Source organism: Squalius cephalus (assembly GCF_949319135.1).
Source record: "Squalius cephalus genome assembly, chromosome: 9".
Taxonomy (NCBI): Eukaryota; Metazoa; Chordata; class Actinopteri; order Cypriniformes; family Leuciscidae; genus Squalius; species Squalius cephalus.
Window position 1 is genome coordinate 15,313,624 of NC_137130.1, and position 142,109 is coordinate 15,455,732.

Consider the following 142,109-nt stretch of genomic DNA (forward strand, 5'->3'; position numbering starts at 1 on the left):
AGTAAAAAGAATATCTAAAGAGGACCATTGAAATGAAGTGGTACCATAGTTGCTTTTCAAAGTAATTTTCCCCCCATCTTCTACTGTTCTTGCTTTTTGCCCCAAATCATTGTCTGCTTCATCACAAACTATGCAATAAGATTCACCTTATATGGCTAGAGGACACTGACTCCCTGTATTAAGTCTAACCTCCAAACTCTGCTTGACAACTCCAGCCTATCTCTGGCCAAGAATTAAACTGCAGAAACAGGCTTCTTTTAAGGTTGAGGGGAGACACTAAGGAGTTTGCTATATTTTATTCATTTGTCTTAAAAAGTGTAAAGCATTTTGGTTTTTCGGTATTGTTATGCTTATGGAGAGGTTGACAGTTTGGACCCACTTGGTCAAGGTTTAGCTGGTTAGCAATTGCAGTTAGATGTTGGTTGTTGTTGTAACTGCAAAAAGCATCCTTCTCAGCTAACACCATTCAAAATTAGCAGTGTTTTCTGACAAAATGTATAGCCTAATTAAATATTTGTTTAAATATTTAGATATAAATATTTTAAATATTCTATACTGTGGCAGGTGAGAGCCATGGGAATGGAGCGAGGCCGGTGGTGCGAGTGTTAATGGCCGTCAACTGCGCCGCACACCACACCGGTCTCAAGTCACACGGAGGAGGTCCGGAAGGATAAAAGGAGTGATGACAGAGAAGGATGAGAGAGGACCAGGCCTGGGACATTTATGTTAGTGTGTTTGTTTTTGTTTTTTTGGCAGTCATCCGTGAGGGGCTGCTGCATTACTTTCATTTTGTTGTTTATGTTTATTTGGTAACACTTTAGTTGAGGGTCCAATTCTCAATATTAACTAGTTGCTTATTAGCATACATGTTACTAGGATATTGGCATTTACTCACTCCCATTCATTCCAGGCCTATATGACTGACTTTTCTTCTGTGGAACACAAAAGAAGATATTTTGAAAATTGTCTCTCAGGTATCTTTTGTTCAATCTGGAAATCTGTTTTCACACAAGGAGGGAAAACATGCCCCAAACAAAGCGGTTTGATGGCTATTTTGCAGCACTCCGTCACCCTTTGACATAAACCCGTTTATTGTTCATCTCTATGAGTGGGAGGATGGACATGGTATTAAACAAAAAACACTGATAAGGTTGTGCAGAGGAAGCGTTCTGTGCACCAATCCCCAACTGACTTCCATGATCCATCCAGGCATTTCCCCTCCACAGGAAACACCCTCACCAGGGAACATGTACGGAATGCTGCCTTTTGTTCAGAGCGAGAGATAAGCGGCGTGACAACGCTCCAAGTGTGGTATTTTTGCATCCTCTCGCCATCAAAAGGAGGTTTATCGAAACGAAGGGTGGGTAATGCGCTGTCTCCATCTCTCAGCTGGTCCTACATCTGGTCCAATGACTCATTGTCTACTCCCTGCAGGAAAATTGGGCTTAACTTCCCATCTATCTTGTAAGACTACATATCACCACTTTCTGTGCCAAAAATTGTGATTCTTCTGAGTAATATGGTTGGGAAAGAACTGACGCTCTTTTGCATAAGCACAGACATTTATCAGGCCGAACACAATCAGCCCAGACTTTCATTAAACAGAGGAACTTTCACTGGTCAGTCTAACACTCTTTGTTTTTTCCTGCATCTTTGACGTATTAAAAGGTTTAGAAATTAATGGCCCAGTTTCACAGACAGGGCTTAGATTAAGCCAGGATTAGGCCTTAGTTCAATTAGGACATTTAAGTAGCTTTTTTAAATGTGCCTTAGAAAAAAACTGATGTGCATCTTGAGACAAAACAATAGCACTGACATATTTTAAGATATGTCAGTGCAAGTTGATTTCAGTTAAAACAACTCAAACATGCATTTTAGTCTGGGACTAGTCTTAAGCCTTAGGGAGTATGTCTAATAAATTAACTGTGTGCATGTCTAAAATAATAGTCAGTATGTGTAGCTTTTTACATTCATGTTTCTTTTTGATTATAGGGACTCGCGATTCAGTTCAGCTAAGATTGTTTTTGCACTCTAAACTCATAATAATAAATTAAATACCCCGGTCATGGTGGCGTTAAACTAGAAATGCACAAAGGCAGATTTTATATTCATAACAGCCATGCTGTATATTAGTAAAAGTGACATGTGATAAATGTAACTGTAAATAAAAAAGCTCTATAATATAAATTATTACATTTGATGTGTGCATACAAAATATGTAATCAATGAGGAACAACCTCAAATACTAAATGTATCTTCTGATTATGAATTTCCTTGCAGGAGGAAATTGAGGGCTGCATTGTCATGCAGCATCTGAAACAGCTACTGAAAGTATTTTTTACCAATGTTGCATCATTGTCAGTAAACAGGCAGAACTTCCTTATTCTTCCTCCGAATATGTATTAATAAGAACAGGGCACAGAACGACAACCTTTTAATTCAGAGAGCAATCAATGAAATGCGCTGAAACCATAAACATCTTCAGGCTGTCTTCTTGTATTACATGTTGGCAATGGCAACATTATAAAAGCGTGAAATTTACATCACAAAATATTGGTGGTATTACAATTTCAAACCAGCACTGGCCTTGAGATAAAGGATAAGCCATGAGCTCTCCATGACTGGAGTCTCAGACCTGCTGTTTAACAGCCTCAGGTAAAGAGAAGGGCTCAATTTCATATTCAAGCACTGTTTGTAGGAGGCTCTGTTTACCGGACGGTGAAGAAAATCATGCAAACTGGCTCAAGTATGTCATCAGTTTTAGGTCTTAAAGGGATTCTAGCACTTTTGCCATTGTAGACATAACCTGTCTCAAACAATAATGGAAGATGCGCTGGTATATAGAACTTCATATTCATAATGTTCAACACACACAGTGGGGTCCAAAACTCTGGGATTCAAAATCTAATTTAAATCTGGACATAAACAGTTTTAAGAGTTTGAAAAATGTGAACAAAACAGATTCCATTGTATTAATATTAAAATGTCACTTTACCTTAGTTTTTCTTAGTTTTTAGATGATGTAAACTTACACAGGTTGATCATAATATCCAGCCCTGAATATTTTTATATTTGACTGGTACCAACATTTTAAGATGTTTTTGGATCCCCATGATATTGCTGATAAACCTTTATGTAGTGAAACACAAAAAAATTACTTTCCCAGTATTTGATCTTCATGCATCATTCTTCAAATTCTGAAAATGTGTTTATATTGAGCTTAGATGCATATATAAAATTAAAAAAAATTACAAACAAAAAATGTGAATTGTGCTTACTGGCCCAAGTCAAGACTCTCCTTCAAGGATTTTGTCCTTCCTTCAATGTATGTGTATACAATTCTTAATGTTTATTATCCACTAGATAATCATTCACCAAGTTCAAACAATAATAATAATGCTTTCCTTGACAAGCAACAATAAAAAATGGAAACTGAGGTATAAAAAGTTGATTTTAATGGAGTATGGAGGACTGACAACTCAGCCAAAATCAAAAGGAACAATCACGAGATACTGTCAGTACACACACTATCAATGATGAACAAAGATTCATTACAAACAAAAGTGAATCAGATATTAATGTAGTCCAAGAAAACTCAGCATCTTTGTGTTGAAGGTGTTGAGAAGTAACAGCGGCATGTGATAATGGAAAAGTGATGGTAATGATGAACATGTTTTGGCACACTGAATATAAAGTATGAAAAAGTATGACTATGATGTATCAAACGCACCACCAGACCATGTGCTTTCTGTATGAAGACATGATATCATGATAGCACTGAGAAATATTGAAACGTTGGACATGGCTCTTTCTCCCCCGTCCTTCACATTGTTAAACTTTGGTGCAGAAGTATTGCTAGTATGTACCTTCTCTGAACAGGTGATGTATTTGCAGCCCTTGGTTAAACATGCGCATGTTTCCACTCTCTCTAAAGATATGCAAGTCTTTTCAACTCGCAATGTCACAGAAATGTATTTCTTAAAAGAGATCAAGAAAACGATCTAAAAACAATCAAAAACCACTATCTAGAATAAAAATTAGACATCTTTTACACGCCACTGGCGTACTTTTAACCACCACCAGCCAAGCAGTAACTCTTTTATATGCCACTTTTGACATATATTCACACAAGCACAAAATAGCAGAAAGCAGCTCTTGATAAAGTTTGCGAACACTGCCCTAAGAGTTTTACCATCTTACTACAATTGTGATTCATTCATTGAACTATCAAAACAAGGTCAATTGTGAGACAATTTGAAGACAGACAACAAGAATGAGTGTTCAAGTAGATAATCCTATATAAGTATTCTGCACATTCTTCTTACTGTATATACATATACAGTCTTATTTAGCCACCAACAGGCAGTTTAACCCAATGCATCATCTATCATTTTTGTTGTATTAGGCCCAGATGAACTAACATCAAGTAAAACCTGTAATATAAAAAAATTTGAACCAAAAAATAAATGAAATCAATGCTTTAGCTCTTTTCCAACACTACAAAAATATTTGCGCAGATGTCAAGTACATTGCGACACAAAATTCTAAGTGATCAATTGAAAAGAAACCCAAGCTATGGTAAAATCCACACAGGATTTTTGGATTTATTATCCACAGTGTTTGAATGATTACATGCACACATCTTTATGGCATAGTATCCAGCACAATGTTTTTCAGGCATACTTCCTCACTGCACACACAGTATACTGTGCAATAACAAAGATGAGGGTTTAAAGACAAGAAACTCTTCATGTCTTCAGACAGTGATTCGATTGAAGCCCATGAGCTCAAACTAGGAAGTCTGGACAGCAGGACTGTTTGTAAGTTGTAAGCAGAAGGTTTCACTTCCTGCCTGCACTTTAGGTGAAGCACTTTAAGCAAAAGGTCGACCCGGTAAATATTTGGCTTCCTCCAAACTCCAGGTTTGGAGTGCCAGGTCAAAAAAATCTTCACAGTGAGCACAAAGTCACGTGTGGACATTAATGCAACACGCCACATACGCGGACTAGTCATGCTGCTCTTTGGAAAGGAAACACTTCCGTATTGTTTTCAAGTTTAAGTGCAGCCGCAAGGTGTCAAACGTTCCCATTTCTCAAGCGTAAAAATTGAATTAGGCCATCAAAGGTGAAGCATGATGGGAACATAGAGGAAGAAGCAGACTAACACTACTGATGTACCGATATGATGCATCAGTCAGTAGGACGGCCATTCAAGGCTTTTTACAGGCAGCTTTGGCTTTCCCATTATTGCTGGACTTGAGTTGTGTCATCTCCACCTCAGCCATGGCTTCTGATGGCAAACTGCTACGCATGCGCTCAATGGTCTTCTGGTAGGAAGCTTTCTCCTGTTCCAGAGAACGGATCAGGTGCTTCATCTTGCTCTCTCGTGACAGGAAACTCTCCACGCTGCTCTCCAATGTCTGAATCTTCAAACGAGCCGCCTGTTAATAAGAAAACCAAACATGAGCACTGAGTGATGAATGAATCTTGTGAAGAAACAATGCACAATTTTTGTCATGTGACCATATACACTATTGTTCAAAAGTCTTTGAATGTTTTTGAAAGAAGCCTCTTATGCTCACAAAGGCTGCATTTATTTGAAGAAAAATACAGTAAAACAGTAATATTTGGAAATATTATTACAATTTAAAATAATTGTTTTCTATTTTAATATATTTTTTATACTGAATTTTCAGCAGCCATTCCTCCAGTCTTTGGAGTCACATGATCCTTAATATGCGGATTTAGTGCTTAAGAAATATTTCTTGGAATCAAAGAAAGTTAAAAAAAAAACAGCGTTTATTTAAAATCAGATTTTTGTGGAACAAAAGCCACATTTCCTAGCCTGACTACGTCAGACTTCGTACTTCCGCTCAATTTCATTTCGCTTCTGTACTCATGCTCCGTTCCAGGCAGGTTTTTGAGCACGTAAATCATGACTTCAAACCACGACTCACGACTTTGTAGCGTTCCAGGCAACCTGTAACCCGTGTTTTTCCAACCTTATACCCGTGAAAGTGCACTGGAACGGCAGTCAAACCCGTGACTTCTCACCCGTGAACTCGTACTAGATCGATGTAATCCCAATTACGAGTTGGAAAAACACGGGTTACAGGTTGCCTGGAACGTGGCATTAGTCTGAGATAGTGACCGTTTCCCCCGTTTTCCTCCGGCCTCAAAACAGCCGGCCAATCAACGAACAGAGGGCGGGCTGAGAGCCGTGACGTAGACGCTGATTGTAGCGTAGATTTACTTCACATAATCTGCAAAAAACGTTCACAGCCATGTTCACTCCGGTATTTCGCTCGATGGTTTTGTTTTCGCATCATACATGTGTTTACAGTGGAAGTTAGATGCGGCTGAGCCTGCGCATAACACACGCCATAACCAAACGTTATGTGATTGGCTTACGGGTAACCAATGATTTTAAACTTCGAACCAAGCTCAGTGGAAATATAACTGGTACCGTTGCTTACCGTTCTGCCTGACAGTGGAAAAGCGGCTAAAGTAAAAGTCTTTACTGTCACTTTTGATGAATTTAATGCATCCTTGCTGAATAAAAGTACAGAAATCCAACTTTTTAACGGTAGTGTATTTAGAAAGGGTCTTTTTAATACATTTAACATGTCAAAGTAGATTTTCTATATGGAAAGTAAAATGACATTTATCCACATCTAAAATACTAATATATATATTAGATAGATATAGATATAGATAGTACTGTGCAAAAGTCTTAGGCATGTTAATATTTCCCCCCCCCCAAACAGAAAAAAGAAAAATGAAGAAGCAGAAAAAACTGAGACAGACTAAATCCAGAAGAACTGTGGGAACGTCTCCAAGATGCTTGAAGAAACCTTCCTGCAAAGCTACAGCACTGTGAAAAGTACTGGCACTTGTGTTAAAATGCTGTAAAGCGAGAATGCTTTCAATAATAAAATCACAAATTTAATTTATTTATGATTTAACTTCTATTAACTAATTCAAATCAATATATGGTGTAACGATCCTTTGCGTTTAAAACGTCTTTTGTCCTCGGTACACTTGCGCAGAGTTTTTCAGGTAGCTTTGCAGGAAGGTTTCTTCAAGCATCTTGGAGACGTTCCCGCAGTTCTTCTGGATTTAGTCTGTCTCAGTTTTTTCTGTTTCTTCATGTAATCACAGACGGACTCGATGAAGGTGAGATCAGATCATCCTGGCTGTTGTCAGATTCCTTGTGCATACAGAAATCTCACTGGATTATTACAATTAATGGCAAAAAGAATGTTTGGAAATGTAAACTGATATTTCCTACTGACACACTACAGCAAAATATATAAATAACTGACTTAAAACCATTTTAAGCATTACCATTACGTTAGTTTGGAAAATTTGGAAAGCGAGCCGAATATATTTTCACTTTCCCCTATATCATGTTTCTAGGAACAGCTTGGTTTTAGCAACAGGTTGTTTTTAAGAACAAATTGGAGATGAGCATGTTGTGACATTACATGTTAGACTAATGGAGTTTCAAGGATAATTCACTCTCCCACATTCATAAACACTAGTGGATGACCGATCAACAAGCTATTATCAGTTGAATTCCTATTACTTTTAATTTAAATGTGAAATTCAAAATACCATTTTAATATTCTTTGATAGTAAACGAAGAGGCGTTTCTGTAAAGATATCCAGTTTCAGGCTGTTTGTCTTTTGTACTGTGCTGCCACACACTGGCAATAAAGGCACAAAACACTTCTCTACTTCTGCTATATTGTGATATAACATCTACATACCTGCAGTTTCTCTAGCAAGTCCATGTTCTGTTTCTTGAGCTGGGCATTGGATTTCTCCAGTTTATCCAGCCTATCAGATTCCTCTGATGGCGGAGGTGCGTCTGACAGCTCATCCTGCAGGACGTGGTACTCCACTTCATACGCGTGCAGCTGCTTGGAGATGTCCATCTCAGTCGCCTGCAAACCACATTTCATACTGACAGTTATTGTCAGAGAATATGCCATATACTGTAACATATATATATATATATATATATACACACACACACACACACAATTATAAAGATTTTTTTGTTATCAATTTCATTAATAAGGGCTTTTGATTTTTGAAAAGCAAGTTACACCACCTAGTGGTTAAATAATGTGCATTCTACTCTAAATAGGCTGTTTGGCCAGTGTGTGGAGAGAGACACCAGTGTACTGCATACTGCAAACACTGTGCTGTCTGCTATTAAAAATAGTATATGAAACAGTATTTAGTATGCAACAAAAACGGTTTTCAAACAGTATGCTACACCGTTGTCACATGATCATTTTGATCATGCCATATGGTCACTTTATGGTATAGTATCCAGTTGCAGTTTTAAAAAAAAGGATATTTTGAGTTTGATCAAATAAGTCAAGGAAAACACGTCAAAATTATGGGTGATCAGAGTTGTTATTGGTAACTAAAACTAGCTTTTTGAAAATCATTTTAGTAATTGATATAAAGACGGGGGAAAAAAGCAGCTGAAACTTAAATTTTTTTAAAAAAAATTGCCTTAATATCAATATCAAAATAAATGATATGATATGAAATGATATGAAGTTGAAGTACTTAAAATAAAATTTAAATATTTTTTAAAAATGACAAAAGCACATTCAGTATGAAACAAAATTAATAAAAAAAAATGAAAATTTTCAAATAAAGTCTAACTCAACCCAAACCCATTCATAAATACTAAAATACTATATAAATAATACTAAAATAGCACTGATATTACTTACATACTCATTTGGAGATTGTATGGAATATTTGAATAAAAAAAATCTAAATCATATTGTGGGCGGTTTAAAACAATTGAAGGCAAAAAAAAAAGAGATTAAAATGGTGAAACACTTAAAATAATTGCTGACAGGATCCAAACCATACACTTCATAATTATTATAATATAATATAATATAAATCATAATTATTTTATATAAAAATCTTGATATAAAAAAAAACAGAAAAGAAAAAATAAATACCATGAACACATGTACCAACATGACCATGTGCCAACTCCCTGAGAAACAAAGTGTAACATAAGTGTAAAATAAAAAAAAGTGTCATGTTTGTTGATGAAATTAAGTCCCCATATATGCAGGAATAAAGTTTATTCCATTTTAAATGTACCTTGGTGATTGTCTCTTCCATTTGGCTGTGAGTGAGGGTGGGGATGGTGGATTTAAGGTAGTCCACGATACTTTCAAAGCTGTCACACTCCAGTATCTCCCCTTCGTGGTTGCTCAGCAAACACAGGGCCACCTTAAAGATCACTTCTGTGCCTTGGACAAACAGGAGGTCTGCCACAGAACACACATACATGTACAAGAGTCAAAGGCTAAGCACTGGCTACAATACTTGATTTATGTGTGAAATGCATGAATTTGAACAAACAAGATTATTTCATGTTCCCCCTAACCCCATCACCCCATCACATACCCTACATTCGTTCAGGTCTGAATAAGGTAGTTAAGTAGGAAGTGAAATATACCAAATATACGGGCAACAAAGCCGAGCGGGAACTGAGAGGCGAAGAGAGTGAGGAACCACGGTGCGGCGTACAGGCTGGGGCAGATCTCGTGCTCCTCCAGGTGAGTGTACAGGTTACGGTGATAGTCATGCAGCAGACGGGACAGCTGGTACATCTGGATCTACAGAGAGAGAAAGAAGAAAAAGTCCTCACACTTACAGGTGTGACCTTTCAACAGGCTCAAACGCAACTAGCTGAGACAGCACTCTCACGGGATTAAACATTGGCACGTCTGATGATGAATAATCACTAACAGCTGAGGAGGAAAAAGTGTGCAAGAGGTGGAGACGGCTGTTTGCATACCACTTGAGCAAATGTGCATTAAGTCATGTGTATTAAAAATACTCTCTGTTTGGATCGTTGTGACAATATTAGGATTTGGAATTTATAATCACTAAAAGAAAAGCGCTAGTTTTTCTTAAATGTAAGGTGTGCTAGGTCACTTTCAATTTATGTTTCACTGGTCAATACATCAATGGCTTTGAATGTTATACTGACACCTGGTGGTGTGGAGGTAGCATTGTGCAAACATGTTTCAAGGCTGATGACACTTCAAACATGTTTGTTTTTTTATTTATTTTTTAAATGAAAGTGTCCAATAAAAATCTAGTTTTTGATGCAATAGGAATTTTTTTTTATAACATTCAGATCCTGAAATTAGGACACAATGTTCTATACTCATTCCATTATCTAACACAAAAACCAGTTCTGCTACATTTAACAATAGGCATAATCAGAAAAGTGAACATGCCAGTTCTGAAAGAAAAACACAAACTAGTGAAATATGACACTCTCTCACACACGGCGCACCTGCAGGGAGATCATGTCGGGACGGTACTGCCGGCGAATGCCCAGATCGTACATGAGGAACTTGAGGGTGTCGAAAGCCTGTTCCTCGCTCATATGCAACAGTAGCAAACCGGCCACAAAACTGATGCCCTGGCAGTAGCCCACCTCCGTGTCCAGCAGGGAGTAGGCCTTCAGGAGATTGTACAGAGACAGCTGTCCAGCTCCCAGCTGAGCACTGAAATACTGGTGCGTTGGGAATGTCCGGCCTGGAAAGGGGAACATCACTTCAGTAATGTGCTGGGTCAAAAATATAACACTATTCTGATGTCCATGTGAATTTGCTGCAACAATATGAAAATATACAGTTGTATAGTCTGATTTGAGATTTTATCATTTCTGATAATATTTTATGATATTTTCTGTCACATTTTATATGTGATTTGACAATTAATTAACAAATAATATACAACTTTGAAATGCATTCCATGTATGTAGCTTATCAGTATGCGTATTGCCCTATAAACAAACTCTACGTGCTTGGTTGGATACAGACCGAGGTCGACCAGGATGGAGTGTTGCTGTGCTGTGAGCTGCTTGAGGAGATCTTGATAAGGCGTTTCAGGAGACTGCTGCCGCTGCGGCAGACGGTGACGCAGACGATACTGCTGGAAGAGGAGGAGCCACACCTCACCTCGCCGACTTTTGGGGACACCTACAGAACACACACATACAAACTAACTGAGGGAAATCTGAGCGTTATTTAGAAGAGCAAAACAATTTCATGTTTATTTTAATCTACACAGTACAATTTATATATATATATATATATATATATATATATATATATATATATTACACACACACACACATACTGTGTGGGAGAACGGCCCTTGGCCTCATCCTGCTCGCCACAATATTATATATATATATATATATATATATATATATATATATATATATATATATATAATTTTCATTTTTATATATATTAAAATATATATATATTTGAAAGAAGTCTCTTGTGCTCACCCAGGCTGCATTTATTTGATCAAAAATACAGTAAAAACATAAATACTAATATTAATTGAAATATTAATATTAATGTAATTTCAAATAACCTTTTTTATTTTAAATCCATTTTAATCCATTTTAGAATTTAATTTATTCCTGTGATGGTGAAGCTGAATTTTCAGTGTCAGTGACACGTTCGTCTTCACTGTCACATGGTCCTTCAGAAATAATTCTAATATGCTGATTTGGTGCTCATTAAACATTTCTTATTATTTATGTTGAAACCAGTTGATAGAAAGTTCAAAAGAACAACATTTAAAATATTTTGTACAATGTAAACATTTTTACTGTCCGTTTTCATCAAATTAATGTGGCCTTGCTGAATAAAAGTTCATCAAAAAAATGTTTTACTGACCCCCAAACTTTTGAACGCTAGTTTAAGTATTTCTGGAACAAGTGTAACAACAAAAGATGATAAAGAGTAGCACGCCAGAGACCAGAATCTCTGAAGTAAACAGTTTTTACCCTGGCAGACGGCACTGTTGATCTCTTCTTTGTCCCATTGTACTTTAGTGCGGCAGGGGCTGCTCAACTTCCTGTCCCACAGGGCTTGCAAATCTTTGGAGCACTGACACACTTCCTGGTAGTCCAGCTTCATTTTACGAATGTGCAATTCATCACGGCTGGCTGCAGGGTGAGAAAACTGTTTAGCATTTATTTATTCAGACCAACATCAGAACAACTAGTAATTAATATATTGCTTTTATATTCTATGTAACTGGTTCTCAATTTGTGTTTTTTTTTTATTATTAAAATCAATTCATATTTTTTAAATAATATTGTATCAGTATATGATTTATAAAATGCCATTCATCATATTTTAAGAGCATTTAAATAACATTTATTAGCAATTTGCGCTGGTTTGCCACTTGATATTCAATGTAAAATATGGGTCCACAAGCAAAACCAGTTGAGAGCCATTCAGCCATGCATACAATAATTTTCAGTTTCAGTTTGTAAAAATAAAAGTGCCTTTACAGCAGTGCATGTACAATGCAAGCCTCACAGGCAAGTGCACATCACTGTCAATAAAATGTAGCATGCTGCTGATAGATCGTGGAATATTAAGCAACTCCCCATTTCCACAGCAACTTTAGACAAGGTTTAAAGTATACCAAGTCATGGCATGGCCTTTTACAGTAACCTTAAAGCATCACAACACATTTGTACTATCCAATATAAAAGCATATATGAACAGATGAATAAGAGAACGATGCTCTGTTAGACTCCAGATTAATGCAACTCTGCAACTATTGCACTTGACAGGAGAAAATGATATCCTAAAAAACACTTGTTATTGTTTATGGGCACTGGTGAACATGTAGCTATCTGCCTCATGCTGGTTTGTATACTACAATGCAGCCAAACAATGATATCATGCCAACAACTGCCTGAAGTTCAGCCTGTTCAGGCAAGATGTCAATGCCATGGCTGTATTTTCTTACCTTCTACAATGACACGTTCATTCAGTTCGGCCCATCCAAGAGCACACAAAAACAGACAGAAAACATCAAAAGTAAAAGGGTAGAGGAAGCGACTTGAGTCTCATGCGTGATGCAGTTTGGCCAACAGAGGGCAATGTTTCACATACTTTTTGCTTTGCTCTTCCAAAGCAAAGTTGAAAATACACAATATTAACCTTTCATAATGTGTTAAAGAGATTGAAATACTGACATTATTAAACTATTTCTGAAAGACTAGAGCTATTATGTAGCCCAGAGGTCACAGGACTGAAAGTGCACTCTTAAAGAACGTGAACGTCATCCAGACATTCCCATCTATAATTAACTTTGCTCCAGAATGTAAAATAGAGGCAGTGACACTTGCCCCTCTTAAAATAAGGCCATGGCAAAAACAACAGTCTAATCAGAGTGGCCGGAGGAAACACTCCTTCTCCTGTGACTCCACAATGTACCATAAACACTGGACTACTCCTGAAGGTTTACATTTTTGTGCATTTGGCAGACATTTTCATTCATTGTGACTTGTACACACATTAGGTTTATTTTATCAGTGCATGCATTCCCTGGGAATCAAACCCATGACTTTAACCTTGTCAGTGCAATGCTCTACTGTTTGAGCTGCTGGAAATATTTTAGTTAACCTAAAAATGAAATTTCGGCCATTATTTACCCACCCTTATGTTGTTCCAAACCTGTATGACTGACTTTCTGTTGAGCAACACAAAAGGAGATGTGTTAAGGTCTCTAAGCCTGTCAATCTTATGATCTCTTTAATATATCTAAGCCAGTGATGTTTTAGTATTATTTATATACTATTATAACATTTAGATTTAGATAGATACATCAGATATTAAGTTATGCAAAGCAGGCCTAAAATCAGACTTGCTGGAGTGGTTTTATAAAAGTTTAAAAAGGCACTACAAAAATGTCATACAATAGCTTTTTCACGCATGCACATTTTCAAACTCAAGCATTTTTTTTTTGGAAGCCCCTGGTGACTTTTACCCTGGTAAAAATCTGGACAAACAATATTTCTCCTTTTGTGTTAAATGAAAGGAAAGCTCAAATGGCTTTAGAATGAGAAAACTATGACACGATTGTCTTTTTTGGGTGAATGAACGGGCACCCAGTGAAGTGGATCTGCACGTTATGAGCAAATCCAAATGAGAGAAAAGTTCAATTATGAGAGAGAGAGAGAGAGAGAGAGAGAGAGAGAGAGAGAGAGAGAGAGAGAGAGAGAGAGAGAGAGAGAGAGAAAGAAAGAGAGAGAGAGAGAGAAAGAAAGAGAGAGAGAGAGAGAGATTTTACAATTTTTCTACAATTTTCTGATAACACCAATAATGCTTTACGGAAGCGAAGTTTGGGGCCCGATTTCGAATCCAGAATTTAAAAACTGGGATAAAACTCCCACTGAAAAACTGCAACTGGAATTCTGTAAAATTATTCTAAAAGTTCGCCCAAACACCCCAAACAATGCATGCAGAGCAGAACTCGGTATATTCCCTCTGAAAATTAAAATCCAAAAAAGGTCAATTAAATTTTGGCAGCATTTAAATCAAGCTGATAAAAATTCCATTGCATACAAAGCTCTCCTGAGCAACCAGCGGGGTTCAGACGTCCACCCCCTGGACCAGCTGGCTCAGAGGTACATGGAGATAAACACAGTCAGTAGTGGACAGACAGGCAGAGAGAGAGACAGGTACACTGAGCATCAGAGTCGCCACAGACACAATCCTCAGTCTTCAATCAAAAGATTTGAAACTAAATTAAAAGACGAGTATACAGAACAATGGCAAAATGAAAATAAAATACATCACAAACTCCTCTGTTATCAGTCCCTGAACAGAGATATCCAATTGGCCGAATATCTCAAAACAAAAAATCCAAAAGAAATACGAATTTTAACAAAATACAGAGTCAGTGACCACGAGCTGGAAATTGAAAGAGGTAGACATTTAAAAGTGTGGAGACCAAGAGAGGAACGTGTCTGTTCACACTGCCACCAGGATATCGAAACAGAATTACATTTCCTATGTACATGTCCCAAATATGAAGACTTAAGAACCAAATATTTCCAAAAATTTGAAAAACATATACCAGGCTTCACTACCTACACTGAGGACAAAAAGCTTCCTTTTTTATTAGGGGAAGATAAAAGCACAGCATGGCTAGCAGCTAAATATGTCTTCTCCTGCCACAATACAAGGCTAAATTAATAGAAAATTGTTTAAGAGGTATTTATACAAGTTATGTATTATATATATGTATATTTATATATATTTTTTTTTTGTTATTATCTTGTTTGTCTGTATTCTCTTCTTTTTTTTATGTACATATATATATGTGTATATGTATGTATGTATGTTTGTGTATATATATATATATATATGTATGTGTATGTGTATGTGTATATATATATATAGAGAGAGAGAGAGAGAGAGAGAGAGAGAGAGAGAGAGAGAGAGAGAGAGAGAGAGAGAGAGAGAGAGAGAGAGAGAGAGAGAGAGAGAGAGAGAGAGAGAGAGAGAGAGAGATACAAGTAGAAACACTAACCCTCCAGGCGCTGGTTCTCTTTCTCCATGCGGATGAGCAAAATCTGTTGGTGGATGGCTTTCTTCCACAGGGCCCTGTAGTCAGCTGGGCAGCGCCGGCCCTTCTCTCCACCAAAGCCCTGCTCTGGGGACAGAGGGCTGGCCTGAGGGTCTTGATCCAGGTTCAAAGCCCGAGGAGAAAGTGGCAGCAGCTCCCGGCCATCCATGTGGTCTGGAAAACAGCAGATGCTGACCAAAATGTCTAAGATCCATGCTCAAATGGCATGGAAAGACAATAAAGTGATTTAAAGAATGGAGTACTGTGCATTTCCCTGACAAAAAAAAGTAAATTTTAGGGTGTTTCTTTTTCTTGAACCTCAGCAAAAGGGAGAATTATCTTAAAGTTCAAAAGCATGCAGAACAATGATTTATAATGCAGTGTTGACTATAAATAGACTGCTGGGAGAACAGGGTGTAATGTTGCACCTGTCTGCTTGTCTGTGTACGCTCAAGCATGTGTACCTACCCACGTTTTGCATAGAAGCGGAGGGTTTGTTCATGGGTGACGCCACCCTCAGGAAAATCTTCTGGCGCCAAGAAACTCTGCGTGGAGGCAGCAAGGTCAAAGAATCGGTGCTACAGCCTGACAGAGACCTCTTCCTGCCCTCCCCATTACCACTGCAGGCAAACAAAACAATACAATACAATACACACTTATTCAAATAAGACAGGCCGACATTTTTTTTTTTACCATGTGCTCTCAAAACAGTTGATCAAACCAGTTATAAGCTAAAAACAACATACATTTATGCAAAAGCAAAAGCTCATAAGCAATAACAAGCAGAGCGTTTAGAGGTTCATAATAGATGTTAATTGGTTTCATGCAGAAGCTACATAAAACACAGATTACCTGTTTTGAGGAATGAGAAGAACTATTAGGAAGTGAACAGAATGAAGAATAACTGAATAATGCATTGCACAGAAAAAACTTTGTGCAACACATGACTCAACTTATGTACAAAAACAAAGAAAACAATCTTACAATATTACCGTTTTTACTGTAATCAAATAATTGCAGATTTGGTGAGCATAAAAGACTTGATGCTCTTTATTATTATTAATGTTGGAAAATGGTTGCGCTACTTAATTTTTCAGGATTATATGATGAATAGAAAGTATTAAACTGTATTATATATATATATATATATATATATATATATATATACTGAAGTTTAATACTTAGAATTAGGGTTTATAATAACTTTTAAAGCTGAAAAAGCCTAATGCTTATTTTGTCTATTATTCCATTAGATAAGACATCTTTCAAGCCATTCCAAATCTAAGAAGCTTTATAGATTAATATCAGAGGCAGGAACAAGACGTGCTTAAAGTCTAATCAAATCTGTTTTATCCCCCAGGTCTCTGTCTATTTTCCCTGTACCTGTCTCTTTGCTTGGTTACCACAACAATACACAAGCAACAGCAAGGACAATTCAGACGGAGTTAATGAAAGCGTGAAACAGGGTTGAATGTTATGCATTAACCCTGGACCAACCCTGACCGCCGCTCAACAGACAGGTGTGCTGCACATCCAATTACAAAAGACAGCTGGTGACAATCAACATACAAAGAGGAGGACCCTCTCTACAATTTGTAGAAAACAGAGCAGGGCCAAGGAAGTGACATTTTAAATATCTCCTCCTTTCAGAGCACTCAAAGCATTGGATCATAAGAGCCCGCTATTTCCAAAAAAATGAATGGCGAATACACATCAAGGAACATCATTTATCAGTGATCCCAAGTTAGCTTTTGTTCAGATGAAGGAGAGCTCATAGTTCAAATATTACTGTCTTGCAAAGAAACCCTTGGGAGAGGGTCTATATTCCACACAAGTACTATTCTAATACACTCGCCCTTGACAACCGCTGCTTTATATTCTACATAATAGCGTGGATGACAGGGGCTTTGTTAAAGGGATAGTTCTCTAGAATCCTTAACTAACCCTCGTTCCAAACCTATGACTTTCTTTCTTCTGTGGAATATAAAAGAAGATATTTTGAGAAATGTATCAATGTTTTTTTGGGGGGGGGTTTGTCCGTACAATGGAAGTCAATGGTAATTAACACTGTTTGGTTACCAACATTCTTTAAAATATCTTCTTTTGTATTCAGCAGAAGTCAGTCATGCAGGTTTGGAAATACATGAAAACAAATAAAGGCTTTCGCACTGGGTAGTTTATAGGAACTCAGTTATAGGAACTAGCCGAGAACTACATTTTCAAAGAGGGCCATTTTACTGACACAGACAGTCACTTACATCTTGTCACTCTGGCTGTTGTGTGGGACGCCATCATAAAACTGGTTTAAGATGGTCTCCCAGCCTGGATAAGCTGGTCTAGCTGGTTGACAAGCTGATCTTTAATCCCAAAACCACTCTAAAATCAGCCTGACTAGCAAGCCTATGATTTTAAGCCTGCTTTAACTGAATATCTGATATATCTATTCTGAACTATTTCTAAAATATTTACTAAAAAGAATCAGGTCAGGTACAAAAATCAGTCGGGTAAAGAGAGAAATCAAATCACCACAGATGAACTAAAGATCATCGCAATTGTTCAAACCAACCTGGCAATGCTTTTTCTCTTATAAAGAATTATGAATTATTATCCAACATAAAATATCATAAATTCTCAATATTTAAGCACAATATATTCTAAATATTTAAGCACTGTAGAGTATAGATGAGAAGAAAGTTCTGTGACAGTTGACGGATGCAATATAGATGATAAACGCTTTTGTTTACCATTAGTTAGTAAAGACGCCAACATGCAATTGAGGTTTAGCATCCCTCTTGTCCAGTGGACAATGACAAAGTCCAACAATGTTGACAGAAAGATAGAGTAAGTTACAGAAGTGGTTCTTCTTAACTGACGACACAGTGACTGAAGCCTTTGGGTTAAGAAACAGACAGGTGCAGAGAAGGCCGCTATCAGCTCGAACCTCAGGCACCCCCGGGGGGAAACGCGATCGACGCCCCCTCTCACCTCTTAAGACTCCCGTTGTCCGACAGGGAGGCCAGTGAGCCAAGGGAGCCCTGGTAAAAGCTTTTCAGGAAAGTGGGGGTGTGGAAGGAGGATGAGAGACTGAAGTGGGAGTCACTCTCAGAGACACTGCGCACTCTTGAGATACCAATACTGCTGAGGGAGCCGAAACATAAAAGGCCCACGACAAATACACATTTCATTACAGAGGTCTAAACACGGCCGTGGAACTACAGTCTAGAACACATGAGCGCTTCTGAGCAGATGAAAGATCATAATTTTAGGTTTTGCCTGATTTTTTACTGTTACTTTTTTAAATGCTTAAAAAGTAAGCTCTGACAAAAGTACATAAGCTCTCAGAAGCATATTATCATTTTACCTATATTAAATCGATTACAGCCGATAATGTATAGGTACATTGGTTATATTTAAATATATATATATATATATATATATATATATATATATATATATATATATATATATATATATATGTATTTAAAGTGATTAAAAAATCTAAATTCCTTACACTGTAAAACTAGAGCCATCAATTGAATGTCTTGATATCGCACAATTCATAATTTTTTTTAAAAACTGAATTGAAGCCCCCCTGACCTATATATTAAATTCCTAAATAATATTAAGACTCAATTATATAATGTCCTCAATTGGGGGAAATTCTCAGTAAAGGCTGATACTGGTTAAATTTACTGGCATATAATATAATTAATTAAATTAATTTTCAAATCCCATCAATAAAAAGTTGATTCATTAAAATAACCAATATACTGTAGTTCACAAAATTCAACAATAAAAATCATAGACATCACATTCTCTAGATTTAGTCATTTTCTAAATGATTTGAATTAGTGCTAAATCCAACAATACACAGACATGCCACATGCACTCTTGACCATGTAAGCATTCATGCTAAAATTTGAGTTTATATGCATTGAAGAATATTTATGATTGTAAATAAACAAGTGGTTCTCAGCACATCAGCACATTGCTGTGACTGTCTATACATCATATGACTGTTGAATAACAGAAGTAAAGATAAATGGCTTTATCACATGAGAGCAAACAGGAAGTAATGCATTACCTGCTCTGCAGCAGCTCTGGGGCCAAAGACTGCTGCCGGCGCAGTGGAGCCTTACAGGCCTGGGAGGAACCCTCAGTGAAGGAGATCTTCTTCTTGATGGGCGTGTGGCTGAAGGTGTGTGCCCGGCGACGGAATTGCGGGGCATCTGGGTCGTCCTCAAGGTAACTGGGTGGAGTCCCAGGTGGGGAGTCACCAGGAGAGTCGCCCTGCAGGGTGAGCAGATAATGAACCGGGTCAGCGATGAGTTGGACCCAACAACCTCAGATGATGAGATTATATTTAATGTCAGACAACTCATCTTATCAACGAGTCAAACCTCAAATTCAGCAAGGATCCATCCCAGACAGAAACAAGCAATTTACTGAGATATGAATGTACAACCTTCAAATTTCAGACAAAGCAAAGCAAAACAACTGACTTGACACCAGCTACACCAAACTATTGATTCTGAACTCACCCAGCATTTTCCCTCTCCCCGTCCTGTCTCGGTCACTTCCCCAGTCAGAAGTGGCTGGGTTGGCGGTAGAGTGACTGCACACTTTGTGATCTGTTGTATGTTAATAGTCTGTGTCACAGAGCCACATCACACACACATGAGCCGTTGGAGGTGGAACGCAGCACAATGGAGGTTTTTGGCTGCTGTTTACTGTGATGGCTATAGGAAGGGTCTCTCTCTGGCTCTCTTCCTCACTCTGTTTCCTGTCCTTGTGCTATGGCAGTTCCTGAACCCATGCTCTCCTGTGAGTCAGTACACAGCAGGGCCAGGAAACCAGTAACGGCTGCACAACGCTCTCTCTCCTTTCACTCGCACAAATCACAAACCCTGTCCACTTCCTTCAGCTGCCTACAGCTAAATTTGGGAAAAACAAATGATCCAAACAATACAATAGCTCTCTTGGCATGGCTATACAAAGCGAATAGGAGCCTTCACACAGCGCAAGATTTGATCGATTTTGGACCAGTGATTATTCAAATGGCTTAGAAAAATAGTTTTAGCATAATTTGTGTACAGATGCCACTTATTTTTGTATACAAAATGATTTTGTATATTTTGTAGCATTTTTGGTTTGCACACATTTTGACCAATGAATCTCCATGATTTTGTTTGAGATTTCTGAATAAGGATTGTAAAAAACAAAAAAAATCAAGAGGAAAATTCACTCACATTCACATTGCTATGGCTTGTGACTGCAAGAGACCTATTATGCAAAATTCACTTTTAAATGGTGCTTGAACGTAAAACCAGTGTGTGTATACGATATTCATATTAACAGCATATATAGCAGTAGGTTAGGTATATTACGCTGCTTTAACTTTAATACACAGATCTAATATACACATGCTCAGAAAAAACGTTTATCAGAAGTTTAGACTGATATGGCTTTAAACCGCATGCAGATAATAAACTTTCATGATGATGAAGAACTGAAATGCCACGTGACCGTGATAGAGATAATCAAAACAAAACAGATGTTTTAGTTTTTGACAGACTATCAGAGGCACAAGCTGTAAAGACTCTGCCCTCTTCTGGAAAGTGGGGGTGGGGAGCAGCAGCTCATTTGCATTTAAAGATACATGCATGAAAACAGTATATTTTTCCTTCCACTCAAAAATGGCCATTTACAACAAGCTATAATAAATGATCTGTTGGGTATTTTGAGCTGAAACTTCAGACACATTCTGGGGACACTTATATTACATCTTGTAAAAAGGGGCATAATAGGTCCCCTTTAAGCAATATTTAATCACATAAATATTTTAGAGCAGAGCATAACTAGACAAATGGATATTCACTACATAAACTTCATAGTTTAAACTTTAAACAAGTTCATAAACTTTCCTGATATTTCCTGGTTTTCCATGACCTTGAGAACCCTGTATTCATTTTATTTTTGGTTGATAATTATTTTATTTCATTCAATTAATTTTGCAACCACTTCTTTTAGCATTTGTACTGATATTTTTCGTTAAAAATGTAATTTAATTTTACAAAGATGGTTTAAAAAAAATTCTCTTTTGTTCCACAGAAGAAAAAAGTAATTTTGAACAACATGAGTGTGGGTAAAGGATAACAGATTTTTAATTTTTGGGAGAACTATGCATTTAAATCAATCATTCTCATTGTTTTAGAGTAGACTCACTATATGATGATAACTCTATTGGAGTTACTGTATTTCAGAACTGATTCACAGTACATACAGAACATGGAAGAGAGCCATGAGTAAGAGACTGTTAGATTGTAACATGTTATTGAGAGTTGAAGTTTAAGCATGAGAGAAGGCTGCTCACATTGACAGTGCCTCTGAGGCCATGTGAGGACCCTGTGGGAGGGTAGAGCTGACTGATTTGTTTTCCATGGAGTTCAGAGACCCGATCTTACCATCACACACACCTCACATTTCACACCCCACCGAGACAGAGAGGTGGACAGGGTCAAAACAAGCCAACCCCAACAAGTGAGACCCCCTGATGAGACTGACAGGCCAGCTTTAATCATATTACTCATGCTGATGCTTAAGAACATGTAGTGTATTATAACACAGCATTGGTTTTATGTGGTGAATGCATGTGGTGGTAACTGACACCACAGAGGCATGCTTGCTGGCAGGGGCAGAACAGAGATGTGATTCTTGGCAGGGAGAGAACAAGAGCTGGGGTTAAAATGACAGTATTCACGTGTTGTGTGATACTCACGCGGTCAAAGCTTCCCATGCTGCCCAGGCGCATTCGCATCCGGTTGGCTCCCTAGGGAAGAAATTAAGCAACTTGAATGTCAGAATTTACATCTACACAGACTTTTTGAATAATGAATAAAATGAATAAAATAAAAATTCTGTTATCCTTTAATCAACATGTCATTCATCATTCACAAACCTGTATGATTTCAGTCTTTCATGGAACACAAAAGAAGATATGTGTAGTTTGAAGTATTTTAATGTTGCTCTTTTCCATGTAACAAAAGCAGATAGTGACCATCCAAAAAGGATCTTAATTTGAGCTTCACGAGAGAAAGAAATTCATACAGATGAATTTAGTGAACTGTCCCTTTAACTGAACACAGACATCTAATGGAGAACTCAGGCTTAGCTGGTCTTTATCCTTATGCAATGATATTGCTTTGTGAGTAAATACAGCAGATGGTTGAGTTATTATAGTACTGTACACAAACAAAGGTATTATTCATAGTGCAAGGGTGGGTAAATGGGTCAATCCCCATTCATAAACCATTAAGACACAAACGGACAACACACACACACACACACACACACATACCCGTGAGATGATGTTCTCCAGGGAGCTCGTCAAAGAACTCCGGGCTTTGTTCTTCAACAAGTCCAGTTTATTGCGGCCCGCACTGGAGTTATCAGAGGTCAGAGTGCTGCCAGAGGCATTCTGCTGTGACACAAAGGAATAAAAAGGAGCGAATAAGTGAGAATGAATGCCCTGTACGATTAGACAGTTTTCTGAGGAATGCATGTTCTGCACTTAGTGACATTTCCCTTAATAGATTTTAAAATGATGGAAGCAAGACCACAAGGTATCAGGGATAAATCGGCACTTGTCTAAACCAACACTCTGCCACAGTATCCAAAAGAGCTTAAAAGCACAGACTGAGCACATTGGAAGCCTTGCCAACTATGACTTTCTCAGCAAACCATTGTTTTCACTGCAAAGTTCAAAGGGTAGGCAGATAGGATTGTTGTTTCCATGGTGCCTTATAAAAAATGTCTGCATGTCTGTACATATACATTTTATATATATAAAAGTAAATGGGGATCTATTTGATTTCATTTCAACTTTAAAAGCTTGATGAGAAAAATGTTATCAGAGGTGAAATACTCTGAAAACATACAGTCTTTCACATGTTTAGAAAGGCACCTGCATTCATTCAGGGGCTCTGTTCTAATCTCTAGCTTTATTCTGATGACTCTTACAACCTGTCTTATCCTATTAGAGGGAGGTCACAGTTTCATGACTGCAAGGTGGCGTGGGTGGGCGAAGTAAGTGGTGCATTTTTGTTGTTTGTGTATTTTTGCTACCTGTGAGACCTCTCCAATATGAACATGAGATTTCTGCTTGGTCTCACACAACTGTCGGAGGTGAAGAATCACAAGCTCGTTTTCTTCGTGATCAGATGCTGGCTTCATTTTCTAATGCATGAGAAAACATAAACTAAATATACAATAGAGAATTGGAATGAAATGATATTTAGTTACTTTGTTTGCAAAACTTTTCCTGGTTTGCATACCTGCACCCGTTCGAATATGTTGACCTGCTCGTTGTCGCTCAGTTGGGACAGGTACTTCTGAATGGCTAGTTTCGCCCTGGGAGGATACAAGCCTGGGACATTGAGAGAGACACACACTGGAATATTGTGCTAAAACTGGGGCGAGTACATTGAGCGAGTCGATGGAAGCTGGTGGCTTTACCTTCTATTCTCTCACAGAGCTTGTGCAAGTCGTGCATTGGACAAGCCTCGCACAGTTTGATTTGGTTCTTGGAGCTCTGCATAGCTGCTGCTGTGGTAAAGGCTTGTTTTAGGGTGAGCATTACTTCATCCACCTAAGAAAAGCATTTGTAGACATAAAATTAAAGTAAAAAAAACCCTCACCTTTAAAAGAATATTCTTGGTCAAACTTAAGCTCTACTCATGGCATCAATGTTGTCAAATACTTTGAAAGAAAAATAATTATACAGTAATAGACTTACAATGAAGGTCTTTAGGCCAGTCATACTGGAGGATTTTAAACCAGAAATATGAAGCCTGTCCATATCATGTGCTTGTTATGGCCATGAAATGGCTCAGATAAAATTTGTAAGCAGTAGCATATTCTGCTTGAGAATTATGTTTACACTTTTGGCAAAATAGTTTCATATTTTAAACCTTTACTTATGGTGCAGTGCATTCAGTCAAAACATTTCATTTGTTTTGTTTTTTTAGAAATCAAGGAAGCAGTCCAAAGCAAAGCATCCATATAGACCAAAACCAAGGAAAAACCTTCATGTTTGCATATCAGTTGTACAATGAGACCTTATCTGTACATCGTGTGCAAAAACACAGGTCTAATCCTATTCATCCTCTGGGTGGCATTCAGTTGGCAGAGAAATCAGCGTACTAAAGGTAATGTCCACAAGATAGGCAAGGGAGAGTCATTGTTTCCATTGTACCTTAGGATGAATAATTAAACAGTGCGGTGACAACAGGTTCTGCAAGCAGGTCAGGACTCACCAGGGACTCACTAGCGCACTGGAACACGTAACACACATACTGGGCTGGGCCAGACTCCTCCACATCCCGACAAATAAAGCCAAAGTGATCTGTCTGTTTAACACCCTGCAGGCACAAGAAATTACATCCATAAAAGACTAACAGACATACAGGGCTGCAAGTCACATTGACACACAACATGTAAAAATTCACTTCATAAAACAAATTATTCTACCTCTGAATTCTAAGTGGAAGAAAGTGTGATTACAAATCAACTGAATTTTATATTAATGCACCACCTTGTAGGTATTATTATTGGTAAATACATAGACTTTTTTTTAATGAACATGATAGTATCCTTTATAGTTAAAGTTTTTTGGCTTTTAGTATGAATATGTTAGCCTCACTGTTATCTATAAGCTAGTGTTCTCCAAAACAATGACAAAATTTGCATTTAGAAGATAAGCCTTTAAAACTTACAGTCTCTCACTTTCGCCAATATGGTTCAATGATTTTGATGATATCATGCTGCACTTGCAGCTTCTCATCAGATTTTCTGTCCAATCGAATGCTTATAAATGCTCATTTAGATTCTCTAGAATCTAAAGCGTCCTCCCCCCTACATTATAAATAGACGCTGAAGCTGGGCTTAAATCAATCACTTGTTCACACATTTAATATTTTCTACATGATTAACGGATTTACTGAGCTGTCATAAACAAAATGCTATTGTCTATTTTTAAAAAGGGGAGGAGCTGCTCAATATGTCCCGCCCTGTCTTAATGTTTCAGTGGAAATTACGTCAACACATTTAATAATGCTGTGCCCTTTAAGGATGAGCATTACAAAAATAAAAATCAGTGACACCTAGTGTTGTGCCTAAAACACCCCTTAACTACGGTTAAATCACTCAACTCATGATGACCTTGTCCTTGAGTGACTTATTGCCTTAATATTCAGATCACTGTCGTTATACACATGCAAAACATGCACTTTTATCATAAGACATAGACAACAGTAAGAAATATGGCAGTTTGAAAGGTCTTTTTATGAGAACATCAATTTATGACAAAGAAAAATATAAATATTCTAAATTAGTACAAAACCTCATGTCAGTTGCTTGGTACTTGTTTTGAATAGCACTGTGTGACAACATATGGTGACATTAAATATGAGACGTACAAACAGCTTATCTCTAAAACCAAACAAACCTAATCCTTTCACACACAGACCTGTGAACATGACGAGATTTCCTTAAAATTCTTCTCCAGAACCACAGTTTTGGTTTCAGGGCTGATGAGATTCACTTCAAACCGTCCAACCTGCACACAAAAAAGCCGTTTGATAGCATATTTTTTTTATTGAGAAGCAGTAGGAATGAAAACACAAATATCAAGTTAAACGTCTGATAACTGATAACTCGGCTCGCAGTGTTTTCTGAGAGCTGTATTTGCATTTAAATACTTAACAACCAAGGTCATAGTGATTTCTTAACCAAATGACCATAGAGACACCTCCCCCTAAAAACTGTTTAAAGGGAAACGTGTGACTGCATGACCATCATGCATGCTAATTAGCAAGAATTTGCCTTTTACATGCGTAGGCCTGGGATAGTTAAAGGGATAGTTCACCCAAAAAATTTAGCTCAGAACAAAATATTTTAGTGTTTTTTGTTCATAAAATGAAAGTCAGTGGGGTCAAAAGTTGTTTAGAACTCCATCAACCCTCTATTCACACAATGGAAATAGAATCACCATAGTTGTGGTGTGGACTTCCCACTTCTCATTGAATCAGAACAATTATTAAAACATAGTTATCATCCTTTGTGTTAACGGGTCTTTGGCCTCTAACTCAATCACTGGTGAGTGAAATCTAACAATATATTAGCCAATGGCTAATGACAGACATTATTTATTCACCTAGCATAAAATTTAGTTGCATATGTGAGTGATTTACTCGCAATGTAGAGGGTTGGTCCATTAACTTTCATTGTATGGACAAACACAGTTGAAAGACTCATTAATAACATTTTTGTTTCAACATGAGGGTGAGTAAATGATGAAAGAATTTCCATTTTTGAAATCATCTGTAAAGGCTCATGAAATCACAGACTAAAAGTCTGTGTGTAATACCTGGAACAGCATTGTGCGATTCTTGTCAGCATCAGTCGGCTGCACATTATTGGGCGCGCTAGCATGTCTCCTACGCGTTGACCCCTTGCCAGTCTCTCTGGGCTTTTTCTGCAGGCCGCCCGCGAGGCTATTACACCGCGTACGAATCTCCTGCTGCTCCCCAAATCCAGAGTCCTCCAAAATGCACTCAGGAAGAGCCCCTCGCAAGCTGCCTGTACTGGAGGAGCTGGTCAAGGCCAGTTTCCCATTGGCCAACTCAGACAGGTCTTCCTCAATCGAGCCGGGTTCTGCCTCGGGTTCGTCAACTTCGCAGAGCGAGGAGCTTAGAGGGTCGTCACCCATGATGAACTCTACGGGGGCTTCGGTGGAGCTACGCTGTCCGCTGAGGAGCCGCAGACGCTTGCGTTCAATCTCGTGTTGGCGGAATTTATCAATGCAGTCGTCAATTAGAGTTGAAGGGGCTTTCTTGTGGTTGACAGTCACTTTTCCACAGTAAAGTACTTCAAACTTCTGGGAGTTGTAGAAAGACTCGTCACTATCTTGCTTGGGCTTGCTTTCCTCCTTAAGTGCAGCCTTGGACACCTGTCTAATGCTGCTAATAACCTCAGGCACCTGGGGAACAGGGTAAGACATTATTAGATCAACCATACAAATAATAAATCAACACACTGAAAGGCAAACAAGGACAAAACTTCAATAAAAAGGCTCAGTGGTTACATTAAACTTTTGCAGTGAGACATGCAGGTATCATAACTAACTAGGTTCAGCCCCTGAGGAGCAATTTAGGAGTCAGTAATACAAAAGCCAAGGCAGACTGACGATATCAGAAAAAGAAACGTCTGAGGAACCTGAGTGTACATTAAAGAAGCCAAATGGATATAAATCTACCAGAGAGGCCTTTTCTCTGGTCTCTTCTACTACTATCGATCATTTAGAATGAAACCTGGAGCTAAGACAACAGATCTCTGTTTTTATATGCCTGAACATCAGAAGGAATCCTTTGAAACTAGGTGCAAAAGCATACGTTTAATTATAACATGGGTTGAGACATTTTTAAATCAGCAACACTATACATGTCCACACAAAATACTTTATCTTTACTTTATCTTTATGTATTAAAGATTTTCTTTTCCAGGATCTAACAGTCATGTTTCAAACAACTGAGAAACTATAAAGCATATATATATATATATATATATATATATATATATATATATATATATATATATATAAATGACTGGTTTTACAAAATTTCTCAAAATTAAAACATTTTACAGATAAATTACAAGAAGTTTGTTAGAAAGTTCAGTAAGTGCAGTTCTTGAAAAATATAAATTCTCAGATATTTGACATTTTACATAAGTACATCTTAAGAAAATTAAGATTTAAGAGATGCTGGAGGATATTCAAAACTTTCAGATGTATTTATGAGGAAAAAGAAAGAAAATTATTTTCAGGAATTCAAATTCTTATGTTTTGTCCAGAACAATCCTGAGTAAAAAAAAAAAAAAAAGGTTTAGAACATTCTTAAGAATATTTTGTACACACACACAAAAAAACCATTACTCATAAAGTTGAAACCTTGAGATTTTAATTGGCTGTTTGATTAGGCTCCTCACAGAAAAGCACGGGACAATAAAGAAACTGTGATTTATAGCAGCTTGGGTTTTGAACACAAGCAGCATTTGCATAATTCCCTCATGCACAGTAACAAGCCATGAAAAAGCGTTACCCTTGTAACGCTTAATTTCACTTATTACGGGAATTTAATTTACAAATGAAAATATGACATTAATTATATTCTGTAGCTTTATTAAATTTAGTCACAGCTGCGATCGAAAGAAACTTGGTATAGGGTCATGACTCAAGTCCCTACCATCCACACTCAAGTGTATAAGGTTATGGCAACTTTAAATAAAACTGATTTACATCAGCAAGACACATCTTGTTTGGGAGAATACAAATGAGTCTGGGTGACAGAATTGGGCCTGACGCCAGCAAGACTCAGAGGTGAAACGAAATGAAGCTCCACAGACTTTAAACACACACTAGGCCAGATCAGACCAGGCTTCGCTGGCCTGGTCTAGATGACTACCATAAGCCTGGTAATGGTATAAGATTCAATTCTGAGCTGGCTCAACATAAACAATAAATCCCTGAAGTTACGTTCAGGGAAAACAAACAGAAGTAGAGAAAATGATGTTCTAACAAGAATCTGAAACGGTTTCAGGCATGGTATAAACAAAGGTTGGAGTTTCCTTAGACACAGCAAGCTCTGAGACACATTAGCATGTTGCACAGTCAGTGCACATAGAGTGTAACGCACTAATGTGAACAAGAATCCTGTCGATATAAACAAATCTTCCAGGAACTAAAGCCCTGTAATGGATACAGAGTGCTTGCTGCATAAAAATACAGTCACATGGATTACTTGTTCAAGGCAGTAATGGAGAGCAAGTCAAACATAACTGCAGGCTATGCACACTGTTCTATCTCTTGTAGAGCTAACCCATGAAAACGTTCACATTTGAAGCTTGACTTATTGCTTTACCATGTCACTGGCATAACTACACCCCTAATATAAATCATCTTTTTATGGGCTATCAGGTACAACAAACACCTAACCTGCCATATTAGATTTCAGCGCATAACTCAATATAATATGGCTTTTTGAGAATTGGTGTGCTATTACTTGAAGCAATCAGCCTTATAATTTTTCCCTGGTGTGCAAAAACCACTGAAGGAGGGACCTGAGTTATATATAGAACCAGAATATCACAGAGACTTGAGGCTGGGGATGTATCTATCCAGAAATCCTTATAAACCACATTAAAGTCCACTCAGAATGCTTTGGCAACCGCATAGCAACGCCCTGGCAACCACCCAGAATAATTTAGCAGCAAGTTCTACATGGGTACATTTTCTTTACTTTGCAATTTGTTTTATGCAATTATTGCAGGCACTTCACGAGTGAGTCAGGAGTAAAAAATAAAGACAATAAGACCTCTGTGGTCCACTACATGTCTGTCAGTAAATATAGCTCGGTTTAATGCAAACATTTCATTGAAACCCTAAGGCTAACTGGTGGAAAATCACAGTGCAGCTGAGAGAAAAGGTTCCTTGAGATCAGGGGGAAAAGCAAACAATCCTTCAAGCAATCGTCTGCTGCAACGGGCTGCCTGTGTAAGCAGCACAAAGGGTGTGGCTGCTTGTTTTTAACTGACAATTGGCTTATTTCCTAGGAACACTCACAGATTTCCAAAAATAATCCTATAGTAACTACCTAGTTTAAGCAGCCTGAATAATCTGCAAAAAGCAGATTTTTACATCTGATAGTGAAAAGGCAATGCACAGTAATGCTGTTTTGAGGTCACATGCCCAGCATACAAGAAAAAGCGCAACAAAAACATTCACCTACAGTAAACTTCTATGACCTCACCAGGCATCAGTGACAGTGTTTAAAACCCTTAAATGGTCTCAAATATTCAGTTGCAAGATGATGCTAGACCCTCTTTAGTTTAATAAATGATTTGCACTGAAACAAACATGTAAGGATGAAAGTAGGAGGGTATGAATTACAAAAGCTGTAAAATAAAAAAATAAAAAATAAAACAGTTTATTATACTTTACACTTAGTGTTCAAATAGAATGTGATTCAAATTCTTGCCATTGCATTAGATGACTCACACTTTTTTGACATTTTTATCACAACTAAGTTCACTTTCGCTTGCTGTAACCAAATGCAATGACATGCATACATTTTTAGGTGCTTTACATACATGCATGACACAGAGGCTTGATACCAGATGAGGAATATAAACCTCTTTGATTTATGCATCAAAGCTTTGGGATGAAAAATAGTTTAAACACAAAGAAACTGTGATGAGAAATTCCTGCTTTTCATTAAAATTGACAAAATAGAAAGACTGATTAGTGCACATGACCTCCTAAATCTCTCAAGATTTAAAGAATGTGCAAAATTTCATCAATGTGCTGCCATGACCTCATGTTTAAAAATGCTTTAGAATGCTGTTTAAACACTAAGATATAAAATGCAAACAGCACTGGAGACTTCACAGAAAATTAACTCACATAAAACTAACAGTGAAAACAGAAAAGAGAACTGAAAGATGATGAAAAAAACTGTTTACACTCTCAGAAAAAAAAAGGTACAAAAGCTGTCGCTGGGACAGTACCCTTCAAAAGGGTACTAATATGTACCATTTAGGTACTAATATGTACCTTTTGGTACCAAGTATGTACCTTTGAGGGACTAATATGCACTCTTTAAGTGTACCTTTTGAAAAGGTACTGCCACAGTGACAGCTTTTGTACCTTTTTTTCTGAGAGTGTATTTTTAATATTTCATTAAAATCTGAAGTACACAAATGAATCTTGACAGCCCTAAAAATATACTGCACAAAATCCTTTTATTTCTTTAAAAAAAATTTGCGAACCCCCAGCACCCCCAAGTCTGAAAATTCCTTACTTAAAATCCACATTAAAATATTGATTATTCATAGGTATAACTTTGCTTTCTCTACAGTACCAAAACACAATGCACTAGAACAGGACACCCATGTCACTGGTCACTTCTTGTACAGGACGCAGATTGGCATGACATGAGTCATGGGTACCAGGAAGACCGACCAACTACAAGGTATTCAGAGCAGCTGGGTAAAACAGGACACTTTCCCATATTCCAAAAACTCTAACTTGGAGGTCTAAGTGGGTTATTATATCCTGTGCAACATTGCTTTTGCTTCATACTTTGATAACCGCTCCAAACCTCAAAACAAATAGCCTAGTCTTAAACTGCATAAACAATTAAAAAAATGCATCAGAAGGACCCCAGGCATTTTTTCTTGCCCACAGCATAAACACACTGCAGCTTAATCACAGATAAAGCTTTCCTTTCATTTCTAGCAGTATAATGAGGCCAGGCATCTGAGAGCACATAGTATATCATTATGAAAAGAAGCATAACCTTACTTTGTTGCCCTTACACTGGGTGGGCTATTCTATGCTGAAGGTGGAGTTATAAATAAGGGACCAGTGGGTTCCCCCACAGCCTTAAAAGTTGAACTATGTCACTCCACAGGCAACTGGAAAGGATTGATCGGGCTGCATTCAGACTAGGTGATATTTATATGCCGAAATGCCAGCTAAGTCAGTCTATAGTGAACGGTAGCACTTCGAAATGAGCCAGCAGCCATCTTAAGATGTGAGCAAAGACACATTCCTCATGGACTATCTAGCACATGTTGATATCCAGCTACGTGTTGCTATTTTATTGCATAACACATGACGGTGATGTATGTATGTTCCCTCTGGAGCTCAACATGCACACACAAGAGGACCGACACCAGGAAGAGAAACTTTCCCTTCCTCACATTCACTTCTGAGTACTTTTACCTTTGAGAATATATACAACAATAGTATAAATAGCATACATAATGTGGCACGTGCAAAGAAAAATATTTTATTTTCAAATGAAATCCACAGAGAAACAAAGAGATATACTATAGCAAATCACTGAATATACACACATATGTGCAAATTCATGTTTCATCAAAAACAACAAAGCTCATTGAACAGGCTTCTCAAATATAGCTCAGCAGCAGAATAACATTAGGGTTACATTACAACTAATTCCAAATCAATACAATGGAACAGAGCACTCAGATGTAACTGCAGTGCATCATGGTTATTATTGTTGTTTCAAGGCATCATGACAGAGAGCAGAGGAACTGGTGGGTGTATTTCAATATTCTAAGTGTGTATTGTCTAGCTGATCTGATTAATCCTTCCTCCTCGTGTGCCAGGAGAGATCTGACCCGCCTTTACATGATGCTCTGTATATCTAATTCCTCTGGTGCAACGGTGCCCTACATACTGGCATTTATCCAACTGACAAAGACCTGTCAATCATATACAGGAGACTAAATGTCAGGGTGCATTGTCCCTGGCATTGTAAAAGTTTAGCATGACTCATTATTTCTGTTGAAAAGGTAAGGGGGACAAAGGAAGGAAGGTTGTTTTATATATATATATATATATATATATATATATATATATATATATACACACACACACACACACAGTGCTGGTCAGAATTATGTGCACCCTTGGTAAATATGATCAAAGATGGCTGTAAAACAATACATCTGCATTATTTATCCTTTTGATATTTTATTTTATTTTAAATGCAAAAATCTAACCTTTTATTGAATTAAAAGAATTGAAAGTGGGGAGAACATTTGCTCTATGGTCAGATGAAACAAAAACAAATGGCTTTTTTGGCAGCAAACACTTAATATGGGTTTGGTGCAAACAGGGATAAAAAAAAAGTACCCCATGTGTAAAATGAAATACTCTGCTGGATCTTTAATGCTGTGGGCCTAATTTTCTGCCAGAGGTCCTGGACATCTTGTTCAGATACATGGCATCATGGATTTGATCAAATACCAACAGATAAAAAAATCTAAACCTGACAACCTCTGCTAAAAATCTGATAATGGGCCATGTTTGGATCTTCCATCAGGACAGTGATCCAAAAACAAACATCAAAATCAAAACAAAAATGTGTCACTGAGCACAAAAGGAAGCCTCAGCTATGACCATCCCAGTCCCTGACCTGAACCCTGAGTGGGCTGAACTGAAGAGAAGAAGCGCCAACATGGATCTGGGAATCTGGAGAGATTCTGTATGGAGGAATGGTCTCTGATCTCTTGTCAGGTGTTCTCTAAACTCATCAGGCATTATAGGAGAAGACACAGAGCTGTTATCTTGGAAAAAGGAGGTTGCAAAAAATATTCAATAAAAGGGGGCAAATAATTGTTCCCAAAGTGTTTTGGAGAAAAGCTTTTATTTCATAATGTGATTTCCCCCTCCACTTTCAATTCTTTTACTTCAATGAAAGGTTCGATTTTTGCAATTTTTAAAAATAAAATATCAAAAGGATTAACAATGCAGATTTATTTTTTACAGCCATCTTTGATCATACTTACCAAGGGGGCAAATCATTCTGACCAGCACTGTATATACACACAAACTACAATACATTTGGTAAAGAGGCAGTCCCAACCAACAGCGGAAAAACTTCTCACATAAATTCAAGTGATTACAAGATTTTTCTGCACTGTGATTGGCTGGATTAGTTCCATCTTGTTGTTGCATTGCACACACTACAAGATCACGTAGCGATAATATCAAGCCGTTTTGAAAAGATAGCATCGTCCATGACTGCTCGAGACAGATTCAGATCATGTCGCTGACCTGGTCATAGTTAACGAGTGGAAATCTGTCTGCGACAGGTTAGAGATAGATAGATAGATAGATAGATAGATAGATAGATAGATAGATAGATAGATAGATAGATAGATAGATAGATAGATAGATAGATTTTCTTTTTGCATTTAAATAAAAAAGTGTTAATAATGGTCAGATGATGACATTTATTCATAGACCAGAAAGAACCGATAACCAGTCTATCTCTAATTCAATCCCCAAAAAGGTTTGGTTGAATATTTGTAAAAAAAATTATTAACAAAATGAGGTCATTTAACAATAGACTCGATATTTAAGAAAATATAACCATTTAAATAAAAAAGCTGTTAGGCTCATAGCGGTAAAATAAATAAATAAAGTAAAAAATTATGGTGAAATCATGCTATTTATTCATATACCAAAAAGAACTGATAACCAGTCTACCTCTAATCCAGTCCCCTGAAAGGGTTAATTGAATATCTGTAAAAGATAATTAACAAAATTAGGTAATTTAACAATAGACCAGATATTTAAGAATATATAACAATTTAAGTTGAAAAGGTGTTAATATTTGTCAAATAAATAAATAAAAATGGTCAATTGATGCCATTTATTCATATTCCAAAAAGAACCGATAACCAGTCTAACCTCTAATCCAATCCCCTGACAGTAAAAAAAAAAAAAGTAACAAAATTTGGTAATTTAACAAAAGACCTGATATAAAAAATATATAACCATTTAAGTTGAAAATGTGTTAATATCTGTCAAATTAATTAATAAAAATTATGATCAAATGATGCCATTTATTCATAGCCTAACAAAACGAACAGATAACCATTCTACCTCTAATCCAATCCCCTGAAAGAGTTAACTGAATATCTGTAGCCTATAAAAAAAATAAAAATAACAATAGACCCGATATTTAAGAATATATAACCATTTCAGTTAATATTGGAATAAATAAATAAATAAAATAATGGTCAAGTTATGCCTTTTATTCCTATAGCCTACATATAAAGAACCGATAACCAGCCTACCTCTAATCCGAACCCCAGAAAGTGTTGATTCATAAGCACTGTGCCCTTGAGCGACACTTTGAACAAACAAAACAATTAACAACTAAATCGGTGGCCAAACATACCTGATTTGGATCGCATGCTTTGAACACATGGCATGCCATCTCAGACTCTGGGTTCTCTGGTTGACTTCGGATAAGGTAGGCAAAATAAGACAGGTCATGACTATTGTGGATAAACCTGGATATAAACTGTGCTTTGTGTTCGAATATGAACACGGACGGGTTGCTGCTGTTTGCGGGCACGCAGCGGATCAGAGAGGGCGAGAGATTCAGCTGAACTTCCCTGGCCTGTGCGGGACCGGACTCGTTCTTCTCACTTTTCCTCCGGATCTCCGCCACCAGCCACGGGAGCATGGGCAGCGTGGTTCGCCTGTCCAGAGACGACCAGCCCATGTAACACAGCGCAAACCTCTTGTCTGCCTTTTGATTACTGTCATTATTATTATTCCCTTTGCCATCCTGTCCCTCCATCTCTCCAAGGGCTCCGGGACAAAGACTTTAGTTGCTTCGTGCAACAACTCTATGCCTTTATACCACTAAATGCCTAAATAAATACATGCACCGGTCAGTAGGCTATTATGTGAAAGCAGCTGGAAACATCTCCTGGCGCGTTAATGGTATCACTCACGCTTTAGGCAAAAGTGCGTGAGGATCGTGTGTCCTGAAGAGCTTAAGCTACAATAATACTGGCTTTTGAGATGCACCGATGCTTTTATTCCAAGGTCATATCACTGTTTAAAAATAAAAACCTCCACTCGAAGCGAAAACAATCCATATATAAAGTTAAACGATCTGCCTCAGTGTATCAATACACAACTGCTAGAAGGACTGCGCGTCTTATTCCTGCAGATTTCTCGAGTCCCGACGACTCAGGTTGTGGACGTCGCCGCGGCCAAACGCCGCATGTGTGAAGTTGCAGATCAGCGGGAGTCCTTTAAAGTCGCTGCACATCACTTTTTAGTCGTTATTGTGTCATTTAACGGCGCTGGAGAACAGAGAGTGCTGTTGTTCCAGGAGGAGTGGCCGCAGCAGCCATATGAGAGGCGTTCACTTGAGCGCGCGCGCGTGTCTGTGTTTGTGGATCTCTGGCTCCCCTGCGTCTTCAGGAAACACACGGCACTGGCCTGACTGAGGAAAGCAAGTGAACTTTATTAATGCTTAGGGAGTTGGGATATCTAAATAGTTTAACGCTTTAGAGATAGTTGTCAAACGTATTTGCCTACTCCATCTTAATATTTTATATTTTTGAATGTCAACTTCTTTATAGGCTACAAATAATTAGCCTATATGGGCTGACATTTTGTGACAACGTGCCCCAATTGTGAATGTTGATATACAACTATTTGTCCTAATGACACAGTTCAACATTTTGTTTATAATGCCAGTGTGGTTATTGTGTGCACTTGTTTATCAAACACTAAACACAGTTCACAAAAACTACTTTTTCTACTTTTCAAATTGTATTTCATAAACCAACATCTCAGGAAAACGTTATGAGGTATCAAAACAAAATATGCCTTTCTGTTACAGAACATGGCATTGATTTCATACATGTCCACTGTAGTGGACATCAGGACTTAAATCATGTTTATCAGGCTTAAGTGTGAGAATAGGGAAAGGAATTATACATCAATATTCCTATGAAATATTAAATATTACCAATTATTACTCCCATTCTTACACTTCTTTTTTCATTACATGTGTCCCCAAAAACAAAATCATATGCAAATTAGATACAGTGTGATACATTGTATTGAATGGGACTACACATGTATGGTCATTTTACCCACATATTGCATAAAGTAAAATGGTGTATCAATTAATTACATTATATTTCATAACATAGTTGAGAATCATCTTTATACAAATTTTGGTTAAAAAAATTCCTGAAACCCAAAAATTTAATGAAAAAGAAATCCCATTGTTTTTGCCTATACGTGTAATTTCATGTAATTTTATTTTTGTCATTTTTATTTTTATTTTTGAGTTCTGGTGTCCACTAAAGAGGACATAGCATAACCTATGAACAAAATATCAATTTAAAAAAAAAAAAAATAATAATAATAATGTGATGACATAAAAAAAAATCTGGGCCAATGAACAGTAAAAGTTGAGTCAAGAGATTTTACTGTGGATAAAGCATTCTTCACATTTCTAGTAAATACAGGGTGAGGCTCAGGGTGTGTTTAAGGTGAGCATACTTGTAAAATTCAATGTGAATCAATGGTATCCTATGCAAGGGAAGTTTCATTCGACCAATATTTGTTAATAGTATTAAATAATGATTTTATACAGTGAATTGGATACACATTACATAGTAGGCTACTGACAGTTTGAAACATGAAACTGTACTTTTGCACAAAAATGATTCAATATACTCAAGAGCGCCCTCTGCTGTCTCTAGAAGCTATCATGTAATTTTTTTATGATATTGGTTACTGTGGTCATATTTCGGAATCAAATATTAACATACATACTTGCATACTATGTAGTATACAGAGTAAACCGTCTACCCTTCATTTCAAACAGCGGCTGAATTCGAAATAGTAATGTTTCCAAAATGTTCTTACTATTTCTGCCATTTCTTTAATAGTATACAATAATAGTAGAATACTGTAGAAATCATAAAAGTAGTATACTAATATGCTATTCAGAAGTATACAATCTGGATTCTGCCATCATCCGCTCTTAGTAAAAAAAAAAAAGAAAAGAAAAATAAGGGCATTAAACAGAAGTCGTGAAAGTATTTTCTTCCCTATTGTGACTTATTTCCTAGTGAAAAAGCTTCTCGAACAAGAACAAACGTAGGACAGGACTTGATTTTGTCCATCGGGAATTGATTGGATCATTGTGGTTTGCTATTGCTGGAATCTCATGTGAGTGACAGGTAGGTTGTCTCTCCTCTGCGTCATTTCTTGTCTAACACAGCGACAGATGATGAAATATTGAATTAAGTTCAAGGCCAACTGAGGACCTGCATAATCATTTTCATAATTTTTATTTATGTTTCATAAAAGTATTAGCTGGTGAATAAAATACATTGAAAACACATTTTTAAAAAGTTCTCTCATGTTACTATTGCTGCCATCGAGAGCTGACCAAGTGCCCAGCATAAAGGCTTCCAGATGAATATGAGAGACCATCAGAGACCAACTGTATCAGTTTTTAAATCTCTTCTGAAAACCAAGGACTTTGTTTTTAAATCTGTACATATAGTTTATAAGTTGTTCTCTCTTCGATCCTTTGTGCTTGTACAGCACTTTGGTCAGTCTTGTGACTGTTTTAAATGTGCTTTATAAATAAAAGAACTGAACTGAACTGTAGCCCATCATCACATATAGCCTCTAGGCACAGGTTTCAGGCCTTCAGAAAGTATTTACGCCCCTTCAATTATTTCTCTCTCTGCTGTGTTGCAAGGTCACATTCAAACATATTTAATCTGGAATCTTTCAGCAAAGACAAAACAGCAGATCAGTTCCACTGTCAAGAAGACAATGAAGCTGCCAAAATTAGATTTTTGGAAAAATTTATAAATAAGTCCATTCAAATTAACAGGTTATCCAAACGATTTTTTGCCTAAACCGAATTCAACACCATCCTTACTGTTAAGCATTGTACAGGATTGTGATTGTGATGGTAAAAAGGTGCAATACATAAAAAAAACTATAAACAAAACACAAAATAGTGGTTTAAGTGAATCATTTTATTGAAAAATATTAGGAGAAATTCATGTTCTCGAACATCAACTCACAAGCGTTATTTGTTATTTGAAAGGGGAAAAACACGTAATTAATGTTCCTAAAGACACTTTAGACAATTATGAAGATCAATATTAATGACAAATGGAAATTTATGTTGATCCATGGGGGATCTATGTGTTTGGATGTCTTTATTCAGTGCTGACAGTATAAAAAAAAAACAGTGCAAAATTATAAACTGTTAAATACTTAAATGTAAATATTTAGTCAAAGACAGAATGGTTCAGAATCACTGCTGCAAAAATCACATGCAGAAAAATATTAAACAGTCTCTAAAACGGAGGCCATTTCCTTGAACTGCCTGTGGAAGTTCTGAGAGACAAAAAAAAAAAAGATAATTATGAATTGCAGAAGTTTAGACACTTCAGATGGTTTAAAATGAAATTAGGAAAATGCATAATTCCATACCTGGAACTGCTGTACTGTCATCTCAAAGGATTTATATGATACCTCCCCTGACGTGTCCGCAATTTTCATTAGAACCGAGATGAACGAAGAGTTGAGGGATCGGCAGGTATCCGAGCTCACTGCCATTCCAAGCTTCCACTGGATATCTACAAGCTAAGAGTGAAGAAGCTTTGATATCAACAACCTGAGAGAGAATAGCGGCTGACCAATAGCGACACTGAAAACAAGAATCATGTGACACACCTGTCCAATACTAGCCATTGTCAGGACCTCCTGCTGTGCATGTAGAAGAGCACCATGCTCAGTCCAAAGCTGGTGCACCAACTGTAGCTTTGCTTTGGACCATTTACTGCTGCATTCAGTCAATTTACTGACCAAGGCATCTGCACTGAGATTGCTCTTTGCAGCTAACCTGTTTTAATAAATATTTATCATAAATTTAAATCGCAGCCGACACCAATAAAACAGGTAAAATCAACATGCTCCAGAAATGTGCATACACACAGGGTTTAAAATAAGCCCATTTTACTTCCATTGCCATTTTGTCCTTTGAAAGATAATACTGTACCTAAAATAGTGTGACATCAGTCTTATAATATCTTGAACAGCTTTCTGATCCAGGTTTATCCCGGCTCTTTGAAATTTCTGAGTTAGGGAAATAAAAGCATTTCAAAGAAATAAAAAAGCAAGTACATGCATGCTCAGTTTACAAAATAATTACATCCCTGTCAATTGTGTGAGCTTACCTCACAGTTTTCAATCAAATCTACTGCTCTGCTCTGATCCTGAAGATGAACAAGGATCACCTGGAGCTGGAAAATTAAAAGACTTGTGTCAGATCAGCAGTCTGAATTAACATGCAATACCACATCCAGTAAATAACTTGATGATAATATGTAAATATGAACTGTGAAGTGTAGCACAATTTTTTTCTTCCCATTGTACATGACCACACAACGTAACAAACATTACCGTTTCTGCAAACAAGTCTGTGGGGAGCTTTTCAATTTTTTTGACCACATCATCCACACCTGCAATAGAACATGCAAAATGTCACGGATAATCAGAATCAAATCATTTATTAATCCTAGGTTATATCAATTAATGGCTGTGTGTGTGTTTATACTTCTGTTCAGTGTAAAGAAAAAACGGCACCCAATGAAATGGCAGACAGTATGAGTTATATCAAAATATATATTGATTCCAATTATTATTTACATTTACATTTATTCATTTAGCAGACGCTTTTATCCAAAGCGACTTACAGTAGGACAACACTATGCAAGTGCTATGACCCTTCTCAGTTTAATCTAACGCAGTACATGTATATATATATTTTAATAAATAGAATAGAAGAGAAAGTGTTAGTATTATATTATATTCATATATAAGGTTAATTTTGTCATGTTTAGTTTTATTAGAGCACAGAACGTGAACGAACACAAATGGCTGCTCTTTAAATTTGCAAAAAAAATAGTAATACATTAACTTACTCACCAGTTGACAGCTCCAGTCCAAACATCTTTGCCAACTATCGGACTATTTATCATAAGACAACTGCATTCAACAATATGTTAAACAGCCGAGTTTCGTGGTATTGTGTCAAAGCATAGATCAATTATTTAGGACCAGTACTGTTGACTTCTGTAAAAAGGAGAGTTCCAGTCCGGAAGTGATGGATTCCATTGAAAATTTATTTCAAAATAACAGTACGACTGTTGGATATTAGACTACTTATCAATGGAAAGAATATACAAATGATATATTTTTTTATTATTTATAACTATAATATTCTAATTTTAATTTTAAATTATTTTATTTTACTGACCTTAGCTTTTGGAGTCTAAAAGGGTATTATCTTTGCGGTCTTGTCATATGACAACAAAACTGGTCTAATGACTTATTTATATTAATACTTAATACTATTAATAACTTAAAAATATTAACGTCAAATAAATAATACATAAAATAAATACAAATATAATTAAAAAGTCAAATAATTAAAACTAATTAAATTTACGTACCCTTGTTTGGGCTTTTATTTTGAAAATCCTTCGGTCAGTACTCACGGACGTCTGGGTCACACCTTTCTGGAAGTTTTGTATCGACGCGGGTTTGTACATATCAATGATGGCGGTGCAAACGGAGAGAGGGATCCCGCTCAGTGCGGTATGAATGTTTAATACATTTATTATTACAGCCTGACGTGTGTAATTAACGCATGGTAATAGACACCATGTTAATAGACCTGTTGGAAAGTGTATACCTAATAACGTAATTTCTCGCGCTGTTAGCATTGCCATTGGCAGGTTGACGGTTAATGTAATCTTAAATTATCTAACGTTAGGCCTATATGTTTGCTCTTAACAGTGAACAACAAATATTTCACAGTGTGTGGATCGTTTAATGTTATGTTCATGCATTTGTTTTGCTGTGACGTATGTGTTCGTCGTCCTATCAGAAAGGCTCAAATTCGAATTGTAGTTTCAGTTTCGTTTCTCTGTCAACGGGATGTGCATAATTGAGGTTGAATCTACCTGTTTATTCGTTCCACCTTAAAAAACGCGACGCTTGTGCTTGTTTTTAAACTTTTTACCCTGGTAGTCCATCACACTGTGCATCAGTTCCCTCAGTGTGGTCAGTAGGCTACTGACAGTAGATCACCCTTAAAAATGACTGCGAAACAGTGGCTCCAATTGGACAAAATTTAATGATACACTAAAACTTTTTCTTTTGATAATCTGGTACATTATCCTCAGACCAACAGTTATTTCTAGCCCTTAAGTTCAAAAGTTATTATCATTGACATTAGTGAAGCTTTTGAGCTGTTGGTGGCGCTACAGGGTTTCAAAATTCGCTGGGGTTAATGTTGAGACTGCCCTCTACATGTGTGCCAAATTTTATAACTTTAAGTTTCCCTCAAGCACAATAAACACAGGAGCAGTGTAGGAGTAATCCTTGTGGTCGCAGCTGCTTCAGGCGACCCGAGTTTGGGTCTTTCGCCTGTCCTGTTTCCCTCTCCCTCCTCACTGTTGCTTCCTGTCTCATCTAATAAAGGGATGAAACATAACTTTAAAAAAAGACACAAGAGTGGAAGAAGATTAAGAAGAATGGATACAAATAATAGGTGCACACACCTTCAGTGCTTGTTGGCCCCTGATAATAAGTAGAAAAACAGATTTATTTCGAACTTCGAACAAGGCTCATCCAGATGATATATGAATTATAAAAGGATTCAGAAAAGAAGTTATTGATTAAATAAATACATTGCTAAAATGTATAATAACTAAGGGTCTTTTGAAAATCCAGATTTAAGAATTTTAAATCGAGCCAAAATGTCTGTTACCTTCAAACCTGCAAACAGATAACATGGAGAAAAATCTATTTGCAAGTCTTATATATTACAGAAACATCCTAACAGAGAACCCTATCCTGTCTGTTCAGTAACGGTAGAACTTTTTCAAATCTTAAGTATTAAGATAAGAAGTTTCTCTAATACAGCTCCTGTGACCAGAGATCCACAATCCTAGAATACAGCTTTATTAAGTAATCCATACATTCATAAATTGTGTTTTAGGGTGTTAGGCTTCTTATAAAGTTTCCTGTGTCTTTGACCCTTTTATAGCTTAATCCAAAGTTCCTTCACACCAACTCCACCAGCCACACCTGGCCCTTCAGTGCCATTGCAGAGCTGATAGGTGAGCGGACACTTCTGATATCGCTCATTGTGAGAATATGTATTAGCAGTTGAAACAATGGGTGTGTTCCCTTAAGTCTTAGATTACTATGGATTTGTAACCTAGTTTCATATCTTAGAGACATTCCTGGCTATATTACCAGTGCATGCTACTATTTATTACTATTACCAGTGCATGCTACTATTTATTACTGTACATAATAAATTAAGTAGGCCTAAATAGTTTTATTGCATCCCATGTATTGCTCATTAACAGCTAGCCATGAAGTCCTTTACTGTGTTTAACTCCCGCCAAGTAAGGAATTAAAAGACTTTGTAAGAATAGTTTTCAGGGCTACCTCAGTAGAGAGCTACTCAGACACTAGGATAAATATGTGTAATAATTTGATCATATTTTACATTTATGTTTTCTACTTTAGACAATGCTTACGACCCAGATGTGAGTGCCAAACAGTTTTGGATTGATAAGACAGCAATCAGAGGTCAGGACTGTCTAATTTTCATGGATAATGGAGCAGGAATGGATTACGATAAGATGCACAAAATGCTCAGGTGGGTGAGAACACAAACCAGTATGTTGACTGGCACACATTTGGGTTTCATGATCCAAACAGTGATCCCAACTTTTCGGTTACCCTTTATTTTTTGAGGTGGCATTGTTACATTGTAATTATATATTTAAGTACTGAGTAATATTAATTAACAACATATACTTGCTCTAGGGTTAGGGTAGGATTAGGATTTGGCTGAGGTTTAGTTGCATGTAATTATGCATAATTTACTGTTATTACTATGGTAAGTACATGTAACATATGTAACAAGGATACTGTAAGTCAGTGGTTCTCAACTCCAGTCCTCGGGACCCACTGCTCTGCACATTTTGTATGTCTCCCTTATTTAACACACCTGAACCAGATCATCAGCTCGTTAGGAGAGACTCCATGAACTGATTTGAGTGTGTCAGATAAGAGAGACATACAGAATGTGCAGAGCAACGGGTCCCGAGGACTGGAGTTGAGAACCACTGCTGTAAGTAAAATAAAGTGTTTCCAACTTTTCTTAATATCATAGTTAAAAAACAAAGAACTCCCGCACACTATCCGTACTTGCAAAAAAGTATCAAAAATTCTTTATTGGCAACGTTTCGGTCTCATGACCTTCATCAGGCACATATGTCAGGTACATAATGGTATGTGCCTGATGAAGGTCATGAGACCGAAACATTGCCAATAAAGAATTTTTGATACTTTTTTGCAAGTACGGATAGTGTGCGGGAGTTCTTTGTTTTTTATTTTACTTTTATAAATGGTTGTTCATGAAGCGTGGAAACAGAAACTGCGAAACTGTCTTTTATCAGGATTCTTTGATGAACAGAAAGTTTGAAGAACAGCATAACTTTTTTTTAAACTTTATAAATGTCTTTGACTCTTTTGTAAATGTATTTACACTACTGTAATTTTTTATGTTTTTGAAAGGGATGTCTAATGTTCAAAATAAATACTGTAAAACATTATTAATAATATTGTAAAAATTAACTTTTTTCTATTTTAATATATTTTAAAATTAATTGATTCCTGTGATGGCAAAGCTGAAATGTCATCAGTAGTCTGCAGTGTTGCATGATCCTTCAGAAATCATTCTAATATGCTGATTTGGTGCATTTTGTAAAACATTTTTGTGGAAACTGATAAATTTTTCATGATTCTTTGATGAATAGAAAGTTCAAAGGAACATAATTTATTTCAATTAGACTTTTTTGTTAATTATAAGTATCTTTACTGTCACGTTTGGTGAATTTAAAGCAGCGTTGCTGAATAAAAGTATTAATTTCATAACAAAAATCTTACTGACCCCATGGTTAAACAGTAATGTAAATACAAATTTTAATATATAGCCTAATGTATTGTGTTCCTCTCCCTCTCAGTTTTGGCTTCAGTGACAAGGAGACTATAAATGGCCATGTCCCTGTGGGCCTCTACGGCAACGGTTTTAAGTCTGGTTCCATGCGCTTGGGAAAGGACGCCATTGTGTTTTCCAAGAAGGCAGAGTCCATGTGTGTGGGCCTGCTGTCCCAGACATACCTTCAGGAGATGCAAGCAGAGAATGTCATTGTACCCATTGTCTCCTTCAAACGCATTGGACAGTCATATATCCTTACCTTCCAAATAAAGACAAAAGGAAGCTTAAATGGATGGGCTACAAAGGATATAATATAATATTTAGCATGATATAAAAAGAAGAAATTAGAGAGATGATATTAGACATAGTAGGAATCCAGTGCCTAATGTTCTTTTGCATTTGATCAGTTTCACCATTTGTTGTAAAAGTTGTTTAAGTAAGAGTTTAAGCATATATTATCTATTTGACATCTTTATCCTTGACCTTTCCTCTCACTCCGACCTGAGTCACAACACACAGCAAGTCTCCAAGATATCCTGCGCTTCTCTCTGTTCCAGACAGAGGAAGAACTGCTCTGTGAACTCAACGCCATCAGTGCAAACTTTACCACCGACTCCACAGGAACACGAATCATCATCTGGAATCTCCGCAAGTGAGCATGCTGGTAGAAAGCGAGGCAGAGAATAAGAGATCTGCTAATAATGTAGTTTAGAGCAGTGTTTCTCAACATCTGATTCAGCTTGGTGTTGCTAGCACCATACACTTGAAGCACAGGAATGCATAGTTGAAATTGTTCAGAGAATGTTTTTTTTTTCTGCGACAGAACATCCACAGACAAATCTGAGTTTGACTTTGAAACAGACCGCTATAACATCCTGATTCCATCTGAAGTATATGAGAGTGAAAAGGAGAAATACAAGCAATCCTGCCGCGTATTACATTCAAGCCCAGAGAGCGACTTCTCCCTGCGGGTGAGTACTTCACCCTCCTACTGTATGTTGAGTAGGTCTAACAGATTACAGTCTACATGCTGTTTTATCAGTGTGTCTGTGATGAGAGACATCACTTCATTATGCATTACAGTTTGAACCAGCTGCGGCTTGTCTGTATGGTAGAGCAGTGCACCACCAAAATATTCCTGCAAAACATAGACCTCTGCATAAATGGAATCAATAATGAATTGTAATAGTGAAAAGATATCCGTATTAACAAAAAGCCATCTTTGCACTGCAGTAGCACAAGCTGCATCTAGATGTATGGCAAATATAATGTCATGAGATAATGTTTAAAAAAAAATGTTCAATAGAGAAATATGAAATGATGGTAAAAATAGTGATACTTTTTAAATATTAAAGGAATAGTTCACCTGAAAATGAAACTTATCCCATGATTTACTCACGCTCAGTCCATCCTAGGTGTATATTGATGTACTCATAACAAAAGTCCTCCCATGTCTTACAAATACAACAGCTCCATCCTGACCAATAACTACCCCTGGTCCCTTCCACTCAGGACAGACTGCTCTTTTGTAATATACCTTGTCTCCTGTCACATACATGTCATCCGTGGGCCTGAGCTGCTTACTGTACGTAGTGCCCTTCTTATCCGCTTAGAAGACTCTGCTTCTGTGAATGCTTTCCTAAAAGCATGTACTGTAAAGCAGAAATGTGTTCTCCTACTCTAGCACTCACAGTGGTACCTTCTAGAGCAGGTCGTTTATCAACTAATACAGAAGGAAGGTTAGGATTCTGTCCAAACACTAATTGATATTGACTGTGGCCATGAACATTCAACATACTGTTCTTAGCCATGGGGGCCCAGTCAAGGGGAGTGTGCCAGTCACATCCATTTTCTCATTTGACCTTGTGGATTATCTCAGTGAGCATTTGATTATGTCTCTCAAGTAGTCTGTTGCTCCAGGGACTGTATCCTGCTGTTGTTTTTGTTTTAGCTATGTCTCTGATCTCTTATAGTTGTTGAATTCTCCCCCATTGTCACTGTACAGCCTCTGGGGGACGCCAAGGACACTTAGCAAAGTGTGAAAGAAGGAGTTAACAATTTCAGATGACTTCTTTGTTTTCACAATGTTTTAGGACTTCATCTTCATCTTGACTTTTTTAGTGTCTTTGTCTCTGATATCGATACAGTGATGTCCAGAACTAGTAAATTCAAGAGGAATGGATTGTTTAAACATCACTGCACTGTCCTTTTCCATGTCCAAAATAGTTCCTGCCGCCTTCAGGGATTTTTTACTTGGCAGGAGTGGAATGTCAACCTTGACAACTTCAGTTTCAATTTGGCATTTTGTCAGTCCTATTTTAGCCGGTAGTTTCACATTTCTTGTGGAATATACCAAATTCTCAACTTCGAACCGAAATGGTCTGCAACTGGGAGTTTCTGTTTGCATCAACTGGTTTAATTGATCGTGGGTGAGGCCATCAATGTAGCTTTCCAGCCATTTTTCCCCACACACAGTACGGGTACAGGCAGTGTCAATAACTGCTGATCCCAATGATTCAGTCATAAATATCTCTGCATCTGACATGGCGACCTTTGTAAACAATGTGAAGTGCGTAGTGTAGAGGGGGAATAACATGTTAACATATATGACTTTCTTCTTTCAGCCGAACACAACCCGAGTTTTATTAAATAATATCCTGACTCTTCCCAGCTTTGTAATGGCATTGAATGGTGCCCAAGTTTTTGACGCTACAAAAAAGCGCATCCATCCATCCCAACAAGTAATCCATACGACTCCAGAGGGTTAATAAATGCCTTCTGAATCGGAGCAGTAGGGTTTTGCAAGAAAAATTTCCATATTTAAAACTTTAATCACTGGCTTCCGGCAGCAGCCGTACATGCATTCTTGAGAGTCAAGTTCCAGCGGAAAGGTGACCTCTGACCCAAAGAATGATGTAGGATGTGTGACGTAGGTGTAGCGTAAGCTTACGTGAGAATAGATGCCTCTTGCAAAAACCATTTGATTCTCGTGAACGTGCGTACGGCCGTTGCCGGAAGCCAGTGATTATAGTTTATAAAGTTTTAAATACTCTGCATGCAACCTATCATATGTGTAGCCTACTGTGTGGATGCAGTCAGATTTGACCACAAAAGATGAGGTGCACTACCATTTTCCTGTTTTTACACTAGAAGCGGCATTTTGCCTGTTAGAAATAGATGCTTGATTTTAATGTTATTGGTGGGTTAAAATTAAATGAACGGCAAAATCATCATTTTGTCCCCCCTCTCTCAAACCTCAGGGACCCCTAGGGGTACGCATATACCAGTTTGGGAACAATTGTTCTAAAACAACTTTCGGAGGAGATAAATACTACATTAAGGCAATTCCAAGATAGCATTCTATGCGTGTGTCGTGTGTACTTAAAGCCTGTCAATCAACATTAGAGCTCTCCGCTCAGACTGAAGAAGGCAAAGACATTAGACCTCTTACAAAATGTTTATCATAAACTAGTGCGAAGACCCAGAATCTGCCCTACCTAAATTTACAGTCAGGAGCCACCACTGGCTTCAACACAACAGTAATTTGTGTCTGTATGTCTCTTTTCTTTTTCTAGGCGTACTGTAGCATCCTGTACCTGAAGCCCAAAATGCAGATTATCATTCGTGGACAGAAAGTGAAAACCCAGCTGATCTCTAAAAGCCTGGCGCACATTGTCAAGGATAAATACAAACCCACCTTTCTAAATGTATCCATACAATCAAAAGGAGCAAGCTGTGATTCCCTTTTTCCCAAATAAATCCTGATAACTATTGGGAAATTAGTCCCAAGATGCTACCTTTTTAATGAGACAGAAAATTTTGTTTTTTTAAACATAAAAGCAACTTGACATAAACCTTTTAATGAATTTATGGTACAAAATATATTTAAAAAAAAAAACTTGTTACACAATCAGATCATTATAGTAATTTCTGATCAGAATACAGTACTAAATTGGCTATGAATACACACATACGGACCTTTCCTTAAGTATTTTCTTCTCAGAAAGAAAGCATCCCCATCATATTTGGATACAACACCAAGAGCAAAGAACATTATGGAGTCATGATGTACCATAAAAACCGGCTCATCAAATCCTATGAACGTGTTGTATGCCAAAACAGGGTAAATATTTAAATATTAATTATATACATTTTAATGCATTTGTGTTTTTTTCTCTCCTAAACACCACCTTTTTTAGGGTGACAAAATATTTTTTTGTAGTTTATTACTACTTTGAGTATCCAAATGCATTTTCAATCTTGAATTTGCAATAGGCAAATGAAAAAGGAGTGGGAGTCATTGCAGTGATTGAGTGCAACTTCCTCAAGCCAACACACAACAAGCAGGACTTTGACTACACAGAAGAGTACAGGCGAGTGTGATACGTGACTAGAAATATTGTTTTCTGTTCAATATAGATACCATCTCTCCTTTTTACTACATTCTGTATATGGTCAAATACATTAAATATATGCCAATGTTCACTGCACAAGTATTTGCATTTAAAATGTTTTGACTAATTATGAATATCTTATTTTGTGAGCTCATTTGCTATTCAGTGTTTGATTTTTGATGAGGCAGGCAGGGTTACAAACAATTCAGGTAATTGCAAGAATTGTTCGAAACCTTGTTAAGATTTGTTCTAGTATTGGACTGTTTTAAGTTAATTTTAGTTAATAACTCATTTTACAAGTTTTTGCGAGCAAATTTTGTTTTCTACAACAGGAAATCAATAATATAGCAGTCTAAGCTATTTATTGATTGTCCATGCAGGAAAACAATGCACATTTTGGGTGTGAAACTGGAAGATTACTGGAAAGCAATCCGCTATAAGAGGGGATTAAACAGCAGAGTCCTTATGGAGGATATCCCGTTAGTATACACTGACACACACTACAAAACATTTTGTTTATTTTGGCCACTTTATTCATAAAGTTTTTTCCTTGTTTAACGTAAAGGAAACGTCCTGATCAGAACTGGGTTCAGTGCGATGATTGCCTGAAGTGGAGGAAACTTCCCGATGGCATCGACATGAATAAGCTGCCTGAAAAATGGTTCTGTCGATTGAATCCAGACCCCCAGTTCAGGTTTGTTCAGGGTTGCTGCACATCTTTAAAGTCAAATTTAAGTCTTTTTAAGGCCCTTTTTTTAGACCTGAAAAAATACTGTACATTAGGGGTGTGCAATATTGACAAAAAATATATATTTCGATATTTTCAAAGTTTTGTTGATAAAAAACTTAGATGTATGCATCACCTTTTATGTCAAATTCTAACTTTAAAATTAAATTAATTTAGAATGATAACACAGTCTAGGCTGTTAACAATCAAAATAAATCATTATATAGGCTGTTACCAATCAAAATAAAATCCATCTATGCACTGCAGAGGTGACACAGAAGTGGCATTAATATATTTACACTGCATTTACAATTGCATAAATGCTATGAGACTGTTTTTTAATTTAATATTTAAAGGTACTTTAAAAATGAAACTAAAAGCGCCAGTAGGTGGTGGCAAGTCGCTGTCTAAATGAGTGAGTCATTCATTCAACCGATGTGTTCAAACCGCTGATTCATGAAAGGGTCATTCAATATTTAATTAAACTGATTCATTCAAAATGCGGAATAAAGGGAAAAACAAACAATATTGACAACAGTGTATCTAAAGTTATTGTTCATTTAACTTTTGTATAAAATAAATATCTCATTTGCAATCATGCATATATTTGGGGAAAACAGCACTCTTTCTCATGCGATATTGTGATACAACTACATCATATGATATAAATATGACAAAAAGTCATCGGGGCAAAAAGTATCTTGAATTTTTGGGGCATGTAACTGCATACATCATGTAGTAAAAGCGTGAGTGACAAACTTGATGTCAGCTCGCACATTGTTAAAACAATAATAACGATATCATCATAGGCGATGCATATCGCACACCCCTACGCACAAAGAATGCACTTACAATTGAACTGACATTTACCCATCTTCTCCTCTCTTCCTTTCTCGTGCAGGAGACTGTACGTAATAATGTTATCGTAAATCCCGTGAATTGTCACGTAAACAAGCAAATTCACAAAGAAAGAAAAAGATAAAATAATGTGTACTCTAATTAGATATTTAAATCCTTTACCAAATTAAAACTGTCTAAGTCAAAGTGTCATATAAAATGTAAGACCTCTCATAAGTAAAAAATAAGACTTTTTAAGACATTGAATTTTACTTTTTAAACTTTATAAGGATCACCCTGTTTGTTTAATCTGACTTTTTATTATTTAGCTTTTAATGTTTAATAAAACCTCCAGCAGTACTCAAACAAAAAGTTCCTTGAAGAGTCATATTACAATTTATTATATTTTTTGTGCCTTTCCATTTGCATTATCCATTATTATTATAAAGGGGTACCCTGTTAAAACTACCCTGTTAGTCCAAAAACAGCTTTTATTGAAACCAGTTTCCAAAACGACTCGATTCAGATTTTGTCACATTATTACATCAAAAATACCACCTCTTCAGAAGAAGATCAGCACCTGCATCTACATCATTGCCTTTTTAGCCCTGCCCACCAAATCACGCATGTCATGTAGTAGTAAATGCGAGACAGACGCAACAAAACGATAGAGATGCCTCTGAGGATTACATGACGTTTTGCAGTGTCAAGTTGTGGAAAAACACAGTCTTTGCATTGCCTTCCTTGTGATCTTAACATTAAGAAAGCATGGATGAAGTACCAGATTGCGTCAGTAAGACACTGTTCGTTTGTTTGCTTCATTTTCCTGCGGATTCATTTTTAAACAAGACACAGTTTGACGCAGGCTTTTCAGAGAGACTAAAATTAAAAGATGATGCAGTTCCAACTACTTTGGATCCGAAAGTAATGTCACAACACACAATTGTGAGTAAACTGTTTTTACCATGTGTCACTATTGCTTTGTCTGTTACAGATCGTTTGATATGTACTCACTTTACTTTGTACTTTACTGAAAATGATGAACGATGAATAAACTAGTCTAACTAATAAAAAAATTATAGTCATTCTACACATTTGAATGATACTAGTGACTTTAACCTACAGCAATTATAAGCACTCTTGGTAGAGATATCATTGAAATGGGAGATCACTTATCGCTGTGACATCCCAAGGCTCTGTAAAAGAAAAACAACAATCTGACAGCAGCCTGCGTGTGTTAGCCAATCAGAAATGTCGTTTAGGTAGTAATGATCATAATACAATTATCAAGGTTGTATATTAAATTCAGAAATGTTAGGGTTTCGTTATGGCACCTACACACTTGAGAGCTTTGATGGGGCGTTTGAAGGATAGGAATGCGTACGTTTTCAGGTCGTTTTGCGTGTACCTTGGAGAGAAGGAGCGGGTGAAATCGAACTGATTTTCGCATGAAATGACTTTTGGGAATTGCTATTTTGCATCACCGGAGAACAAAGCAAGAAGGAGCCTGGTGACTGGGAAATTAATAAAATGCGTTCAACAACCTAAGTTTCATATCTAATATATTATGTTTAATTTGATTTTTTATTACTAGAATTATCCTTTTCCAACAAAACAACCTGTTGTTGTTTTTTTTACCCCTGTTGGGTTTGCATCCCTGAACAGATATAATGTGCGAAAACACACAAAAAAAGAATTCCAGTGCATTATAGCAATGTATAATTTGTAGAAACTTAGAGAGTAGAGTAGATTAGTAATATTTATCAACAAATGTGATCGCTTCTGAGTTTGTGTGCAAATCTCTAAACGTGTCTTAGCTCAAATAGTTGTTCTTTCTATATTCAGGCGATGTGAAGAACCAGAAGAAGCTGAAGATTCTGAAGATGAAAGTTCAGCCTGCCTGAAAATATACAAACAGTAGTGAGTGAATTATTTGTTACATTTCTTACTACTATTCATTTATTTTGTTATCTAAATATGAATAAATAGACCCATTGATTTATGTAAGATACAATTAAGCCAGTGATTTCTTTTTAAAATAAATGGATCTGAAATAGCATAATCTGATACTAATTTTCTGTTATGTTAACACAGTGAGAAAAACCTCAAAGAACAGAAAAAAATTCAGGTAATGTTAAAAATGGCTGGTGAGTTTGTGTTTTGTACTCAGATTTCTTTCCACTTTTTTGTCATTTAATTGGCAATTTCTTTGGATTAGGAGGAAGAAGCCAGGAGGATTCAACAGAATAAGGATCTGAAAAGGAAACATGATGACTTTGTGCGCCAACTCCGGCAAAATGTATTTTTTTTTACCCAAGCTTAGTTGAGCAATTATCAATTTAAGAACATATTTAAGTCTCACGCTCTCTTTTTGTTTCCATAGGCCCCTTCCTCACCCAGATCACCTACGGTGTCTTTGACAGCACAGAGCCCTTTAAATTCAACACCCCTCTCACAATCTGGTGAGGCCAAGTTTTGTGCACATTTGTTTTTGCTACAAAATTTTTTATATTAATTATTTAATTATTTATATTAATAATATTATTTATATAGCCCCAAACAACATGCCAGTGATTTCAAATGTCATTTCCCTCTCCACTCCTAAAAGGTACATCATTCTCTTTCTTCCTTTCTTTTTTTTAATTGTTGTATTTGTGATAATCTTCTCTTAATTCTTTTTATTGTATTTGTGATAATCTTCTCTTAATTCTTTTTTTCCACACAACATGATTTCAAACCTGTCTTCTAAAGGATGAAAAGAAGTATAGGACTGACACAGAGCCAAGCAGCAAAAAGAGCAAGAACATTGCAGGATTTTTGTAGCAACACACCAGATAGTCCATCAACGTCCGCAGCTACATCTGATTTCATATCCTCACCTTTGGGGATCACAGACAATAACGACAAAAAAGTTGATGAAAACGATGATGACGAAACAAGCAGTGGGGGTGATGATGACATTGCTATTGATGAGACCAAAAGCACACCAAGACCAAAACCTTTGACCTTTGACCTCTCTAAGGTAAAGACAGAAGAAAGTACCAGCGAGGATACAGGAGGATTATATATGGAGTGCAGTGATCAGGCAACAATGAAGACATCAACTTCAAATGACCAAACCAGCATAACAACCCAAACCGAACGTTTCATTGTAAAGGCGGAGGAAGACCAGCAGATCAAGAGGGAGGAGATTGAGAATGATGCTAAAGGAGGGGAACGGAGCGCTACTGATGTGGAATGCAAGATGAGTAACACTGCAGAAATAATCCAAGACCCCATGGAGGTTGAGAGTTGTAGTAGTGCAAAAGGTTCCAGTTTTAAACAACATCCCAAGTCAGATGTAGAAAACCATGAAGGTACGACATCAACAACTTCTAAAACCTCACTTTTCTCTAACATAGAAATAGACCTTATGCCAACCCATGAGGCACAGAAGCAACAGGATAACCTGCTAAATCTCCTGGAGGCCACAGCTCAGGAAAGAGATGAATTAAGAGAGCAGGTTCGGGAGAAAGATATCGAACTCCTGAAACTCTCTGTGAACAAGAACTACAGACATCAGAGCATCCAGACAGATCCATCAGAGGAACAACACTACAAGACTCTCTACTTACAGGCCACCCAGCGCATCAAAGAGCTTACAGAAGAGAGGGATGAGATAAAAAAGAAAGAGGAGGTGGTGTTGCAAATCAAAGCTGAGAAAGAGGCACAGGATGAGGTGCGTCGTGGCCAGTTGAAAGCTGAGGGGGAGGGACACTCATCAACAACAATTGATTTTGAAAATGTAGATGATGAAATGGCTCTTCAAGTAGACTCTCTTTTAAGGGAGATGGACAAGCGCAACACAGAATGCAGTGAACTGAGAAGTAAGGTGAGCATCTGATATTTTTGACTCTCAAAAGTGCTCGTAAGTAATAAGGAATTAGTCCCTGCTGAAAAGACCAGCATAAATTTCCAGACTGCTTAGTAATGCTTTAATGTTGTTAAAGGGTTAGTTCACCCAGAAATGAAAACTCTTGTCATATTTACTCACCCTCATGTTGTCCCAAACCTGTATGACTTTCGTTCATCTTGAAACCTGAAAGATTTCTGTTTCTCCACTGAAAGTAAATTCCACCAAAACTTTCAACACTAGTTAATCAAATATGGTCAATGGAAGCTCAACCATTCTTGCGTAACACGCAAAAACAAACCTTATTGGTTCTCACACATTAAGCAACCGCTTATGAGCTTTAGGGTGGTCCTTATCAAGTCCAATTTTTTTTTTTTTTTTTTTTTTGCAAAATGATAGTGTCTTAACCTTTTAAACTGTTCCTTTTAACTTCAAAATTAGAAATATGCAAAAATGTTGACAAAAAAAAAAGATATTTAGAGGTAGCTCAATCACGTGGAAGATTGCCTATGTTAAGCTGTGCGGCGTTATTGTGATATGCAAGTAATATTAAAAGTTGCTGCAAATGAACTACATTTTATTTAAATCAGAGCAACACTGACATGACAACAATCTCAAAACACAAAGTTTTCAACAATCCCTCATTTCTGATGCTCAGCAGCCAGTGTTGACTTTTTGCAGTCTGGATAGATCCGTCGGTGATCTTCCACCACATGAAGGAGAAACTGCAATTGTTCTTCAGAGTGTGTGAGATAGCCACTGTATTCTTGAATCAGAGCCACTCCTCTCTCGGCGTGATCATTGACTACTTTCATTGCATGGTTGCCTGTGCCTCCTGATAATCTGCTTGATTCGGCCAAAGTTCCGGGTCAATTTCAAGGAACGTAATGTAATTTTTTAAACCAAAAAATGTGTTCTAAACCCAAACAATAACCAAGGTGATCATCAATAGAAATATGTATTGATTCCACCAGGAAAGGTAAATCTGCTAAACCGGGTCATGGATGGATTAATTTGGATTTAGTTTCTACAATAAGTAAACTGAGATATGTATCTAAAATACATATTTAGGAATATATGGTGCATTAGATGCTTTTATGTTGATTTTTTTGGAATTTTACTAGCCAGGTACAATACCAATTCAAATTATCTGTTTTTACGAAAATCATCAAAATCTCAGAAAGTTTAAAGCTATTGAGCTACCAGTAATTATTATGTTACTGCCATAAAAATTGGCATGCTGTATTTTCTTATATAAAGGAACAATTTGAAGGGTTAAGAGCATGACAATTGGATACTTTAAAAATAAGGACCACCCTAATGAGCTTCTGTTTACCATATTTGATTTGCTGTATGTATATGCATTGATCAGTGTTTAAATGTGAATAAAAAACCCAAAATTAAATCTGTTCATCATATAAAACAAGAAGATTCTACAATCTCTTTCTGAACTTTTTGAAGCATGAAAGTTTTGCTTGCATGGACTTTCAATGGAAGGACAGATATCTCTGGTTTTAAAATGTCTTCATTTCTGTTTTGAAGATGAATGAAAGTCTTACGGGGTGGGAAAGACATGAGGGTGAGTACATTTTTATGTGAACTAACCTTTTAACTGGTAAATCTCGCCTGCGAAGGTAATTTATACTGGTGAAGTTGGCTGACCATGGAAGCCTTGCTGGTTAAACAGGCATGATGTGGACATACCAGCATCCTAGTCTACAAGAGCTGGTCTTTTCCGTTATTTGATTGTTCAGGCTTAAACTGTTTTTCTTTTTTCCCTTCTTCCATTCTTCAATTCCCACAAACTCAATTTTATACGTAAAGTTGGACAGCTTGGAGCAGGAGAAAACTCAGTTACAGAAGGAAGTAGAAGAGCTGAGGAAGAACAGTAGCACTAGTTCAAATCAAACATGCAGCACAAGCACAGCTGCAAACCCTGTGAATGGGATCACAAAGGAAGAAGAGAGCAACGAAAGACCTGTGGAGGGAAAGAATGCAGTGACACTGGCCAAGTAAGAGCCTTGTTGACTTATTTTAAAGATTTTCAGTATTAAGGTGGCATTTCAGTACATACTCACCAGGAGTCACATTTTAATGCATATATATATATATATATAAATCTGCTCTCTCTGTTCTGTCCTTAGGTTGAGGGAGCTGAGGTGCAGTGTCGCCCGTTTATTGGTCACTTTTGTTCCTGCACTGGACCTTGACCAAGTGAACTATGACTGTGAGGTCATAGATGAGATTTTAAATCAGGTCATACAGGAGATTCCCCCCTCTTGAGACCACTTTTACGTAAATCCAGTTGCCAAAATGTTCAGCCTAGGTTAATGTTTTGTGTATAGAGGCAAATTGTTCAAATTCTATTGCACTCTGAAACTATTAAACTTAATATTAAAAGGTTAAGATTTATTTATTTACAAATTCTTCCTGATTAACACTTGCAGTTCTTTGTGCAAGTTTTACTTTTTCTTTTTTTTTTACTTTTTTTTTTAGAATAGAGTTAATTTTTTTAGAATAGAGTTAATTTGTCCAGAATAATGTTTGACCTTTTTGCCACAAAGACTTAATTTAACAAATGGTATGGCATTTCAAGTTACTTATTCTGTAATTTTTCTGATATGCAATTGTGTGTATTTCTGATACACAATATTCCGGGTACACAATACACAATTGTGAGTGGATAACAGCTGTAGTCATTTCTACTTAAATTGTGTACTTAGCAAATTTGTGTATAAAATTGTACATAGTGCTGTTTTTGAAAAGATTAAATGTAAAATATTTTTTTATTTGTTTAATTAAAATAATAATTATTAATGAAATGTTTTCTGTCTTTCTTGTTTATCTGAGATATTATTTGTTATAAATCTAAGTTAACTTAAAAATGTAAAACTGTTTTCATTGATGCATGATAAACGTTTAAGTCGCCACATACTATTTACAAAAATTACAACTGAAGGATGTTCGTTTTTATTGTTGGAGTGCAAACAGTATTTTACACGCCGTTTTTATAAAATATAATTTTAGGACACTATTTAAAAACTAATGAAACTCGCACACTTTACATGTGATAGTGGAAAATGTTACAGCCCGACGTCGGGTTTTATGTGTGGGATCAGGCAACCCATGAAACCGGAAGTTCTCATTCTTACAACGCTGCGCGGGAAAGGCGTCTGTGTTTGGGTGAAAGCGGGAGTGACACACGAAGCTACTGTGCTGAACAATTGTTACGACTATTGCAACTTTAATTGTCAAGGTAACTGGATGAATGTTTTCTATATATAATATGCCTTGTGACTTTTATCATTTATTATTAATTGACATTACGTGCTGTTACCGTTAATGTTCTTCAAGAACTGTTTGTTTAGTTGGTCCAGATTACGCTGCGGCTGTAATAGTTCATAATGCAAGTTAAAAGTACTTTGTTAACGTTACACACAAATGTTACGAGTTGCTATTACTTTTATTAAAGGTTCTCGCGTATTCATGATTTATGGACATTTAAGCTTCAAGTATATTCAAATGTCTAGTGTTGTTTACTTTATAGAAATGTAGCATTGCATTCAACTCCACTGGTTATATAGTAACAGGACAGTGTATTGCTGTTGTGACGTTGTTAAATGAATTCCTATTTTGCTTTTCAGTATGCGTGGTTTCCTCTGTCGTGCCATCATCTTTTACATTCTGTTACTTCCCTCATGTCTTTATCTCTTTGTATCCACGTCCATCAGGAGTCAGAATGAAGGTGGTAACCTGTGAGATTGCCTGGCATAATAAGGAGCCAGTGTACAGTCTGGATTTCCAGCAGAGTGGTGAGGGAAGGACACAGCGGCTGGCTACAGCTGGGGTGGACACCACAGTACGGGTGAGAGAGAGCCTCTTCCTTGAGTTAATACATCACATCTGTTAAGATGTCTCTTAAGTTAACACTGGTGGTGACATATTACAGACTGTAAGATGAGAGCTGCTCTCTTTCAGATGTGGCGTGTGGATAAAGGGCCTGATGGGAAGGCGGTCGTTGAGTTTTTGTCTAACTTGGCACGACACACTAAAGCGGTTAACGTAGTGCGTTTCTCACCCACTGCTGATGTCTTGGCATCTGGAGGGGATGGTAAGTTTAAAGTCAGATCATCACTTGGGTAAGTTCTGAAATCACTTATAAAGGTCTTAATAAAAATATCTGCTTTCTCAAGATGCTGCTATCTTGCTTTGGAAACTGAATGACAATAAGGAGCCTGAACAAACCCCGACCTTTCAGGAAGATGAAGATGCTCAGCTCAATAAAGAGAGCTGGAGTGTGGTCAAGACTCTGAGGTCTGATTTTAATCTATCCCAATTAAAATGTCCCTTCTTGACTGTCTTTGACTTTAAATTTGGCATGAAATGAAAATTAATCTTATCTATTTTCTAAATGCATGTTATTGATCTTCTTGAGAGCAATTTATCTGTCCATAATGTCCTATTTTTTTGTGTCCTGCTTTTTTTGAGTTCATAATTTTTAATCAAAATGTTTTAACTTGATCTTTCGGTGAAACAACAGTCTTCTCTCTGGTAGTGATATACAGGTGCTGGTCATATAATTAGAATATCATCAAAAAGTTAATTTATTTCAAGAATTCAACTTAACAGGTGAAACTAATATATTATATAGACTCATTACATGCAAAGTGAGATATTTCAAGCCTTTATGTGTTATAATTTTGATGATTATGGCTTACAGCTTATGAAACCCACGAAATCAAAATCCCAGAAAATTAGAATATTACATGAAATCACACAGTAATTACACAGTGATACCATGGTCGTTGAACCAGGTTTTGGTTCTTTTGGCAGTGTGGGCCGGTGCAAATCCTGCTGGAAAATGAAGGAAGCATGAAGTGCTCTGAAAATGTCCTGGTAGACGGCTGCGTTGACTCTGGATTTAATAAAGCACAGTGGACCAAAGTCCTCTTTTCTGATGAGAGCAAATTTTGCATCTCATTTGGAAACCAAGGTCCCAGAGTCTGGAGGAAGAATGGAGAGGCACACAATCCAAGATGCTTGAAGTCCAGTGTGAAGTTTCCACAGTCTGTGTTGGTTTGGGGAGCCATGTCATCGGCTGGTGTTGGTCCACTGTGCTGTCCACTCAACGCAGCCGTCTACCAGGACATTTCCAGAGCACTTCATGCTTCCTACAGCAGACAAGCTTTATGGAGATGCTGACTTCATTTTCCAGCAGGATTTGCACCTGCCCACACTGCCAAAAGAACCAAAACCTGGTTCAATGACCATGGTATCACTGTGTAATTACTGTGTGATTTCATGTAATATTCTAATTTTCTGGGATTTTGATTTCATGGGTTTCATAAGCTGTAAGCCATAATCATCAAAATTATAACAAATAAAGGCTTGAAATATCTCACTTTGCATGTAATGAGTCTATATAATATATTAGTTTCACCTGTTAAGTTGAATTCTTGAAATAAATTAACTTTTTGATGATATTCTAATTATATGACCAGCACCTGTATGCTATCGCTTAGTCCGCTTAAACGCTTCCCCTTTCTTACAAATGACCTCAAGCTCATACTTGGCTGTTCTGCCTCCATCAATCAACAATCAATGGATAGAACCAATTCCCCAACCAACAATTTTCTTTTTTTGATAAACTGTTTCACTCAGATATGCATCACAATATAGAAGAAACCATTTGCACCTATTTTCATTTCATTGCAATTTTAAGTTATAATTACTTTTGAAGAAGTTTGTCAAAGCTCATATTGTTGTTTGTGCTTGTTAGGGGACACATTGAGGATGTATATGATATCTCATGGACCAGTGATGGGAATTTCATGGTTTCAGGCTCTGTGGACAACACTGCCATCATGTGGGACATCAACAAGGGTATGAAACTTGAAGAGGGAACTGAAGTGCTATGTGACTTAAATTATGACAGTATTGTAAAATGATAATAGTTGTTTAGAAAGCAGAACTTTATGAAGTTCCTTCATAAAAGCTTGCTTCCTAATCCAGCTATCTAATAAACCTGAAATTGTATATTGTTGGCTCTGATGAATTGCTTTCGTTCCTCTATTGTAAGTTGCTTTGGATAAAAGTGCCTGCTAAATGCATAATGGTAAATGTATTGAATTCAGTGCCTGTTTTGTTTGCAGGTCAGAAGATGTGCATTTTTAACGATCACAAAAGTTATGTGCAAGGAGTAGCATGGGACCCACTTGGGCAGTACATCAGCACATTAAGCTGTGACAGGTTAGTGTGTTGATTTGTAAGGGCTTTCAAATGAATTTCAAGCCATTACAGATTATCATAGACAAGAGTCTTGTGATGAGGATTTTGAAATGAAACCTTTCATGGTTTTACAAACTGACAGCATGTAAAATCTCTGTGTCTTAGGGTAATGCGCGTATACAGTGCTCACAACAGGAGAAAAGCTTACAGCGTGAGTAAGATGGCATCAGCCGCTTCTGCAGATGGAGAGGTGAGTGTCACTAGGATCTTCAGCCAGCCTTTATTTTTATTAAGCTGATAATTATTAAGAGATTCCTTCCTTGCCCTTTCAGGGCTCTAGACTATGACCAAACGGTATAATTTTACAGCCTTTTTCCTGCTGGTGTGATTTCATTTTGTAAGGCATCCCACTCTGGCCGCCACTACGTTGCCCAATTTATAATTTCTGTTTCAATGAGAAACTGTACTAAACTGATACCACGCTACACATTTGAGCTGCGCAGATTTGACAGCGCAGCTACTACACAACGCTGAGAGATCCAGTAAGAATGTGTTTGAGTTCGCCGCAGAATTAATAACATTACTGCAAGATGTAGTGAGAACCATTCAAATGTTCTGCAGAATTCTGTTATAAACCATATTGGATCTAGGGATGCACTGAAATAAATTCTTGGCCAGTGCCGAAACCGAATATGAATATGAAGGCCGAATACCAAAAGTGCTTTTTCACATTTTTTTAACCAACAAATCGCAATATAAATATTTTTATTTGGCCAATCGATGAGCCCCCCTTTTTGGCCTATTATGCTACAGGCCTGGTTCTAGAATCAAATCACTGAGGGTGCTTCTAAAATTACTGAGGGTGCTCTAGTACAGTGCAGATGTAGGCTAAGCAGCGGCTCCACCATAGCAGTGTACACAATTTCAATGAAGCTCCCAACAGTGCACAATAAATCTCTTTCTTACACCGTGTCTACACTTTTTGTTAATAAAGAGGTTTTGCGTGCCAGCATAAATCAGCACTGAATAAAATCTCTGGTGTTCTAAACTTATATATAACACCTCTGAAATAACACCTTTGATGGCCATTGCGTTCAAGAGATCAACAACTATGTCTGTGATTGGCTACATTGATCACCGCTGCAAAAAAAAAAGCACAAACACAAATATGCACTTGAGTGTTTGCTGAATCTGTTTCGCCAATATATATTACAGTATCATCTGAGGGTGCGCTTGCTTACGTTTGAGAGTGCTTAGACAATTAAGCAGAACCGTGTCTGCAAAAGGCCATTTTTACATATTTTTCGGACACTTTAAAATTCTTCCACACTGCCAACATGTTTGCTGCATTTATAAAGTGTGTGCGCCTCTTACTCATGCTGGTTGCTATTTGATCGTGTCAAAAACGTCATTGTTCGGTAAAATTTATTCTGTCTTTTCACGTATTTGGCCGAACACCGAAAGTGCTTTTTTTTTTGCTATTTTCGGACGTACATTCGGTGCATCCCTAATTGGCTCAAACATCGCTGACCAGGAGAAACATTGTGCCATGAACAAACAAGTTATAGAAAGCTTTTCAGTCCACAAATCACCAATGTTCAGCATGGATTTAATGTAGTAATGCTAACTGTAGCCATGGTATTGTGGCAGAAATTGTTAAATGTTTTTGTATTATTTATTTCAGGGTTTGTACAACCTTTTAATAGTGAAATTCAAGTGCTTCACACAAGCTCAACACAAGATGTTATTTGTAATGTGATAAATATTATTTGTTCAATTTTCAAAGATTATCTTAATATTATATTTTTCACACTTTTTCTTTTGAAGTAATATATAGATATTATGAAATCGCTATTATAAAATATCAAATAAATGTGTGTTGTTTTTTAGTAAATAGTTTCTTAAATGTGTTTTTAAATTGTAATGACTTTTGTGCAGGTGAAGAACTACAGAATGTTCCATGATGACAGCATGAGATCGTTCTTCAGACGTCTCACCTTCACACCAGATGGGTCATTCCTCCTTGCACCAGGTACAAAAACACTATCATCTTTAAAACACTATCATCTAAGTGTATACACTGTGTATGTAATGTGTGTGAGACTTCTTATAACAAGCTATTTAATATGCATTTTGACACATTATACAGTATGTATTTTTGGCCCAGTGTCCATTTACATGTACTTTCCTTGTGTGGTTATGGAATATTTTTATTTATTTTTAGCTGGGTGTGTTGAGGCTGGAGAGAATGTCACAAACACCACATATGTGTTCTCCAGAAGAAGCTTTAAGAGGTTTGTGTTCTAAATGTGTATGGTCAATTGTAAACCTATGCATTAATCACATATACACTACCACTCAAAAGTTTGGGGTCATTTTTAATTATTATTAATATTTTTATTTAGCAAGTATGCATAAAATGTATCAAAACAACGTGCTTTTTGTGAATAAATTGCATTTTAAAATGCATTAAAATAGAAAAGTTATATTAAATTGTAATAATGTTTCACCATATTATTGTTTTTACTGTTTTTTTGTTATTGAATAAATGCAGCCTTGAGCATAAGAGATTTCTTTTAAAAAAAAAAAAAATCCTTATCAACCTCAAACTTTTGAAAGGAAATGTAAACCCTAAATCTTTAAAAAAAAAAAAAATGCATGAAAACCTTGTGGTTCCAGTATTTTAAATAAGAATCAGTTTTTAATAACAAGCCCGAATGCTGACACAGTCAACTTTAAATGTTTAACTGTTGGTTTGTGTGTCAGGCCCATTGCTCATCTGCCCTGTCCATCTAAAGCGACCCTGGCTGTGCGCTGCAGCCCAGTGTACTTTGAGCTGAAGACAAAGAGAACTGAAGGTACAAACAATACTCTTCCAGAGTTATGTTTGTGTTCCATGCAACGGAAAGACGGTGCTCTTCTCTCTTCTAGTGTTGTCAAAAATATCGATATTTCGATATGTATCGATGCTGAAATATCTGAAACTGTTCCAATATTCCTTTTCTGCAATGTGATATGTGTATATATGTGTGTGTGTCTATCTATCTCTCTCTCTCTCTCTCTCTCTCTCTCTCTCTCTCTCTCTCTCTCTCTCTCTCTCTCTCTCTCTCTCTCTCTCTCTCTCTCTCTCTCTCTCTCTCTCTCTCTCTCTCTCTATATATATATATATATATATATATATATATATATATATATATATATATATATATATATATATATATATATATATATATATATATATATATATATATATATATATATATATATATATATATATATATATATATATACACATATACATACACACACACACACACACACACACAGTACAGGTCAAAAGTTTGGAAACATTACGTTTTTTTTATATTTTTGAAAGAAGTCTAATGCTTATCAAGCCTGCGTTTATTTGATCAAAAAATACAGAAAAAAACCCAGTAATATTGTGAAATATTATTACAACTTAAAGCTACACTGTGTAATTTTTTTAGTTGATTCTTAGCAAAAAACACTTAGTTCTTTCAAAAATATATGTGCTCATTAATGTATATTTACTTCTTTCAAGTAATAAAGTATTCTCTTAAGTTTATAATCTGCCATTGAAAGTACATATGGGTGAGGGGTTCGAATGCCGGTCGCCATGTTGCCCCTCCATCTTGAAACTACATTAGCCAAAGAGGGACATGCCTGTAAATTCAAGCTTCGCCTTTTGCGTTTTTCACTCAGTGACGAATGCGAGGGGGAGATTACTCGCGAGTCGCGACTGCCGGCAGATTTTAAAGATATGTGTGTGCGTGTTCACTCACATTTGATTTTAAAAAAGAGAGAATTAAAACGTCAACGCGACAGGCAAATCAGCAAGACCAAAGTCAATATTGGAGTAACTTTTCCCAGATGGAAAGAGCTCATGAGGAGCAAAGATTTTAAAACGGACGCCGAAGTTGCCTGCTTTCTTCTCGACAGGTAATTCAGCCTATTTGTGTAAATTCTAAGTTTTATAGTTGCTTGTCTAACCATAGCATGGTTGTGCATAATGCCAGAACGACCTCTAGTATAACTTCATCCTCACATCAATGGTGAAAAAGTATTGTTTACCTTGTAACATAAATCTGTGCTGCGACGGATCACAGGTGATGAATAGTTTTAAAGGCGCAATTTTTTAAGCTATATAAAAAAAGGACACTGTAAATTTTAGTTATTTTTAATTGCTTTTACTTTGTACACATTGTAACGTTAGCCTAATCTGATTATGCTGGGATAGCCGATTCCAAGGGTGACGTTTACCTCCTGACATCTGTCCTGTAGTTTTATTCATTTTAGACGTATTATTGTTTATTATTGTCATGGACGAAGTCGATAACTGGAAGCCATGTTAATCTTGGAATAATGCGGCCACCGTATGAGTTAAAACGCCCTCGGAATTGAAAGGAACAGAAACTAATATTCACTGGGTAGTCATATACAATTTCACCGCTAGATGGGTGAAAAATTCACACAGTGTAGCTTTAAAATAATAGTTTTCTATTTGAATATACTTTAAAAAATAATTTATTCCTGTGATGCAAAGCTGAATTTTCAGCATCATTACTCCAGTCTTCAGTGTCACATGTGACATCCAGTCTATCACACGATCCTTTAGAAATCATTCTAATATTCTGATTTATTATGAGTGTTGGAAACAGTTCTGCTGCCTAATATATTTGATGAATAAAAGGTTAAAAAGAACTGCATTTATTCAAAATAAAAAAAATATTTTCTAATAATATAAATCTTCTTTATTATCACTTTTTATCAATTTAACACATCCTTTCTGAATAAAAGTATTGATTTATTTCAAAAAAAGAAAGAAAAAACATTACTGACCCCAAATTACTGACCAGTAGTGTATATTGTTGTTACAAAAGATTTCTTTTAAAAAAAAATTTGCTGCTTTTTTTTATTTTTTTTACTTTTTATTCATCAAAGTATCCTAAAAAGTATCACAGGTTATGAAAAAATATTAAGCAGCAGAACTGTTTCCAACTTTGATGATGAATCATCATATTAGAATGATTTCTAAAGGATCATGTGATAGACTGGAGTAATGATCCTCAAAATTCAGCTTTGCATCACAGAAATAAATGATAATTTAAAGTATAATAAATGGAAAACCAATTATTTTAAATTGTAATAATATATCACAATATTATTTTTTTTCTGTATTTTTGATCAAATAAATGCAGGCTTGATGAGCAGAAGAAACTTCTTTCAAAAACATTAAAAATAGTAATGTTTCCAAACTTTTGACCTGTACTGTATATATATATATATATATATATATATATATATATATATATATATATATATATATATATATATTATACCATCTGCGCATTCTAGCTCTCTTCTCTTCAACAGCAAGTTGACACACACCCGCCTCCTCTCACTCACTCGTCCCATTTGCTTCGGTTGAATAGTGCTTGTACTGCGCATAATTTCTAATTCCCGCAGGGTTTGCGCTCACAGAAAATCACTCGCTGCTCTTGACTGAATAACTAGCTATTGCAACAATTATCCAAATTATCAGAAAATTGAGATAACAGATTATCTGTATGGCAGTTTTCCCCCTTGGTATCTCAAATGGTATACAATATATATTTCGATACAATATATATTTCGATACAATATATCGAAATATTTTTCAAAGTATCATATTGAAGTTGGAAATTTCAGAATCATGACACTACTCTCTTTGTCCTACAGATGGTTCACTGAAGCCGGTGTCAAACACGTTTAATCTGCCATATCGGCTGGTATTTGCAGTTGCATCAGAAGACTCTATCTTCTTTTACGACACACAACAGACGATGCCATTCGGATATGTTTCCAACATTCACTACCACACACTGAGTGATCTGAGCTGGTAAGACACACATACGTAAATAGATGTTGTACAGACTAGTTAATGCGTTGAGCCTGTGTTGTTTTCACATGACTTGAGTTGTGCTTGTTCTACGTTGTGACAGCAGGGGGAAGATTCTTCTGTCCACAAAATGCATCCCAAAGTAGTTGCATGACATTTTTTGTGTCTGGTAACCTGCAACAGCCAAATATATTTGGAATTTGGAACACAAACTGAAACTAAAGAAATTCTTTACATTTATTATCCTATCAATAATATAGCATGTTATTACATATAATAATAATAATTATTATTATTATTATTATTATTATTATTATAAGTATTATTATCTTTTTATACATTTGTTTTTAATAGTTACATTTTATTTTTTTTACATTTTATGTTTTTTATTCATTTATTTTCCAGTCCTGGCCTTTTGCTACTTTATAAGTTCAAGAGTGGAAAATTTGCAATGATTGATAAATGCCACCAAAACCTATTTCTCATGTGTCACAGATGCATACCTTACAGAAGAGAGTAGCCTGAAATACTCCTGTCTATTTAGAAATGGTCTTTGTCTATAATGAAATCCAATTGACCAACCAATGCTATTGATCAAGTTATAGAAAATGCAGACATCTAGTGTCTTGAATCATTTTGATAATAGCAGTCATTCACTAACATTTGTTGTTATGCACATTGTTCCACAGGTCTCGTGATGGCTCCTTCTTGGCAGTGTCTTCCACTGACGGCTACTGTTCCTTTGTGTCATTTGAAGAGGGGGAGCTGGGCACCCCATTGAAGGAGCGACCTCCACTGGAGATGGTGACCCCATCCTCTACCAATGAGAAGAAGGGAAAGAGACACTCAGCCAATGGAAGGACTGCTTCCCCAGTGCCTCGCCAGGCCAACATACCTGCCGTACAGGAAAAGGAGAAAGAGGGATCTACTGGCCCTGCATCCTCGAAGACCCCCAGCATATCTGGGCCAGAAGAGAAACGCACACCGCAAGGGAAAAACAAACCTCAGCCCAGGAGGATCACACTCAACACCCTGGAGGGCTGGGGCAAACCCAGCACCCCCAAATCACCAGCAGCTGCCGCCAGTACAACCCCCAGCACACCCAAATCTGCTCCCTCTACCCCTGGATCCAGCAAAGGACCTCTTACACCTCATACAGCCCCCAGCACTCCTCTTGGACCCCTCAACTCCAAAAGTACCACAACTCCAAAAGGACCCACTCCTAGGTAGGGCGGCACACCTGTGGTGTGATCTGATGTAACATTGTGTTTTAACCATACCACCATTCCAAATTGGGGCCTGGTAGTTTTTTTATTTTATTTATTTATTTATGTATTTATTTAATTGTCATGGCAATCCATAAATACATCCCTAGAGATTATAGATTTAGTTTTACAGACAAATCCATGACTTTAGCAGTAAAGATAATGTTCACAATGCATCAAGTATGTACTTCTCTTTCAGACGAATTTCACTGACTCCAGTTGTACCCAGATCCCCCAATCCCTTTGTCACCCCATCTTCCACTGAGAAAGCCAAGCATGGTTAGTAGAACCAATTATTGCATGCTTTTAAGTTTGTTTGTTTGTTTGTGTTAAGCTTTTTTTTTATAAAGTTTTTTTTTTCTTCCTGATGTTTTAATTATTTGGTTAAATTGTGTTTGAATGGCTGTAATACTTTTATTACAGAGAGACCATCTCCTCCCAGTGACCCAGCGTGCAATCCTCCTGAGTCCAAGAGGTCCAAGACTGATGTTCTCAAAGGTTCTGCCCAGAGCAGTGAGCACAAAGTGGGCACAGAACCCAGCGCCACACCCCAGGAACCATAGGCACTGAACATGGTTCTTTGTGCATCTTTATTAGCACTCGCATCCTCAGAAATGAAATATACTCATAAACCAGTAACTTAAAATCTTTCATGGACATGGAGTGTCAGATATGGACTTTCTGAAGCTCATCTTCACTTCTTCTTTTTCAGTGTTTTTCTATTTTCTATGAATAAGTGTGTATGTTCTTTAAGAGGGAAATGCATTGAATTATTCTTAAAAACAACCTTCTCCCTCATGGCTTAAATTCCTTTATTTTTAGGACAGGAATGTTTTACTGTTGGACCATCGGTTTAAATTTTCTGCATAAAGAATTCTTAAGAATGTGGAAGTTTGTTTTTGAAGTACAAAATGTTTAGATATAATCGATTGTCATGTTTTGTAAGATTTGCTTGAGCATTTTGTGATTCTTTAAAAAAAAAAGTACTAAATGACTTGCCTGGATTGGATGGTTTGTGACTGCTTTTTGCTGCATTTGAAACTGAGTTTTATAGAATATGATGAAGATGCCATCAAAAGTCTATATTATATAGTAGGATGTTATTTTACAAGTTATATCTTTAACAGTAGCAAGCTGTGTGTTAAGGGAAGTATATGAACTTAAGTTCGGTATCACAAATGCAAACACTTACAATGTAAATCCTAACAAGAAAACAGATTAAGATTACACTGCCTAATTTAGTCTTTTCCCATTTAAAACCTGTTTCAGTATTCTGTTTAATATAACAACCAAGTGTATTAAAGCATTTCTTACAAAGATTGAATCAAAAAGCATTTTAAATTCTCATTTTACATTAAACCACTGACAGATGGAGTGACTGACATTGATTATCTCAAGGGTTGGGCTATATTAGGCAGCAAATCAACTGTCAGTGTTTGAATTTCGGAAAGATCTGACTGACTTTGACAGGTCGAATAATGATGGCTAGATGACTGGGTCAAAGCATCTCCAAAACGGCGAGTCTTCTGCTCCGATCACACAGAAGAGCTACTGTAGTTCAAATTGCTGAAAAACTTAAAGCTGGTGCCTACAATGGGCATGTGAGCATCAGAACTGGACCATGGAGCAATGGAAGAAGACTGCCTAGTCTGATGAATTTTGTTTTAGATTGGGTGTGTGTATCATTTACCTGGGGAAGAGATGACAGCTGGAGGCACTATGGGAATTGCCAGAAATTTCCATTAATGGTGGGGAAGCGTTGTCTCATAAATGATTGAAAATTCTGTAAATTCCTATGTATACTATAGAGGACTACACAAAAATCCACTTACTCAGAATTAGGAAAATATCTATTTTTGTTATAAATCAGTATTTTCAAACAAATCTATTGTATTGGGTGCCAAAACATGCAAGTATGTGAAACTATTTTAGTGTAATTAAAGAGTAAACAAAACTACAAGCCAAGTATGCTTAGAATACTTAATTATAGTTTTAAGTATATCTCGATTCTCGATCAAAAGACTGAGTAGGCCTACAAGTACATGCCAAATATACTTAAGACTTTTCTGTAAGTATTAGCCAAGTATACTTAAGTGTAAGTTTAAGTATATTTCTGAAGTGTAGGTTTAAGTATATTTCTGAGAAGTACATAAAAAGTAGACTGAAAGTACTTTCTTACTTTTAGTTTTAAGTAAGTATACCAATAACCAGAGCCACATTTAGACTATCAGAGGCCCTTGGGCTTTATATCTTGAGGGGTCCTTCATCCACCAGAACTATTACCTACATTTACTCAATCTTCTTAATCACAAAGCGCAAGTTATCAGCTTTTATTTTGCATGAATAAATGTCATTAACAAAACATCCGAACCAATAGGTCTGTCATATAAAATTGACACAGATATCACTGCCTGAACTACATATTGGCACATAGTCCGAACTATTTGCACAGGCTTCTTAGAACGACTGCTTACATCAGCTCCATCGTCCTATCAAATCAGCCTTTTGTTTTGTAGAAATAAATGCAATAAAACTTTCCTATACAAAATTCCACTCAGTTATATTTATAACTTCATATAAAAATATACAAAAAATATTACTTTTTGAAAAACATTTATAATGCTGAAAATGTAATCAGATCATGGGGACTATACCTTACAATGACGATTGTGTATTGTGCATCTTTTAGCAAAGTGTTTGTCTTTCTGTGGCTTGAATAAAGTCGTAGCCTATGCTTTGTGTAATACAAACCATAGAGAGCTATAATAATATAGATCACACTTTGTTGCTTTCTCTTTCTGTTTGTTCTGTTTTTTCAAACATTGAACTTCAAACTCATCGACGGCACTTTGTTTATTCTTGAAGTGAACTTTTGCCTGTTTGATGATTAGATATCTTCAACTGAAAGGCTCGTGCAAGATCCGGTGTGCAATACCTGGTTATAATTTTTTTCTGCATCACCGGGGCCCTCCCTCTGCCCGGGGCCTGGGCAAAAGCCCAGGTAAGCCTGTGCATTAATGTGGCCCTGCTGATATACAGTAGCACACTTGAATAAACTCCTTTTTTAAGGTGTGTTATGTTCTGGGCAATTTTCTGCTGGGAAACCTTGGGTCCTGGCATTCATGTGAATGTTACTTTGACACATACCACCTAACTAAAAATTGTTGCAGACCACGTACACCCTTCATTGGAATGGTGCTCCCTGATGGCAGTGGCCTCTTCCAGCAGGATACTGCACCCTGCCACACTGCAAAATTGTTCAGGAATGGTTTGAGGAACGTGACAAAGAGTTCAAGGTGTAACCTTGACCTTCAAATTCCCCAGATCTCAATTCAATTGAACATCTATGAGGTGATGGATCGTCAAAATCAATCCGGCCTACACGATATTAGGAAAGTGGTTTTAATGTTGTTGCTTATCATCAGTGTACATACAGTATAATACCACAATGGACACTGGGAAAGCACCATGAAGTGACCCCTAAATATTCAGATTAGTTGGTAAAAATAAATGAATATTGATAACGGCTGTAAGAAAATCTTGTCTTTCTGAACCAGCTGATCAAAAAACAATCTACCTTCGATATGATATGTGACCCTGGATCACAAAACCAGTCTTATGTTGCACGGGTATATTTGTGGCAATAGCCAACAAAACATTGTATGGGTCAAAATTATAGATTTTTCTTTTATATCAAAAATCATTAGGATATTAAGTAAAGATCATGTTCCATGAAGATATTTTGTAAATTTCCCACCTTAAATATATAAAACATTTATTTTTGTGAATGGATGCAGCACTATCGCCAATAGAAATGGACAACTTTAAAGGCGATTTTCTCAATATTTCGTTTTTTTTGCACCCTCAGATTCCAGATTTTCAAATAGTTGTATCTCGGCCAAATATTGTCCTATCCTAATAAACCATACATCAATGGAAAGATTATGTATTCAGCTTTCAGATTATGTATAAATCTCAATTTTAGAAAAAATAGACATAAGACTGGTTTTGTGGTCCAGGGTCACATATCAGAAATATCAAACAATAATTTTTTAACATAAATGTGAGCTTAACAGAACAGAAAGTGAAAATATGTATAGTAGCGTTATGTCAGCAATCCGTCACGGGGACACACATATTTTGTAGCACACAAATGGTGCTGTTTTCTTAGAACGATCTGTGTGTGTTTTACATATGATTTACCAGGAAATAAAAAAGTAAAACTTATTATAGTCCAGGTGATATTTGAAAATTATGTTCACTTTTTCATAAAAGCATGAAACTTGGTACATATGTACAGTTTGTGGCCCTGAACATTTTCAGAAATTAAGCCTTCTCAAAAACGCCTTGTGGCGGCCATTTTGCTTTCCGCCATAACTGAATTACTTATTTTGTATTATATATCCTGAACAAAACGTGATAACACTGAAAATGTGATGTCCACCCCATGTTTTGATGGTCAAGGATTACAATGATATCACCACAATGATACAACATCATAAACTGTTCAGGTGAATAGTTAATGGTGAATTCATTGGCGTTGTGATAAGGATTACAATGAAATCGCAGTATCTGAGAATATCATCTGAAGCTGGGGCCACAGGAAAGATTTTTAAAATCTTATAATAGACGCGCTCGTTCTTTGGCGTCGGTTGGGTGTGTCCCTACCGTTACAGAAAATTTGCGGTGGAAAAAAGAATAACATTTAGACGGTGTGAACATGAACTTGCATGAGCTGGAGGTGAGTCTTCCATCAGCTCACTTTCTGATTGAGTGTTGTTTCGTTTCACGTGATAATCTCCAGAGCCTGCGCGCATTTGTCCTCTGGGTTCCACCCACACAACAGGATTTCTGATTTGATTCGAGATCGGGGCAGTTACGACGTTCTTCTGAGCAGATTCAGTCACTCTTAACACACCTCACACCACAGGAAAATTTGATAAGATAATTGGTAGAACCATGGCATCAAGATAATCGGGACTTTATCTGGCATTGTCGGAAGGGGAGAAATTGATCCAAAATCACCCCGAATATCTTGTAGTGTGTACCCAGCATAAGTGATACGTTTTAGAATCCATGGAGTTCAGCAGTAAGGGTGTCTCTGAAAACAGACATCATGAACAGGCCAAAAGTGTCCAGCTGAAATTCAAGACATGTGAGTTGTTTGACATTATTGAGGAAATGGGAAAGCCCTTCACAGAGGACAGCAAAAACCTTCTGAAGCTGAACTCAAGAGAATTAGCAGACCAAGCTGTTGTGGATTCTGTTCGGGTTGCAGAGAGGATGGGCAAAGAGCAGTACAACTTCTTTGTTGCAGAGAGGATGCAGGGTACAAAACGCATCACTGCCCCCTTGAAGAGGAAAAAGCGCCCTCTTTTTAAAACAGCTCCGAAAAGAGGACAGTACATGACAAAACTTGCTAAAAATTTACTGTGCACTGTTTTCCAGACTCTAAATTGCCTGTCAGACCTGTGATGGAAAATCAGGCCTACCCTATCACTCTCACTTCATGGTGGACTTCGCTTGGGAAACAAGGCTGATCTGCCTAGAAAACAGTATAAGCAGTGCCCCAGACAGTGCCTTAGACAATGAGGTCTAAATATTAGATGGGTCAGCAGTCATCAACATGCTGAAACCAGGCGTAGCTAAAACCTTCAATGACTTTTCCAGCAAGATCTTTATACCTTTTATCAAAGAGAAACAAGGGTCAACAGAGTGGATGTTGTATTGGACTGCTATGAAGTTAACAGCCTAAAGTCCCAGAAGCAGGGAAAAGGGACAAGAACAAGAGTGGATGGAAAAAAAACAAGTTAACAAACCAACTGGAAAGGCTTCCTTAGAATGGATAAAAACAAAACAGAGCTCTTTTACTTTCTGGCCAGGAACCTTGTGCAAATGTCGACTACCAAACAAGTTGTTTAACACATGCGGACCCAGTCATCTCACCCACAAGAATCCGATCAGACTGCCCCTTGCACTCATGAACAGGCAGATACAAGGATGCTACTCCATGCGGCGAATGCTGTAAGAAAAGGATTTTTAAAAATCACCCTGCGCACTGTGGACCAACTGTTGTAGTTCTAGCCATTGCACATGTGCCAGAGCTGGACACTGAGGAGTTGTGGGTGGCATTTGGGACTGGCAAGAACTTCAGATACATACCTGCCCATGAGATTGCCAAGTCTCTGGGTCCTGACAAATCCAAGGCCCTTCCTGTGTTCCATGCCTTGACTGGCTTTAACACAGTCTCTGCATTTGCAACTACGGGCAAGAAAACAGCATGGGATACCTGGAATGCAGATGACATGGCAACAGAGGTCTTCATGGCTCTGTCAAAGGCTTCAAAAAGCATTCCAGAGGAGGTCCTTTCCATTGTGGAGCTCTTCACAATTCTCCTCTACGATCGCACCAGCAGCGAACTCAACATCGATCAAGCTCGTCTTGAGTTGTTCACAAAGAAAGGAAGGAGGAATGGAGCAAATCCCCCCAACTAAGGATGCACTGGTGCAGTCAAGTCAAGTCACCTTCATTTATATAATGCTTTTTACAATATAGATTGATTCAAAGCAGCTTTACAGTGATAATAGGACATTCATTCAACAAAGATTGTTTTGGCCGTACAGCAGCTCTAGGAGAAAATCATTGTCCTGTTTAAGTAAGATATTTACTGATTCATTTCCATCGAAAAATCATTAGGGATTAACTTACCATTAGGCCACTTACACAACACCGTTCTCAACTGAAAACAGAAAACCCTCAATGCACTCTAGCCACACGACAACAGCACTTGAGATGGCACCAAATATGCCATCTCCAACAGACTGCAGTTGGATGGACCCAAGCGATTGGATACCATTGTGGTCAACTCTTCCACAGGCAAGCCAGTCCATCTTTGAACTCTTGAGTTGTGGCTGCAAGAAAGGCTGCCGGGGCATTGCAAATGCCAAAAAAAAGCCTCCTAAAAGTGCACAGCTCTGTGTCAATGTGGAGGAGACTGTGAAGGAGACTGAAGAATAGGTTCAACAACAATAACAACAAAACAATGAAACAACATGTTTCTGAAATAGATTTTATTAAAAAGATTTAGTAAATATTTGTGTTTGACACATTTAAGTTATGTTGCTATGGTCATATTGAATATTCTACTCTTTACAGTCACTGTATTATCAAGGTTAATGAACAAAAGGATTAAGCTTTTTAAACTATACACAACATGCATGCAACAGACATATTATAAAGTCAAGCAAAGGTTCTCAGATACTGTGATTTCCTTCTCACGTCCCTGAATTCACCATTAACTATTCACCTGAACAGTTTATGATGTTGTATATGGTATCATTGTAATCCTTGACCATCAAAACATAGGGGTAGACATCACATTTTCAGTGTTATCATGTTTGGTTCAGAAGAGATGTTAAATGGCCGCCACGAGGCGTTTTTGCGATGGCTCCATTTCTGAAAATGTCCAGGGCCCCCAAACTGTACAAGAGTACCAAGTTTCATACTTTTATGAAAAAGAGAACATACTGTATCCTCAAATTCTGCACAAATCACCTGGACTCAACCCATTTATCCACACACAACTACTAAACACAGTAAATGTAGCACAAACATATTGTGAAAGCAACTATTTCTAGTTGAAAACAATCCTTCCCAATCCTTCTGAAGAGAGTCATGTTTAGGGAATTAATGATAAATAGTTCCCAACTAATGTTTCCTTGAACAATGACATTAAAAACTGATAAATGATGTTTAGGTAATGTAGTTTGACAGTGTACTCTTAAACCTTGGCAGGATTAAATGAGCAACCAAATCTCTCATGAAAGATCATGTCATTCACAACAGTATGTTGGAGACCTCATGTATGGCAGAGCCAACAGTCAACTGAACCGTCATGTGGTTAGTTGAGTCATCCTGTATCGTTATCAACAAGCAGAGGAGTACATGTAACGTAAACATGGCAAAGCACATTACAAGCTATAATGTTCTTCCTGTAGCAGATTTATGTGGCACTTTCATGGCGCCCTGCATTGTGGATCTGGTAGAACAATATTGCCTATGATTAGAGGAAAGACAATAAATTAGTATGACACCTGATGAAGTTTCAGCATATACAGCAATGTTTCTGCCTTTGTGAAAGCTATTGTTGTTTGGATTATGAATCTTCTTTAGGATACCACCAGTAATCCTGCACTGATTCTTGACAATTGATTACCATTACAATACATTAGATTTATGTTTCTTGTCTTCTTTCAGTACCTCTTAAGTATGGTTTCATATCCCGTGACGATTGCTATTTTCCCTCATGTTTTTTCAAAGATGTTTCACCATAGTCACTGTTTTATCTTTATTAATTTATATATTTGTTTGATTGTTACTTGCTCTACAGAGAGGAAACCTTTACTTGAATCAAATGACCACAATTTAAACTTCACTTCACTAAACAATACCATTTCCCAAAAATGTAACATACACTTGCAAACATTTAGGGAAATAGGAAGTTTCAGCACATCATGCAATGAAATTAGTTGAATAAGGCTATAGAGTTTTGTGTAAGGGAAGGATCAATGACCTTACTGGTCAGTTATGTTGCATGTAAAAAAAAAACCTGGACATAATCTTTGTTTGTCCATGTTAATTACATCTATGCAGCATTGAAAGTGTGTGTGTGCCTTGCTTAATTAAAATAACTCCTCTCTCTCTCTCTATATATATATAGATTGTATAGATAGAAAGATAGTGTATTCAGACAATAATTGTGTTTGTTTTCTCCAAAATAACCCTAGATTGTATTGCTTTTTTAAAAATAATCTTCATAATAAAATGCACACCTTTAAAAGCACTGCGTTGACAATGCTAGTTTATTACAACATTTCTCCCTCTGCATTCATTTGGCTAAATATAAAAAATAATAATAATAAAAAATACAACAGATTTGAACAACAACAATGCATAGCTATATTGCACATGCATTAATAAATAATAACCTTAACTATCGACCAACAAATCATGCAGACAAATACGAGAATCGTATCAATGAAGGTCTAAAATGAAAACGAGTCAAAGCGAAACAATATTTTCGCATTGTTGTCCTTTTTCATATTGATAAACTTGACGCTAAGTAAGGTAACGCTGACGTCAACAACCTATCTTCGTGTAGGGAAAAAGTAGGGAAAACAGCCCGGTGAGTGACAGTCTCAATGACCAATGGCGTTGTCTGCAGTCGATGTTCTTTAAAGAATCCACCAATATGCGCCGAGGAAGGGAGGGGGTGAGGCAATTGGGCGTCGAGGCGAAGTTAGGTTGACGAATGGCAACCAACAGAGGACTACGAGTTAAAAATTGGATTATTTGATCATCTGACTGGCTTTATCGTTACATGAACGGACGCGGAGCACGTTAAGGCGAAACCGCGGATGATATTATTGATTTTGGAGGCCGCCGTTCCGTTTGGATGTGTTTCGGGAAGACCCCCGCGTATCGCGCATAGGTCGCGCGACAGATTAGCTGCGGCGTGCTTAGACCGAGTTCAAGAAATCACAAGTTGCACGCGCGAGAGGAAGACCCTTCCGCGCGATTGTTATTGCTGCCCGCCGAGAAATTTGGACGTTCGGGTCTCCTGTTATGACGTAGTTAGTTGGCGTTTCGTGACACATTGTTAATTCAATTGCAGTTACCTCTGATGAAAGAGGCCCTAAAGTACCTGCTTAAATAATAATAATTTCATTAATGGATGGCAGCCACTGCATATTTGACAGATTGAGACATTTTTCAGTCGATTGATTTTTGTGTTTAGTTCAGTTTCATGGGACAACCAGGCTATTGAAGAACTTACCATCCATGTTTCCGATTTTTATTCCAGAATTTATTTGAATTATGATAAGTGGTCAGGATTTACTTATGGCTTTTGATGGTGGAAGTTACTCATCTGTCTTGAATTCAGTGTCTCATGGAGTTGCAGTATTTCACGTTTGATATGATGTAATGTCACATCGTAAGCACCAAAGATGATGGACTTCATTGTAAAATACTTAAGCTACTAACTCCAATGCTTCTTCATAACAAAAATAATCTGGATGCCTACGACCTGTTAAGTGAGACTGTCTTATTTATTCATAATATTATTGATTTTGCTTGCTACTTAAATATCCAACTTGAGGATTTGCTGTGAATCTCCAACAGATGTTAAAACTTCATAGACACTTCTCAGAGCATCATTGGTTTCAGAAACGTCTCAATGTCGGTGGATAAAGTCAAGTTAAAAAGTTCTGTTTTTTACACATAGGAGAAACGATTTCAGATAAGCTGCACTGATTGTTAAAGTGTATTGAGAGAGGAAAAAAGCTGGTAAAAATGGCAAGTGAATGCACCTACAGTGCTCAGTATGGCACTGATGACACCTTTCGCAGTAGTAAACTCTCAGCGGACGAGCAGCGGGAACGCGCAGGATGTGTAAACGGCGGCTGCGCGTCTATCTCGTCTTCTGCCTTCTTCGAGGTCATCGGCGGCTCTCTTTACCGTAGAAAGTTGGAGAAGGGTTTCGTCCAGTACCGAGAGGTGCTGGCTGAAGACAAGCGGCTTCAATCCATAGCTACCTTCCACGAGAAGAGACCCGGCAAGTCGCACCACACCCTGGAGGACACATACAGACTGGTGGCCGAGCACTATTGGTGGGAAGGTTTGTCATTTTTCTCCTATGGTATTATTTTGTTTTTACTACCGATAGATTTTAAAGTGTCTGTTTCATATTAGTTTTAAGCTATATCTGAACTTTGAATCAAATCATCATGAAAGTTTATAAATGTTTTATTTAGTTAATTTATTCAATTAATTATAATATTATTGAAACATATTTAAGCATAATATGTATTCATGAGAGTTGTTGATTTCCTACGAGACGTGCAACAGCGATGCAAAAATGTTTATGTAAATGAGCAGTGCGACTACCAACGTGACAGAGACCTCTAGCCACCATGAAATAAAAATTGACAGTTCTTATTTTCTTTTTATGGAATATTGGAGTTCATTAAATTATTTATCCGTGCACATCATTATTGTTTTTAATATTCATGTGCCCTCGTTATCTATCTATAAATTACAGAAACGTCTGTCTCTCTGTATGTGTGTGTGTGTGTCTCTATGTCTGTTATTCGCATATCTCTCGAACCGTTTAGTCCGATGGATTTCAAACTCGACAGGTGTCTTGCTACGGGCACTAGTAAGTGCAGTGCCAAGTTTGACGTTGTTTCGATGAGAAATGCAAAATATATCGTTAAATATATCGGTAAAAGAAGCACTTAGAAGGTTGTGGTTTAAAAATAAACATTCTGACATTAGAGGGTTGTATCGGTCAAAGAAGCCCCAAGAAGGTTGTGGTTTAAAAATAAACATTCTGACATAAACACTCAGTCAGCTACACTGTTTACTTCTGAATATTATAGATTGGTTCCAAAACGTGATAAATCCATTTTGATTAATTTGAGTAAAAATGTGTTTTCTTTACCAAGAAAGTGGCAAGATGAAAACCACTTTTCTGTTTCAAACTTTCACATAGCATATTTAGGTTATAATAACATAAAAAAATCAAATCCAGATTTTGATTTTCACAGATTTATGATAAAAACGGATTATTTTTCCCCAAAAATGCAATAAATTCATGACACTTTTTTTTTTTTTCAAAATGCAATTAATCCATTGAATAAATATAAAAGTTATTTTGTATCATATTGAAACTGTTGAAATCAGCCATTGCTAAGAAAAATCTCCTGAACTTTTTTGACGGCGATCAGCTCACAAAAACTGATTTTGCACGGGCACTTTGCACTGCTCCCTGAATCAACGCGCTTATTCATTTGTGGATGTAAACTGAATCTATAAGTCAGCTATGCTGTTTACTTCTGAATATTATATTTCATTCTGGTGCGCTTAACGTTATCGCTACTGTGTAATAGTAGCTTATGCTATTTACCAACTAAACATATCCTTTTCAATGCGTTCACATTCTCTTTCACGGCCATCATTCTTAGTAGCCTATTCATTTTGTGAGTTCACTTTGTGCTTTCTACCATGCACAAATAAAAATGTCACTGAACTTTTGCTGTGTAATTGTAACAATGAGCACTCAAACACACCTAACCAACAATTACTAAAAACACACTTAAAAACTGATTTTGCACGGGCATTTTGCACTAGTCTTAAATAAAAATGAGTTCCCCTCCCTATTGCAGTGACATCTCTTAGTTTTATGATGATGTTTACTGGAACGAAGGCGGGACAACCTGTTACTCACATAAGATCACAGCAATTGGCAAAATACAATGATCCAATCAATTCCCAATGGACATTTCCATTTCATGTAGACTTTAAATGTTGTCATTGTGAACTAGGCTTTAAGTTTAATTTTATTTGTTTCTAACTTGACAGAATTAGAATTAACTTTTAAATTATGAACAGGAGGGGACTCTTCATAGCAATTGCTTTTACTAAGCAATAGTAGTAAACATGGAAGTATTTATTATTATCCCATCTATAGCTGTCTTTACACTTGTAAAGTGGCACAGAGATGGCATACAATTATTTACAATTGAATTACAATCATAGGGAACAATTCATCAAGCTCTCAAAAGTCACATTGTTGAGGTATGTTGTCTTTCAAATTCAACTGACCGAAAAAAAGACATGCACTGATTATGATGACAGTGGCAAAAATTAAGGTTGCTCTGATGTAGCATTTAATTTACTCAGAACCTCTAATTCGAGGAGTTGAGGTGCATTAGAGTTGACTTTTATGCTGCATCGCATCCTTAAGGTGGATTTGGAGGTGGCAAAGATCTCCCTCAGGGCCACCTTATCTCGAGACTTCTTATGTTTACAATTCTTAAACTGCTTTCGGAATGTCAGATCTCATTTAGTTATGCTTGGTATTAGATGATAGTTTTGTGATTAAGCATGTAGGCTGGAAACTGACAGGTTGTTGTTAATCACTTAAGACACCTAACCTTGGGTTATTCCAGGAGCACCGAACCTGTAAATTCTGTATTAAAAGCTTTGGCTAAATGACTACTTAGTGAATTACTATGTGGACATCATTGTGAGAGAGGTAAAAAACACTGACCAAAATAATCCTTAGAACGGCTTAATAGTTCAGATCATTGTTTGAGCTCCACATTTATATTAGTCAAATGCCAACTAAACTTTAGATTATTTTAGCAATTGATTTTTATCAAAGGGTTTGTAGATTGCTGACAGTAATGATTCCAGACAGTATTCAGCTAAATCTACTGTCCATTTATTTCAGAGACATTCCCCCTGGAATAGGGGTTAGTGTCTTGTGATTTGTCAGCTGACCAGTCATATAAAAGTTCATGGATCATCTTTTCTGGGGTTCAGACTCACAAACTTTATTGTAGCTCTTTAACCCCTAAGCTATTCCACTCCACAGTCCCCTGAGAACTGTTTGGAGTATGACTTATCTGTTGCTTCACTCTCTCGATGGTAAGTCAGGACTTATTATGATGGGAGTAATAATCTGAGCTTTTGGTGTGCTGCTTCATGTTTTAACTGAATTGCACCATCAGGGATTTCTCAATACAGCTTATTGGGGCTGCAGAACAGCTGGGTATTTTGCCCTGTGCCAGAAACACCTTAGTTTGCCAAGTGAATTTATTACAAACTAGACAAACAAGTAAGCCTAATGAGGATAATATGCCCATGTCTAATTCAAGGTTGCAGTTGTGGATCAAATTTGAAATTGCTGATGACACATTGATTTTGTTAGGTCATTAGCAATGTTAATTTATAAAACTGAGAGTGGAATTGATGTGGACGAGTTTATATCCTGGTATCCCAAATTTCATGTCACAATTCATTCTAATATTGTTTAAAGACAGATGTTTATTTGCCATTTCCCATTCCCTCTATTTTGTTTTTACCTAGTGGATAAAATGCTACAAAAAATATATTTTAGCCTCTTTTTCTTTTTATTTGCCTTATTATTCATACCTGCATTCAACTTTGTTTTTTTGTTTTTTAAGTAAACCCATAAGGGGAGAACTTCCACTCTCAGTAAACTTCTGGCCTCTGAACTGGTTGCAGTTCCACTCTGGTTCCATATGAGGGCGCTCACAGGACGAGTGCAGAATGAATGGAGGTCTATGGCGCTATACCCCTCAAAATCCACTTTTCTCAGGATATAATTTTTTTGTCTAGTAATTTGAATGTTGTATTCGAAAGGAGATGCAAAGAAATTACACATTGCTGGGTGTTAGATTTTTTAGAGTCACTTATTTGCTTTAAAAAGTCTTTTAAAATGTCAATGACGTCATACACATCGTACGACCAGAGATACTGCTTTACGGCAATCCTTCAGTCACTTTGGTGCTTTCGCGCTCTGCACTTTCTTTTCTCTCGAGGCATCGACAACACAGCTGACACAGGTAAATACACGTACTAGAAGAGTTTTTGTTTTGTTGTTTTAAAAGACCACGCCGAAAATACACACACACACACACACACACACACACACACAGACTGACCAATCAGCGTTCATTAGCAGAATGCTAGCATGTTATGGGCAACAGCAACTCAACCTGTAAGAGATCGAAAGGACATAAGTACTCGTTCATTCAACTTTCGACCTATAACCCATGTTGAGCTTGCAAAACCTACAATCAAATCTGAGATTTCTCAACGGCAGTCGGGTGAAAGAGACAAATTTAGCCATTTATCTCCATAGACTCCCATTCATTTTGCACTCCCATTCATTTCGCGATCGCCCCCAGTGGAACTCTGGTGGAACTACAACCAAAATTCAGACTGGAGTTAACTAGTGCTATACTCCTAAGAGATGATAATGGCAGAGATCTCTGTTCAAAATTGTGTTGTTTTCATTGCCATGCAAAAAATTCACTTGTGAATTGAGATTCCTACTCTAGCTGTCAGCTGCATAGTTTGCAGTTTGAATCGATTTAGTCTATGTAATGTGAAAGTGAAAGAGAATGGGTAATGCCCAGACAGAACTGAGCTACTTGTGGAATAGGAGTGGTCTGACAGTCACAGCATTGACTTTCTTTTTTGAATATACACAGACAAATCCTTCTCTGTAATAATTTTGTAAAAATCTGTTGTTTTTTTTCTTTTAGGAATGTATTTTCAGGTCAGAGACTATGTCTTTGGCTGTGAGGAATGTCAACGCAGTCAGTCTGAGAGATCAATGGTAAGAATGGCTTTGTAAACATATTTATCCCAGTATTCATCTTAGTCAAGATTACTGTTTTGACTTTATCTTACTTTCACTTTGTCTCTGTCTCTAGTGTTCTGATGTGGGACTTATCTCCAGGATGGTGGAATCACATAGTCATCAAGTCTTAACCAAACTCAATAGCCAACGGGAAGCAGGGCTCTTCTGTGATATCACGCTGAAAACTGGTGATGGCCAGTGTTTCGTCGCCCACAAAGCAGTCCTTGCTGCGGTGAGCGAGTACTTCCAGGAGTTATTTACTGAAATGGACTCAGCCACTGATGCCCAGTCACATGTTGATCTCACAGGTATGGGTGCAGTATATCAAGTTAAACCAGTTTCAAAATAAGTGTTTGTTCACACTTGTATTCATTTAAAACTGGCATTATTGAAATTGAGCATATTTTATTCATTAAGGTGAGCCATTGTATTCTTCTCTGATCATGCTTTTGGTTGTTTAAAGTTTACTTGTTACAGGGTTCCCACAGTCATAGGAAACCTTGAATATTAGGAAATGTTAAAATTGTGATTTCCAGGATTGGAGTCATAGGAAAGAATATATTTTCATGGAATTTTCTGTACTAATTATACAAAATATACTAATATAATGTATTGTTAATCTCATTCCAGCAGCAGATCCTTAACCTTTAGACTGTCGTTATCCTATTTCAACACACTTATATATTTTACGTTATCCTTCAGGGCATTAATCAATTATCATTTATGGTTCCTCATATAGATTTCAGTGAGCAGAGTCTGCTTGCTTTACTGGAGTTCTCTTACACTTCCACCCTCAATCTGAATCTGGACATCTTGACGGAGGTTTGTGCCATGGCCCGCCATCTACGCATGTGGCCTGCCCTTGAGGCTTGCTCTGCTATCAAAAGGGAGCGAGAGACTTATCAGTTACATTCCAGAATGCACAGTACTCCTGGTGAACCAAATAATTCAATACCTGGACCTTTCAGGAGAGGCCACTCCTCAGCTTCAGGAGAGAAAGTGGGACTCAAAAGGAAGAGAGAGGATGAGAAAGGAGAAGGCTCTGGGTCTTCCTGGAACATCCAAGCACAGTACAGTGAGCAGATTGTTGATAAGGTGACAGATGAATCTGAAACAGAAACCTCAAATCCTCAGTTCCTGTCCAGTTTTCAGGTTGAGGAAAATGGCTTTCCATGCAGCCCAAATCGCAGAATGAAGCTCATGGACTTTAAATCTCCATCCTGCAAGAAAAAAACGTCCTCCCACCCCACATCTTCGGTCATCTCAACATCTCCTTGCCCCTCTACTCGTTCTTCCTCTCCATCACGCCGTCTACTTCGTTCTTCACCTGGCGCTGCACTTGCTCTGCGCAGACTCCTCCCCAAAATTGACCTCTCCACTAAGAGAAAGAGGAAGTCCTCTTCTTACCGGGCATACAAGCCCCAGTCTGAATTCTCAGTGACTCCATCCCAATCTCAGGCAATTTCTTTGACCCATGATACCTCAGTAAAGGTAAAGGAGGAGTATGTGGAAGAGAAGGTATGTAACAAAGTCCCTCAGGATGAGGTGCATAGCCCCCGTGCTCAGGAGAAATACCGTCTTCTTAGCTTCCTTGGCTTGCAGAGGAAATCCTTGGTGCCTGGTCCAGAAGAACTGTCTGGTTGGGGGCAGAAAAAACGACTTAGGAAGTTAAAAGTCAGTGATTATTCACTCACAGCCCGCCGAAAACCTCGTGCACAAGGCGTCCCATTGGGATTCAGAACCAGTTTAGGGGTGCTTGCTGCCGTTAGTCCTTCTCTGTCTCTCTGTGACATGAGCAGAATGGATTTGCTGAACAGACCAGTGAAAGTAGAACTCCAAGAATCTTGGAAACAAGAAAGGTCCAAAAGGAAAAGGCATGATCCTGTGGAGCCAATTGCTAGAGCTACACGTAGCAGGTCATTGCTGCAGTGCACAGACTCCAGTGCAATCGATCGAACGCTCAGACGTCACCACAAAAATCAAGATAAAGCACCTTCCCAACCTGCTCGAAGAGGTAGAGTACCAGCACACAATGCCTCTCACCCTTCAAAAAGCACTATGCTCAGGATAAAACAAGAATCTTCGGACAGTGCCATCCTGCAACCTATTCACCGTCGCAATACTGTCTGCAGCCCCCAAGCAACTCCTCCTAAAGCACCAGGACGTAGGGGTCGCCCACCAGCAGATCGCACAGTAAGGGTAGCCACAACAAATTCACAGCACACAAAGCGGCACAAACCTGGGCGTCCCCCAACAGTCAAACCTAAGAGTTCAAAACAAATAGAAAGCAAAAAAAAATGCTGCCATGCTACAGGAATTCCACAAGCAAAGCATAGCAGAACTGAAAGAGGAACACAGGTGAAGGAGAACAGAAAAATAAAAAAATGTTCGAAGGAACATTCGAAAAGAAAGGACAGTCCTGAAGTTCAGTATGCCGTCATGAACTGGGATGCTTCCAGCCATCAGCATCTTCACAGCCATCCCCTTTACAAAACGATAAAGGAAGAGCCAGCTGACCCCTTGCCCCTAACCCAGCCATTCCCAACCAGCGATTCCTCAGACCTGGGCAAGCGTCAGAGCAAACCACCCGTCAAACTGTTGGATCAAGGCTTCCTCTTTGGGTTCTGTCGGCAGCCAAGTGGCATCAAACGGGAGGAGGAGAGCATGGACATCTACCTGACTCGGTCTGTCTCTCATGGAGGTAGTTCCCATTGCGATTCATCACCTGGCATGGGTAGAAGAGATCGGGTGAGGGCCAGGATTATGCCAGATCGGACTGGTCTAAACGGGCCTCACTGGGCAGGACTTGGAAACAGGCACTCACCTTTTTCCCAAAGGATTGCTATTCAAGTGAAGACAGAGAGGGATGAAACCAGTGTGTCCCAAGGGTCACAGGTTACCCGATTTTCTAGACATCCCCAAGTCAGCAAGAGGAGCTGTAAAGTCAAGAAAGAACCTACAAAGACAAAGGTGATAAAAGTTTTTCTAATGCTAGAATTTGGTGATGTTTATTCTTATGACAAAGGGATGTTATGTAACTGTTTTGTAAACTTGTATGCCGTCTTGGTTAGGGAAGTAGTACTCAAATGTCAATCGTTGAAAAGAATGATACTAAATTTAATCTGGTAATAAACATAAAATTACACTTGCCAAAATTACAAAAAACATATTTATCTGTTTTGTCTTCATAGAATGTAAATAAGCTGCTTCCTCTGAGCAGCCGCCGTTCCATCCTACTGGAATCCATCCGACGGGCACGTCTGAAACAGCAGAAGAGTCCTCACGGTCAGGCCTCCAGTGGAGCACATGCTTGCCTGCAGTGCAGAGCCACCTACAGGGACTGTGATGCCCTTATTATGCACCGGATCAAGCACATTGAAGGAAAACACTGGCCCTGCCCGGTATGTATCATGTCTCCTGAGATCCTGAAGGTGCTCCCTTCCCAGTAATGTGCCTGTCTACTGTACAAAGTAGGGATGGGACGATTACCGGTTTCACTATAAACCATGATAAAATGTACTGACGGTTAGTATTATCTTTTAAAATTTAATTAGCATTAAAACCGTCTTTGATTATCGTGATTTTAATAACTCACTGTAAATCGTGTCCAGCCAGCAACAGCTCTGACGCAGGCGCAGCGCGCAATGTTGTTGTCTTTTTATTCGAGAAGGAATGGTGGAAGGCAGTGACCGTGCTCGGGATATTTTTCAGCCTTTTAAGAGGACCAAATCTGAGGTGTGGTCATATTTTAGCTTTTACAAAAGTCCTGAGGAAAACTTAATCGAGGATGGTCACCCTGTCTGCAGAACATGCAGAAAAAAAGTCGCTACAATAGGGGGAAACACTTCAAATCTGCCGAGTCGTCTTGTGTGACCATCACCCACTGTTGTATAGCAAACGCAAGGCAAGTTAACTTTGACCTCAATACCAAAACTACGTCTGGGAAATAATTGGGCACAAAATGTTGTTTTGAGTTAAAATATTTTATCTCATTCACTGAAATAAACGTGAAGCTTCTGCAAAGAAAAGTTCCCAGAAAGTGGCTTTGAGCCAAAGACGAACAAACAAGTTCAAACAAGACTATTTATATATATTAAGAGTGACATTCATTGTGATATTCATTGTACACTTATTACACCGATTTTTTTTTTTTTTTACCACATATATATTGAATTGAGATTAATGTTTTAAATCTTACCTATTTATAAATTCATTTTGTACAGCGTACAAAACAATCGTCCAGACAAGATGATCACAACAATATTATCAAACTCTGTAAATAGTAAATCAACTCTGATTTAATTTTTAATACAATCAAAAACGGAGACGCAAGACGGCAAGTTGTATTTGAATGAAACGAGAGCGTGTCTGTTGTAATACGGATACGGATGTGCGCCGTTATAATGCGTTGCTATTGACGACGGTCATTATAAAGAAGGAAATGCCACAGAATAGAATTAAAGCACATAGAGCTGCTAGTTTTATTTGTTGTTTGTTGATTTTCAAATATAAAACTTGTTGAAATGTTTTCAGTGTGAGCATCAGTTATTTTCGAACACTTGCATCTCGTTTTAGCAAAACCGTGATTATATTGATAATCACGATAATTTTGGTCATTATTATCGTGATATGAAATTTTCATACCATCCCATCCTTAGTACAAAGCTATAATAAAAGGTGGGGTAGAGCTGATTAATTGGCCTTATTCTAAAAAAAAAAAGTACCATCAGAGCTGTGACAAAGCGAAGCGTTTTGCACGTCCAGCGTATTGACTGAGCAGGCCGGCTTTGAAACTGGCTCGCAACATTTCTTAATTCCATTTTTTTCTTGGTCACTCCATCATTTCAGTCTACTCTCTGCTTAATAAAATTGGCAAAAGACCACAATAAAAAAGCACCAGTCATTTAACAGTTGTCCTATCCCACTCTGACATTGTACTTCTATATCTGGTTTCTTCTATTTTTACACATATTTTCTCTCTTGCAGTTGTGCAGCAAGTCTTTCTTCAGCCAGAAAAATGTGAGGAATCACATAAAGACTCATAATCCCAAGCTCTACAAATGCCACCAGTGCATTGCTGCTCAGTAAGGTCAGTCTGTAATATACAGACATCTCTATATTTCTGTTGATTTCCATTGTTTTTTTTTTTTACGAGTATTTTAATTTGTCTTAAAATTTTAGGTGAAAAGCCACAGGATTAAATGAAGAGGAGCAAAGCTTTGTTTCTTTAAATATTAATGCTGTAAATACCAAGGATCTGTGATGTAAGACAATGAGGTTGAATTTATTCATGTAAATAATGTTATGATGGTTTAAATGGTCCTTTTCCTCACAATAATTGTTGTTATTTAAGTTACTAAGCTGAGGTTGCTTTGCAATTGATACAGATGTGTTAAACCAGAACTTGAACCCATGGTGTTTTTCTCAGGGGGGGCGGAGCCTGATGGTCAAGGTGATATATGTATAATGAGAATTGTGTAGAATGCTTTAAATTTATTACTAATGTAATTACTACAGTTGTTATTTCTATTGTTATTATGATTATTTTTTTATAAATGGCATAATCTTGAGTGCACTTAATGTTAGCTTTGTTTTGAAACCTAAGAAAGATGCGATGGACTGGGATGTACTTGAATGATGGAGTGGAGCCAGTGGACTGCCCTAAATGTGTGGTTGTCTGGGAATGTTTTAGAAAAAACTATTAGTCAGGAATTTTTAAATGAAGGTTGGGTAAAGAGTTAAGAGTTATTGTAGAAATCACAAATGCATTGGTGAAATGCCATTTTTTGGGTATATACAATTTTGTGAAAACATTTGTTTGACTACAGCTTTTCAAAACGAGACAGTGACTGTATCTTTTAAATAAGGGAATCCCAAAATGTCTAATGTGATTTATTTTATTTTTTTCTCCTTCCCTCTCTCCTTTGATAATTCCTTGTCTGAATTTTTAATGCATATCCTTCTTTAACATACAATGCAATGGACTTTAATGAAGTTTTAAATGTTGAGGTGTTTTGTCTGAAAACACAAATTTAAAATGTAGAACGACCAAATAGCCATATAAATAAATTTTGCATTTTAAAGTTTACACTTTTCTTCATGTGTGCTTTTTCAGCTATTTTGGTTTGTTACACTAGTGAATGCACAAAGCAAAATTCTCTAAAATGTAGAACATGTTTTTTTTTATTATATCACAATTTAATATGCATATCAGTAGTGAGTATGTAAGAATATTTTCACCCTATTGACTTGCATATCACCTTGAACAGCACTTCATTTGATGTTAAAACATCAAATGTCATTGTTAAAAGTATGCGAGGTTGCAGCAAAATCTGTAGCAGTTTCAGATGACTGAAATGAAGGCACCTACTGAAGATATTACACACAAACACCCGTCTGAATAGTCACACATTATCAATATTTTTGCTGTGAAATGTAGGCTAAATATTACGACAGCCTGTGAATGAATTTGTTTACCAAATTGTTGTACATTGCAAATAAACATTTTTCTCATTTGTTACATCCGGTCATCATGATCCATTTTCCTTTAAAAGAAAGGACTTGACAGAATTTAAACATAAGACTTCTGATACTGCTCTTTTGTTATTATAAACACTTGAATCCATGTAGAAGAGGCCTGAGCTCCAGAGGATTCTACAGCCCAGACCCAAACATTTGTTTTTTGGGTCAAAGTCCAGGGTTGAGAGTTCGTGAGAGGTCAGACTTTGGGATGGTCATCTGCACTGTTGCAGAGAGCAAGGTAAGAATCATCAGGTAGAGCGTGAACAGCCATTGCCGCCTTAAATTCGTGCAGTGGGCAGTAGACATCACTGCAGCCTGGGATTTTTTGGTCCTGTAGGTATAATCAATAACAGCTTCAAATGTGGATAGACAACACAAAAAGACCAAGCCAGATATTCAAGTAAATGACGAGCAACAAGTTATTGCTAATGTACAGCGTTTTAGTTACAATGCTATTCAAAATAAATGCTGTTCTTCCTATTCATCAAAGTATCCTTAAAAAATGTATCAGTTTCCACAAAAATGTTTTCAACATTTTGATAATAAGAAATATGCACCAAATCAACAGGATCATTTGACACTGAAGACGAGTAATGACTGCTGAAAATTCAACTTTGCTATCACAGGAATAAATTATATTTAAAGTTATTAAAGAGAAAAGAGTTACTTTAAATTGTTATTATGCTTGACTATATTACTGTTTTGCTGTATTTTTAAGCCTTGATGAACATAAGAGACTTCTTTCAAAACATTTTGGAAACAAATACCAACTTTGAAATACCAGCTTTTAAAACTTATTGTACGTATCTGAAGCATTTTACCTCCTGATTACTGTGTGAATGGTTTTACCTGGCCAATGTAAGATACTTTAACATAGTGCTGGTTCGTCTGACGGTGCTGGTACAGCTCCAGTGTGATGTCAGCTGCATATGGTGGCCATTTCATGTCAAAAACCCCCAAAGCCATGAGACATGGCATCAGGGTGGTGTCATGCACAGAATACAGGAACAACTTTCTGTAACAACAACAAAAACACAGATCTTGTTTTCAAGAGGACTTTTACACACGTGATCTCTGAGTTTGACCACTGTGAGGCAGCACTTCTCAAGTTTTGTAACTGACATTTACTGTCTGAAAATAGCAGGTAGAGAATGTTACGCAGTGGTTTTAATCATTTTTTGGACACTTAAGCTTTAATGTCATTGCATTACAAGTTTAATTTCTAAATATAGATTGCACGTGTTTTAACTAAAACATTAAAAGAAGTCAAGTGATAAAACAAAAGATAAACTGTTCAAAATGAAGACACCTGTCTGGATTAGAAGTTGTGCCTTGAATTTTGTCCTCGATGTTGGTTAGAAGTATGTGGAAAAGTGGACCCACGCACATCTGTAAATTCTGCCTGAGGACATACAAAAGCAAATAAACATATTTACAGAGACCTTAAACCATAAGCAACTTCTTCATACGTTCTCTTGTCAAGAATCTACAGCAGGATTCATTGGCCCCTCACCTCTTACTGGGCTCATAGATGTGACAGATCATATCTACAGCTCTCTGCTCTACGATACTCCTCCAGTGCTCTAGAGCTGTAGGAAGCGGCAGGCCATGGGTCTAGGATCAATAACAGTACCGTATTTGAGAAACAAAGCCAATGCAGATGCATCTGTAGAATGTATCAGCAGGGGGCACTTTACCTCTCTGGCCACCATGTCATCTCTAATGAGGATGAAGTCGATATGTTGATGAGGATCAACACCCAAGGAGCTCTGGATGCTCTGGAGGTCTGCAGCAATGTCAGGAAGCGTGGATGATTGTGCCCAACGATGACTACATTTGATGCACCACAGTCAATCACAGACCCATGATGTTAAACCAGTCACACGCCAACATAGGGCATTTACACTACTATTCAAAAGTTTGGGGTCAGGAGGAGGTTTTTTTTTTAGCAATTTATATTTTTATTTAGCTAGCATGATTGATGAAAAGTGACAGTAAAGACATAATTTTACAAAATACTTCTATTTCAAATAAATGCTGTTTGTTTGCACTCAAATAATCAAATAATCAGTGTCCACAAATATTAAGAAGCACAACTGATGTTTTTTGAGCAGCAAATCAGAATATTAGCATGATTTCTGAAGGATCATGTGACACTGAAGACTGGAGTAATGATGCTGAAAATTCAGTTTTACCACCAAAGGAATAAATTTGAATTAAGTTTAAAACATAAATTGTAATATCACAATATTATTGTTGTACTATACTTTTGATCAAATAAATGCAGCCTTGGTGAACATAAGAGACTTCGGTTACATTTTATTTTAGGGTGTCATTGTAGTGTAATTTTTATTGTAGTGTATTTAAGTACTGAGTAATATTAAGCAACTACATGTATTTACTCTAGGGTTAGGGTAGGATTAGGATTTTGTTGAGGGTTAGTTGCATGTAATTATGCATCATTTATAGTTATTACTATGGTAAGTACATGTAACATATGTAACAAGGACCTGTAAAATAAAGTGTTACCGAGACTTCTTTCAAAAACATAAACAAAATCTTACCGACCCCAAACTTCTGGGGCCATATTCACAAATAATTTTAAGGCTAAAAGTAGCTCCTAACTGGCGAATTTAGGAGCAACTCCTAAAAATAATGGGCGTGTCACTCGTAACTTTAGGACTCCTAATTTTTTTGACTAAGAGTAATTCACGAAGCATTTTAGCCCTAAAAGTAGCACCTAAGCCTGGGACAGCTTAAAAGAAGTCGAGAGGACTCCTAACTCACTAAGACCTATTCCACCTTTTTGTGGCATTTCACATTGCGATGTTTTGAAATACGTATGCGGCGGCTACAGGAGCTTCCAATCGCGAGGTAACAATTTTGCATTGTAGGCATAACTAGGGATGCAATAACGCCACCAACAACAACCAAAACTAGGCTACTCATTGCATGTAAACTAATTGTAACGTTTCATTGTGAATCAAATTAAAATGTTCTTCTCTTTGCAAACGTAGGCGCATATAGTGACAGATTAATTCAATAATGTTGCAAAGATATTGCATCAATCCATATGTTTCATTAGGCTACTAGGCTATAGGCTATTTGTTTTGCCTTACTCTTTATTCATTTAGGCTATTTATTCAGTTATTCATCATCTTCCGTCCTTCGCACTACTTGTGTAGCGCACGCATTCTCAGACCTGTCACCTGTCACTCATCATCGTAGGGGAGGTGTTTGAATCATTCCCGCGTTACAATCATCAGCCAATCAAGGTGGTCACTTCAGTCAAGCTCGTGCATGAGTAATGACGTCATCCATAGCAACGAAGACTCACTCTTAGTTTAGGAGTTGTCATTTTTCTTTACTAAGAGTAGGTCTGAACGGCGTTGTGAATAACTTCTAAGAGAAAACTCCTAGCTAAAATCTTTTAGTGCGATTTAGGAGTACTCCTAGTGGTAAGATAAAATGCTTTGTGAATACGGCCCCTGGACAGTATTCTGATAATAAAGTATATTGTTATTATTAGAGTATTTTTAACAAAATAAAAGTACAAACCTCAATAAATAAACAAGTAATTAAATTATATTTAGGAACATTTAGGAATAAGTACTTGAATCTTTTGAATCTTTTTTTATTTAAATGTATTTTATTATTATTATTATTATTATTATTATTATTATTATTATTGCCCAACTAATAATGTTTTCCAATTAACTTTCCATTGTGAGCTATAATTCAGTATGAATGGTTATATGAAGTTTGTTTATTATCATCATTATAGTAATAAAGCAGGTTTTACCCCATATACAGCTTGAGCAGCTTGCATCCATGATAGTTGGGATAGAGGACTTCTTTCTCTGCCTTATCAGTGAGGATGGACACAACACCTTAGAGTGAGAGAAAATCAAACACGGAAAGGCAAACACAGGAGTATGTACAGCTCATCTCATCCATTACTCAAGCAAACCACACAAAAAAGCGTAGCTGAGCTGCCACCTTACCTGCTTGTTCCTGTTGGAACAGTCCTGCCACCAAACACTTAGCAGACTCAATGGTGCGTACAATGTTGGTAGAGCGAATGCTGTAAATCAACGACAGATAGTCCCTCTTACTCATTTAGCTTAATGCAATTCAGAGCCATAAACATATTCATTTACAATAGGATAATATATTAGATTTTTTAGTCTATTAGTTTATGTTAGTCAATGCTTTAACTAACAATGAGCAATTCATTTGTTTACAGTATTTATTACTTTGTTAATGTTAATAAAAATACAACTTTTCATTGTTAGTTCATGTAAGCTCAGGTCCATTAAATAATATTAACAGATTCAATCTTTGATTTTAATATTTAAAGTTTAAAAATGAAAGTATGTTAACAAATGAAACCTTACTGTAAAGTGTTACTGTTTTTTTCTCCTCAATATGATACAATTTAAGGTGTCGTTTTTGTCAGTAGCACAAATGGAGCCAAACAATATAAATATTTCAATAAAGAATCATCAATAGCACTCACTAAACTTCTTTAGGGTTGAAAGAAGGTGTGAGAAAGGGCTCTTCCTGTATGTATTTCTTTCGTAACTTCACTCCGAGATCGTACAGCTGTTGCATGCCCACCGTGGTCAGCTGACCTGGATAAGTTCCACCCTATGGAAGCAGGAGCCAAAGTCAGGGTCATTCTTTTTTTTTTTAATATGACAATCTGGCACAATTTCCATCTAAACATTTAGGTATGCTAATGTTTACATGATATCTGACACTGCCATTTACCATCAATTCACTTCATTCCAAACATGCACTCTAAAACGCTACACAAACATCTCGGAAAATGACACTATATGGCCAAAACTATGTGGACATCCAAACAACACACTCATACAGTATGCTTGCTGAGCATTTCATTTCAAAACCATTTGGTCTTTCATTTTCTACTCTTCACAGAAAGCTTTTATTATATGTTAGAATGTGGCTGCAGAAATTTGCTCCCATTCAGGTCTGAGCTTTGTTGCAGGTCAGTCAAGTTGTTCTACACCAGACTCAATAAACCTTTTTCTTTTTCTGACCTAGCTTTGTGCACAGGGGCATTGTCACGGTGGAGCAAAAAAGGACTCTCGCCAAACTGTTGCCACAAAGCTGGATGCACACAATTCTCTAGAACAGGGATGGGCAACGTCAGGCCTGGAGTGCTGCTGTCCTGCAGAATTTAGCTCCAACCCTGATAAAAGCTAACCTGCATGTACTGTAGCCTTAGTAATCCTGAAGACATTGATTAGCTTGTTCAGGTGTGATTAGGTTCGGCGCTAAACTCTGCAGGACATCAGCACTCCAGGACCGACGTTGCCATCCCTGCTCTAGAATGTGAACATATGGAGTAGAATTAATATTTGCCTGCTCTGAACACACTGAAATAGCCAAACCTATTAACTAGAAAGAGTTGTGGCCCTTTTTAAACTAATGTTACCTTTCAGTAGGCAAACCACAAGCTGGACCCTTTCTAATCCTGTGTGCAATACACAGTTTCCATTGTATAAGAAAAATGCATAAACACAAACCCACCGTCAATATTTTGGCCCTGTAGCTGTCCTCCACAGGAGCTGGGGGTCTGGGTCCCCCCTTCAGGTCTGTAACTGTATAGTCTATTTCTGTGTGAGCGGGCGCTTCAAGTAGCTCAGGGACCCATTGTGCCTAGGGGTGCAGAAACCATGCGTCATTCTGGATATAATTGGCATCAACATTTAGACCATCACAGATTATATGACAGTGCCACTGTCTCTGAGTGAAAAGGCATGCTGTAAAGACTGATGCTGACAAATGATTCTGAGACATTTAAGCAATTAAGAATAATGCCACATTTGTGCATTCTCTTCTCTTTTTTGTTCCACCTTCTTTTGTATTACTTTTATTATCTTTAAACTATTATTCCTATTATTTAAAAGGTTTGTCAATGTTTAACATTATTGTTTTTTAAACCCCCCAATCCCCAAAAAATTACTGATCACGCAACACTGCAACTTTGGGCATTGAAGTGACACTAATCAGCTCTCTTACCTCCAACACATCTGGTATAGATTTCAGCGGCGTCCTCGCCCCATGTCGGAATAAAACTTGAATTAATTTAAGCTCGTATGGAGAGGGTTCAGCCTTATTCTTTTGAAACCAAAACGTTGACCCAAGGGCCACTGAACCCATCAGACCCACACGTGCCCACATGATGCACCTGAAAGAGACGTGAACACTTGACTTGACAGTTTTGAGAAGTTGACATGTCCTGGGTTGTTATACATGCTACTACAGATAAAACTGAACATCACTTTACATATTTTTTTCTAATAAACAATACATAGAGTTGTATAACCTCAATAGTTGAAAGACTATATGGAATGTTTGTCTTCTAAAATTCATTGGTCACAATACAGGAGCATTTGAAACGAACTTAGAGAAGCCTAAAATGTGATTAAAATCTTAAAGAAAGGTGGCCACTTATGATATATAATTTCAAATACATTTTAAACTAAAATGTTGTTGATATTTTTTAAATGTGGGGGTTGGGGTTAGAATGTGTCAACTACACATGTGTCATACAGATCCGATCAACTGCAATTGTTTTCTGCTTTACAGGTCGTATTAACATTTAATTTATCACGTTGAATACATTATTTCTACATTGTATAACGTTAACGTACAGCTGTAGGTAGCACATATTTTGTTTTTGTGTAATATATATATATATATATAGGCTGTATCAAAGCGTGTCAGTACATTTCCATAAGTGATTCAAACACAGCAACTTCTGTCTCATTCGGTAATGCTGCTGCCTGTCATATGAGCAAGTTTCATACGCTCTTGCAAACTGTCAAATGTCATGCACTAGTTCTATTAAGTCTATTAAGTAAAGTAAAAACATGTAGGTGCACTAGAAAAAGAGCCTTTTAAATATCACCAACCTGAAGGTTTCAGACGCGGCAAGTTAATTCCACTGGTTTTGAATTGCACTCATTCCTTTCAGTTTCAGGAAGACTGAACGTTGCATACGCCGGCTAACGGTCAGGTGCATTCTGGGATATGAAGTTTCATTGTCTACCTATTTATTCTGAGAAATAGTGGAAACACAATGTTCTAAAACTACATTTCCCATACTCATCCATGCATAACTCGTTTACTGGCGTAATGCTCCTTTGCTAAACGACGTAACATAAAACGTAGCATAACAAACAGCAAATCTATTTAGTGTCCAAATACTTTTTGCGGACAGTGTTGAAATGAAATTGTCTTAAAACGAACTAGCATGTATACAGGACGTAAAATATTACACAGTCACACAGACATATTATAACATAACATTAGCCTACCGTAGTCAGATGGATGACATTTCTGTATGTGGGTGCGAATGAGAGCCTATATATTTGCCTGCTCCACAACAAGCCGAATAACGCCTACATAAAAAATAGCCTGAACTTACATTAAAAGGGCAAATGACAAAAAATAATAAATAATTTTATAATGTGCACAAAAAAAAAAAAAAACATCCATCAAGCATGTGTTATTAGAGCTAGGATATTTGTTATAAGTGTTAGGATATTTTATTGTACTGCAGTGCAAACAGTTCAGAAGAAATGAGACACAGTGACTGCAATCATATGTGAGAAATAAAGTGAAATAAAGCATTAACTGTCAAAGAAAGATTTTCTAGACCCACTCTAATCCTCTGCCATAAATTTAAGTCTTGTTTCTACTTGTAAAAATAAAAAAGACTACATCAGGAGACTGAACAATAGGTCTAATGTTTGAATAGTAAGTGAATTATTTTCTTGTATTCTGAAACCCTCTGACAGATATGTTGAATGACCCTTTGTGAGACTAGATGACATTATTGGAATAGGCCTACTTCACGTAGGTCTACATATTACAGACATCTATGAAAGTGCTAAAGTGATAAAAACAAACCCATTTGAAGAATAAAAATGATTGTCTTTGGGCTAGTAATGCCATTGCATATGCTAAATTCAAATGATTCATCTTTTAAAGTCCAACTGAAATCAATTGACCCTATTTACTTTGTTAGCGCATATTACAAGTCTTGAGGTGAAAAATTAATCCGTGCAAGTTAATACACAGAAAAAAATTGTTTGCCGTGGTAATCTTTAATCAAAGTCTGAAAAGTTACTTCCGATCTGGAATGGCGTTCCTTCTCTGATGATGTAGGTTTGACGGCTTGGGTTGGGAAATGCTTAACCACTCCCCTCAAACCGTTAGTCTGATATGAGTGAGAGATGGAGAGGAGGAGCGCTAGAGTAAAACCCTGCCCTCTGTTCAATATTCACTGGGAAATACGTCACAACACTGGAGAAATGTCGTTTGCAACTTCCGGTTCACGCGGATTTTAAGCTCTGTTTGCCCTATTGCCTTCTTTCTCTTTTCTTTTTGATCTAAAGATTTGATTTTCCAAGGCACTTTCATACCTATAGCAATCAATATTTGAGGATTTTGGCATTGAGGTTAATATATAATGCCTAACGTCAGTCACTAGTGTGCCTCTTGACATCAGGGGAGTGAGGTTTTACCTGGATAGCTCTCATTAGCTGGTCTCCGTTACAATCACCCCCGCAATGTAATCCCTCCAATCCTACTTGCCCCCTCTCCGAGTAGGACTCGAACCAGCATCTCCGGCATGGGAGGGTGGGAGGCAGGCACACTAACAAGGACATTAAAGCATCTCCAGCATAGAGGGTGGGAGCGCAAGGACACTAAATACAACAGTCTCTAACGTCAGTTGCTAGTGTAGCTCTTGAGATCAGGAGTGTGAGGTTTTACCTTGAATAATAATAATTTACCTCTCACTAGCTGCCTCTGTTGCATATACATATCCATTGCTATCTTGTAAAGATATATATATATATATATATATATATATATATATATATACTGTATATATATATATATATATATATACATATATATATATATATATATATATACATATACATATATATATATACATATATATATATATATATATACATACATATATATATATATATATATATATATATATATATATATATATATATATACCAAACTCCTAATCAAAATCATTGGAGAGTTATTTTGATATTAAATCTAAGTACAGCCTCATTACTGTAACAAACAACTCATGTTAATAATTCATACATATTTTCATCCCTGGTTGATTGCAATAAAATATATAAAATAAGACACTTCATACAATTCATAAACAGTGTTATTTATTTCACATATATTTCAGTAAATATGTAACATACTCACATAATCTCTGTTCTGTAGTCATGTTATTGCTAATAAAATGTATAAACCTTAAAAAAAAATCACACATGACATGTTTTTTTCTTCTTTACAGTGGCCTGTACAAAGTGTTGTTTTTCTCCTTTTTTATTAAGATATGTTTTTAAGATATGTTTTAAGTGCATTAATGCTTTTTTGGCTCAAAAACCATGCTTGATTGGAGTGTATTGAATTACAGACCACAAAAACATTAATCATAAAATATGAACCTTAACACTGTGCAAAACTATCCAGTGCTATCTTGTAAATGTCACCAATTTATTTCAGTAGTCCTCTCATCTTCCATTCATCCATCCATCCATTCATTCATCCGGTTATATCAACGGGCTTTTATTCAGGATCACTTGATCCCACCCTATAAAAATCTACATACACTTTAACAATTACGACAACAGTTTCAATGAAACCATATTAAATTCTCTGATACAGATTCTCTCTCTGTCTTCTTCTCATTATCCATTATCCTCTTATTCATAGTGTTATTTAAGCCCAAATGAATGAAATATTCCATCTCATAGTACCAACACACAAGCACTTATACGCACATAAACATACACACCCCTCACATCCATATCTCTCATCTTAAGGCTAGTTCACCCAGCTTCTCTTCCTCTGGGACATCCTGTAACCCAGCCTACACGGCCAGATCACTTTGTTTGACCCGGTTACTACTAGTACCACTGGTCTTGCTAAACCGGCGCTTGTCTCTGGAGAATCCTGGTTGGGAGGATGGCGTGGAGGGGGCGCTAGGTGTCATCTCACCCGGGACTCGAGCATCAGGGCTTCCGTAGCTCATCTGCAGGAAGTCCTCAGCAGGATCCAGGTCATCTTGGCTGTGATGATGCCGCTCGGTGGCCATGTTGACAGAGTTCTGCTGGTGGGCCAGGTGGTTTGTGAAAGGCTGGCAGGTTTGATGGATGTGATGAAGATGGTGAGAATGAAGATGTGGGGGTGATGTTGGACGTTGGCTTGATGCTAGGCACTGGTTGAAATCTGGGGGTGGGGTGCAGGTTTGGGAGGGACGTGGCTGAGCAGTCTCAGGCAGTTCCATCGGAATACTTGTCTTGCCAGGTTGGACAACAGAAACAACTTTGCTGTTTTTGCTTTTGACGTCATTAGCATGTTTGACAGCGTATTTTCTAAAACATTGCTTGCACTGTTTCCATCCGAGGTAATACAGCTCTAGCACACTGAGGAACAGTGAAACTGCTGCCACCACCAGCATGAACACAATGAAGACATTTTTCTCTGTTGGACGGGACATGTAACAGTTCACAGGGTTGGGGCAAGGTGACATGTTACAAGGATAAAGAGCATTCAGGAAGATGCCGTACATCATATACTGGATCACAATGAAGGTCACTTCCATGACTAAGCGTATTATAATACTCATGACGTATGTCTGCAGCAGCGCACCCTTCAGGCGGAACATTGTCTTTGTATTTTCGACTTTCTCTTTGTGTTCCAAATACTCCTTCTCTCCTCTTCCCTCCTCATCCTTCTCCTCCATCTCCCTCTGCTTCCGCTTCTCCTCCACGCGAACGATGTGCATGGCATGGCCCATGTAGATGAGGGATGGTGTTGATACGAAGACAATCTGCAGCACCCAGTAGCGGATATGGGCAATAGGGAAAGCTCGGTCATAACAGACGTTTGTGCAACCGGGTTGTAGTGTGTCGCACATGAAGTCGGACTGCTCGTCGCCCCACGATGACTCTGCGGCCGTGCCCAGAACAAGGATACGGAAGATGAACAGCACAGTTAACCAGACCTTCCCCACTGATGTGGAGTGCTCCTGCACCTCCTCCAGAAAATTACCCAAGAGACTCCAGTCCCCCATCACTCCACGGCAGCACTACTGAGGCAGAGAGTGAAAAGAGAGAGAGCAAATAAATACAAAAAATGAGATCAGTTTTAGCATGTTGTCAAAAGTCATGCATTTTCAGCTGTTTTGAAATGTATGGATGATCATTACTGCTGAATATAATGAAAGTGGAGACTGAAGCTGCGTCCCAATTCAGAGGCTGCATCCTTCAAAGGTCACATTGCATTACATCGGCGCGACGAAAGCTGTCCAAATTTGAAGGCCTCCAAATGTGTCCTTCATTTCCCGTGAAGTGAAGGATACAACACCAACAGATGGATCCTTCCCCAGTATTCATTCAGGATTTTTTTAGAGAGAAATTTTCGAATTACACTTTTAAATGTATAAGTATTGGGTTTCCAGCTAAAATATCTAATGATATAAATGTGGGAAAAAAAAAACACACACAAAAAAAAAAGCGGTTCAAATGTTGTCTTATATCTAACAAAGATGCGATTATATAAAGTTTATACTATTTATTATTTAAAGAAATGGACCATGGTGAACATATTTAGACTTTAGTTTGTGAACCCTGTTTTGTTTAATATAACTATTTAAAAAGTCCAATACAAACGTTACTGCCACTCATCAACGGCAGCTGTCACAGTTGCTACTAGGTGACAAGAACAGTACTCTGTAGGCTAGACCGTCTCATTTAACAACGCTCGTTCCGACCTTCATGGCCTTCGGACACAGCCTCTGAATTGGGACACAGCTAATGTCTCCTCAAAATGTATTTAGAAGGGTCATAACAAGTTGATAAAGTTTACTTTTGTTTAAATCAATTTGTCAACTAATGTGCATAATTCAGATCCATATAGTAAAATATGTATTGTTGTTGTTGTTAACGCGGTAGCCCAGTCTAGTTTTAATCACTGTACAAATCACAACTGACATGAATTAGAAGAGGCTCACAGCATAAAGGCAACAAAAGTGCTAAACTGACCAATCAGAATGCATTTTCAAATGACGCAAGGTCGTTTACTTATTCTAAAATGATGAAGTCCAGTTTCCCATATCTGAATGTAATTTGGGCATAATGGGTGAAGCTGGAATATCCCACCACACCATAAACCTGCCCATAACTCTATCCCTCCACCCATTAGACGTCTAGAGAGGTGGCGCTGGACGTCATTTGACTCTGCAGTGAGCACCACTTGGAAAAAGACACATACTTTTTAGTATTTAAAAATACGTTTAATTATATTGAATCAGTCTTGCCCTCAAAAACACAATATTATCATATTGTACAGCCAGTACAGGCATCTCATTTAATGTTTTTGTGTAGGCTAATATTGTTTTTTTCCTCTAGCAAAAGTATTTAGTTAGTTAGTTAGTTAGTTAGTTAGTTAAAAACGGTTTATACATGGTGTTATATTGTTCATGTACATACTTGTTATTCAATAACAAAATAAATGTGTCTCGTGCATATAACCAATCATTGTGAGAGAGGTAACCACAAGCCAATCAGCTTTTAGAATCATCGTAGTCCGTCATCAAGCCTGCTTGTTGTTAACAAGATGAAGAGAAAAACTTTCGACTAGTCGATATAGCCTATCGATGAAATTCAGATTATCGAAGAATCTCAGAACAAGTGAGAATGAACGACACATTTCCATGATTTCCAACAGTGAAGGAGTGGAGGGATGGAGGATGGACACATGTGAGTAGATGATGGAATGTGGCTCTCCTTAGTCTGCAGATGGCGCTGCTCTGTTGGTTATTCCCTGCTCCAAAAATATATTTTTGTATTAAAATAAACAGATAATAAACAGATACTACATTTGATCGTAGCCATAAGGCCGAGGAGCGATATATAGCTAAGCATTGAGTTGTTGATTGGAGAGATTAATTCGTCATTCATTAATCAATACTTTTTAATAGGCTATATCAAGGGGATATCTCTATTTGTGTGCATTATTATCAATAAATAGATCAAATCAAACTGGCTGCAATCTTATACTGTTTCGATCTTCACATGCCTCTCCATAAATTCCCTCACAGCTCTACAAGTAATCCCAACTAATTTCTAAACCCAAAACTGACGTCTTTTTTTTTCTTTTCTTTTTTTGTGACGCACTTAAATTTTTCCAGAGTGTGTGTCATGTTATATTGTATATTTACAGTAGGGCCTGAGAGGGGAGCACTATGAACTTAAACACAGGGGTGACAGTTCTAATTTTAGTCTGGCCTGTCCCATTTTTTGGGTGGGATCTGGGAACAGTGGTCTTGGCAGGGTATAGGGCAATGTGATGCCAAGGGCCCTGAGAACTGCCCCTCTATGACCCTGTACAGGCCTAGATAGGGTGATCATTTTACCACTCTGCAACTGTCTCCCAACTACATCACATATGCCAGCCTTTGTGCTTCTGTTTTGTCCCTGTGTGAGTGATGTGTCTTTCAGGACACTGCAGGGACTAACTGAACTTCTCATCACAGAGACAAATCAAATGAGATGACAGGGGTCACTGTTCCACTACGTGTAGTTTGACAAATACTAAAGTCATTTAAAGTCGACATGAAATCAAAATGGACCCTATTTACTTTGTTAGCGCATATTACTAGTCTTGTGGTGAACAATTCATCCGTGCAAGTCAATACACAGAAAAAAACTGTTTGCCGTGGTAATCTTTAATCAAAATCTGAAAAGTTACTTCCAGTCTGGAATGGCGTTCCTTTTCTGATGACGTCAGTTTGACGGCTTGGGTTGAAAACGCTTAACCACTCGCCTCAAACCGTTAGTCTGCTATGAGCAGAGATGGAGAGGAGGAGCGCTTAAGTAAAACCCTGCCCTCTGTTCAATATTCCGTTTCACTTGGAAATACGTCACAACACTGGAGAAAAGTCTTTTGCAGCTTCCGGTTCACGGGGACTTTAAACAACATAACAAGATATCCAGACAAATGCGACCAGCCGAGAAACCAGACTTTTTTTATTTTATTTTCTATTTAGTACTTTTTAAAGGTGACATATTATGCCCCTTTTCACAAGATGTAATATAAATCTATGGTGTCCCCAGAATGTGTCTGTGAAATTTCATCCCTCCAGACCATTTATTATAGCTTGTCAAATTTGCCCCTTTTTGGGTGTGAGCAAAAACACTCAGATTTTGTGCGTCTCAGAAATAACCAGTAGTGGAGTGCAGCCTAACAGAGAGACTCAGGAAGAGGTTGCAACTTTTAGACTGCACCTGGACGTTTCTGAATGGTTAGTGGATACATTTATGTAGTTGTTGTGGAGTTACATTGATTTATCTGTTTCTGGGCGATTTCCGGGGAAAATAAAATGAATCCACTGCTCTATTGTCTCCTCTGAGGCTGGGACTCTAAATAGTGTTCTGTTCTCTTCTGTGCAGCCAACGACAGAGTGGTTTGCATGCTTTGCTCAAACTTTTGCCATTGGGTTAGAACTGGTTACACTGTTGTTGCTTGCGAAAACCAAATGGCGGCGTCCGTGGGTGGAAACGTGCAGATTAAGGGGCGGTAATATTATAATAAGATCCCCTTCCTGCGTCAGAAGGGAAGACAAAGTTACTGGGTTGGTAGATGCACCGGGGACCCAATTATAGCACTTAAACACGGAAAAAGTCTGATTTTCATGACATGTCCCCTTTAAGACATTTTTCTTTATTTTTTATATTATTAAGGTATAAGGCCCGTTCACACCAAGGACGATAACTATGACGATAAAGATTTTCTAAAAATCGTTCTAAATATAAAAGAATAGCAGAGTCCACACCAGAACTATAACGATAACGGCACAGAGAAACGATATCGTTGGAATCACTTTCAGAACAGATTTTTCACAGATAATGAATGATAAGAACGTTGACAGCCAATCAGATTCCATCCTGCTTTAAAGAGCTCGAGCATTTAAAGCAGTAGACGACAAAACTGCAGTGCACGCCTAAAATAAACGGAACAATATAACACTAATATAGTTATCATTATAATTATCGTTTTTGGTGTGAACGGGCCTTAATTGGGATAATTGGCAATAACTTTACATTTTAAGTATTTAAATATTTATCATTTGCGGTTTATGAAGGTAAATGAATAACTTTTTTCAGTAACTGTTGAGTGAAAAGTATTTGGTATAAAAGCCACAATGTTGTTAGGGCCAAAAAGGGAGAAAAAAATAATTATCTAGAAAGCTAAAGTCTTAATCAAAACAACTTATTTTACCATTTATTTCCTCTTAAACTAAGTCATTCCATCAGTTTTTAATAAAAATAATATTTATTTTAGATATTTTGAGAGCAAAAACAAACACTTTTTATATTGTATATTGTATATTATTTAAATGAAGTAAATACTAGTAAAAAATATAACTCCTTCAAAAGTTTCTTCCCTGTTCCTCTCAAATGTTTCAAATATAAATTCAGGTATCAGGCAATATATTAATCTTAGACATTAACATTAACACTGTCCAGTGTTGCTCTGTTTCCCAAAATAACATCAGTGAGCTCTGCCTCATTTCCGTAAATGCCACTCCAGTCCAGCGGCGTCAGTCCGCCCTTAAATAAATCGGTCCCACTTTATATTAAAGTCCCCGTGAACCGGAAGTTGCAAACGACTTTTCTCCAGTGCTGTGACGTATTTCCCAGTGAAACGGAATATTGAACAGAGGGCAGGGTTTTACTTAAGCGCTCCTCCTCTCCATCTCTGCTCATAGCAGACTAACGGTTTGAGGCGAGTGGTTAAGCGTTGCCCAAACCAATTCCTCAAACCTACGTCATCAGAGAAGGTCCTCCAATGCAGAGGGGAGGGGCATTTTCAGATTTTGATTAAAGATTACCATGGTAAAACATTTTTTTTTAAAATATTTTCTTGCACGGATTAATTGTTCACCACAAGACTAGTAATATGCGCTAACAAAGTAAATAGGGTCAATTTTGATTTCATGGGGACTTTAAGTGGCGTTAAGTACTATGTACTTACATCAAAAAATAAGTACAATGTACTTATTGTGTTCATGTTGTATTGTTAAACACTTTTGCTGCTATTGAGGTGTGATACGGGTAAGGTTAGGGGCAGGTGTGGTGGATTGGGTAGGTTTAAGGTGTAAGGGAAGGGTCAACTGTGTAATTACAAATGTAATTACATAAATGAATTACAGCTGTAATTACATGCAGGAATTTTTAAAATGTAAGTACAATGTAAAAACATGTTACACAATAAGTACATTGTATCAAATTATTCATTTCAATGTAAGTACATGTAAGTACATAGTACTTAAAGCCACTTAATATATAGTGGGACCAAACTGTCTCTAAATTGATTTTGATTGATCTTGTATGTCTCTAAATCCTAAATGAAATTCTAACAGCTTAAAAGTTGTTAAAGCAATGCAACAAGTGTTATTGTGTCTTTTGCTGTGACACACACATTGATCTTTTCTCAGGTTCTCCACATGCCTGTTTTAGTTGTTTCTTTAGCGCCAGTTAAGGGTTCCTCTGAAAGGGGTTTCAGTTTAACGCTATTTAGGATGTTGTCACTCGAATACCCATTAAACCTCAAATGTTTATGAAGCACTATCTGCAGCCACACTAGAGAGTTACCTTTAAAGTTTATGTGTGTGTGGGTTAGTATCTGACTGCCCTCTCACACCCATCCTGTACCAAACCCTGGTACCGGTCCTGCTGATCTCCTGTAGAATGGCCAAATATGGACTGACAGTTTGAATGGAGGCCCTCCTACTTTTTTAGCAGATAATCAAATAATCAAAATGTCTGATCTCCCATTAATGTTTAGTGAAAGTTAATCCAGAAACAGTAAAGAGGGCACTAATAAAAACAATAACAGGACTTTATATAAAGAAGCTTATTTTGTTGTACTCTCTTTTGCTGTATATGTATTGTATAAAATGGGCTTCATTATCATTATTATCTTTATGCATATTATATTTTTCTTGTTTTCTATTTATTTTGTGAAATGTGAACCATGTAGTTCATATTCCCGAATTTTTTTTTTTGTGAGATTGACCTAAATGTACTTAAGACGATGAATTTTAACATCATTAATTTCCTGTGCATGTCAGGTTCTGGTCTTTGGGAAGAGCAGTGGGGAGTTCACTGAACAGTGAAACCTTAGTATATAGTGTCAAATCTAATAATGAAAATGCAATGATCTGTCTTAACTATGTGCAGCAAGCACCAGGCTCTATCCAGTTTTTGCATTTATTAGTTTGTTTTAAAATCTATAGTCTTTTCACATCAGATGCTTTGGAAATGACTGTCATTCAGTGACGCGTCGTGAACTCAGCAAACCCGTGTGCCATGTTGTGTTGGCGAAAGCCTTTCGGAATGGCATCGGTGGGAACGGAATCTTAGACATTCAAAAAAAAAATGAAGAAAAAAACAGGAGGACGGAAATATCCATCTGATTCACACTGACTGGGCGATCTCTGTTGCCAGTGTGTGCTCTCTCTCCTTCTGTCTCTGCATTTTCCTTTTTTTCCATCTTCCTTTTCTTCTTCTCTTAGGAAGCAATTTCAAACAATATGATTTCCTTTAGACTTGCTACTTTAAAGGAAACAAGTCTCTTAGGGTCTCCGAGTGCAAGGGTGTTTACTTTCCCAAAGAGAGCAAGAGAACGACACAAGATAAGAGTTCATTTGTGCTGATTATTTTTCATCTAATGCAAAAAATCGTAAAACCCCAAAAGCTCTTATCATGAGGTATTATGAGAGGTCAAAGACTGCTGTATTTCTTGAAGGTAGCAAACAATGGGACTTCAGTCCACACACACACGAGTTGGTGAGATGAATGACAGACAGGAAGAACTTTCACCTGCTCTCATATGATTTTTTATTTGTAAAAGGAAAGACTTGATATTGGTCACTGACCTCAAAGGTCATATATATATACCGGTCAAAAGTCTGGAAACATTACTATGTTTAATGTTTTTGAAAGAAGTCTCTTATTTGATCAAAAATACAGAAAAAATATTATTACAATTTAAAATAATGGTTTTCTATTTTAATATACTTTAAATTATGATTTATTTCTGTGATGCAAAGCTGAATTTTCAGCATAATTACTCCAGTCTTCGGTGTCACATGATCCTTCAGAAATCATTCTAATATGCTGATTTGATACTCAGTTATTATAAACAGTTGCTGCTTAATATATTTTGGAACCTGAATACCTTTTTCAGGATTCACTTATTCAAAATAGAAATCTTTTCTAACAATATAAATCTATTCTATATATCTATAAATCAATAAACACATTCTTGCTGTATAAAAGTATTGATTTCTTTCAAAAAAAAGAAAGAAAAAAAAAGACGGACCCCAAAGTTTTGAATGGTAGTGGATTTAGTTACAAAAGATTTATATTTTAAATAAATGCTTTTCTTTTTTTTTCTTTTTTTTTTTAAACTTAAAAAAAGGTATGCAGGTTATATAAAAAAATATTAAGCAGCACAACTGTTTCCAACATTGATAATAAATCAGCATATTACAGTGATTTCTGAAGGATCATGTGACACTGAAGACTGGAGTAATTATGCTGAAAATTCAGCTTTGCATCACAGAAATAAATTTTATTTTAAAGTATATTAAAATAGAAAACCATTATGTTAAATTGTTTTTCTGTATTTTTGATCAAATAAATAAAGGCTTGGTGAGCACAAGAGACTTCTTTCAAAAACATTAAAAATAAAAACAGTGTTTCCAAATGTATATACTGCATATATGTATAAACATTACATAAGTTATGACTTGCATTAAACATCCATTTTCTGGCCTTTTTAAACTATTTGATTTGGAAAGGTGCTAATGAATCAGGATCTGAGAAGCTTTTCAAAAGTGTTCCTGAGAACTGTTTGTTAGGAATCATCAGAGCTTCCCTTAACCCTCAAGGATTCTTTTGCTGTTCTTTATGACTCTAAGGCAATGTCAAACATTCAATAACAAAAATAAACTTAGAATAACATGCAGCCTCGCGCTTCCATTTGCATCAGTTTAACAAGCTGGGAACATTGCCACGACACCTTTGAAACATTCTAGTAGCACTTCACAGAGGTGCCAGGCACTGTTGGCAAGTGATGGCATGCTGGTTTTTCTCACAGTGATCATGTCACTGCGGGCACACGGATACTCACACCATAAGAGGCTCTGCAATGCCCACGCATGAGACCGACCCCTTAACTCGGAATAAATATTTATTCAAGCCCTTTCCCCTTAACCTGATGTTAGGGACTACCAGAATCAGCATGACACCACAGACTCTAGTCACATCTTTATCCCAATATCACCAGAGTTGTAAACTAGGCAAGACACAAAGACAAACACTGTGGTTTATATAGATCTGATTATAAGTTTGCATGATGTGTATCTTTTTTTTTTTTTTTTTTTTTTTAAATAAGATGGATCATAAAAATTGCTTTTATGAATGAATAAATGCAGTTATTGTCTCAGTTAAAGTTTGGGTTCAGTAACTTTTTATTGTGGTTTTTTTTTTTTTTTTTTTTTTTGGAAAGTTTTATTCGACAAGAAAACATTAAAATGATTTTTTTTTTAAAAGGACAGTAAAAAACATTTATAATGTATAATGTAATAAGATACGTGATCTTTCTGTTCATCAAAAGATCCTGAAAAAAGCAGCACAACTGTTTTAACGTTTGACAATAATAATAATAAATATTTCTTGAGCAACAAATCAGAATATTAGAATGATTTCTGAAGGATCATGTGACACTGAAGACTAATAACTGCTGAAAATTCAGCTTTGTCAACACAACTTTGGAATAAATTACATTTTAAAATATATTAAAATAGAAAATTGTAATAACATTTCACAATATTGACAATATTATTAAAATGATTTACTATTTTGTCTTGAGAAATATATGTAAACATCTGTTATGAAGCTTCTTTAGCACAGTACTAAAATAATAATAACTAATATATATATATATATATATATATATATATATATATATATATATATATACAGTATTTACAATATATAATTTTTTTTAAGCAAAAATGCTAAATCTTTCAGATTCTCTGAGGGGAATTTAAAGTAATGTGAGTAGAGGTGTATGTAAACTGGGCATACTTGTATATTATCTCAGTACAATCAATAAAACTTAATGCTTGAATGTCATAAACATCTATTTATACGAAAACTATTAAACACCATGGGGTAGTTGACTGCATATCTCTGTGAAAGAGAAGGGCTGTGACTGCAATTAACCCTGCGTTAACATCTTTTTAAACCCTGTTTAAGGGCCATTATTAACCATATAGGAAAACCTAGTTACCTATAAAATTTGCAGTGTCAAATGAATACAATATGAATCTAGGTAGTGCTTGGATGGATCTTACAAAGAGACAATCATAAGTTAAGTGTACTTGCTTAACTAATTAAATATTCATACACGTTGTAGAGCAGATACATATTTCACGCTGTTTAGTTCCAGTGTCCGAGGAAAGCAGCTAAAATGTCGAATGGAGACATTACATAAATATGCGTTAACCTGCAGTTTGCATGTGTGGAGTGGGAAATTAAAAGGGCAATGGCACTTGCACTGAAGTACAGGGGAAAATACAGTGAAAGAAGAATTTTGTGAAGGAAATTGAATCAGTTATTAATGGAGGAAGCAAACTATCATCACTTCCAATTGAAGTCTAAGCCTGCATGCACGTGTATTGCTGGACTTGAACTTGCATACCAATGCTAAACTTGTGCTTTTAAAAACAAAGGACAGAACAACTGTTTAAGCCAGACATTCCTAGACTGACACAGGCCGCTTTAATCAATGGAGAGTTCAAGGATGAGATGCTGATTTTATCCATGTGAAGTGAATCCCCCTCGCCCAACGCTGCCCACTGCAGAACCCCCATTATACACACACTGACACCTGCACATATCAACACTTGCCATCCAGTGGGATTCCTCATATGGACCATGAAGACAATCCTTCTCTGCTTGTCAGGTGCTAACTGATGTGTTTCCTTACATGGAAGTTTTGTTTTTCTCTTCACTGTCAAAGTCCAATGTCTTATTATTCAAGCCAGGCACCACTTGACATGTTGTACAGGGCTTTGCACTTTGTAATTATGACTTGTGAGTGGGATATGAGAGATATAATATATTTAACATATAGTGGCCCTTATGTTTTTGGACACTTAAGCAGTGTATAAAAATGCGTTTGACAAGTTTAACACAAAAACATGGCTCACAAATGTAGAGTTGGGTCTGCAAAAAGTTCTAACATAATTTAAATGCAGTTGCAACTTTTATATATTTGATACTTAATTAAATGACATTCTGTGTATAATTGGGTCCACTGTATCTAATTATATAAGTATAAACCTGCTTATAGATTAATCACAGGTCAGGTGATCTTAAGGCCAATTGACACTGCCGACAGTCACCAGATTACTGCACGTCAGACATTATAAATCCGATTCAGAATGTTCAATCGATGAAAACAAGCTCCGACAGACCCCAACAGGGTAACACACGGATCCGACAAAACCCGACGAAGTGTCTGGCCATCTGTCGGTGCCGTGTGAATTGACTTTAATTCACATTTCTACTTAAAATAGACTAGACAGACAGTTTGTCTCTAAAGTACAATCAAAATCACAATCCTTTATGATGACAAAGCATCTGTTGGATAATTGCTAATCATAAATGATCGTTCCATTAGAATGGCTGGAGATTCTCAAGCAACAATATCATAATGTGCAAATGTAATTATTGAGTACTTAATTTAAAAACTCTTATGAATTATTTATGACCATGTAAAAAAATTATGTTGCAAAGTCTACAAGCAAAATCTAGTAAAAAATGTAATAAAAAAAGATTTATACATAACTTAATATTTAATTAGTACATTAATAAAGTCAGAGGTATTTTAATATTTGTTATAAATAATTTAAAATATAAATATTTCAATATTAAAAAGATAAAAACCAATAATCTATTGTTTTAAAAAAACAAAAATACAGCATTCTGCACAGTACCTCAAAATCATGACGCAAATAAAACCATAAAATAAAACAGTAAAATCTTATTTGACCCATAGATCTCTTAAACAATTATGTATAAAACTGAATTACCTGTCTGACTGCTGACTTATGAGATCGTCTTTGGTTGAGTGTTCTGTGGTCTTGTCCTCTTCAGATGAAAGTGTGGGCTCTTATTCTGTGGCCCGGGGTCCTGTTGACGTAGCCCAGCTCTGATGTCTGTATGACAGTGGGGAAATACTGAGTGATGGAGAAAAATGGCAGTGTATCTCTACAGAAAACACTCCAGCAAGACTGTAGTTCAAATACAGCACAGGCCCCCTCGTTCCTGTCCCACTGTGGGAATAAAGCACAAGTGTGGGACACTGAGAATACTGGGCCATCTCAGGGAGTGTTTAAATCCCCCCCCCACACACACACTCTTCCTTTTCCTCCTCCCCCTCTCTTCCTCCTTCCCTCCCTCTCTCTTTCTAGTTGCCCCCACCCCAAGTCTACCCCCACCCCCCACCACCACCAGAATGCACTTTGGTGTATAAGAATACCACCGTGTAAAGAGAGGAAGTGAGATTGTAATAGAACACAATGGTTGTTCTTCTCAGGCTGTTCACTTGTGCTATGATGCGTTGTGCTTGTCACTCTATGTGATTGTTGAAGTTTTACCCCTACCCTGATCAATAAACCTTTTCATGCGATAACCACACAAACATGTCTTCACCATACATGCACTTCCACACGTACACACATGACCCCAATTTTAACAGCATTATGTATATATTTATATAATTGTACGATAAAATAGTGCAGATTTGTTTAGCACGCAAAGGCACACTGGTTTAAATCCTGATGTGATATAACTAAAATTCTTTCTCAATAAACCAAAAATTTTCAACTGAACGTGACAGCCAGTGATCACCGTGGAAAAGCAGCTTTAATATTTTGATCATTTATTTTTGCACTTTATAAATTGCCGTGAGGGTTGGTAAGTAACGACTACTTTACAAGATCAATGCAAATGATCGATTGGATGCACTAAAATCATCCACTCACATGGTTTTTTGTAAATGAATCACAGCATGATAGATGCAAATACTTTTTCTAAACCAAAATAATTGTACAGGATACAACCCAGGCTCATTGGAAAAACGTTCCTATGCTGGCATTTCTGTAAAATGATATTACATTGCTTCTTGCATGTTATGCAACCCTTTTAAAGTAAAATGTCCAGTGAGTGGCTGTAAAAGCATGAAAAAATTGTGAAAAACACTTTATTTTATGAATTATCACTATTAACTTGTTGCTTAATAGCATATTACTGGGATATTGGCTGTTTATTAAAGCACATTTTAATGCGGGTCATAGTATAGTATTGCGCAAAGATCAATAAGTATTTTTTAATTAATAATCTGCCTCTGTAATCATAATTTGTGAAAATTATGTGAAAAAGAATAAATTTGTTGGTGTTTTATGGCTACTAGTGCTCATTTCAGCTGGAAACTGCAGTGAATTTTATGTATAGGTATGTTTTTGGAGTTTTGCAAAAATGTAGGTAGAGGGACATTTCCAATATGGCTTGGTTGGCAAAATCATAGCTAGCTAAAGCTAAAAACCAATTCTTGAGACAAAACTCATATAGACTCACTGCCCTGGCAACCACCCAAAATGTGAACTCAAGTAGTTTTTACTGTATTTTCCCCTTTCCCATTTCTTTATCAGCTGAACAATATGATGCATCAGTGTAGCAAAAATGGTTGTAACAATGTTTATAGGATATTAAAATATTGTACCTGATCACATGATCCCTTTTTTCTTCTTTTTTCAGGTGTCCTTCTTTCCGTCCTTCATACAGTCTTGTTAGGCTACTGTATTCCAGTGAGGAAGCAACTGTAAGAAATTCAACCAACTTCACAGAGACTAATTTAAACAGAAGCCTGAGCTGTAAGCCCTCTCTCTCGTCACATCTCTTTCATTGCTTATTCTGCTCATCGGCTGAGAGCCGGAAGATATATGTCAGCTTTATATAATGGCAATATTTTAGGTTTCATTCCTCCTTGCTCAAGGGTCTGTGTGTGTTTGTGTGTGTGTGTGGTGGGAATTCTGTAGATTTGAGTACTGCTTGCTGCTGGGTCCATGTGTGTTTGTGTATGTCTGTACTTATATATATAGTATAATGTGCACAAAGCGACATGATGCTAATTTTGGTGTAAGGGACACCAGAGGTTACTAAGGGCTGTTAATGACATTGTGTCATAGTGCACTCGCTCATTTAGAGCCAAAAGAGAAATGGAATGTAAAGAAATGGAAATTTTGAGACCTTAAAGAAACTTTGACCCCTGTTTTAAGAACCGCTTACTGCATGTGCTTCTACCAAGGTAACCATAGTTTAAATTAAAACTGAAAATGAATGAGAATTCCCATCAGCTATCTGTTTTAATATTGAATGTACCAATCATTATTTGGGCTCATCTAACACATCACAGGAAAGCCCTCAGTGAATCTGTAAGTTATTCAGTTTGTTTCCCCATCTCTTCACATGCATAAAAACGGGATACTTTTTTTTTTCTAATTTAGTCAAATAGATAAAAGTCAAGAGATGAAAAGTGGCTCTGGGATTTAAACAAGGGCATTGAAGGCATCCTTGGCTCTCTCTTTTCTTCAAGATTTTGTTTCATTTTTGTTTAAAATTAAGGTGGCCATGTTTACCCCAAACCTATAAAATAGTTTTGAGCACCAAATCAAGTGGAAATGATAAAGGAAATATTTTAGTATCACAGAGTATATAACATTAATGCTGATGGTCAGAAATACATGATGATTTAAAATTTGAGTCTAAATAAAGATTTTGGACTCTGTTTGGAGTCTTTTGCTAGTACGTCACCAAGCAAATCCTCATTGTCATAACTGTTGAACATATCGTACTTATGTCTGGAGAGTTTCTGTGAGCATTATTATGGGTCACACGATTATATGACGTAGATTGTGCTTTGTTCCACTCGCCAGCACCCACCAATCATTTTTTCTACAAACAGGGTGACTGAGACAAATGTAATGAGAGCAGTATTTAGGTGTGTACTAACCGGTAAAAAGTTGTTATAATTCACAAATATGCTGATTTATTATTTTTCGGAAGAACAAAGTATGTTCAATGTGCATAATGCTTCTGTTTTATGTGTCTGTCCATTTCATTTCTTGACATAACTTATGTACCCTTATAATAATTTAGTTAACTCTCACTCTTTCCTTTTGGAGTTGTCCATATGTTTTTGTTACTGTAAAGGGATAGTGAAAAAAATATACAATTCTGTCATCAATTACTCACCGTCATGTCTTTCCAAACCTGTATGTTTCTTCTATACAGAACATATATTAAGATTTTTTTGTCCATACAATAGAATTCTCCAAATCTAGAATTTCTCCAATGTTGATTGGTTCATTCTTGGGAACAAGAAAGAAGAAAGAAAGTAATAGAGATTTAGAACGACATGGAGGTGAGTAAATGATGACAAGAGTTTTCCTTTTGGGGTGAACTATGCCTTTAAGTTACATGTAATATCCAAACATAATATTTGCTATTAAAAAGGAATTATTTTGCCCTTTTAAAAATATTGATTTTGCTTTTGCGGTCTATTAAAGGGTTTAAAGCTTGAATGTAAAAAAAAAGAAACATAAATTTTCACATATTTGACTTTTTTTTTTTTTTTTTTACATTATTGCAGCACCTCTCTTCCCAGTCTGTCAGTAACGCTCTGTTTAGTTCCTGTCTCTATTAGGCCCCTCCTTCCGAAAATCTCAATGTACTCTGATTGGCCGGCTGGACCAGTGTGTTGTGATTGGTCAATTGCTTCAAGCATGTTTTGGAAATGTCACGCCCCTACTATAACTGTAAGTTTCAACTTACTAACACTGCTCAACCAGGCCTCATCCCTTTTTTTTTTTTTTTTTTTTTTGTGTATGTCTTGGGAAGGAATTATTTAAATGAAGAATATTGTGGGGAGAAAACTCAAGACTTCAATGGAAGCATTTCAGGGGGCATCCTTTGAAATGGACTTTGTAACTTTGCAGATCTTTGTCATGCTCAAACAGCAACATTACACACTAAAGAAAGTTGAGGAAAAAAAAGAAGAAGAAAAAGCATAATAAGCCCTCTTTAAAGTAATTGATATTTGTATTGTTCAATTATGTTATGTGTGTTCTATATTATTTGTCTCAAATAACTGAAAACTGTGCAACTACTGTGGAATTAGGTGTACAGAATTTCCAAAATCAAGATATGCATCAAATAATTTTAGAACAATTTCCAATCATTTCTGTTTTTCTTTTTGACAGTTTTCATCACCCTTTACTATTCTGAATATGCTGTTATATGAGAAGGCAAAACCAGCAGAGATGTACAAAGTGTTTTTAAAAGCACACTCCACCTCTAAAGAAACATAGCAATCAACACTTTCAAAACTGGCCCAGGAAAGAAGGAGACTGACAGACGTTATTCTAGGAGAAAGGAGGAAGCTGGACGGGTAGATGTTCTGTTTTTCTGCACTGGAGCTGAAACATGGATTTCAGTGGTTGGACACGACCACTCAGACAAACACAGGAAAAGGAGTCACCCTGAGACATCGATCCCAGATATGTATAAAGTGTGTGTCTATGTATGCTGCTAATTTCATAATCAGTTCAGCTAATTTTATCAGATTCTCAACAACCAAAGGCTGTTACTAACAATGACAAGGTCATGAGTTCGATGCCTAGGGAGCAAACAAACAGACGCAATGTATACCCAGAATGCACTGTAAGTCACATTGGATAAAAGCGTCTGCCAAATGCGTAGATGTCAAATGAACAGCCCATGCAGTCTAATTCATTCTAACAATATACACTTTCATTTACAAGCCAATTAAGTATACAGGGTTTTACCTGATAGAAAGCGTGGCATGGTAAATTACTGAAATTAATTTGTGAATTGTATTCATTTTTTTCTTTGTATTATATTATTTCTGTGAAACTGAGGCATGGTATAAACAAGTTGCAAAGATGATGAAGACGTACGATGAAAGACGTACAAGAATGACAGAGAGAGAATGAAAGGAAGATTGAGAAAAGACGTCTAGAGAGAGAGAGCGGGAAATTGAGAGAAAGACGGAGAGCGTTTCTCCTGCCGTTAGTTTTTCACATCCTCTGATAACATTGTTTTCTGCTTTGGTCTAATGGTGGGATGAAAATATATTTTGAAGATCAGCATCCAACTGGCAATCAGCCTGTTTTCCTTGTTACCTTCTCCTCTACTTTAACCCTCCTCCATCCATCCTTTATTCTCTTTATTAATGTTGCATGCTGAGGCAGACATCACTATTAATATTATTACTCATATTTAGGATTGGGAATTTGTTCTTAATGATAATAGATAAACATTTAAAACAATTCTTGCAAAAACTGTATTTTTAGGCTATTTATGTTTTAAGCTAATAAAAAAACTCTGTGTATCTTTACACGTTGAACAACCAGTCAGTAATTATTCTGATTTAAATCTCACAGTCAGTTCAAGGTTGTATGTGTTTGAAACACTAAAATAAACCGACTCATAAGAGTCATTCGTTCGAGAGTCAAACTACTTTAGATGCACTGTATGGTTTTGATTCTCTATAAAGAGCTGGTTCATAAATTCATTCATTCGTTCTATGGCACTACTCTAGTCGCTCACTCTGTTTTGCGTTCATTCAAGAACTGGAAACTCTTAAAATATGGTATTCGGTCTGCTTTGGCGGAAAAATGCACTGTGAGAACCGTTAATGGAACTAAACATCATACAGAACATCTTAGCAACACCCTGGCATCCACTCATAACAATATAGGACTTTGGCAGTGATCTTTCACTGACAAGCACTCACGTTTTCTTCAGAAAATTAAAAAAATATAGGTTTTGCTGCTGCTTTGGTCTCATACATTCAGTGTGTCTAATGTGACTGACAGTTCACAGCCTTTTCCCACAAAGCCTGGCTTATGCATTTCTTTCTCCTGTTTATTCGGTTCCTTTTCCATTTTCTCTCAATTTTTTTCCCTCCCTCATCTTCTGCATCATCCATTGTTTCAGCAGCATCTCAGCATTGGCCCCCTAGTGTGACCAGTGCTACGCTTACAGGAAGTCTACGGTCTGCTTCCTGTCAGGTTGAAGAGAACAATCAATCATTTCCTCCTTTGACCTTAACAAATATAGTTTGCCAGTTTATATGCTTGCTTGTTTATTGTAGGTTGTACATAACAGGGTTAGAGAACATTTACACGTGTGAACAAGACTTCTTAACCTTTTACAAATGACTCTTGTTGTACATGGTGGCCACTGTTTCCTTTATTCTGTTGAACAGCAGTCATCAACACAGATTGTGAAGTGCACCTCAATAACTAACATATAGCTGGGTGATCTGTTATGTAATAATCTTTGATTTGAGGAAAAGCTAATCACTTGATTTGCCAAGTTTGCAAGATTCGCTAGATTAAATCTTAAAATAATTTTTAGAGTTGTGTTTTAGGTAGCATTATTATAATATAATTAAAATTAATATACTAAATATTATAATTTGTATTAATGAATGTATTCATATTTATTTATTTTTGTGTTTGTGAAGAAAAATGTATACTTCAAAATCTGTAGCACCACAAACAATAAAAATGACATCTGAAGTTTCCTGAATTTCAGACAGAATTAAGAAAAAATAAAAATAAAGAATAAAGAAAAAATCGCTTTCAAGGTTCACACCCATATAACTGCTAACAATAAATAATTCAAAAGCACATCACAGACATTTAAAATTTAGATGACATATATATTATTCGAAAATAATTTAAAACATACTTTCATAGTTTTTCAGTTATTTGGGTAAAACCAAAGTCATGTGAAAATACATTTATATGGTTAAACTTGAAGTGCAAAAGTGTGACTTAAGTGATTTATTTCATTAAAATGGTTAATGGAATAGTTTCACTTATAAATGAAAATGATGTCATCATTTACTCTCCCTCACCCTTTACTTGTTTCAAACCTGTATGAATTTCTTTCTTCTGCTGAACACAAAAGAAGATATTTTGAAGAATGTTGGTAACCAAACCGTTGATGTACCCTATTGACTTCCAATGGGGAAAGCGAGTCATGGGGGATGTCAGTGTGGTACATCAACTGACTGTCAAATAGCTTTGAATATGAGAAGACATTTCTCTTTTTTTTTTTTTTTTTTTTTTTGAGTTTATATTGAAATTTAGATTGCTTGACATTTTTGGCAAAAGTTACAAAGTACAAAGTAGTACAAAGACTAAATACAATAACCTAATAAGGAAAATGTCTGAATGCCCATTGTGTGTCTCGTTACTTATTGGTTAACCAAATCAAATGAACTAAAACAATGAGGTAAATGCTTGGTGTTGTGAGTCATAACTTTCTCAAGAGAACTTTCAAAGAATGGTTTCTCTTGCCTTTTATTAAAAAAAAACTGACTCATCTGCACTGGCCAATATAAATTAGTGATATTAATGAAACATGAATGACTCAAACAACAAAACTTTGAAGCACTGGTTTTAATATTCGGCTCCCACACTACTGGCAGTCCGTCCTTTTGAACCCTTTGTGGCGATAACTTCCACAGGAAATCACTTGTTCATTAGAAGTATTGAATTTGAGGAAAAGGAAGCTTGTATCTTCTGGTACGTATGCCTGCTGCCACTCTGGTTCCCTGTCTCTCATTCTTCTCATGCGTGGAGTCTGTTTCCCCAATGGAGGCTTATCGCATGTTTCTGAGATTTGTCTCTAGTACACCAAATGAAATAATCAGTGATGGAGGGCTTTTTTATGTGCCAAAATTTTATTTTATTATTTTGATATGTTTTGTATTTATGATACAATATTACACAATGTTGTTTAAAATATCAGCGAGCTGTGACCAACAATACCAACAGCCTGAATGCAAGTGTCATATTGCTTTTATTCAACAGTAAAATCATTTTGTACGTTTTTGATCTGCCAGCAAAAATATTTCCCAAAAAAGTCAAAGTAGAATCGACCATTTCTGTAGTTGAGGTCAGGGCTTTGATCAGGGAGTCGGACATTTTAAGGGTTGTTTCAGTCAAATATTAGCTATTTAAAAAGTCTCACAATGCACCATGAAAACCAGGGAGCATGGATGCTCACTATGTTCCTATGTTCTCAAGCATGAAACATAAATTGTATTAGTAAGTAATAAAAAATAAAATATATAAACAGTTACTTGATTAGTTCCTCAAGAATCCTTTTTTGTTGTGGTAAAAAGAGTGTGTTGAGTGAATGATTCAACGACGATTTTTAGTTTCTGAATGAATTTTGATTTTGAGAAAATTTTGGTGCTTAGTTTGGTCATCATTAATGTTCAATATAAGCAAAACCTTTTGAGAACCACTGCATTATTTTTAGTGGACAGCTATATTATTGTCATATGTTTCACATTCAGGTCAGTCAAGCACTCTGCAGACCTGATGATATCAACAGGTCAGTAGAGGTGAGGGTGTGTTTGGTCTGTCTAGAGGAACAACGGAGAAGGCCAGGTCTTTCACCTCTGTCCAAAATCAACATTTGTTCCTCTCGCAAACACAATTGCAGCTGGGCAGCGCCGGCCGTCGCACCCATCGAGGTGTTCTTTATGACCACAACCGGTCGACCGGCACAATGACCTCAGCACAGTTACCTGCTCCATACACCCATAAACACGGCACACGTAATCGTTCAAACGCACACTCTAATCAAGAGTTTAGGTTGGCATGGGCTGATGTCCGCTTGGGGTGACTGAAAAACTCAGTGTGTATAAACTGTGCTCGGTGAGAATAGTTTTTGTGTACATGGGGGAAGTGAAGATAATGCTTTTGTATATACTGTTAAATTAATTAAACAATCATTGGAAAGGTCCGAAAATATAGTTCCCACAGGAAGTGAGGCTCAGTTCAGGAAAAATGAGGAGAAATGAAGAGACACAATGGAGGTGTGAACAGGGTTGAGATTGAATGAAGGTGCATTATTTCACACCAACTTTAAAGGGATAGTTTACCCAAAATTGCTCTCATTTACTCTGCCTAAAGCTGTTCCAAACCTGTATGAATTTCTTCTAAACACAAAAGAAGATATTTTGAAGAAATGCATTAATGGGCCCCCATTGACTTCCATATGGGAAAAAATAATACTGTGGAAGTCAATGACCCATCAACTGTTTGGTTACTGACATTCTTCAAAATATCTTCTTTTATGTTCAGCAGAAGAAAGAATTTCATACAGGTTTGGAACAACTTGAGGGTGAATGAATGATGACCTGAACTATCCCTTTAAGTTTAAAGGTTTATAAAATGTTATAGGCACCCTTTTTCTGTCCAGACAGATGCAGGACGAACATGACCCCTACTTTATTGGTCCTTTGATCCATCAGTGTCTTTTTTAATGCTGATTCTATTTGAATCAACCCTCCTTAGCATCTTCATCCTCTTTTCAGCAATGAAGAACTGCTGAAGTCTGCATTTATTCATCTATAGGAAATGTGTAATGTAGACAGAGTGAGAAATTGCTTTGACTTGAATTTAAATGGTTGTATCTCTGAATGACGCATGAAGCTTGTTATAGAAATGTAAATTTCAAAATTCATTAAGTAAATTTCAAGGATACTTAATTTTTCTCAAGGCAGGACGGTGAATTACTGAAATACACAAAGAGCACTGGTTTCGAAATACTTCAGGTTTACAGTGCCATCAAAAAGCATTTGGCACTTAAGTCTCACTTGTCAAAAATGTATGAATGTATTCGATAAGACATCCAACAAAGTGGAAATTGCAAACAAATGATGCCAGACTGCAAATATTTTTAATGAACGGATGTTAGGGTGATTTTAGTGAGCATGTAACACTAACTTCTCTAAATGTTGTCAGTGTTAAGAATTTCTAGCTATAAAAGCTGATTTTTAAAATAAATAAATCAGAATTCATTATAGGAAATGTATTTTGTGAGCAGCATTTGATAGCTGTGCTATAGCTTCATGAGTGTCTGCTGCATTGGCACGATGTGGGCTCATGCCTGACTGCACATGCTCCATAGGCTCAATGCTCTAGAATGACATCATGTCTTTCTGTGTCATCCTATCACTATTCACTGGCAGTCCTGTGTGGCTTATCCTGCTAGTGTCCACTATATCAACACACAAACCCCTCTACGGAACAATTACTAGGGTCTAAATTGCATGGAATACCATGAAGTCATTACACATCATTAACTATTAAATTTAGATTTTTTTTTCTTTACTGTTCTTTACTATTTTACGCATTACTATTATTAATATTTCTGTATTGACATAATTCTAGTTCCACCTTTTATTGTTTCCCTATATCAGATATGATGTGCAACCTACTATATCAATGGCAGGTTTATGATTAATGGTGAGGGGGCAACATGTTATAGGACTAAAGTTAAAATTTTGATGACACATTTGGCATCATAGTTTCATTAAATGATGACAAATGTAAAGTGTTTGTCCACTATGTTTGTTTTCAATATAGCCTTTAGCACACACAGTTTAAGCAGTTAGTTAATTGTGCTCTTCTCTTTATCTTGATGTTTGGTCCTTATGTACACAACAACCAGTCAAATGTTATGAGAGATACTGTGCAGTATGGGGAAATGAATTGTGTATCTTGGAATAAACTCTCCGTCTATGTAGCATAAAACATTGCCCATTGACTGTCAGTCATGTTGTTTTCCCTCTGAAACTTGTAGCACAAACTGTTTCCCCTGACAACAATAATTCAACAGTTTAGATAAGTGCTAAACAATCCCAAACTTTAAATAAACCATTCCCAAGTATAGGATTTTGCCAACTGTTTCATGTGCTCTCTTGATCAGGACTGCCACAGTAAGAGAAACAGTCAAAACATATAAACCCAAAAATGCCAAAATATCTCAGACTATACACATTTCCCGACTTTTAAACATTGGTGCTTTGCGTACTGTTTAAAATCTTGGTGTGAACCAACACTGACAAGAATGTGTCTGGCCAATGATTCAGCTGCGCAGGAAGTTTTTTAACAGGGTATTGTTGAAGTTTATCCATGTGTGTATGTGCGCTTGAGCTTCCTGGCCGATATCATAAATTTGCCATTGCGCTGCACTGTTGCCCCGTTATCACAAAACCATTAAACCTTATACCTCCAACACCCAGCTTTCCTGCATGTGTGTGCCCAAATGCTTTATTATCACCATTTCCTAAGGCTGTCTGTTTTTGAAATATCTCTGTTGTCATAAGGTCTTTTGGCTTAGAGTGCAGCAACATTTTGTTGAAGATTTGTGGGTGGATAATTTACTGTGTGTACCCCACTCATACAGTGAAATACAAACACTGTAATACCAAAATGCTGCTCCGCTTAACACGAGCAACCATGTCATGAAGTTTGTGGCACAGTTTCCCAGTTCTCAATGCTGTACATGGATCATAAAACAGATTTCATTTTTCACTTTCTCTGTTTTCTGCCAGCATTCAAAAACTGTTTTGAAAGAAATATCTCCTTGGTCACCAAGGCTGCATTTATTTGGTCAAAAATACAGTAAAAAAAAAAAAAGTAATGTTGTGAAATATTATTACAATTTAAAATAATTTATATTTCAATATTTTTTGAAAAAAAAAGTTTTTAAATGTATTCCTGTGATTGCAAAGCTGAATCTTTCAGCAGCGTCATTACCCCTGTCTTCAGTGTCACATGATCCTTCAGAAATTATTCTAATATGCTGATTTGGTAAGCAAGAAGTATTTCTTATTATTATCGATGGTGAAAGCAGTTCTGCTGCTTAATATCTTTGTGTACATTTTTCTGTGTAAATCAATCTTTGTGTTCTGAATTCTTTGAAATAGAAGGTTAAAAAACAGCATTTATTTGACAGCTAAATTTTTAGTAACAATGCTAATGTTTTTACTGGCACTTCTACTATGCATTTTATATTATTTAAAGTAAATGGAACAGGAAGTTTGAACACAGATTTTTCTGTTCTCTGTTTTCAGTTTTCATCATCTGATACATCCTTACAGCATTTATATCATGATGAAGTTGGCCATTGCTGTGGACCTCATGCCCCAGTTTTATTTTATTTATTTTTTAGCGTGTGCTCTTGGTTTGGGCCTGTGGATGGTGTCCTGTCCCTCTGGCCCCTCTGGCTGCGGGTCTGTTGATCCTATTGTCTTCTGCATCAACACTCGTGGTCTGGTGCATAAAGGGCATCTAGTTAGCAGCTTAAACTCTACGGCAGGCATGAAAAGCAGCCATCATAGTCCATTCGCTCACATCTGCTCAGTGGTGCGACAAGGACGAGGACTGAGTTTGGGTGACTGGGGGACAGGAGTTCAATTCGCCCCGTAGGGCACCAGGAGCAACGGACAGAACTGGACTGCATTGAATCCACCACTGTGCAAAGGTGACCGTTTGAGCTAAATTCACATTGGCTCTCCTTTTAATGCAATAGCTTGTATATGTATAGTTTTTGTCTTTTAAAATTGTTTTCTTATGTCTAAGATGTGCAGATGGCTTAGATTGTTGAATGTGAGCCCATTGGTGATGTGTTTTGGCAATGGCATATCTGAGTCTTACAGTTGTTTCCTGGTCCTGTTTGTAAATGGTCAGTTCAGTCTAGTTTTGTTTAAAAAGGTTTAAAGATTAGTGAGAAGGTACACTTGGAAAGTATTTTTTGTGATATCACGAACTATATTTTGAAAACGCTGTATAAAAACCATCAAGTGTATATTATGTATGTATTATGCAGGCTTATTATGCATCACTGGATAATGTAAAAGACACTTGGGTTGCACTTTATTTTAACAGTATTTGCACTCATGTGTACTTACCTATGAGAGTGCTGGGTAATATAAGGTTACTAGATGGGTTAAGGTTAGGTTTATGGGTAGGTTCAGGGTTAGTACTTAGTAATTACCCAGTTATTTCAATTACTATAATAAGTACATAGTATGTACATGGGAACAAGACTGTAAAATAAAGTGCTACTGACACTTGTGTCATCTAGTTTCTCCCTAATTCCAATTTGTCTTTCTTGTACACAGCTAATATACAACCATGGGAGACTGGAGCTTCTTGGGTAATATTTTGGAGGAAGTGAACGAGCACTCCACTGTGATTGGCCGCGTTTGGCTCACGGTGCTGTTCATTTTCCGCATCTTAATTCTGGGCACGGCTGCCGAGTTTGTCTGGGGAGACGAGCAGTCTGATTACATTTGTAACACTAAGCAGCCAGGTTGTGAGAACGTGTGTTACGACGAGGCCTTTCCGATCTCTCACATCCGTCTATGGGTGTTACAGATCATTTTTGTATCCACACCTTCGCTTGTATACGTCGGCCATGCTGTCCATTACATTCACATGGAGGAGAAGCGCAAGGAGCGTGAAGAGGCTGAGGTTAGCCACCAACAGGAAATAGGTGAGGAGCGTCTTCCCCTAGCGACGGATCAGGGAAGTGTTCGCACCACCAAGGAGACCAGCACGAAGAGTAGCAAAAAATTCAGACTCGAGGGAACCTTGCTTTGCACCTATATCTGCCATATCATCTTCAAAGCTCTGTTTGAAGTAGGCTTTGTGGTCGGACAATACTTCCTCTACGGGTTCCGCATCCTGCCACTGTACCAGTGCAGTCGTTGGCCGTGCCCAAACACAGTGGACTGCTACGTCTCCCGGCCCACCGAAAAGACTATCTTCATCATTTTCATGCTGGCAGTTGCTTGCGTTTCATTGTTCCTCAACTTTGTGGAGATCAGCCACCTTGGCTTGAAGAAGATCCGCTTTGTGTTCCATCGACCAGCTCCTGCACAGTTGGAACCTCTTGGACCACCGGAGAGAAGCTTACCGTTTCTCTTAAACACCCCTGTCCAAAAACGCAAAGGCTATAGACACCTTGAAGAGGAGAAGATAGACGAGGTTGCACACATATATCCACTAGCTGAGGTCGGTATGGAAGAGGGACAGTTCTTCTCACCTCAACTGGAGAAGGAGCAGAAAAGGAGTCAGGAGGCGGTTATGCCAACCGCTCCACCTGTAGAGGAGACAATCATTTGCGATGAGACTCGACCCTCCTTCGTTCAGGTCACAGAGACACTATCAGAGCTCCCACCAGAGCAGCTACTTCGGGAAGGAGATGAGGTAGACAGCTTAAAGACTCAGACAGCTTTACCAGAAGTACTGGAGGAGCGATCAGAGGGAGAAAGTGTGGAGGAAACATATTTAATATCACTTGAGGAGAGTCTGGATTTAGATCTAAGAGAACTGGCCAGTAGAGAGGCAACTGAGGAAAAGTCCGTGAAAAAGAGTTTAGTAGATGCTGAGCCAACACAAGAGGAAAACTTTTCAGGAGCTGAAGAGAATGAAATCTCACAGGAATTTGGGGGAAAGGAGGATAACACCTATAAGGACAAGGGGTTAAGAGAAGAAGAGAGTTTACCTGATGTGGTAGAGGAAGGGACAGAAATTGGGGCGTCTGATGAAGAGAGAGAACTTTGTGAGATTGAGCCTTTTGTAAATGAGGACATTTTGGAGGAGGTAAAAACTTTAGATGATGAGAAGATTGCTGGAGATTTGGGGGAACAAAAGTCTGAGGCTTTAGGGGAGGTTGTAGGGTCAAATGTATCTGACATAGAGCCCATTGGCGATGAAGTGGATTTGGGAAAGGACAAAGCTCAGGGGGATGTAGAAGATACAGAAGGGGATGGAGTTCAAAGGGATGAAGTAGACACAGGGGTGGGTGGAACTTTAGAAGATGTAGATAATGTCGGAAAGGGTGGTGCTCTAGAGGATTTAGTGGATGCAGGAAGAAGTTGTGCTCTAGAAGATGTAAGGATGGGTAAGGATGACATTTTAGAAAATCTAAATGAGAATAGACCTATTGAGACTGCATTCAATACAGGTGAGGAAGTTCTAGATAAAGCTCTAGGACTTTCAGTTGAGACTATACAGGAGAAAACTTTTGGAAAGGATGGGGTATCATTAGAGATAGAGGATCCAGAGGAGTTGAAAGGCTCTAGGGAGGGGGATGAGAAAGAAGAAGACTCTGTGGAAACTGGGGGCCCTGAGAAGGAGGAGTGTTCTGAAAAATCAAAAGCCTTGGAGGCCATAGAGGAGGTGATGGATGTTCCACTTATAGCTCTGGAACTAGAGACAACAGAGGAAACAAGATCATTAAGTCGTCTTAGCAAAGGGAGCAGCAGAGCCAGGTCGGATGATCTAACTATATGACTGACCAAACAGAAACTTAATCAAATTCTTTGATTCCAAATTTCTCTAGTGCCACATTATCAGGTGGACCAGCATACATGCATGTTTTCTAGATCAGGAGTTTTCAGAATCAGATGCCAAATGATGCTCCTCTTTATACTGAAGTATAAAGGCAGCTATGTATTTTCATGTATAAGCACCTCTGTGGTACCCTAGGTGTCCCAGATCCAAGTTTGAAAAACTCCTGTTCTAGATGATACATTTTCACACAAGTTAATCTTAAAAGCAATGCAAAAGAAACTGAAAAAAAAAATCATATGAATAGCTTATACAGTAAAAGTATAAACATTAGCCACTTTCTAAAAAGTAGCTAATTTCTCACTGTGAGAAGTATTAAAGACATATTTTCCTAACACATTTATAATTCTTTTTTTTTTTAAATGTTAAACATTTGTTTTGAAGATAGAAAATGTAGGATAAAGAATACAAGCAAAAAACAAACAACAATAAAAAAAAATAGCAATTCTTGATTTGTACAATTTTTTCATAGCATTTATTACAAATCCACAGGGATAGTCACAGGGAGTAAATAATCTCACATTCTCAATTTATGCCTTAACTGTCGGTTGTGTTTAATAGTTATGTTTATCTATACATTTGCCATTTATTGTTACATGCTGATCCTGGGCCATAGAAATAATTGTGTTATTGTTTATAAATCCACCAATTTGTGCATAACATCCACATCCTTTTTTGAGTTGTTCTGAATTGCTACTACCAATGGTGTTCAAGTCAATTAAAAAGAGTTTTTTAAAATGATAGTTCCATAATTTAGATGGACTGTATAATTTAAAAACGATTTATAACAATCATTTTATGCTGTGTGCAATACCTCTCACCAGATACAATGATCCTTTAATGGTTTATATGTCACGATTTTATCTGATAATAAAGATACTACAACGAGTGATGACTAAAGAGCCCTGTGTTTGTCTGTTGTGCAGGATAAAGCTTTTCACCTAACCTGAGACATCATTTATTTTAAAATGTAGAAAGACTAAATTATATCTGCAGAAAAGGTATGACCGTTCACTTCAAGGACAACACTGAGAAACGAACCTTCTATGACCTCTAGTGGCCAAATATATTTATTTGTATTTATTTAATTAAACCCTTCTGAAAATACACAGACAACAATGAACAACCACAGTCCCAAAAGAGAAACTGAAAGTACCTCGTCATACAGGCCAATCTGGGAAGATTAAAAAAACCACATACATGAAGTAAACAAATGTTTAAAAATATTTTCATTTATTAATACATCATGTGATTTTGCATTGACAATTAACTTTTTCACTATCAAAATAATTTTCTGACCTATTTAATTTACCCTTGTCTAATTTGCCAAACTACTAGCTGTAAACTGTTAAGACTTTTCATCAGTGCCTAACCTCCAGTCGAGGAAATGTCCTTTGTTGTCTCATTCCATTAGCTACACAGCAGCTGTATATAATAGTTCTTCCAAGCAGCTTGTAAAGGCTTTTTGTGCAAACTAAGTTTGTTACTATTGTTTGTGATGGTTCTTGGCTCACTCATGTTCCCATTCCTTGAGAGCTGTCATTCAGTTTGATCACAGAGGTGGTACATTAATGCTAAAGTGAGAATTTCATAATCAAGTCTTTAAGAAGATGTAGTTTAAATTCCAGTGGTACATATGAACCTAAAATGGAGAGACGGAGAATTAGAAATAGTTAGAAATTTGAAAAATAAAGTAATGGGAGACATGTTTTGGAATTTTACGGGAATGTAATGTCATATAGAAAGTGATATCTCTTTGCCTTTTCTTATAAATGCACAACTTACCATATGTGCTTACAAAAAAAACCAGCAACTCCACATTCCTAGGTAAATTCTACGCATGTAAATGCAAAATCCCCACCTGTTTCCATCAATGCTGATCTATGTTGAAGCCTCTGTTTCAAAACGGAATCCTAAAAACATAGAAACCAAGAGTTATTTACATAGATCATTTATGCCACCATCTGCAACTCCAGATGGGTTAGGGTCAGTTCTATATGGTTTTCGAATGCCAGTCAAATCTAATAGGAAGGACCCTAAGATCTAGTCACCCAATAAAAGCAGAGTTGCTTTTGATTTTAAGTTATATATGAAATGGAAGAGTGAAACAAGGCTTATAAACAATTTTACACATATGGATGATTATAATGGTGGAGTAGCATATAAACAAGAGGACAAACAAAAGAGAAACATGATCTCAGCATGATACCTTTTCCTTGAGTAGTGTCTTCATGATAAAGTCCATGATAGGAAGCATGCTGATCAGCTGACCTTTCTTCCACAGTCTGTAAAGATTCAACAGCTCTACTATAGCACATCCTTCTTGACACACTGAGGACTAAACCAAAAAAAAAAAAGAGAATATTAACAAGGCAGACAGTATGATCAAGTAATAAAGCTTTTTTATCATGACTAACCTTTGGAAGTGACTTCAAAATATAAATAAACCAGTGAAAATCTTTATGAGCTTCTGTCAGTTTCTGAACTTGATGATCTCTGGTGTTTAGGCCTTCCAGACTCCTTCTGCATTTCTTAACATTGGAAATCTGATGAAATAGAAATATTTTAACATAAACTGCCTTTTAACAATCTTTTTGTTGTATCTGCAATACTTGCAATTTGCATAATGCATGTCTTATATCTCTACATCAGAGACTGATTGATTATTCAAGGCATTAGGTTCGAATGAATGTTTTCTCATGGTTCTGATAGCTTTCTGTATAGTCTCTTTATACTGTTGACGCAAGTACATGAAACACCACACTGGCCTTTATGGAGTTCACCAGCAGCAGTAGACGACACCAACATGACCATACCTATGAAGATCATAAACTATAAGCTGTTACCAACAGTATAATGAACCAAAGGGACTAGCCTAGTTATTGAAACACCCTAACCCTGATAACCTATCTGGTTTCCTTCTCATTCTCCTTTACTTCATGGAAAGAAATGTGCAAATAAAAGCACATATCTACATTTTGCAGCTGATTAACAAATCATCAATTCAAATATATTCAAAATTATATGGAAATATTATGTAGGTAGGTGTGAAGTGTTGGTGTTTCTTCCTTGGAATATGTATATTGGAATGGAATGTGACATTTCGCGGTTTCGCTGTAACATTTAGATTTTTTTAGAAGCTAATCTTTGTTGGAGTCATGCAAGATTAAACAGACTGTAGCATTTCCTGATAAAGTAACAGGCCCATCAGCTTTTTATTTCCTGATCAAAATATTTTTACTCGCATTTGGCAATTTCTAAGGCTTTAAATTTGGACCCTGTGTGTAGTTACAAACAGATATTGAGTCACTTTTACCTTGCCTTGGTGCCTTCTGTATTTTGCACGCAAACACTTCAGCTCCTCAGACCATCTGACAATGAAAACTTCACACTCCTCCAAACTCAAGTCATCCACCACATTGTAAGCTTGTGATTTTCCAAAAACCTATAATAGAAATAGTAGCAAAACTTACTCACTCTGTGTCTAGACATAAGAATGATAATGTAGATGATCTCTCAATTGCTCATCAATTAGCTGTCTCATTTCAAATGTGCATTTCTCAGCCGCATATGTCATTAAGGTAGGATCATGTCTTATTTCACAAAAGTAGCCTAACCATTATAAAATTGCCTGTTATTCCTTGTGAAGTGTAAATTGTTATCATTTCATTATGACTTTAGAATGTAATGGTTACTTTACTGAAATGAGGCATCATCATTGACTCATGCAGCCTTTGAAATGAGACAGGGATTGAGGCATGTCAAGGCATGTCAAGAGATGATCTAATTGGATAAAATGTCTAAAACAAACGTACCAACAGTAACAATTAGTAATGTACCTTTGTTGTGACTCTATCTAGCTGCGTTGCCAGGTCTGTTGTAATGTGTTTAAAGGTGTCCAACGTTATTGTTTGTTTCTGTGTGGATACAAAGACATAGACACAGGCTTGTCCATGTATGATTTGTCCTTCAAAACATAGCAGTCATGATGAAGATTGTATGTTTAGGCTAATTTAACAAATTAACCTGAGTATTTTTAAAGATGAAATTTTACCTTTGATGATCCTATTCCTAATGTAAGCATCATCATCCTCTTGATTACCTGTTATAAAATAACACATACAGTGTGACAGAAATATTCAGTAATAGCGTATATAAATATTGAACCCAGAAGTGCATTGTTGGTTTTATATAAATTGTTTCGTGATGAAAACTTACCAGTGACAAGTGTGGTTTTGTGAACGGTTCAGACATACAATCATATTTTATCTCAACAATCTTCGAATGAATATTAGTTTCCCACATGACATCATGTCCTTTAAAAGAAGTCACACATATTATAGCATGTAAATAATCTGCAAGCTACAGCATACAACTAAAACGAACTGAATGACAGTTCGGCTTAAATGAACATATCTCCATCACTCAGATCATTACATTACAAATACATTATATATTTTTTATCCGTACGTTTTAATTATCTGTATGCTTTATTGGTTTACCGTTTCTAGGCGATTCCTCCAGGTTTTGAATGAGATTTGATAAAGTCCTCATAGTTGTTCGGGTACTCCTTGGGAAACACTTCGGAACATAAGCTGCTGACTGAATAGGTTGGTTATGGTGCGTTCAAGTCATCTCGTATCGTATTTACGAGTTGAACGCACTTGAACGCCACCACAATGTCGTAATACCAGTGCTGGGGAGCTCGGGATTTTCTCTAAGCTCCGATCTTTACGAGTTGGGGGCGTGTCAGTGATTAACATGGCAGAATACACACAATACGTAATGGTAGGCCTATTTAGCTTTTTAGCTTTTCTATTTACAGCGCAGTTAGCTAATCGCCAACACAGAATATGATAGTATTATAATATAACAATGCAACATGTAACGATGAGCTGGCAGTGACTTCCTAAATTAATTAAAAACATAAAAATACAAAGTAGCCTACACCTGATGCACATTTCTTTGTTCTTCATTTTCTAGAACAAGAGTTTAAGAACCTTACTGTATTTTTGTGTAATTAATAAAGAGAAAGTACTCCGCCATCTTGCTCCGACGAAAGTGACTTGAACGCACATGCCGTTGTAAGCACGACTTCCCACCTCGTACGTACGAACTTCCCAGGAGGACTTGAACGCACCATTAGAACAGCGAGCTTTCAAAAATTCCCAATCTTCTTCTTCTTCTACTTTTGTTTTTTATGGCAGTTGGCAAACCAATTTAACGGTGCATTACCGCCACCGACTGGGCTGCAGTGTGAATCAGGAACTTAACTAAAAAAAAAAAATTAAATCCTTTTGGCTAAGTCTGTCTCTCTCAGAAACTTAATAACAAAGTGATAAATGTTACTGGATGTTTTCCCTAATAAACCTTGCATTGTAAAATTATTCTGATTGACCATTCTGAGAGACTGCAAAAGCTGGTTTCTTTCTTGGCTGTACTTTGTGCAATGAAATAAAATATGCTCTACAGTTTCTAAATGACTACAATGTTGGCATTTCCCTGTTGGATGTTTCCCTATTATCTTCAATGAAGAATTGAGCCCTGTGTGTCCTATTCTTAACCGTGTAATTATACTTTCCTCTCTTCTACTCCTACACTCTGTCCTTCCTATATCCACTTCTGGTTGTATATTATATAAATGTCTCCCATTATCATGATCCACCCAAAACTCCTGCCATGTTGATCTTGCATATGCTTTAATGAACATTTTAGCTTCAGATTTATGGGACTATATGGAGCTATATGGAACTTGTAATATTCTATTGTGTTTCAGTGTTTGTTTTGCAAGTTTATCAACCTCCTCATTCCCTTTCACTCCAACATGTGCAGGTACCCAAAGAAAATGTTTTAAATCCTTTGCATTTAACTTATACAAAACCATACAAATTTTATGAATTATATAATTTCTTATAGATTTCCTAGATAACTATCAGATATAATCACTGAGTTATTTAAATCATTTCCCTCTACCCATTCCAAGGCCAACAAAATTGCAACCAGCTCTGTTGTGTATACTGATAAATTATCTGTTATTCTTTCCTGACATATTACCCCATTCTTTGGAATAGCCTATACTGCTGACCCAGCGTGTCCTGTCTTTGGATCCTTGGAACCATCTGTAAATATGCATGTATGGTCAGAAAAATGCATATCCAGATAATATTTAACAATATCCCTCACTGCTACTTCCTTTGATTTATTTTTGATTTCCTTATGAATGCCTAAATCTACATCTGGTATAGGGAAAAACCATGGAGGAATAGGAGGGACTGAAACTGTTGAACAGTACAGTAACTTATGTAACCCTATATTCTCAGCTTTCACATCGCCAATCCACCCAAACCTTCTGTAATTGGACTTACTATGTTCCCAGCAGTCTTTTAAGATAGCTTTAGCTGGGTGGCTATCAACTTGTCCCTTCACATTAACCCAGTATGCTAACATCAGTTGTACCCTTCTGATCCTCAAAGGCATCTCACCCATTTCCACTTGCATAGAAGACACTGGGGATGTTTTAAAAGATCCACTACATATACTTAGAGCCTGAGCTTGCATAACATCCAATGCTTTGATATTAGACTCTGCTGATGACATATATGCTATACACCCATAATCAAAGACAGACCTCATTAGTGCCCAATATATATTTTGTAAAGATGCCCTGCTTGCTCCCCATGCTTGTCCTGATAGACAGCGTAGGATCAGAGGTGGACAGTAACAAAGTACATTTACTTGAGTACTGTACTTAAGTATACTTTTTGAGTATCTGTACTTTACTTGAGTACTATTTTCTCTGGAAACTTTTTACTTTAACTTCACTACATTTGAAAGACAAATATTGTACTTTTTACTCCACTACATTTTACTCCACTACATTTCTGTCAATTTCCTTGAGTAGAAAGTAGTAACATTAGTCAGGGGTTGCATTTTGGTTGGAAATGAAAGTCGGGTTGACGTCAGAAACCCGACGTCATATTGACGTCAGCATCCGACATTGGATTTTGGTTGGAACGTCTGTCCAACACATAGACAGTGGTCCAACATTGGAGATTAACGTTAATCTGATGTTGGATTCTGACATCAACCTGGTTTTCATTTTCAACGTTGGGTTTGGTCTTCTAAATGTGAATTTAGTCATTGTTTTGGAGCACACTAGCTTATAGATAACAATAAGGCTAACCTATTCATACTAAAAGCCAAAAAAACTTTAAATAGTGCACTCTTTGAGGGAACAGCCATTTGGGTGGCCAAAACCATTGTGGACATTACTGAGTGCACTTATTCAATCACACATTCAATCCCACTACTGGAACTGTGTTCTAGAAATAAATGTGATGCAAATCGACCTGCAAATCGACCACATGGGGGCGCTCGCAAGCACCCTTAGTTCTGAGATCTAAAAATGACAAATGGGACACACTGCGGTCTCACGGACTTAACGGACCATAGACTGTAAAAAATGTAACGGACACGCGCACGCGTCAGCCATTATAAGTCCACAAGACCGAAAGTGCACATGAAGTGTGCCATTTGGGACAGGGCCAGTATCTTCCCTCTTTGCTGTCAAGTGATTTGCATGAAATCACGTGACATTTTTTTTTTTCTTTCATTTTCACCAGTAGTGGTGGGGTGTGGGGGACTTGGACATACGATCGTCTACTCTGTAGGCCCACTGTCCCGGTGTTGTGCCGAATTTCGACCCCCTGCCAAATTATTTCCCCTCTCGTTGAAGTCAACACATGCAGTCATCACCAATTTGATGAATATTGACGTTTTTGAGGCAAATACAAAGGAAATGGATAGTAGGCCTATAGCCTACCGGAATTCTGTTGGTCTATGCATACAAATGAATATGACAAATAAACTGGTAAAAAATATTGAGAGTGGGAAGAGATTTGTTAGTAGGCTAGCCGACGTTCTGAAAAAAAAAAAATCTATGCTAGATAGGCTATAGATATCCCATTCCCCCATTTATGTTATGTTTTGAGGTTATTTTTTAATTAGACGGATGTTAGATAATTATATACTTTTTAGATACTGTTTATCCTTATTATTATTTAATGGGCCTAACAGTAAATGAATTAGGCTATAATAAACACCTGCAAGTGTACACTTTGAAGAGTAAAAATGACAGAAGGTTACATTAATTCAACTCGATTAATTGAACTTGAATTGTGTGTTTTCAATAGTCAGGGTATGAACACCTGTGATGATTAATTAATCTCCATAGTAACTAATAAGTGGCGGGAAACTAAATAAAAAAGGAGAACATGTGTGACTGATAAAACAAACTAAACGTCCATGAAAATCTAAGATCAAAATAACTGAATGTTCATAACAGTAAACCTCTGAATTGTCTCAGTCAATGTGTGTTACAGAAAAAAACTATGTCATGATGAATCGTATAGGTGACGCATCTCCTTCTGGCTATGTCTTAGCAAATTTGAAATTTTACTTCAAGCTCTAAAGTCCCTAAAATAGCCTACATTTCCCCAAAATATTATAGTTTTATTTTACATGTAATTACAGCTTTTTGTAAATAGTTTTTACTCCCACTTTGTATCTGTGCTAAAAGAGAAAAATGCTCTATTAATAATTGTTTTCAATTAAATGTGAGTCAAAGAACCAATTATATACTGTAACGAGTTTTCTATGTCAGAATTCCCTCTGCCTTGTAGTGAGACTAGAGGTTACACATATTTTGCATAACTCCCTGATGGTTTGAACTATAATAGCACGAGGGTAGATAACCTCTTCCTAATGTCACATATAAGTTACAAATAAAATAAAAAAATAGCCCATAATTTTCTTTTTACATTTAATAGGCCATTGGCCTAATCATGAAAAAAATCCCCCATTATAATCTCAATTCTGAAACAGTAGGTAATATAATATACAATGGTGGGAAGAGTTTTTGGAAGTTGTGTAAACAATTACAGCAGCTGAAACATGGATGCGTTAGCGGTTATACTCATGTAGGCTAAATAGTAGAAGGTCTTCATTAAGAAACAAGAAGTAATTGTGACTGGCTATTTAATACAGCAGAACTGTTGGTTGACTTTTAATAAGATAAAACACATGATAGAGCTATTGGTGCGCGAGTAAGCCAAAAAACAGACAGAACTTCTTTAATGAACAAACAAGAATAACATGATAGTGTGCACATACAGAGATGGGCACAAATACATTAAAACGTATTTAATTACAAATTACAAATACTTACTCATCAAATGTATTTAAATAAAATACAAAATACTGCTGTGAAAAAAAGTATTTTTTACAAGCAATTTGTCATTTGAAAATACAAAAATACAAACAAAATTTACAGTCTTTTGAAGTGCAAGAGTAACATGTAAGAGTATCGTAATTTCATCGTTTATTGCAGAAGATGCACTTTTAACGTACATGTTGCCACATACTGTCATAATAAAAAAACATTACGCCTATAGCAATATATTTGTATTATATTACAACAAAACTAGTTAACGCTGCTGTGAGGGTGTTTCTAACACATGCAGCGGCTGTGACAAAGTTGACATCTTTCTCTCTTTCATCAATCTCTCTCTATTTTTTTTTTTACTGTTTTTGAAAGTTGTGAAAACAGAGTCGTGGCGTTTTTCTTTTGCTATTTGAGCAGATGGGAACACAAAAAAATATATTTAATGTAGTCTCTAATTCACTGCTATAGACGTTTACCCTACTATGACGCCTTCCTCTTCTGAGACATGTTGGAAAATACATTTTATGATGAAATCACCAATGCTCTGCCTGTCTCAATGGTGCCAAACATTGGGTAAATGTTCCCTGTCTCACTAAAGTCTGTGTTAAATGTGTATATATGTCTTCTTTTCTCAGCATCATAGAAGGAGACGTGGCCCTCCTCTATGTCCAGATAAACTCCTATCTTAGAGGGTGTTGGCATGTTGAGTTTAGTGACTGGTTCAGTCAAAGCCATCAAAGTTCCCAGCTGTAGACGCAGATTCCAGTACCCTGCTTTTGTGTTCATGGTGACATAGCCATTACGAGGAGCTGATTCCTTCACGACTCCCACCCGCCACTCATGTTTTTTCTTCACATCTACCTCCCAGTAATGGCTACCTGTATTATAACCCTCTTTAGCTTGGACACAAGTCCAGCCATCGAATTTAGAACGCTTCCTTTGGAACCCGTTCCAGTTATTATGAACATATTCTTTTGCCCTCAAAGATTTTCCATCTTCAGAGACTAGTAGTTCTGGGTTGGCTGTGTTTGGATCCAGAATTACAACAGCTTCAAGAACAAAATGAGAATATATTGAATTATTAAATTAAACTCTATATAGTAATGTATAGTACATTTACATGTAGGCCTATATCTTTTGATTCTAAAGCTATATATCAGCTGAGCTTTACCTGTTGATTTTGTAATCCAGTTCCAAACTGAAAAAATGAAAGTAACATTGGATTAAGCATTAAACCAAATTGAGCATCAACACAATTTTTTTTTTTTTTCAAAAAATTAAAATGCAATTAAAAGTGAAACCATGATTTTATGAAAGTCAGTGAGTCTAATGGAAATACCTGGGTTAGGAATGCGTAATCCAACTATGAGGAAAAAAGACAACAAGGAAACACATTGACATAACCTTTTACACATATGTTTGAATGCAATTTATCATTCTCTGAGACAAATTTTTTCCAGCATGAAAACAGCATAAAAATACTATATGTAAAATCTCTGTGGGAAAGACCAAAGTAATCTTCACCTGCGTTTGTGGATCTCTGTTTACTCTTCACCCAATGTCTGTGGATTGAATCCTTCGATACAAAACAATAAAACCACAAATACTCTTTAATATTTTACATTCATGTGATTGAAGTGACAAATAATAGATTTTTAAAAAATATGATTAAAAAATGCCAAATCAAACAAATATAATATGTTTCTCTAAGTATAAACACGAGTCATAAAATGTATGACATTTATTGAAAGCTTAGAACATCAGTTGAAATCTTATGCATTTAGATATGTTCAGTTACAAACAAAATATTGAAAAGCCATGGAGTACTGTCTCAGTTATATAGCAATACTTGATTTCTTTCCATGATCAATTTTCATTTTCATCATGATCAATTTTACCTCAGAGCTTTCTGACTGTAGTACAGTCCATATGATCCAGTCCATTACTGGGAGTATGCTGGACTCTCCCTGTTTCCATTCTTTGTGGAGATCACTCAGTGTTTCTTCACATTCCCTCTTTGTAAATATTGAGTTCTATAGTCAGAAAGAGACAGAAAGATATTTGAGATATCTAATTTAATCTTGTGCGTGACAGAAACATCTTATCCCTCGGATCCGTAAACATGCAGTTACAAACCTGTTCCATGTCTTTCAGTTTCCAACACCAGTCAGACAAGATTTTTTTTGCTTTGTTAAATTTGCTCTGCTCTGAACAGGTCTGTTGCAGCAAACAAAAAAGAAGAAACGAAAGAGTAAACAAATACCACTGACAACTAAACAAACTCTCAAAACAGGTATATTTGTATTGCTTATCACATATCAGTTTATGGCATCATGTCTGGTTAGGACATAATCACATTTCTGTGAAACTAATCACTCATAAAGAAGTGAATCCAAACCTCTTCCTTGTCCAGTTGTTTTGTCTGCGAGTTCTCGAGATCTTCAGCCCATTGCAAAATATAATATTGCTGTTCATCCGGCTCTTCTTTAGTTCCTTTCTTTTTAAACTTTCGATTCATCAAGTAGAACATCTTTGACTGTGGGCATAATGCAGATAATTTGAAACTTCTGTTAAACTCATATGAAAATTAATATGATAATGTCAAATGTTTACCTGTACCACTCTGTCCAGTTCAGAAGCCAGGTCTCTGATAATGTCCTTTGACTCATCAAGAGAGTTGTCTTTTTGCTGAATGCTTTCAGTGGCTGGTATTTTGAAGTTGAACCGCTACAGAGAGATTTTTACATATTAAGCAAATACTAGTGGCTTAAACTAAAGATAATTAATAATATTTTATATTACATGCATATGTTTACCTGGTAACAGTCCTTCCCAAATTGTTTGAATATTCTAACAACATTCTATCAGGAAAAACAGGGACATGCCCAAAATATTAATTCACCATGCACCTTCAACAAATCAAGTTGAAACTAACTACAAGGTATTTTGGTACTGTTTTAAAAAAAAGAAAGAAACTGTCTAGAAGATGTTTGTGACATTATACCTCAGCAGCACTCAATTCTGGCTTGATAATTGGGAATGATGCAGAAGCTCTTTTATTCTTCTTTATGTTTGTCTTCATGAGACTAACATCACTAAAGGTAACTCCAGCGCTTTTTTCTTCTGCAACATATATAGACAGCCAATGAATTTAGTAACTGCAACAGGAAATAAAACAGTAACGCTGTTGACACAGTGTGGTAAAGCTATTCATTATAAACAACTCATGAAACATGCTGTATGAGTGATGTTAACAAAGATGCCACACATTAATATGAATACTTTTGAATATTTGTTGCACTATTCCAAATTCCTGCCATACAAAAGAATGTCTGAGAAAATAGTGAAGATTTTTTATTTCCCTATAGCACTATATAAGATGAATATGCAAAAAAAAAATGCATACCAGCTGCTGCAAATGCCATATCTCATGTAAAGAGTAATCCAATAAGAGCTCTTGTGAACACATCCTTGACTGTCACTGCAGTCGAAAGAACAAGGGTTCTTGTTTTTGTACAGCATGTATTTATATACTGACCCCGCCCTGCTGAACCAAAAGTGAAACCTGTAAGTTTGTTTTTGTGTCAGTGACTGATCCACCCACTGTTTTGTTTCCCCATGCATGCATGATTTGTACAGTTTGTGGTGTTATTTGCATCTATGTCAGTCTGTATGTCTGTGATCTGTTTTATGTATTATTTTGAGATGAGTAGTACTGCATTCCTAAGCTATCTGTTGTCACATGGTATACAAGTAAAAATGCAGAATGACAATTGTCATGGAAATTTTTAACTGTATATTAAACTAACCATGTTTCTAACATCTAACAGTCTAACATTTGAACAGAATGTACTGTTCGAAACCAAGGGAAAACTTGTGACTGAGTGTGTGTGTGTAAATAAGGAGAAGTGAAACCAGACAGATGACTACCCTTACGAAAAAGAAGTATACTTCAAGTTCATTTTATGAAGTATACTTAAGTAATGTTCAAGTATATTTTTAAGTATACTTTATGTAGTAAGTATACTAATATCAATGTGTACTTGTAGTCAATTTGTAAGTGTACTATTTCAATACTTCTTGGGACTAAATTGGCCCACATTTATTATATAAAAGTATATGTGTAAGTGTACTATAAGTGTAAGAGTAGTAAACTTTAAGTACAAAACTAAATTCACTTGTTGTAATGCATCTATACTACAAGTGAACTTATAAGTAGCCTATAGTAGTAGTTTACATGTTTTAGTGTATGAAAGTACACACTGAAGTGTACTCTCAGTAAACTACTAGTTTAGTAGTTTATACTGCAAGCATACTTGTAAGTTTTCTTTAAGTGAACATAACATTGTACTTATAGTTTGCTATTTATATATTATTTTTGCACTTGCAGTATACTAATATACTCTTCAAATGTAGATATTTTTTATACTTGAAAAATACCTCTAACTGTATTTTAAAAACATTTTATTATCTTCATGCATCCTTTTTTAATCATCACTTGAATGTCGGTAAGGGTTATTAAGAAAGGCAACATTTTAAACAAAAAAGTTGAGAAAATCACATTTTTGTCAAAGACTAGCCTTGATCAGATTCAGAACGATGATCAAAACACAGATGGAGGAGATCGAGTAAAACACTCCCAAAGCTTCACAGTCGTTTTATCTGCATAGGTTACGCTTCATTTCATTTGGTAATATTAAGCAGTTTTGTTTAACACGCTGTTTAATATTTGATGATAACGTTATTTTAGATTTAAAGTCGGCATGAAATCAAATTTGACAAATCTTCTTTTTATATGTAATATTGTAGTGTTTATTATAAATGATTTATCTGTGCACTTCATTATTTTTTTTTTAATTCATGTACCCTTATAATCTTTAATCAAATACATTACCCTTCCCTCCCCCCTCAAAACGACCTCTCTTCTCTTTTGGTCACGTGCCATGGCGAAAGGGTGCGGCCAGTGCCGATGAGGGTGCGGCTATCGGTGTTTAAGATAGATAGCAGCCTACCATTCGGACATGTCGAGATGCTCTCGAGGGTGAACTTGACTGATAACTTGACTTGAATTATCTTGGTTCGCGAGAGGCTTATAAATATGGGCTGATTCCTGCCTGAAAATTTAGCTGCTCGTCCTCGTTCTCGTCACCGGGCTCCTCAATAAAAAATCCTTCATGGGAGGGTAACGGTGGGGAGTCCGGTGGAGAGAAATCCTCCACAACTGAATGTAAACTGGCATTCAAATCTGCCTCTATTTTGTTTGCAACGCCCAACCTCCAACGATCCAATCAATTCCCGAAGGATGAAATCAAGCCCCGCCCTACATTTTTTTCTAATTTCAGAAGCCGTTTCACTCGGATATACGTCACAACAAGGAAAAAAATGACACAATTTCAACTTCCG

The 142,109-nt window shown here is 36.9% G+C and overlaps 10 protein-coding genes across 23 annotated transcripts; 4 read left to right on the top strand and 6 right to left on the bottom strand.

Moving 5' to 3' along the window:
• Positions 1-3,438: 3,438 nt before the first annotated feature.
• Positions 3,439-36,656, bottom strand: tbc1d4 (TBC1 domain family, member 4). 6 transcript variants are annotated; one of them, XM_079881040.1, is made up of 20 exons: positions 35,294-36,656; positions 26,884-27,495; positions 25,984-26,073; positions 24,773-24,877; positions 23,973-24,105; positions 23,792-23,883; positions 23,583-23,693; positions 22,816-22,935; positions 22,237-22,287; positions 19,543-19,748; positions 18,444-18,593; positions 15,927-16,078; positions 15,423-15,632; positions 11,872-12,033; positions 10,889-11,047; positions 10,357-10,601; positions 9,508-9,667; positions 9,147-9,316; positions 7,772-7,948; positions 3,439-5,440 (listed from the first exon to the last, which is right to left on the bottom strand). In XM_079881040.1, exons 1-20 carry the CDS (start codon positions 35,699-35,701, stop codon positions 5,210-5,212), a joined length of 3,744 nt encoding a protein of 1,247 aa, XP_079737166.1. In that variant the 5' UTR covers positions 35,702-36,656; the 3' UTR covers positions 3,439-5,209. The 6 variants fall into 6 exon arrangements, with proteins under 6 accessions (XP_079737166.1, XP_079737165.1, XP_079737164.1 ...); XM_079881039.1 differs by having other exon boundaries at positions 18,444-18,596; XM_079881038.1 differs by having other exon boundaries at positions 22,816-22,938.
• Positions 36,657-39,165: 2,509 nt separating this feature from the next.
• Positions 39,166-41,070, bottom strand: commd6 (COMM domain containing 6). Its single transcript, XM_079881043.1, has 7 exons — positions 40,894-41,070; positions 40,369-40,427; positions 40,143-40,208; positions 39,965-40,041; positions 39,640-39,808; positions 39,397-39,549; positions 39,166-39,300 (listed from the first exon to the last, which is right to left on the bottom strand). Exons 1-7 carry the CDS (start codon positions 40,916-40,918, stop codon positions 39,250-39,252), a joined length of 600 nt encoding a protein of 199 aa, XP_079737169.1. The 5' UTR covers positions 40,919-41,070; the 3' UTR covers positions 39,166-39,249.
• A 393-nt stretch (positions 41,071-41,463) lies between these two features.
• On the top strand, positions 41,464-57,642 carry morc3a (MORC family CW-type zinc finger 3a). Of its 3 annotated transcripts, none has more exons than XM_079881166.1 (20): positions 41,464-41,565; positions 43,022-43,094; positions 43,513-43,645; positions 45,018-45,241; positions 45,488-45,644; positions 45,816-45,963; positions 48,568-48,699; positions 48,996-49,115; positions 49,268-49,369; positions 49,579-49,595; positions 49,767-49,865; positions 49,952-50,080; positions 52,796-52,870; positions 53,045-53,078; positions 53,169-53,249; positions 53,334-53,412; positions 53,504-53,558; positions 53,702-54,821; positions 56,667-56,854; positions 56,987-57,642. In XM_079881166.1, the coding sequence occupies exons 1-20, from the start codon at positions 41,524-41,526 to the stop codon at positions 57,123-57,125; spliced, it is 3,147 nt and encodes a 1,048-aa protein (XP_079737292.1). In that variant the 5' UTR covers positions 41,464-41,523; the 3' UTR covers positions 57,126-57,642. The 3 variants fall into 3 exon arrangements, with proteins under 3 accessions (XP_079737292.1, XP_079737294.1, XP_079737293.1); XM_079881168.1 differs by having other exon boundaries at positions 53,169-53,228; XM_079881167.1 differs by lacking the exon at positions 49,579-49,595 and having other exon boundaries at positions 49,268-49,365.
• A 320-nt stretch (positions 57,643-57,962) lies between these two features.
• Positions 57,963-69,605, top strand: chaf1b (chromatin assembly factor 1, subunit B). Of its 2 annotated transcripts, none has more exons than XM_079882375.1 (14): positions 57,963-58,098; positions 58,574-58,707; positions 58,821-58,953; positions 59,036-59,156; positions 60,622-60,725; positions 60,995-61,091; positions 61,236-61,320; positions 63,009-63,102; positions 63,295-63,364; positions 63,837-63,928; positions 66,810-66,969; positions 67,659-68,195; positions 68,434-68,513; positions 68,658-69,605. In XM_079882375.1, the coding sequence occupies exons 1-14, from the start codon at positions 57,969-57,971 to the stop codon at positions 68,795-68,797; spliced, it is 1,977 nt and encodes a 658-aa protein (XP_079738501.1). In that variant the 5' UTR covers positions 57,963-57,968; the 3' UTR covers positions 68,798-69,605. The 2 variants fall into 2 exon arrangements, with proteins under 2 accessions (XP_079738501.1, XP_079738502.1); XM_079882376.1 differs by having other exon boundaries at positions 58,027-58,097; positions 58,557-58,707.
• A 7,886-nt stretch (positions 69,606-77,491) lies between these two features.
• On the top strand, positions 77,492-89,560 carry LOC307164588 (uncharacterized protein). 2 transcript variants are annotated; one of them, XM_079881577.1, is made up of 7 exons: positions 77,492-78,912; positions 83,375-83,448; positions 83,546-83,780; positions 84,212-86,442; positions 86,664-86,873; positions 88,459-88,561; positions 88,654-89,560. In XM_079881577.1, the coding sequence occupies exons 1-6, from the start codon at positions 78,588-78,590 to the stop codon at positions 88,558-88,560; spliced, it is 3,177 nt and encodes a 1,058-aa protein (XP_079737703.1). In that variant the 5' UTR covers positions 77,492-78,587; the 3' UTR covers position 88,561; positions 88,654-89,560. The 2 variants fall into 2 exon arrangements, with proteins under 2 accessions (XP_079737703.1, XP_079737704.1); XM_079881578.1 differs by having other exon boundaries at positions 88,459-88,556.
• A 67-nt stretch (positions 89,561-89,627) lies between these two features.
• Positions 89,628-97,408, bottom strand: acp6 (acid phosphatase 6, lysophosphatidic). The gene is made up of 12 exons (XM_079881579.1): positions 97,347-97,408; positions 96,942-97,087; positions 96,046-96,214; positions 95,554-95,682; positions 94,514-94,644; positions 93,999-94,078; positions 93,797-93,884; positions 91,692-91,824; positions 91,508-91,608; positions 91,304-91,396; positions 90,844-91,009; positions 89,628-90,325 (listed from the first exon to the last, which is right to left on the bottom strand). The coding sequence occupies exons 3-12, from the start codon at positions 96,205-96,207 to the stop codon at positions 90,191-90,193; spliced, it is 1,218 nt and encodes a 405-aa protein (XP_079737705.1). The 5' UTR covers positions 96,208-96,214; positions 96,942-97,087; positions 97,347-97,408; the 3' UTR covers positions 89,628-90,190.
• A 1,816-nt stretch (positions 97,409-99,224) lies between these two features.
• Positions 99,225-112,526, bottom strand: gja5a (gap junction protein, alpha 5a). Of its 3 annotated transcripts, none has more exons than XM_079880381.1 (2): positions 112,256-112,526; positions 99,225-101,170 (listed from the first exon to the last, which is right to left on the bottom strand). In XM_079880381.1, exon 2 carries the CDS (start codon positions 101,153-101,155, stop codon positions 99,950-99,952), a length of 1,206 nt encoding a protein of 401 aa, XP_079736507.1. In that variant the 5' UTR covers positions 101,156-101,170; positions 112,256-112,526; the 3' UTR covers positions 99,225-99,949. The 3 variants fall into 3 exon arrangements, with proteins under 3 accessions (XP_079736507.1, XP_079736506.1, XP_079736508.1); XM_079880380.1 differs by having other exon boundaries at positions 99,225-101,173; positions 112,256-112,516; XM_079880382.1 differs by lacking the exon at positions 112,256-112,526 and adding an exon at positions 102,573-102,684 and having other exon boundaries at positions 99,231-101,173.
• An 11,776-nt stretch (positions 112,527-124,302) lies between these two features.
• gja8a (gap junction protein alpha 8 paralog a) lies at positions 124,303-127,525 on the top strand. Of its 2 annotated transcripts, XM_079880379.1 has the most exons (3): positions 124,308-124,356; positions 124,443-124,607; positions 125,248-127,525. In XM_079880379.1, exon 3 carries the CDS (start codon positions 125,261-125,263, stop codon positions 127,424-127,426), a length of 2,166 nt encoding a protein of 721 aa, XP_079736505.1. In that variant the 5' UTR covers positions 124,308-124,356; positions 124,443-124,607; positions 125,248-125,260; the 3' UTR covers positions 127,427-127,525. The 2 variants fall into 2 exon arrangements, with proteins under 2 accessions (XP_079736504.1, XP_079736505.1); XM_079880378.1 differs by having other exon boundaries at positions 124,303-124,607.
• A 318-nt stretch (positions 127,526-127,843) lies between these two features.
• LOC307164690 (uncharacterized protein) lies at positions 127,844-132,746 on the bottom strand. The gene is made up of 9 exons (XM_079881736.1): positions 131,986-132,746; positions 131,702-131,799; positions 131,538-131,585; positions 131,323-131,400; positions 130,800-130,928; positions 129,901-130,029; positions 129,693-129,821; positions 129,345-129,396; positions 127,844-129,125 (listed from the first exon to the last, which is right to left on the bottom strand). The coding sequence occupies exons 1-9, from the start codon at positions 132,035-132,037 to the stop codon at positions 129,058-129,060; spliced, it is 783 nt and encodes a 260-aa protein (XP_079737862.1). The 5' UTR covers positions 132,038-132,746; the 3' UTR covers positions 127,844-129,057.
• Positions 132,747-136,494: 3,748 nt separating this feature from the next.
• Positions 136,495-140,260, bottom strand: LOC307164688 (uncharacterized protein). Of its 2 annotated transcripts, none has more exons than XM_079881734.1 (11): positions 140,113-140,260; positions 139,711-139,829; positions 139,523-139,567; positions 139,320-139,433; positions 139,105-139,242; positions 138,843-138,923; positions 138,605-138,739; positions 138,231-138,282; positions 138,046-138,069; positions 137,878-137,904; positions 136,495-137,755 (listed from the first exon to the last, which is right to left on the bottom strand). In XM_079881734.1, the coding sequence occupies exons 1-11, from the start codon at positions 140,129-140,131 to the stop codon at positions 137,229-137,231; spliced, it is 1,281 nt and encodes a 426-aa protein (XP_079737860.1). In that variant the 5' UTR covers positions 140,132-140,260; the 3' UTR covers positions 136,495-137,228. The 2 variants fall into 2 exon arrangements, with proteins under 2 accessions (XP_079737860.1, XP_079737859.1); XM_079881733.1 differs by having other exon boundaries at positions 138,231-138,285; positions 140,113-140,250.
• Between the last annotated feature and the right edge of the window lie 1,849 nt (positions 140,261-142,109).

What these genes read in the sequence shown, in the direction of transcription:
- gja5a (XM_079880381.1), bottom strand. Translation starts at nt 101,155, where the DNA reads ATGGGGGACTGGAGTCTCTTGGGTAATTTTCTGGAGGAGGTGCAGGAG.
- commd6 (XM_079881043.1), bottom strand. Translation starts at nt 40,918, where the DNA reads ATGTTTGGACTGGAGCTGTCAACTG. An exon ending in CAGACTTGTTTGCAGAAACG is followed by an intron (nt 40,209 to 40,368) that starts GTAATGTTTGTT and finishes TTAATTTTCCAG; the next exon opens with CTCCAGGTGATCCTTGTTCA. An exon ending in ATTTGATTGAAAACTGTGAG is followed by an intron (nt 40,042 to 40,142) that starts GTAAGCTCACAC and finishes TCCCTAACTCAG; the next exon opens with AAATTTCAAAGAGCCGGGAT.
- LOC307164688 (XM_079881733.1), bottom strand. An exon ending in ACAGAGATCCACAAACGCAG is followed by an intron (nt 138,070 to 138,230) that starts GTGAAGATTACT and finishes TTTTCCTCATAG; the next exon opens with TTGGATTACGCATTCCTAAC. An exon ending in CTGGATTACAAAATCAACAG is followed by an intron (nt 137,756 to 137,877) that starts GTAAAGCTCAGC and finishes TTGTTCTTGAAG; the next exon opens with CTGTTGTAATTCTGGATCCA.
- acp6 (XM_079881579.1), bottom strand. Translation starts at nt 96,207, where the DNA reads ATGTGGGCACGTGTGGGTCTGATGGGTTCAGTGGCCCTTGGGTCAACG. An exon ending in ATGACATGGTGGCCAGAGAG is followed by an intron (nt 91,609 to 91,691) that starts GTAAAGTGCCCC and finishes TATTGATCCTAG; the next exon opens with ACCCATGGCCTGCCGCTTCC. An exon ending in ATCTATGAGCCCAGTAAGAG is followed by an intron (nt 91,397 to 91,507) that starts GTGAGGGGCCAA and finishes GTATGTCCTCAG; the next exon opens with GCAGAATTTACAGATGTGCG.
- gja8a (XM_079880378.1), top strand. Translation starts at nt 125,261, where the DNA reads ATGGGAGACTGGAGCTTCTTGGGTAATATTTTGGAGGAAGTGAACGAG.
- LOC307164588 (XM_079881577.1), top strand. Translation starts at nt 78,588, where the DNA reads ATGGCAAGTGAATGCACCTACAGTGCTCAGTATGGCACTGATGACACC. An exon ending in GTCACATGTTGATCTCACAG is followed by an intron (nt 83,781 to 84,211) that starts GTATGGGTGCAG and finishes TTCCTCATATAG; the next exon opens with ATTTCAGTGAGCAGAGTCTG. An exon ending in AAGAACCTACAAAGACAAAG is followed by an intron (nt 86,443 to 86,663) that starts GTGATAAAAGTT and finishes TTGTCTTCATAG; the next exon opens with AATGTAAATAAGCTGCTTCC.
- morc3a (XM_079881166.1), top strand. Translation starts at nt 41,524, where the DNA reads ATGATGGCGGTGCAAACGGAGAGAGGGATCCCGCTCAGTGCG. An exon ending in ATCATCTGGAATCTCCGCAA is followed by an intron (nt 45,645 to 45,815) that starts GTGAGCATGCTG and finishes TTTCTGCGACAG; the next exon opens with AACATCCACAGACAAATCTG. An exon ending in AACACCCCTCTCACAATCTG is followed by an intron (nt 53,413 to 53,503) that starts GTGAGGCCAAGT and finishes TTATTTATATAG; the next exon opens with CCCCAAACAACATGCCAGTG.
- chaf1b (XM_079882375.1), top strand. Translation starts at nt 57,969, where the DNA reads ATGAAACCGGAAGTTCTCATTCTTACAACGCTGCGCGGGAAAGGCGTC. An exon ending in TCCAGAAGAAGCTTTAAGAG is followed by an intron (nt 63,365 to 63,836) that starts GTTTGTGTTCTA and finishes TTTGTGTGTCAG; the next exon opens with GCCCATTGCTCATCTGCCCT. An exon ending in CCAAAAGGACCCACTCCTAG is followed by an intron (nt 68,196 to 68,433) that starts GTAGGGCGGCAC and finishes CTTCTCTTTCAG; the next exon opens with ACGAATTTCACTGACTCCAG.
- LOC307164690 (XM_079881736.1), bottom strand. Translation starts at nt 132,037, where the DNA reads ATGAGGACTTTATCAAATCTCATTCAAAACCTGGAGGAATCGCCTAGA. An exon ending in TAGATAGAGTCACAACAAAG is followed by an intron (nt 130,929 to 131,322) that starts GTACATTACTAA and finishes TTTCTATTATAG; the next exon opens with GTTTTTGGAAAATCACAAGC. An exon ending in ATCAGCATTGATGGAAACAG is followed by an intron (nt 129,126 to 129,344) that starts GTGGGGATTTTG and finishes TCTCCATTTTAG; the next exon opens with GTTCATATGTACCACTGGAA.
- tbc1d4 (XM_079881037.1), bottom strand. Translation starts at nt 35,701, where the DNA reads ATGGAGGGACAGGATGGCAAAGGGAATAATAATAATGACAGTAATCAA. An exon ending in CGCTTCTATGCAAAACGTGG is followed by an intron (nt 15,633 to 15,926) that starts GTAGGTACACAT and finishes GCTGTTTTCCAG; the next exon opens with ACCACATGGATGGCCGGGAG. An exon ending in CTTTGTTGCCCGTATATTTG is followed by an intron (nt 9,317 to 9,507) that starts GTATATTTCACT and finishes GTTCTGTGGCAG; the next exon opens with ACCTCCTGTTTGTCCAAGGC.